Source organism: Lemur catta, chromosome 15, assembly GCF_020740605.2.
Source record: "Lemur catta isolate mLemCat1 chromosome 15, mLemCat1.pri, whole genome shotgun sequence".
Lineage (NCBI taxonomy): Eukaryota > Metazoa > Chordata > Mammalia > Primates > Lemuridae > Lemur > Lemur catta.
In genome coordinates this window covers 37,678,252-37,803,119 of record NC_059142.1, presented here as the reverse complement: position 1 = coordinate 37,803,119, position 124,868 = coordinate 37,678,252, and the positions used below count along the sequence as shown (strand labels likewise).

At 39.9% G+C, this 124,868-nt stretch overlaps 3 protein-coding genes and 1 long non-coding RNA gene across 6 annotated transcripts; 3 read left to right on the top strand and 1 right to left on the bottom strand.

Moving 5' to 3' along the window:
• The first annotated feature begins 2,625 nt into the window (after positions 1 to 2,625).
• Positions 2,626 to 12,563, top strand: GSDMB (gasdermin B). Of its 2 annotated transcripts, XM_045526396.1 has the most exons (10): positions 2,626 to 2,863; positions 6,133 to 6,304; positions 7,906 to 8,077; positions 8,652 to 8,736; positions 9,112 to 9,150; positions 10,012 to 10,038; positions 10,882 to 11,042; positions 11,164 to 11,302; positions 11,686 to 11,753; positions 12,200 to 12,563. In XM_045526396.1, exons 1-10 carry the CDS (start codon positions 2,626 to 2,628, stop codon positions 12,350 to 12,352), a joined length of 1,254 nt encoding a protein of 417 aa, XP_045382352.1. In that variant the 3' UTR covers positions 12,353 to 12,563. The 2 variants fall into 2 exon arrangements, with proteins under 2 accessions (XP_045382352.1, XP_045382353.1); XM_045526397.1 differs by lacking the exons at positions 2,626 to 2,863; positions 6,133 to 6,304 and adding an exon at positions 7,390 to 7,649.
• A 13,001-nt stretch (positions 12,564 to 25,564) lies between these two features.
• On the bottom strand, positions 25,565 to 36,171 carry ZPBP2 (zona pellucida binding protein 2). Of its 2 annotated transcripts, XM_045526394.1 has the most exons (8): positions 35,983 to 36,171; positions 34,745 to 34,870; positions 33,538 to 33,699; positions 31,129 to 31,347; positions 30,486 to 30,568; positions 28,974 to 29,154; positions 28,248 to 28,377; positions 25,565 to 25,801 (listed from the first exon to the last, which is right to left on the bottom strand). In XM_045526394.1, the coding sequence occupies exons 2-7, from the start codon at positions 34,821 to 34,823 to the stop codon at positions 28,283 to 28,285; spliced, it is 819 nt and encodes a 272-aa protein (XP_045382350.1). In that variant the 5' UTR covers positions 34,824 to 34,870; positions 35,983 to 36,171; the 3' UTR covers positions 25,565 to 25,801; positions 28,248 to 28,282. The 2 variants fall into 2 exon arrangements, with proteins under 2 accessions (XP_045382350.1, XP_045382351.1); XM_045526395.1 differs by lacking the exon at positions 35,983 to 36,171 and having other exon boundaries at positions 34,745 to 35,069.
• A 3,833-nt stretch (positions 36,172 to 40,004) lies between these two features.
• On the top strand, positions 40,005 to 65,299 carry LOC123620844. The gene is made up of 3 exons (XR_006728967.1): positions 40,005 to 40,291; positions 62,667 to 62,720; positions 65,097 to 65,299. It is a non-coding gene; the product is annotated as an uncharacterized LOC123620844 (long non-coding RNA).
• Positions 65,300 to 99,065: 33,766 nt separating this feature from the next.
• Positions 99,066 to 123,809, top strand: IKZF3 (IKAROS family zinc finger 3). Its single transcript, XM_045526393.1, has 3 exons — positions 99,066 to 99,268; positions 109,735 to 109,851; positions 120,069 to 123,809. The coding sequence occupies exons 2-3, from the start codon at positions 109,767 to 109,769 to the stop codon at positions 120,770 to 120,772; spliced, it is 789 nt and encodes a 262-aa protein (XP_045382349.1). The 5' UTR covers positions 99,066 to 99,268; positions 109,735 to 109,766; the 3' UTR covers positions 120,773 to 123,809.
• The last annotated feature ends 1,059 nt before the right edge of the window (positions 123,810 to 124,868 follow it).

The window sequence follows — 124,868 nt, the reverse complement described above, 5'->3', positions numbered from 1 at the left end:
CCCTCTGAATCCCCCAGGTCCCTTCCCCAGTTCCTCACTTCTCTCCCCAGGGCCTTCCCTCGGGCACTTCTGCTCCGGAGGGCGGCATCTCCTCCTGGCCTTTCTGTCCAGGGGAATTTCCACGCTTCCTCCTTCCACCGTGAGCATGAGTAGGAGGGGAAGAGGGCACCCCTCAGGACCTACTGAGGCTCTCGTGGGCAGGAGAGAGAGGAGCCCTGTCATGGAGGAATCCCTGAGGGCTGAGGGCACCGGCCTTCCGGCATGTTCTGTGCAGTATCATCCGCTATCTCCAGAATGGGTACAAAGTCCCAGGTGGGAGGGAGATGCTGGCCCCGGCAGCCAGGACTCCTCTCTGACCCTGGCCCTTGGAGTGGGTGTTAGGAAGAGTGTGGGATCCTGGTCCACGTCTGGCCACCGCCCCCCTCCCTGAGTCGGGCCTGAATTGTACTGGGATCAGAAATGCAGCCACTGGGCTCAGTCCTGGGAGTGGGGGCGCCCTGGTTGCTTTCATGGGCCTGCAAGAGGACAGCCACGGTGAGGCGCTGGGGCACATCAGCAACAATCTGGGTTCAAATCCCAGCTCTGCCACTTACTAGCCACATGGGCTTGTCAAGTTACTTCTCTGAGCTTCAGATTCTTCCTCTGTTGTATAAAGATAATCCCACTTGGGGCTGCTGTGAGCATTAGCACGGTGCCTGGCAAGCAGGAAATACTTAATGCTTGGCAGCCATAGTATTGCTGTAATTGCTCCCACCACCACCATCGTCTCCTTAAATGTTCTTCCAGAACTGAAGCAGGCACAGGCCAGAAGACAGGCTGGGCTCACCCGGTGGTTGTCTCCGAGGGAGGACAGAGGGGTGGTGCAGAGCCTCTCTCTGGAGGAGGCAGGTGGAGAGAGTAGGTGGCACCCAGCTGGGGAAGGTCCGCGTCTCCCTGAGGGGCGTGGGAGCATGCAGGGGTGGGCCCAGGTGCTCCTTACAGGCCCAGCCTGTTCCCTGCAGGTGTTAGCTGCTGTTGTCCCGAGTCTTCATTTTTTTTTTTTTTTGAGACAGAGTCTCCTTCTGTTGCCCAGGCTAGAGTGAGTGCCGTGGCATCAGCCTAGCTCACAGCAACCTCAAACCCCTGGGCTTAAGCGATCCTACTGCCTCAGCCTCCCGAGAAGCTGGGACTACAGGCATGCACCACCATGCCCGGCTAATTTTTTCTATATATATTTTAGTTGGCCAGATAATTTCTTTCTATTTTTAGTAGAGACGGGGTCTCATTGTTGCTCAGGGTGGTCTTGAACTCCTGACCTCGAGCGATCCACCCGCCTCGGCCTCCCAGAGTGCTAGGATTACAGGCGTGAGCCACCGCGCCTGGCCCCGAGTCTTCATTGTTGCCAGCGCAGGTGGGTAGCTGGTTCCGGCCAGGTTACTCTCCTCATAGCCCTGGCACAGCCATAGCCATTGTCTGCTGGCACTTGGCTGATACCCACCCATGTTCCAGTTCTCTATTCCAAACTCCCTGGATTGCATGGCCCAGCGTGCCTCGTTCTGTGCCATTCTTTGGCCCAAAGCCACCTCGAATATACATCAGGATCTCCCACCTGGGTCCAAGAGGAAAGAAGGGGTTCTGGCCTTATCTGCCTTAAGCTCAGTCATAAAGTTTGCTTATCTAAAGGCCTGGGAGGTGGGGCACCAAGGCCAGTGCCCAAGTCCAGCCCCACCCAGCCTTCCAAGAAGTGGTCCCCTGGAGAACTTTCAATTCGATTATTATAGCTTCCCAAGACTCGGAGGCCAGGAATGTGCAGAGATCTGACAGAGGGGATTCTTAACAGCCTCCATTTCTGGTGAACAACTGAGGACAGAGAGGAGGTGGGTGGCCCCTGAGATGGGCCTGTGGTTCCTGGGCACTGTCTTTCCAGACACCTAGAAGAATTCCCAGGTTGGGAGTGAGTTGAGAGTTGGCCACTGTGATGGGGGCAGGGACAGAGAAGGAACAGCAGGTAGGTAGGTGGCTGGGCCAGGAAGAAAGGATGTGGGGGAAGGTGGCCAGAGGTAGGATGGGGATGTGGATCCCAGGAAGCTTTTGTTTCTTTGGAGGCCAACTTACCGCCATCTCATTGGGAAATGGTTGGTAGGGAGGCACCCATCCAACTGCCTTGCAGAATACAGCAAGGGAGGGAGCCCGGGAGTCAGAGCCAAGGGAAGAAACAACCAGTTAGGGTTGGTAATGTGAGGTCTGGCAGCCATGCACCTCGTCCTTCCCTCATTCTTCTCTTTGTCAACATGGGAGAGAGTCTGGCTGAGGGACAGTGGGCCTGCCAGACTCCCTCAGGCCCTTGGAACAAAGTGGTAACTCTGCTGTGGGAGATGAATGAGTTTTTCCTTCTTTGTTCCAGACAGGTTCTATGAGGGGCAGAGGAGAATCTGGGATCTATGATGTTTACCCTCCTTAATGTGTCACGGCTGCCTCACCTTCTAGAAACAGGAAAGGCAAACCATCATAGGTCCTGGTCATCCTGGAACCTTTGGCTCTTCCTTGACTCCAGGCTGCCAAAGGTAGAAGATTTAAAAACCTGAACCAGTACCCTCTCCTCCCTCAAACTGAAAGTGCCTCTCTTTCCCAGTTGTTCCAGGGACAATGCCCAGTGTGTTTGAGGAATGCACAAGAGCTGTGGTCCAAAAGATGGATCCTGGAGGGGATATGATTCCTGTCAGAAGCCTCTTCGATGCTGACAGATTCCACTGTTTCTATTTGGTGAGAGAGAAGAGAGGTTTCTTCGGAAGCCGGTACTGCAGGACAGACCTTACCTTGATGGACATACTGGAGAGAAAGGAGGGTGAAGGGCTCTGCGATGAGCTGGATTCTGGGCTCCAAGGTCAGTATGAGGTGGAGGAGAGGTGGCCATTCAGGAGGGCTTGCCCACTTGTACTCCATCCCATTCTCAGTTCCCCATGGCCATTGTCCAAGTCAACCAATCAACAAAGAAACTGTGGAATTTGTACGAGCACATCCTCACACCTTAATCTAAGAAATGCACAAAAGGGCTGCATGGGAAGAGGTGCGTGGAGGAAGTGGGGATTTATTCCTGTTGGAAACTATTCCTAAATAGTTTTCCTTTCCCATTTTTTTCCCTTTATAAATAATTTCCTTTTAAATTAGCTGAGCTCTTCTCATGTGTTTATGTGTTTATTATCTAAATGGAGGCAGTTTGCTTGATGGTTAAGAAAGGATTCAGACTTTAAAGCTAGAGGCACTTGGTTTCTAAGCCTGGCTCTGCCTCTTACCCGCTGGGGGACCTCTGGACAAGTTGCTTCATCTCTCTAAGTTTCAGTGTTTCCTCATCTGTCAACTCTAGAAGACTATGGTAAGAATCCAATGAGAATAAATTACACAAATCATCTGTCATAGTGCCTGGCACAAAAGGAGCACTCACTAAAAGTTAGCTCCAATCATTCTGGTGGTGGCAGTGATTATTATTATTATCCTTTCTTGTTCCCTGGATATCGTGACTGAAAGGGAAGTTGCCGATGAGCAGAAATCCCTGAGGCTTCAAGGGATTTATAGAAGAGTCAATTAATCCCTCCCCCTGCCTCTTATCTCAGCTATTCCTGGGGTTTCTTGGGTTTCAGAAAACTCAGGGTAAGTGTTGTTGAACCCTCACTTGGAGACCTATTTCAGTGAAATAGAGTGAGGAGTTCATTGTATTTCATAATGCAAAAAATTTTCACAATATGAAAAATGGTGAGGAGCTTCATAGCTCAGACCTCTCTTTTTATTGGGGTCTCATATGATGAGATGAAAAAGAGTTCTAACAATACCATCAAACAGTTCTGGAGCACCTAACATGTGCCATGCATTGCTGCAAGTGACCAAGAGCCGTACCCAGATTACTTGGAGGGGGTGGGTCTTTCCATAAGCGGAGTTTAATTAAGCAAGCAAGGGGCATGAGGAGAAATGTCAAGTTAGCATTTTTCAAAGACTCTGAGTCACTTCTCTGACTAGCAAATTGCCAAGAGCCACTTTACTAAAAGCCAGTTCTCAAAAAATAAGTTTGCCAAATGATCAAATTCACTGAAAATAGAAAAATACTTTAACCTGGGACTATGATGTTTTTGCCAGGGACAAGATCAAAAGTATAAGTCTGGAAAAAAATTTGACTAAGTTAACTTCCTTTAAGGAAAAGCCCATCTGTTTGCATACAAAATTCAGAGGCAGAGGTGAAATCAAACTTAAAAAAAAAATTCTTACAATGAGGTGAGTTGGTAATTTGAATTGATTTTCAGCAACTTGGCCTGCTCCCTTTTCAAATGGATTATTTATTTTTAATTATAAAGTGCTGATGGTGTGTTTAGGTTTTTTTTTAAATTAAAGTCCATACTTTATTCATATTATCTTAGTTTTTACTAAGTGTCCTTTTTCTATTCCAGAATCCTATCCAGGACACCACATTGCATTTAGTTGTCATGTGTCCTTAGGTGCCTCTTGGCTGTGACAGTTTCTTAGACGTTCCTTGTTTCTGATGACCTTGGCAGTTTTGAGCAGTACTGGTCAGGCATATTGTAGAATGTCCTTCTATTAGAATTTGTCTGACTTTTTTTCTCCTGGTTAGACTTGGGTTCTGGGTCTTGGGCAGGAAGACCACAGAGGTGAAGTGCCATTCTTATCACATCAAATCGAGGGGACACACTATCAACATGACTCTCCACTGTTGATGTTGACCTTGATCACCTGGCTGAGGTAGTGTTTGGTAGGTTTCTCTCCTGTGAAGTTACTCTTTTTCCCCCTTCTCCATACAGTACTCTTTGCGTACCTAGTTTTTCTTTTTCTTTTCTCTCTGATGAAGTACATGCAAACTTTTATGCTGCTCAAGAAACAAATGGGCCCTAAGACATTAGTGTCACATGTGCAGTGCTGACTTCAGGCACTGTTTCCAATTCTGTCACGTTTCCACCAGTTCCAAAATGGATTTTTTTTTTTGAGACAGAGTGTCGCTTTGTTGCCCGGGCTAGAGTGAGTGCCGTGGCATCAGCCTAGGTCACAGCAACCTCAAACTCCTGGGCTTAAGTGATCCTACTGCCTCAGCCTCCCGGGTAGCTGGGACTACAGGCATGTGCCACCATGCCCGGCTAATTTTTTCTATATATATTTTAGTTGGCCAGATAATTTCTTTCTATTTTTAGAAGAGACGGGGTCTCGCTCTTGCTCAGGCTGGTCTCGAACTCCTGAGCTCAAACGATCCGCCCGCCTTGGCCTCCCAGAGTGCTAGGATTACAGGCGTGAGCCACCGCGCCTGGCCCAAAATGGATTTTTCTTTGGAAATCCAGCCTGCCTCCAGCTCTGCCTTTTCTCTTGGTTCCCACTTGGGAGGTCTGGGAGAAAGGCACGTGTCCCTTCAGCATGCCCACACACCCTCCATTAACCCTGGGTGGCAGCTGACTCAGAGTCAAGGCCCTTATTAGTGCCTGCACAGTTGGGGCAGAGTCCACACATGTGGGCAACTTGCCAGGATTGCCTCATTTTGTAACTGCTCGGTTCATGCAGACAACAGACAGAACTGCTTAATTTCTATTTCCCAATTGGCAGGGGATTCTATTTCTTTAGCTTTACTTTTCCTTGTCTCATTTTGGGCTCTCAATAGTTAAATAGGACTAGCTCACAATTATTGAGCACTTAAGAATGTGTGCCAAGCACTTTGTTAGGTGCTTAACTGAATTATTTTATTTAATTTCCCTAAGCATAGGAAGTAGGTACTATTAATATTCCCCTTCTACAGGTGAAAAAACAAATTCAGAGAGGTTGAGGCCTGGCGTGGTGGCTCATGCCTGTAATGCTAGCACTCTGGGAGGCTGAGGGGGGAGGATTGCTTGAGCTCAGGAGTTTGAGACAAATTCAAAGAGGTTAAGTGATTCACCCAAGGTCATTTGGTAAGAAGGTGGAAGAGTGGGTTCAAACCTGGGATGGTGTGACCCCACAATCCCTCTGCCTCTGGTGAGACTAGCACTTCCTGGGGAGCCACTGCTGGGGGGCTCCCTCAGAAGGGAGGAGGATGGTCGGGGGGAGCTCAGGATGGGGCTGCTCCAGGGAGGGTTTTCCAGAGAGATCTTTGGGTCAGCTCTGGTGTGGACTTTATCCTTCTCTTTCCAGATCAAAAGGCTGAGTTCCAAATTCTAGACACTGTGGACTCAAAGGGAAAGTTAACAGTGAAATTACCCAAAGAAATAACAATCACAGGGGAACTCCAGGGATCTCATGAGCACAAAATGAAGATATTGAAGAACCAGGTATCCCAGCAATATCTGGATACCCTTGTGAACAGGTGAGGCTGGAGTTGGGAAGCAGTGGGCAGGGAGGAGGGAGGAGCCCTGGGCACCAGGGGATCCAAGGGTGGGGGCACCAGCTCTCTAGTGCAGCCTCTCACTGCCTGCTTGGGGCTCTCCCGACCCACGTGTTTACCCAAGCACGCCTCCCTCTCTCTACCTTCAGGAAGGCTTCTCATTCTTCCAGGAGCAGCCTCCAGGAAGCCCTCTGATGCCCCCAATACACTCGCATCCCTGGTGCCCTCCAGGGAGATTAATTACTCTGACTCGGACAAACCTGCTGGCGTTAAGAGGCTACTCTCCTTGCTCTCCTGTACTGAGTTGCCCAAACCAGTATTTTGTGCTTGTTTCATTGTGCCCTGAGGGCAAGCCCGTGGTTTCCATGTTTGTCTTCCCCACTGGACCCGAGCAACTCCTGACAAGGGACTGACTGACTTTACTATTGACGCCCAGCACACAGTGGGTACTCAGTAAAAGAGCTGAAGTGAAGCACAATGAAATCAGAGCACCCCTTGTAGAGCACTTCCTGTACAGAGAGTGCCACCACTCCACCCCAGCAGGGTGGCACTAATCAAATGCCACTGAGGTTCTGACAGCTGGAGAACATGGTGCTTGCAACTTAAGGGGGCATCACTAGCTGTCCCCTGATGCGACAGTTTTGTTGTTGGTGTTTTCTTCCTCAGCTGGGATTGTTGGAGATTGAGGGGTGGCTCGGGGAAAGGCGTGCCACAGTTCTCCTAGGCTCACTTTCCCTGAGTGGTGTGGGTACTTTTTCTTTCTCTTTTTAAAATTAAAAACTGAAAGGCTTACAATACAATTTTAGTGGTCTCTTGAACTACCCCTTCACACCACAATATTGCTTCAGAGTTTTTCTAAGGGAGCTCAGTTTTTTCTAGAACACCTGTTGTTTCTAGGGTGAGGGTGTTGGTGTCTGTGTATGGGTGGGGGGCACTGGGTGGGTGGGGAAGGTCGTCGGAGGCTGGGAGCATGTCTTCCTTCGGGGTCTTTTGGCTGCAAATAGCAGAAACTCCATCAGACTGTTTTAAGACATAAAATGAATTTTGTTATGGAATCAGATGCCTCATGAGCCCAGGGGCAGCTTGCTCCACGGACTGGAGCAACGAGCTGAAGCCTCTTGTCAGAGAAGGGGGTGTCTTGGGCTCGTCAGCTGCCTATCTCAATATCATGGGAAGGGCAAACACTTTGGACTTACATCGACCACGGTTTGAATCCCAGCTCTACACTTACCAGCTGTGTGACCTTGGACCATTCACAACCTGTCATGAAGCCTCAATTTCTTCACGTGAAAAATGGATGCAATTCTGCCTACATCCCAGCATTATGGTGAGGGTTAAATGGAATGACGTGTGAAGTATCTCAGTGCTGGCACATTGCAGTATTTCGTAAATGCTCGTGAGTTCTCTTCTCGCTTGGTACCGCCTCCCCACCGGGGTTAACTGCGATCAGTTGCTGCGTTCCTTGGTTTTCCAGCCTCAGAAGCACATAATCTCAAATAGGAACTCGCTGACGGACAGGGAGAATGTCACTGGGAGGTGGGTCCCAGAGATTCTGAACTCCCATCCCTTTCCACTCCCTCCAGGCAGGTGAAGAAGAAGCTACCACCTTCGTTTCAATCAATTCGCGCAAGGAGAGAAAACCTGTATCTGGTGACAGAAACTCTGAAGACAGCAAAGGAGGAAACCCTGAAAAGTCAACGGTGGTATAGATTTTGGAGCCAAATCTATCCGGGCGATCTCAACTATGAACGAAAGGTTATGATCCTGGGAGGCAGGGATTGTGGGACAGCCAGCGTTGGCCACCCCCGGCGCTGGTCAAGGGAATGTGAGCCCAGACTCTAGACTCTTCAGCTCTTCCTTCGGACCTCTCTGAGCAGCCAGGCTGCTCCTTGGCCTTCTTGCCCCTACAAAGGGTGTACGGCATTACCCAGTCTCTCCCACGTTACTCTCTAGTGATACCCTCTTTTCATTTTTTTCATAGCACTTCCCATGGTTCATAATTACACCGGTGTTTTCTCTTGCTTGTTCATTGTCTGCCTTCCTTTCTAGAACAGGAGGCACAGTGCCTAGAACAAAGCAAGTCCTTAATAAACGTTTGTTGAATGAACAGTGGCAACTTGTGTTTTGGTGTCGGATGTGGGTTCAGATTTTAGCTCTGCCACCATTTTTAACTGTGGGATTGACTCATCTACTTACCTCTCAGAGCCTCAGTTCTCTCATCTGTAAAATGGGGATAAAAATATCTACCTCACAGCATTGCTTGGGAGCTCAGGCAAGATAACTATGTGAAGCATCTAGGGATCCATCAATGTGAGCTTCTTTTTCCTAGCACCCAAGGGAAGAGACCATCCCCCCAAATTGGGTCCTGGGCTATCGAATAAAGCAGCTCATCTTCCCCAACGAGGAGGAAATGAGTAAGCACGGCCTGATGGGAGCAAGGGGGTGCCCTGAACACATGGTGGGGTGGAGGTGGATTCAGCTGGGCTCTTTGTCAGCCTAGGGTGGGTGGCTGGTGAGCTGGGAGGTGGGGGGAGGGCTCCAGGGAAGGGGGAGGGTTCGGGACTGGGAAGAAGGATGAGGCTCCTTTCTCTGACCTGGTGACCCAGACCTGGCTGAACAGGATATGCCTCACCGTGGCACCAGCCGTTCCCTGGAGGTGTTAATTCTCATTTTGGTCTCCCAGTCTTTTTTTTTTTTGGTTGAAGGCAGAAAAAGGGAACTTACAGAGAGTGTACCGATCTCTCACTCTCTCTGTCTCTGTCTCTCTCTCCTTTTTGGTGCTGGTTTAGGTATTTGTTTCCAGGGCAAAACAAAATCCTTTCCAGAAGGTGAGTGAGCGGCTGGTCCTCCTGTTCGTCATTTCAAAATGGGCAGGGATACTATTTTTAAAAACAGGATAACAGACGACCTGGAATTACAGAGTTGTCAGGGCTAAGAATGTAGTAGGATGCACCCAGAGGTGGGAACCATGGTGAGGGCAGGAGAAAAATCTGCCTGTTGGAAAAGCAATCTGAATTGAATGTTGGACTAGGGTTTCCAGGCTGCTCCTAGGACAACTTTGTCTTGCTTTGTGCTGGGCGGTCTGCTGGGTCCTGGCTCAGAGCCCTCACTGAAGGCTTATTGGCCTAGGAAGCACAATTGAATTACCTGGCTAGTTCTTGCATGACAGAGTGTGACAAGAGTATTGGGCTGGAGTTGGACAGTCTCAGGGTCTAGTCCCACTCTGCTATTCTTTAGCTCTATAGCCTCCCAAGTTAGTTTTCCTGACTTTAAAATAGAGGAGTTAGACTAGAAGATCCTTGTGATTCTGAATGTGGCTTCCTCTGGAATTTCTAGGTTTTTCCCTAGATCCCAGCAGGGTTATACTGCCTAAGAGGCATTAGGAAGGGATGGAGAGAGGTCTGACCCAAATTTGCTGGGTGCCTGAATGTATGGTGCACTCTGGGCGTTGGCTGCTGCTTCATTCGTCTAGGCATAATCCTATGGCTGCCTACCATCAAGGATATGGGAAGGGGCCTCTAAATATAGAGCTTTCCAATTTACACACAGTAATGAGGATGCAGGCTCCCCGGCGTGGGCAGTGAGGGCTTGGAGTGCAGCTATGAAAACTTCCATCACTGCAAAGAGAATGTCTGAGGGGGCTGGAGGTGACCTGAAGACACTCTGAAATAATTCTTCCTCTCTTGCAGAGAAGGGTGGTGGTCCGTCCTGTTTAGGTAAGGATGGTTACCGAGTGTGTTCAGGGTGGCTGCACCCATCCAACCTTGAGCTCACCTAGCTCAAGACTGCTGCTCAGGTGGGGTCAGCTGAGTGGGTATGGAGGGGGACAATGCCCAGCAGGTTTCAACTTTAGTCTGGAGGTTGCATCTGTCCCCTCTAAATGCAGTGGTTCTCATTGGTTTTACACTGACATCACCTAGGGGAACTTTATTTATTTTAGAGATAGGGGTCTTGCTATGTTACCCAGGCTGGTCTCGAACTCCTAGTCTCAAGCTATCCTCCTGCCTCAGCCTCCCAAGTAGCTGGGACTACAGGTGCACACAACCATGCCCGGCAAGGGAACTTTAAAACTAGTGACACCTGAGTCCTTTCTCCAGCAATTCTGACTTAACTGGTCTGGGGTGTGGCCTGGGCATCAGGGTTTATAATAATGCTCCAGGTGATTCTCACGCACAGTCAAGGTTGGGAACTACCGCTTTGCCTTTCTCTAAATCCTCATTACTCCTAGCGTGGCCCGAGGACTGCACTTTGAATGGCAAGGACTAAATAACCAAGTTTTGGTTTTTTTTTCCTGGAGGTGGAGAAGAATTTGGGGTTGGGCCTAGATTGAGGGGGGGGGTTGGGGCTAGATTGAGGGTGAGCTGGGGAGATGGAAGTGGGGTCAGTGGGAGGCAATGATGGCAGGTGTCTGGGAAGAAGGGTGCTTCATTTAACAGAAGATTGGAAGAAGGGAAGACACAGGGAGGTGGTCTCCAGAAGACAGGCAGACACATAATGGAGACTTAGGAATAAAGCCTGTTGGGCTGGGTGGGCCAGGTTCTTAATTGCTGTCTCTACAGGAAGGTCCTTGAATTCAGAGGGTTCTAGAAACATGAAGGAGAAGGTGCAGGACATGGTGATAAGCCTCCAGGATCTGACTGAGGAGGAGCGAAGAGATGTGCTAAGCTCCCTCACGAAGTGCCTCAGCAACGATGAGTATTTAGAGGATCTAGAGCAAAGAGTAAGGGACCCTGAGATAGGGCTGGGGCAGAGAAAGAGGAGCCCGGGGAGGGCAGTCTGCATGATGAGGACAATCTGCTACAGCGAGACTAGTGCTCAGCTTCCCCATCTCCTGGTCCCAGGTGTTTGAGGCCCTGATCTCTGGAGAGCTGCAGATGGAGGGCTCATCAGGTCCTCTCCTGAGCAGCCTTTTTAATATTGCGGGGATCCTCATAGAAGCGCGTGCAGAAACCATTCTGGACTTCCTGGATGCCTTGATAGGTAAGGAGGGTCTGGTTGCATGGTGGAGGAAGTGCTGAGCAGAGAGGCCTGTGGGGAACCAAATCCTGGGAGAAGGGGGTGCACGTTGCCCTGCACATTTCGTGAGGGACAGCCCTTCCCATTTCAGAGACTGGTCATATTCCTCAGGCCAGGCATTGAGGGGCTGCCGCCTCTTCCCCCTTGGTATAGTCTATGACCTCCTGAAGGCTAGGAGGGCAGCAGGAGCCAAAGCAGGAGCCCATTTAGAATAACTCTCATCTAGCACTCCCAGGGGCTCTCTGGAACCTTCTGAAGACACATGTTCTTGACCTGATCAGCTACTGAAGTCCTGTCCCACCATGTGCCTCTTCTTTCTGCCAACCATCCTCTTTTTTTGCTCCCAGAGCTGTCTGAGAAGCAGCTTGTGGCTGAGGGCCTGGAGAAAGGGACCCTGCCCCTGTTGAAGGACCAGGTGAGACAGCCTGGGATGAGGGCCAGGGTCACAGTGGAAGTGAGTACCTATGTTCTCAAGGGACCCAGAAGTCCCAGGGTACAGTCCCTTCTTGCTCCATAGTGCTCTGCCAGCTCACATCCCTGCAGCTGGTTTGTGACAATTCCCTGGATGCACAGTTGCCAGGACAACTTGGGGTGGATTCTTTAGGCTCTGTTGCTTGCCTCTGGGCAAGAGTAGGGTGGCAAATGTTAGTCCCAGGGTGGCAGCTGGTATGATCTTGAGTGCCAGTGTCCAGTGTTGATGGGTTAGCAGCGCCTGCCACTATATTGGGAGAGTATAAGGCTCTCCATGCTCTGCCAGAAGGTTGCTCATGCTCTGCTCAGGTTGAAGGAATGTGGCCAAGTATTGCCATTTCTGGTATATCGCTGTCCACAGCTTTTGCAATCTGCTGGATTTCCTTCCAGGTGGAATCCATGCTGGAGCAGGTCTGGGATAAGCAGGCCAGCAATCCTCATGACGTGAGCTGTGACCTTGAGGCACGAACCCTCTGTGCCCTCTATGCTACTGTCTCCATCCTGCTGCAGCTGAGTTCAGAGCCTACCTCTGCCTCTTCCTAACTACAAAAGCCCTAACCCTTCTCCCGACCAGCCTCTGGAGTTTCCCCTCCACAGTCCATCCTCATTGCCACTACCATCTCCACCGTCTTTCACCAGCAGGACCTCTTTAAAACAAGCAGCTGACCATCCTTTGATGCTTCCCATTCCCTACATGCTAATGTCCAAAATCAGCTGGGATTTTATGCATGAAATTCTGATTAAAAGTTGCAGATTGAACCTACTAATTTCTTTTCCCTCTTGAAACCTCACCAAATGACAGTAAAGCAATAGAAAAGCTTGGTAGGCTGGGCACAGTGGCTCACACCTGTAATCCAGCACTTTGGGAGGCTGAGGCAGGAGGACTGCTTGAGACCAAGAGTTGGAGACCAGCCTGGGCAACATAGTGAGGCCCTGTCTCTATGAAAAATTTTAAAAACATTAAAAAAATCTTTATATAAATCTACAAGCATAAAAAGAATGTGGCAGCAGATAAGAGATTATAACACATCTTTGGAAGCTAGAAAGCAATTAAAAGAGTGCAAGCTGGGAGGTGTAGGACTGAGGATAGGGGAAGGAGAATGCTGTTTTCATCATAAGCCTTTTAGTTTTATTTGATATTTAAAAACTATATAACTAAAAGTTAAATATATGCTTTTATAAAGCATTTCAAACATTTCTCAAATATAAAGCAGAAGGTCAAAGTACTTTGTGACCTCCTCTTCTCTTTCTGGAGACCGGGAGAGGTAAGTGAAGCATTAGGACACTAAAGTAACTTTGCCCTAGGTAATGGCAGGATTAATATTTTCAAATCCAGGCAAACTGGGTTTCAGTTTGACCAGCGTCCTGGATTGATGGTTCCAGAAGCCAAGACCACAGAAGGTCGGGAGTCTAATAAAAAGGAGACATTCCCCACTGTATTAGACAGTAATTTCAAAGGGCTACGTTGTAATGATTAGGGTGAATCACCCAGGGGAGTGCAGGGAAGACTCTTGGTACTGAGTGAAGAAGAAGTTAACAGAAGGAAAGGAAAAAAAATTTCTGAGAAATTGTGGCCATAGCCCCCACTCTTCTCACAGAGCTTAGCCTGCATTTGCATCATCTGAGCATTTCAGGGAATTTCAAATTGTGAACTTGGTTTGTGAGGGTCTTGGATTGATTTTACTCCCAGATGCATGTCAGAAGAAAACAAATCATTTCTGGGGGAAGTCATGTTCCACAAATAATTTTTTAAGGACAATGAGTGATTCCCAGTTAAAAAAACCCGAGGCATTCTAGGAAACACCACTATGAGCAAAAATGAGCAAAAACAACAGACAGTAGAAAAAGATATATAAAGACATGAAATGTTGAGATTATTAGACTAGATTATAAAAACATCCTTATTATGTTTAAAGAAATTTAAAAATGAACTTGAAAATACCAATAACATGCAGAATACTATAAAAGGTGACCTATCATATTTGAAAAAGAATGAAGTAATACTTTTAGAAATTACATTGCTTAGAAGACAGTTATTGAAATAGAACAATAATCAGAAAAAAATTCTCAAAATTGTAGTACAGAGAGACAAAAAGACGCTCTGGAATAAGGTCAAGAATCATGGAAGATAGTGTGACAAGATCTAAAATATGTTCAGTCAGAGTTTCAAAAGAAGAAGAGAGTGAGATTAAGGCAGAAACAATATTTGAAGAGATAATGGGCAAGAATTTTGCAGAGCTAATTAAAGACAGCAAGGCACAGATTTAGGAAGCTCCATGAATCCCAAGCAGGATACATAAAAAGAAATCCATAAATAAAGAGACAAATCATAGTAAAATTGCAGAACAGCAACAAAGATAAAAATCTAAAAGCAGCCAGAGAAAAAGACATCTTATCTTCAAAAGAGTTATAGTTAGACTGAAAACTGATTTTAAGGGAAGCCATTTGATGGTAAAATTGTAACTTCTGGCCTGGTGCGGTGGCTCACACCTGTAATTCTAGCACTCTGGGAGGCCGAGGTGAGAGGATTGCTTGATCTGAGGAGTTCAAGACCAGCCTGAGCAAGGGTGGGACCCCGTCTCTACTAAAAATAGAAAAAATTAGCTGGGCATGGTGGCATGCACCTGTAGTTCCAGCTACACACAAGGCTGAGGCAGGAAGATTGTTTGAGCTCAGGAGTTTGAGGTTGCAGTGAGCTATGATGATGACACTGTACTCTAGCCAAGGAACAGAGTGAGACCTTGTCTCAAAAAAAAAAAAAAAAAAAAAAATTGAAGTAATGAAGAACAAGGAGTAAATAGGAGTAAGTATATGGTTAAATATACATGAACAGTAATTGCATATAAAAATAGTATTAACAGTAACATAAGTTTAAATACATGGTAACATTGACATAATAAAATAATACAATGCATGCGAAGTATTGTAAGGATTATATTTTGTCTGGTAAGAGAGAAAAGATATTGCTTAATTGTAGACTTTGATAATTTAGTATGCACGCCATAATTTTTTAGGGTAACCACTAAAAGAATAGGAACTAACTAGTGGAGGGAAAATGGAATGATAAAAAAATTATCAATCAAAAACAGGCAAGAAAGGAGAAAAAGAAACTTAGGACAGGAGAAACATAGAAAGTACAAAGGAAAATGGTGGAATGAATCCATATGTATTAGAAATTGTATTAAATGTACATGGGCTAAATGAACAGGAAAATGCAGATATTGTCAGACTGGATAAATTTATATATTTGCTGTTTATGAAACATATCTAAAACACAAGAATATAATATGTTGAAAATAAAAGAGTGGAAAAATATTGTATATACAAATACTAACCAAAAGGAAACTGGTGTAGCTATATTATCATTAGGCAAAATAAACTTTAAGGAATAAAGCATTATTGGTGATCACTTTACAATAATAAAAGTTTCAATTCACCAGAAGATATAACAATTAAAATTATTATGCACATAGTAATATAACTTCAAAATATATAAAGCAAACATTGACAAAGCCACAAGGAGACGGTCAAATACACAATCATAGTGAAGATTTTAACACAATTCTCTCAGTAACTGATAGAATAAGCAGCTCAAAATGTTAGTAAGACTATAGATGATTTGAACAACATGATTAGCACACTTGACCTAATGGAGATATTTAGAAAGCTGTACCCAACAACTGTAGAATATACACCTGAGACATTTATAAACATCATTCATATGTTGGGCCATAACATAAGTTTCAACATATTCCAAAGGGTTGAAATACATAGCATCTTCTGAGACCACAATAAAAGTAAATTATAAATCAATAAGAAAAACATTACTAGAATATCACCATGTATTAGGAAGGAAGGCACATACTTTTAAGTAACTCATGAGTCAAGGAAAAAGATCCTAATGTAAATTAAAAGTTTTTTTGGTATTTTATGATAAAAATGTACATAGCCAACTTGTGGGATTAAGCTAAAGCCTCTTTTTAAGAGGAAACCATGTACTGCCTTAATTGTTTATGTTAGAAAAGAAGAAAGACTAAAAAAATCAGAGTTAAATATTCATGTGAAGAAGCTACCAAAAAACAAAACAAAACAAGCCCAACAACAAACCCCTCCCCACAAAAAACAAAACAAAACAAAACAAACAAACAAAAAAAACCCAGCAAAATAAGTCCAAAGAGAAGGAAAATGGCACAAATTAATAAAATAGGAAACAAAAATTTAAGAGGAGCAGCCAGGCATGGTTGCTCATTACCCGTAATCCCAGCACTTTCGGAGGCCGAGGCAGGAGGATCCGCTTGAGGCCAGGAGATCAAGACCAGCTTGGGCAACATAGAAAAACTTCATCTCTACAAAAAATTAAAAATAATTAGCCGGGCATGGCGGCACAAGCCTGTAGTCCCAGATCCTCAGGAGGCTGAGGCAGAAGGATGACTTGAGCCCAGGAGGTTGAGGCTGTAGTGAGCTATAATAGTGCCACTGCACTCTAGCCTAGGTGACAGAGTGAGACCCTGTCTCAAAAAAAAAAAAAAAATCAGTAAAGACAGACATTGGATCTTTTAAATGACTGATAAAATTGACAAATCTCCAAGACTGATTAAAAGCAGGGGAGCACATATCACCAATTTCAAGAATAAAGATGGGACAGTCCTATAGGTGCTATGTACATTTAAAAGATAGGAAGATATTAGGAACAACTTTATGCTAATAAATTTCAAATTTTAGGTGAAATGGGCACTATCTAAAAAATATAATTTCCCAAAACTGACCCAGAAAAAAATAGAAAACATGAATAATCCATAACCATAATGAACACCCTGTCAAGAATAAAATATCTTCCCAAAATACCAAGCCCAGATGGTTTTTCCAGTAAATACAAGTAAGCATTCAAGAATAAGTAATTCTGGCCTGGTGCCGTGGCTCACATTTGTAATCCTAGCACTTTGGGAGGTTGAGGGGGGAGGATCACTTGAGCTCAGGCGGTTGAGAGCAGCCTGAGCAAGAGCCAGATCCCCCCCATCTCTACGAAAAAATACAAAAATTAGCTGGGCGTGGTGGCACACACCTGTAGTCCCAGCTACTTAGGAGGCTGAGGCAGGAGGGTTGCTTGGGCCCAGGAGCATGAGGTTGCAGTGAGGTATGATGATGCCACTGCACTCTAGCTCTGGTGACAGAGTGAGACCCTGTCTCAAAAAAAAAAAAAAAAAAATTAATTCTAATCTTACACAAACTTTTCCAGAAAACAGAAAAAGAGGCACTTTCTAATTCATTCATAACGCTAGCAAAACCTAACAAGAACAATAAGAGAAAGGAAAATGCAGGCCTCTCTCACTCATTAACTTCGATGAAAAAATACAGAAAAGAAATCAGCAAACCAAATCAAACAATAAAAAAGGATAATAATAAATGTTGGATTTATCTGGGATGGTAAGGTTGGTTTAACATTGCAAAGTTAATGTAATTCATCACATTAACAATTTAAGGAGAAAAATAACATAATCATTTCAATATCCATTCATGATAAATTCATGATAAATATTCATTCATGATTAAAATTCCTAGAAAACTAGGAACAGAAGGGAACTTCTTTAATCTGATAAGAGTATGTACAAGATATATGTATATGTATAGTAAACATCATATTTAATGGTGAAATGTTATAAGCTTTCTCTCTAAGATCAGAAATATGACAAGGGCCGGGTACCATGGTTCATGCCTGTAATGCTAGCACTTTGGGAGGCTGAGGCAAGAGGATTGCTTGAGGCCAGGAGTTTGAGACCAGCCTGAGCAATATAGAGAGACCCCATCTCCACACTCCCCAAAAAAAATTAAAAGAAAAAAAAAGAAATAAGAGGCCGGGCGCGGTGGCTCACGCCTGTAATCCTAGCACTCTGGGAGGCAGAGGCGGGTGGATCGCTCAAGGTCAGGAGTTCGAGACCAGCCCGAGCGAGACCCCATCTCTACTAAAAATAGAAATAAAAATTATCTGAACAACTAAAAATATATATAGAAAAAATTAGTCGGGCATGGTGGCGCATGCCTGTAGTCCCAGCTACTTGGGAGGCTGAGGCAGTAGGATTGCTTAAGCCCAGGAGTTTGAGGTTGCTGTGAGCTAGGCTGACGCCACGGCACTCTAGCCCAGGCAACAAAGTGAGACTCTGTCTCAAAAAAAAAAAAAAAAAAAAAAAGAAATAAGGACATTCACTAGCACTGTCTCTATTTGACATGGTATAGAAGGCCTAGCAAGTGCAGTAAAGAAACAGAAACAAAATATATAAGAATTGTAAAAAAAAATTGCATTACTTGATGATTAGATGTGTACATTGTAAATTTAGAAGATTTACAGATAAGTTATGAAAATGAATAAGACAATTTAGCAATTTTTTGAAATAAATATATATGGACCAATTATATTCCCATATATACCAACAAACAAAAAATACAATTTGAAGAATACCAAATATAATAGTACCAAAAATATGAAATACCTAGGAAAATGTTGAAAACAAGTCTGAAAAGAGCTTTAACACTTGTTATAAAATCTTATCAAGACACCTTAGAAAAACTTAAACAAGAGATATTGAAAGATTAGAAACACAATATTATAAAAATATCAATTTTTCTCAGATCAATTTATGGATTCAGTATAATCCCAATCAAAATCCCAACAATTAGATGTGTGAGTAATTTAATAAGCTATCTAAAATGCACAGGGGTAAAAAGAGCCTCGATGCTTATGAAGAACAGGTTGGAAAGACTTATTCTACCAGATTCAAGACTGCTTATAAAAGCTATAATATTTTAGCGTGGCATTGGAGCAAGGATAGATAAATAGAAAAACAGAATGAAAGAGATATCTCAGAAATACATCCCCATGCATTGGACATATGAGAAAAGTATCACTGAAGATTATATTGGAGAAAGGCTGGATTTTTCAGTAAATAGGGTTAGGAAAATTTGAAGACCACAGAGATTAAAAAAATGAAATTTTCTTTTGGTGGGGGAGACAGGGTCTGACTCTGTTGCCCTGGCTAGAGTACTGTGGTGTCAGCTTAGCTCACAGTAACCTCAAACTCCTGGGCTCAAGCAATCCTCCTGCTTCAGCCTCCTGAGTAGCTGGGACTACAGGCATGTGCCACCATGCCTAGCTAATTTTTTTTCCATTTTTTTTAAAGAGATAGAGTCTCCCTATGGTGTCCAGGCTAGTCTCCAACTTCTGGGCTCCAGCAATCCTCATACATTGGCTTCCCAAAGTGCTGGGATTACAGTGTGAGCCACCGCACCTGGCTAAGACACGCTTTTAAGAATTTTCTGTCGTAGGATGTTGAAACAGCCAGAAACTGGAAACATCTTGAATGTTCACCAGTAGAATGGATAAACAAACTGTGGTATATTCATACAATGGAATACTATACAGCAATGGATATAAATGAACTAAAGCTACATAAGATTAATCTTTTGAAAGATTCAAGGCACAAAAGAATATATTTAATATGATTCTCTCCATATAATGTTGAAAAACAGAGAAAACTATATTGTTTTGGGATCCACACTTTGGTGATAAGATTCCAAGAAAAGTAAGGAAGTAATCATTATGAAATCATCCTCTGGAGGAAAAATGATATGATCAGGGAGAGGCACATCTGAAAGTGGTGGGTTTCAAGGATGCTAGCAATATTTTATTTCTTCACCTGGGTAGTGGGTAGCTCAGGTGTTTGATAATTATTTGGTTGTTTTGATATTTTTATGTTGAATGTTATTTTCTGTACCCATGATAGAGTTCACAATATTAAAGGATAAAAAAAAGAGAAAAAGAATGTTGATGTTTAGTGTTTTATTTGACCTTTTTGTGTGTGTGTTGTAGCAGTATAAATCTCTTCTCCATCTGCCTTCTGAAATCTTCCCTCAAGTCTACAACCTAGATCTCCAAAGTACAGAGAGTCCTAACCTGCCATCTAGGTTACAATGACAGTAGTGTCAGTAAAATATTGTGCTGTACTGACAAGAGGGATAAGAAAATTGTCTTTGCCAAAGATATACTGTACTAGAAAATGATGGAGGCTGGGCGAGGTGGCTCAGGCCTGTAATCTTGGCACTCTGGGAGGCCGAGGCGGGAGAATCGCTTGAGCTCAGGAGTTTGAGGTTGCTGTGAGCTAGGCTGATGCCACAGCACTGTAGTCCAGGCAACAGAGCAAGACTCTGTCTCAAAAAAAAAAAAAAAAAAAAAAGGGAAAAGAAAAGAAAAAGAAAAAAAAAAATGATGGAGCCAGGACTAGAATCAGAAAGCCAGGGTCCTTCCACTGTATACTGCAGAAGTCTTCCTTGATTGCTTTTTGTCATCAGGGTAGCCATCCCTTGGGAGATGCTTTAAAAACCATTGGATATTAGGATCAAACAAAGCTGGGCTATAATGAAACAAGAGGGAGGCACATGCACATACCTCCAGCCTCAAGTTAGTCTTTCCTCTGCATTTAAAAATTTGGTTGACTTCCCTCTAAGTGAGCTACACTCCAGAAAACTCTAGAAATGAGGTAGGGTCCAGGAGTCTAAATTAGAGCTATCAAAGCTGTGTGACCTACATCTGCAGGAAAAGGACTTCAAGCTCATCTGGACTAAGATGTACTTCTCCTACCCTCTGCACCATATGCAACATTTTCTATTCAACGGTTGGTGTTAAAACTACTTTTTTTCTGTTTTTTGTTCCCTGTTTCCTTATCTTCTTTGTTTTCCAAACAGCTTATTCCTTTTTATTCGCTTCCAGATCCTAGATATCAATGTGTTACTCTGGGATGATCCAAAGTGATAGCATAGTGTCTGTTTATTCAAACTGCACCTCATAGTTGAGCCAATTTCTAGCAGTCTTCATAGAGAATACTAGATCACTCTGGAACTGTACTTTGACACCAACCATGTTTCTACAACTTCAGGGGCCTTCAGACCTATAAAATTCATTATTGTGCCATAGCTGTCTGAAGTTATATTACTTCCTGGCAGGTACAATTCTCTGACTCAGGGAGAAATACAAAAATTTTTTCTTTGGCTACTTAATTTTCAATTCTGAAAAATGGATCACTGGTAAAATAAGCAGCTTGCTACACTGAGATTCACAAAATAATTTCCACTCTAGGTCACTGACATTTGCACAGACCTGGCAGTGATATGTTTTTCTGAATTATTGTAACTTTAAAAATATTTTTTCTTAAGATCAGGTTTTGGTTTTGACTGTCAAGATTTTTTCCACTCATAGAGCTAAAGGTAATGATACTAATCTGTCAGTTTATCTATGCTCTTCCTTCCGAGGGACTGAAGAAGCTTATGAAACATAAGGAGGAAGAAGGCAAACAGAACCCTGAGAAACATTATCAGATGAATAGGCCGAAGGGTAGAGAAAGTGTGCCAAGGGTGATCACAGTTAAAATGCAAATATGGCAGCAAGCTAAAGAATAAAGGGAAACCGGAGGATGAAAAATAAAATATAAAAGGAGAAAATAGCTTCCTGGCTTAGGAAAAAAGAAATTCATAAACTCAACAGCAGTGCCTACATTCTGTGGGATTTTCTAAGGCAGTGGTCCCCAACCTTTTTCGCAGGGACAGGTTTCGTGGAAGACAATTTTTCCATGGGGGTTGGGTGGGGGGTTGGGGGAAAGGTGGAGCTCAGGTGGTGATGCCAGTGATAGGGAGCAGCTGTAAATACAGATGAAGCTTCCCTTGCCTGCTGGTCACCTCCTGCTGTGTGGCATGGCCCCCCTGCCCCTGCCACGTTCCTAAGTTTCATGGAAGAAGACAATTTTTCCACATACGGGGTGGAAGGTGGTGGGGGGAGCGGCAGAGCTCTGTGGCCTGGTCCCTCACAGGAGCTTGGGGACTGCAGTTCTAAGGAGAGGGGAAGAAAAGTCAAAGTAGAATAACATCAGAAAGAAGCAGGTGGCAATCTTGCGGTATGTAATACCATCACTAGTTCACCCTTTGACCTACTCTGTTAGTGTTCCCTCACTGGGAAAATTGGTTAGTTAAAGTTTATATTTTGTTCTATCTTATTTGCCTAACAGGCACTATGCCATTAAACTGCTTTGTTTGAAGAGCTCAAGTAAAATGTTAGGAATAATTGTTACCTGTTAAGATAAAACTTTCTATGAAAGACAGAATAGTTAGTAATTAAGAGCCTAGTTTCTGGAGACATCCAAGGTCAACGCTACCTACTTTATAGTTGTGTGATTTTGGGCAAATTACTTAACAATTATGTGCTCTGTTTTGACATCTATAAAATGTGAATAATAGAGTATCTGCCTTCTGTGATGAATATAAGGACTACTGAATACATCAGAAACATTCGGAACAGCTCCTGACACACAGTGCTATACGTACATGTGTCAGTTATTATTTGGGAGCACATGCGGCTTTTCCTTTTGAACTCCCTAGGCATCTGTCTCTTTAGGATGGTTCTGGTGGTAGTTCTACCTTCATGAAGGAAACATTTAGTTCTTAAGGGGGCAGAAATTTCCCTTTAGAAGCCTAGCATTAAAATATTGATGTTCTCTTTCTCGCTTTTATAAAATTCTTTTTTTTTTTTTTGAGACAGAGTCTCACTCTGTTCCCCAGGCTAGAGTGCCGTGGCATCAGCCTAGCTCACAGCAACCTCAAACTCCTGGACTCAAGTGATCCTTCTGCCTCAGTCCCCCGAGTAGCTGGGACTAACAGGCATGCGCCACCATGCCCGGCTAATTTTTTTTGTATATATTTTAGTTGTTTGGCTAATTTCTTTCTGTTTTTTTTAGTAGAGACGGGGTCTCGCTCTTGCTCAGGCTGGTCTCCAACTCCTGAGCTCAAACAATCCACCCTCCTTGGCCTCCCAGAGTGCTAGGATTACAGGTGTGAGCCACCACGCCTGGCCTATAAAATTCTGCTGTTTCAAAATGAGACATGCTACCATAAATCAAAAAGAATAATGCAATAGCCTATCTCAGGATAACCTTCTATTCATTAACCTGTGTGCCTAATTTTTTTATGCTATTAGCGTAAAACTATCCAAACCACAGATTCATCCTCAGTGGAACAGACACAGTCTGGATGTGGAGTTGCCTTCCCTGTGCATAACGCTTCAGTCAGCACTGCCACCCGTGGATTCAGAGAGTGCCTCATCCACCACCATGGCATTCCACACAGCATTGTGTCTGATCAAGGAACTCACTTCGGTGCAACGGATATGAAGCAATGGGCTCACGACCATGGAATTAGCTGGTTTTACCCCATACCCAATCTCCTAGATGCAACTGGCCTAACTGAAAGGTGAAATGGCTTATTAAAGTTTGTTACAGTGTCTGTTGTGAGACAACACCCTGAAAGGAAGGGGTTCTGTTTTACAGGATGCAGTGTATGTTTTGACTTAGAGACCACAATATAGTGCTATCTCCCTCATAGCCAGAATAGTCCAGGAATCAAAGGGTGGTAGGTGTGGGAGTGGATCCTCTCACTAGTATACCTAATAACCCATTTGCAGAATTTTTGCTTCCTATCCTGGTAACTTGGAGCTTTGCTGGTTTGGAGATCTTTGTCCCCAGTGGGGGGATGCTTCCACAAGGGGACACAACAATGGTTCTTCCCTGATTTGTGCTACCTGGACATTTTGGGCTCCTGAACCAACAACTAGGAAAAAACAGGGGGTTGTTGGGGAGGAGGGTGTTAATCTACTGATCACCAAGGGAAAACTGGGTTGCTATACAAGGGAGGCAAGGAAGACTGTCTGGAACTCAGGAGATTCTCTGGGGAGCTCTTAGTTCTTCATGCCCAATAATAAAAGTTAATAGAAAACTACATAGCAACAACAACAACAAAAAAAGGAGCAGGGCCGAACAATGAGGACCGAGGACTGAGACCCTTTGGGAATGAAGGTTTCAGTCATTCCATCAGATAAAGAACCCAGAGGGATGCTGAGGTAGAAGGAAGGATCACTTCAGCCCAGGATATGATGACACCATTGCACTCTAGCATGGGCAACAGAATGAGACCCCATCTCTTTTTAACAAAAAAAGAAAACCCAGAGCAACTGAATTTCTGGCTGAGGGCAAGAAAAATATGGAATGAGTAGCTGAAGAAGGAAGCCATAGGTATGAACTACATACAACCTCATGACCAATTACAGAAACAAAGTAGTCTTGCTATATTTTCTCTTTGCTTGCTGTATTCATACTTTTAATACACTATCCTTCTTCTCTCTCCTTCCCATTTTTAGGTATATACAAAAGTTGTTAGAAGTTATTTACAATTTAGTTTTAGGTAACAGAATGTTTAGTGGAACTGTGAGCGAATTTGAGAAATAACTGACATAACCAGCAAGAGAAACAATGATTGTTGGGACTATGTATCTCCACATTTTGGGGAAATGCCCCAGTTATCAATTTATTGCCTCTCAGCTCCCAAATTATTCTTTTTGCCAGCTCTGTGAAAATGGATCTGGGCCTTTTAAGTATTTTTCCTTTGCCAGCTGGCACAATGATAAACTTTGTCAGAAGTGGATGCTGGAGAGACATTGCAGGAAAAAAGGAATTCTCTTCCTGGTTCTGGGTTGTTGCCTCGACAGGCTCTGGTAGCATGTTCAACTTCTCCAGTGTCCATAACCTGCAGTGCATAGTGGCCAGCAACTTCACTGGAAACCCCTCCTCCTTCTGTGGTCCTGTGGCAGAGTATCTCTGATGAGAAACTTTCCCATGAACAACTTTCCTTGGTACCCTAGAGGGTGGGTCTCTGGCAAGTTCCAAAGAGTAAGTTTTCAGCATCACAGTGACTTTTCTTCCATCTAGTGACCATGGTTATGTTCTCTTCGACAAGTTGGTGATGGTTTCTTCAACTCAGTCCTAGTGGTTGGTAGTGGCTACTTTTTATGTCTGTGATTCTTATATTATTTAGAGTCCTCTTCATATCTTACTAGCCAATTCCTTGTTATTCCAATCCTTTGTTATAGTTAATAATTCAAATGAAAGCTTCACACGTTAATAGACATTTAGAAAATATTGGGTAGATAAAGAGTCTTGGGGGAGGAAGAAAAATTGTGATAGAGAAGTATAAAAAGGCTTTAAATGAATCTGTAATGTTTCATTTTTAAAGATCTGAAGTAAACAAATAACCTTAAGAGTGTAATGAAAAGGGAATGCAAAAGCCCATAGTCTGCAGCTGAAGCAACTTGGCAGAAAAAAGGCAGCTGAAGTCACATTTGAACATCTTCTCTTCTGGATATTCTGAGCAGGTTTACACACAGGTAATGTAAGTACACACGTCATGGTAAGAATTTAAGGATAGTCTACCTTGTAGCTGATAAGCAAGCCTAAGGTAAGATCAAAATGTCCAGTGCCTACACTCAGACTCTTACAAGAGATTTTATTAATCATTGATTAGAAAGGTACATAAATATTAGTCTTTTATTCCCAAATAATACCTCTGGTAGGCTTGCTAGTTAAGTTCATAGAGGATAAATGTTTAAGAAATTGTGTTCTTGAAAGTTTATGTGATCAGAGATTTTCTTTTACTTCAGTAAACTAATGCTTTCACATATGACCAGAGAATTTTACTAAATCTAAACTAAGTAAATCCATTAATTTTTTAATTGCTTCAGATAGAAGCATCTACAATACCTCAAGATATGGCATCTGCAATTCAAAGCATAATGCTACTAACACCACATACATGCCAAATGATTGCTGAACCAAGCAAACGGAAACCAAATGTTCATTAGTTTATTGCTAATAATCCACCAGTGTTGGAAAATACTCTTGCAGTAGTACAAAGTACAGAATTCCAATCAATAGTGACTCTTTTGGTAGATATGGTCATGTGAAATGTGACTTCTAAGTACTACAAATGTACACTTAAAGAATCAAGATGAAAAAGAGAGGTAGTGTGAGACTCTTTCAGCAGCAAATTGTGGGGATGCTGTCACAACTTCTATTTCCACCGAGTAAGTCAGAAGATATAACTCTTTTGCCATCTCAGGGCTTTATTTCTCTGTTAATGAGATAAAGAGGATGACATTCACTTAATTTTATTATTGATGGGTTTACCATTTGCAAAATATTAATTCAACACATGCTTTTTTATTCTGCAATGTTATAATATTTAAACAGCTTACCTTGGATGAGGGCTAGGGGATAGGAAATCCAATGATATGAATCAAGATATCAGGGGCAAACATTCTTGAAGTTCAAAATATTTTAAACAGCAAACAGAGGCAGACAGAACACTTCCTAACTCACATCCTATGAAGCCAGGATTACTCTAACACTAAAACCAGGTAAAGGCCAGGCGTGGTGGCTCACACCTGTAATCCTAGCACTCTGGGAGGCCGTGGCGGGAGGATCGCTTGAGGGCAGGAGTTCAAGACCAGCCTCAGCAAGAGCGAGACCCTGTTTCTACTAAAAATATAAAGAAATTAGCCAGACAACTAAAAATAGAAAAAATTAGCCGGGCATGGTGGCACATGCCTCTAGTCCTAGCTACTTGGGAGGCTGAGGCAGGAGGATCACTTGAGCCCAGGAGTTTGAGGTTGCAGTGAGTGAGGCTGATACTGTGGCACTCTAGCCCGGGCAACAGAGCAAGACTCTGTCTCAAAAAAACCCCAAAAAACAAAAAACACCAGATAAAGATATTACAAAAAATAAAACTACAGACCAATATGCCTCGTGAACATAAATGCAAAAATACTTAATATTAGCAAATTAAATCCAACAATTTAAAAAAGATTTATACATATGGCCAAGAAGGATTTATTCCAAATATGCAAGGCTGGTCTAACATTTGAAAATAAGTTAATGTAATCCATCATATTGACAGGCTAAAGAAACATCATGTGATTATATAAATAAATGCAGAAAAAGCATTTGACAAAATCTACTACCCATTCATGATAAAAACTCTCTGCAGACTAGGAATAGAGGAGATTCTTCAACTTAAAAAAGAACACTAGAACTCAACAATAAGAGAATAAACAATGCAATTAAAATATGGGCAAAGGATCTGAACAGATACCTCACCAAAGAAGATAATATAGATGACAAATAACCATATGAAAAGATGTTCAACATAAGATGTCATTAGGGAATGGCAAATTAAAACAACAATAAAATACCTTTATTTACCTATTAGAATGGCCAAAATCCAAAAACCAACAATACCAAATGCTGGGGAGGATAAGGAACAAGAGGAACACTTACTCATTGCTGGTGGACATGCAAAATGATAAACCACTTTGGGAGACGGTTTGGCAGCTTCATACAAAACTAAATGGTCTTACCATATAAGCTAGCAATCACATTCCTAGGTTATTTACCCAATGGAGTTGAAAACATGTCCACACAAAAACCTGTACACAAATGTTTATAGCAGCTTTATTCATAATCACCCAAAACTGGAAGCAACCAAGATTTCCTTCAGTGGGTGAATGGATAAACACGCTATGATACATCTAAACAATGGAATATTATTCAGCAATAAAAAATGAGCTATCAAGTCATGAAAAGACATGGAAGAACCTTAAATGCATATCGCTAAGTGGAAGAAGCTAGTCCAAAAAGTCTACATACTGTATAATTCCAACTATATGACATTTTAGAAAAGGCAAAACTACAGAGATAGTAAGAAAATCAGTGGTTGCCAGGGGCTCAGGTGGGAGGGATAAACAGGTGAAGCACAGGAGATTTTTAGGGTGGTGAAACTATTCTGTGTGAAACTGAAATGGTGTACACATGTCATCATGAACCTGTCAAAACCAAAGAACCTCACAACACAAAGAATGAACCTTAATGGAAACTATGGACTATAAAAATAAGAATGTATTGATATTGGTTCATTAATTATAACAAATGTGCTACACTAACACAAGTGTTAATAATAGGGGAAACTGTGAGAAGCGATAAGGGTGTGGGGTGGGGTGCATATATGGAACTTTATGTATTATCTGCTCCATTATTCTGTAAATCTAAACCTATACTAAAAAAACAAAGTCTATTATTTAAAAAAATAAATTAAAAGCAAATACACCAAAATAAATAATTTGTTTGGTTCTAATTACAAACACATGTCTTTATAGCATATGAGTGATTTCAAACAAATTAATTTATGGAAAGTATAAAATGTTTATTGCATTATACTTTGCTATTCTTCTAGACCTTAATGTATAGTCTTAGGTACAGAGCAACAGATTCAGTTTGTAAACAACAAAACATATTTCATTAAAAATCATCCACTAATACTTAAAACTTTCTTTGTACATTGCAGATACTGGGTTAAATTCCTTCTTAGAAATGCTATGTCAACTTTTTAAATTTCTAAAATCTATGTTTTCCAGTGTTTTGGTCTTACAGATCTTACTTAATGGAACTATCTATGATGCTCTGAGATGTGAACAAATCAATTTATGTCCCCCACCTCCACAAGCGAGTAACAATGCTTTCACCTCTAGTCTTTATATTGCTGATTTTTGTTTGAAGTTTATGGGCAAGATTTAGCTCCGTAGACATGGATGGAAATGCAGCTCTGACAAATAACAGCAACATCAGGACTAAAAGTCCCAGGACTACAAACCACTGCAGAGGAAAACACATAGTTGATTATAATTTAGAGGTGTTTTATACTTATATAACTTAGAGGTATTTTATTCCAATAATATAAATTTGCCTTCACTGTCACATCATTTCTGTATTATACTGAGTAACGTTCACCTAATTAAGTTGTGGAAAATTGAGTTTCAAACTTTGTAATTTGATGATCTTAAAGACAGGAAAAAGTTAGAATCCCATTTTTTCCTTTAGTATCAGCATTTTACAGTATCTTCTACAGTGCCCCATTTATGAGTTCCTATTTCTAATTTTCTAGTTCCTATTTCCTAGTTCTCTGTTTTCTAGGTAGGACCATTCTGTTTTCCTTCATAGCACAGTAGCTTAAGTCAGAACACCACAGAATGTTTTGTAATACAAGAGACTACATTAGAAAGAATTAACATATGTTAAGATAATTATATTTAGAAATTTAGGGCTTTGAATTTTTACTTTCCTTTAGCTAAATATAATTTTTTGGTAACAGAATCAGTGTAAAGATTCAATTCAATTATCCTAAGTGAATTACTCATTTATTCTTCTGACTATAAGACCTAAATACTTAGATATTTATATTTTATAATTACCGCAACAGCTAGCACAATTACTGTGTAGACTTTCATTTTTTCCAAAGCCTGGTCGACAGGTATCCAGACGTTCTACTTGAAAACTGTGGTTCACAAAATGCATAGCTGGTAGAGTTTTATTAAAGCTGTGGGAGAAAATATCTGCTTGGCTCCGAAAAAATTCTTCTATTCGATTTCTTGCCTAAGATTTAAAAATATCAGAGAGGAGTACAATTACTAAACCATAAACCAAATTTCTCCTCCAGTATCAGAGGCAATAAGCATGCCATACTTTATATAGCAGGTAAATTCCTGAAAAGTTCTGTTAATACTAAAATTAGTCTAGCCTTGACCTTATCTATCAACTGTTGTTAATTCATATGCACAATGGTTAAGAACAATTAAATTAAGGTAAAAAAAATTGTCTTGAATTACTTGCAACATACTTGTTCTATATATAGATAACTGGGAGTACATTATTTCCAATTCAATGTGATCATCAAGAAAAAAGAGTCAATCAAGATAGAAAATAAGACTCTTCTCTAATCAGCACTACAAACTAATGATGTAAATTTTATTTTTTGAGCATAGAATAATTCATAACTAATATTAATATTAAATAAAAAATCATGCTTCTTATAAATCATGTACATTAATGGTATGGGCTCAGGAACTAGACCAGGGGAGTGAAGGGATTTTTAAGACTATGTCCTTAGTCTCTTAGGATGGCAGAGGAGAGAGCAATTATTATGCCTTGCATAGATATAATTTGGAAAGCACCATTGTTTTAGCCTAGGATGACATGATTGTGAGGTGCTTCTTCAAGCTGCTGTTTAATCATCATTTGGGGAACCAGGGATCCATCCTTCTGTTATAGACAAAATACATAATATTACCTGGAGAGCTATATGATATTCTAGATATACTATTCCAAAATTACACATCTTGAAACAGCCAAGAGTCTTACAATCTCAGTTTAAAAAACTGAAACCAAAAATCAATAATACTTTATATTTAAGTTTTTTAAAAAAGAATAATTTATGCTTAGTCCTTACAAATGTTTTCATTATTTATAAATATTCACAACATGGAGAAATAGATTTTTTTTTTTTGAAACAGAGTCTCACTCTGTTGCCTGGGCTAGAGTGCCATTGCGTCAGCCTAGCTCACAGCAACCTCAAAATCCTGGGCTCAAGCGATCCTCCTCTCTCAGCCTCCCAAGTAGCTGGGACTACAGGCATGCACCACCAGGCCCGACTAATTTTTTATATATATTTTTAGTTCTCCAGCTAATTTCTTTCTATTTTTTTTAGTAGAGATGGGGTCTCGCTCTTGCTCAGGCTGGTCTCGAACTCCTGAGCTCAAACAATCCACCTGCCTCAGCCTCCCAGAGTGCTAGGATTATAGGCGTGAGCCACCGCGCCTGGCCGAGAATAGATTTTTGAAGAAACTTTTTAATAAAATGATTTATAAAAATTTTTAAATAGCTTTATTGACTACCCAAATACTTCCTCCTTACAATGAAATTCTCACCTGGAGGACATTATGATTAGTGATATCTTCACAGTCAACAGTTTGATTGCATGTACCTCTCCACCCTGGTGCAAAAGGATTAACTGGAGTGAAAAAAAATGACAGGTTGACAAAAAGATTCTAAAATGTTCCAAACATTTCAATAAAGCTCCAAATGCTGAGTTCAGTATGCATGCAGGCATGCATTTAATCCAGCTATCTAATCCTCGTAATAAAGTAAGGTACATGATTTGAATAATTTATACATTATGATTTCACTCCATCTGGGGGCTAATGGAAGTAACTACAAGGCTTTAAAATAAATAAATTTGGTTTGGTTACTCTTTTTTATTAATTTCTCAAAAACACAATTTAAAATTCTATAAGAAATTATAAGTGAAATATTAGCTCCATATTTAAAAGCTATGTTAATAAAATGATATTGATTTCAAAATAATATGTAATATTTGAAGGTAAATAATTAGTGTGTTAATTTTCAAAACCATAACTAGGCTATGACCAACTATATACTTTAGTGCTTAACAAACATTTAAGACCTATTATTTATAAGATATCTCATATTAATATGGTAATTAATTTTGTAATTTATCATGGTTCAGGACTAAATTCATAAAATTAAAGAAATGTTAAAAAAAATTTTTACCTTGAAAGGCTATAAATAGCTCATGTACGAGGCCATGTTCTGGAATTTCAACAGAATGGCATTTATATGATGGTTCTATGACATGGCATGACAAATCAGACATTAGATTATCCAAGATTTTCCTCAGCACTCTAAAGAGAAGGTCATTATAGCTTCCTGCACAAGACTTTGTGGTAAAGCGTACAGCCATCTGATAAGAATAATCAGGTTCCCGATAGGCTTAAAAAAAGATGAAGATAAAAACAATTGTGTCTAACAATTATTTCCTCTACCAATTTTCAAATAACATGTAATACTAAATCCCATCAATCTTGCAAATCAGCACAGAAACTTTTACTTATCTAATAAAATGTCTTACCAGTTTGTCCTCACAAAAATATTCAAAACTAATAACTTTAATGAAAAGTGTTATTTTCATCTGATATATTATCTACCTAGTACAAGAGGTGAAATGGCTTCTGTGGGTTGGCTATATAGATAACAGTATCAAGAAAAAAATAGGACTCTTTGGAGAGGGTCTTAATTTGCAGAAAGTGTCATTTCTGTCAGCACAGTTCAGTGAAAGTATCACTAACATGCCTTTATAGAACTCAACATCAGTTTTTTAAATTTCAGAATATTATGGGGGTACAAACATTTTGGTTATATATAATGCCTTTGCCTCCCCCAAGCCAGGGCTACAAGCTTGCCCTTCCCCCATATGGTAAACACCACATCCATTAGTTGTGAGTCTATCCACTCCCACCATCCCCCTCCGATCTGACTGGCACCCAAATATTACTTCCATGTGAACATCTTAGTGTTGATCAGTTAGTACCAATTTGATGATGAGTACATGTGGTGCTTGTTTTTCCATTCTTGTGATACTTCACTTTGAAGGATGGGCTCAAGCTCTATCCAGGATAATACAAGAGATGCTAGTTCACCATTGTTTTTTGTAGTTGAGTAGTGCTCCATGGTATACATATACCACATTTTATTAATCCACTCATTTATTGATGGGCATTTGGGTTGTTGCCACATCTTTGCAATCATGAATTGTGCTGCCATAAACATTTGAGTGCAGATGTCTTTATTATAGGATGTCTTTTTTTCCTTTGGGTAGATGCCTAGTAGTGGGATTGCTGGATCAAATGGTATTTCTATTTTTAGCTCTTTGAGATATCTCCAAATTACTTTCCACAGGGGTTGTACTAATTTGCGGTCCCACCAGCAGTGTAAGAGTGTTCCTATCTCTCCACAACCACGCCAGCATTTGTTGTTGTGGGACCTTTTGATAAAGGTCATTTTCATTGGAGTTAGGTGATATCCCATTGTGGTTTTGATTTGCATTTCCCTAATGATTAGAGATGTTGAGCACTTTTTTATGTGTTTGCTGGCCATTATTCTGTCATCTTTTGAAAAGTTTCGGTTCATGTCCTTTGCCCACTTTTTGATGGGGTTGTTTGATTTTTTCTTGTTAATCCTCATATTGTCATCTAATCTTTTATAAAGCAGACAAAAATAAACATTGGGGAAAAGAATCCCTATTCAATAAACGGTGCTGGGAAAACTGGATAACCACATGCAGAAAATTGAAACTGGATCTCCACCTCTCACCTCTTACAAAAATCAACTCACGATGGATAATAGACTTAAACCTAAGGTGTGAAACCTTAAAAAATCTAGAAGAAAATGTTGGGAAAACTCCTATAGACATTGGCCTAGGCAAACAATTTATGAAGAAGACCCCCAAAGCAATCACAGTAGCAACAAGAATAAATAATTGGAACCTGATCAAATTAAAAAGCTCTGTACAGCCAAGGAAACTATCATCAGAGCAAATAGACAACCTACAGAAATGGGAGAAAATATTTGCATGCTATACATCCGATAAAGGGCTGATAACAAGAATCTATATAGAACTTAAGAAAATAAACATCAGTTTTTAAATTACCTGTCAAATTGTGATAAAGTAGACTGTGCTTATATATCTAGACAGTGGGAAATGGGGAAACAATTGCCTATAACAGATTCGTTTTCACTAAATGAAGAAACCATACACTAAATTCTGATCCAAACTAAACGTCGAAGTTAACATGTGCCTAAATTCTTGGCCAGGTGTAGTGGCTTGTGCCTATAATGCCAGCACTTTGGGAGGCCAAGGCAAGAGGATTATTTGAGGCTAGGAGTTTGAGACCAGCCCGGGCAACATAGTGAGACTCTGTCTCTACCAACAACAAGAAAAAAGTTAAGTGGGCCTATACTGCTAGCTACCCGGGAGGCTGAGGCTGGATAATCCCTTGAGATCAGGAGTTCGAGATTAAGGTGAGCTATGATCGTCCCACTGCACTCCAGCCTGGGTGAACAGAGCAAGACCCTGTCTCTTAAAACAACAATAACAACAAAAAAAAGTGCTTAAATTCTTACCAAAGATCAGAAAGTCGTATCTCTTTTTCACTGTCTTTTCTTCTTGGGTTTCTGCTTTGACAGTTTTATAAGAAAAAGTACATGTGTAAAGTCCAGACAAAGGCTCCACAAAATCTTTCACTATCAGCTCTCCTGTTTGAGTTATATTTAGTCGATGATTTCCTAAACAGAAATAGTAAATTACTTGGCTATTTAACATACAATTCAAACATTATTAATAAATACATACAAAAGTTTAAAAAAATTAATGAACTATCCCAACCTCAAAAATCTTAACTCTGTCATATTATTCTATGGAAAACCACATGAGATAAGCACATTTTTGAAATATATTTTAATTTTCTTTGATTTGTTTTTTGGCATCAAGTTTCAATTGGTTTATGCCAGTGATTCAGTAAGTGAGAGAACATTGCCCTGTAATGATACGATTTCTTCACATGACAGAAATTAACCAATAATGCTTAAAGTCCAACTCACTCTTCTAACATCATGAAAAATTACATATTAGATATTTCATCTCCTATTACTGGTGCTACAGGATAAATTTTAGACTTTTTTTTTTTTTTTTGCAACAGTGTCTCGCTCTGTTGCCTGGGCTAGAGTGTAGTGGCATCACCACAGCTCACTACAACCTCAAACTCCTGTCTCAGCCTCCCAAGTAGCTGGGACTACAAGTATGCACCACCCTGCCTGGGTAATTTTTTATTTTTTGTAGAGACTGGGTCTTGCTATTGCCAGGCTGGTCTTGAACTCCTGGCCTCAAGCGATCCTCCCACCTTGGCCTCCCAAAGTGCTAGGATTACAGGCTAAGCTTGGCCACATTTTAGATTTTATAAAGACTTGTGAATTAATACAGCTCTGGGAAGTAGGGCACAAAAATTACTACTTCAGTTTTTGCATAAGGAGAAAATAAGGCATAGACCAAGATATAACGTGATTTGCCTAAGCATGGAGCAAGTGAAACTGCCATTAAAATTAAATTTCACAGCCTGAGCTACATAGCTAGACCCTGTTTCTACAAAAAGTAGAAAAAGTAGCCAAGAGGCTGAGGGAGGAGGATCGACTGAGCCTAGGCAACAGAGCAAGACCCTGTCTCAAAAAAATAAAAAATAAAAAAAATTTCAATTTGTTCTTTCCAATTGGTGATTGTGCTTTTCTAAAAAAATGTTCACATCATTAAAAAAGGACATATTAAAATCAAATTTACCTGTTAATGTATTTTCATTAGGCCCAATCCACATGTAGGTGGGGTCCACTATTTCTTTCTTAGCATGTTTAACATCCATACAGATAAGGACTGGGGTATCTTGATGTAATTTTACATATATTTTCACTGTGACAAAATAAAATAATGTGTAACTATATTACATAGCAGAATTAAATTAAGAAATACACTCCTACCATTTTGTCCCAAAGATACTAATTAGTTCTTTTTGGATTTCACTATTTTAAAAATCAATATATTATTATAACGTGTTGAATACTAGTGTAAAGTCCTTTTTGCTTCTCATAGTAAGTTTTAAAAACTTGAGACTGTTAGTCACTACATTTTTACTTTTTCTGTGATATTATAGCTTTGTTTATAAAAATGTACACAACACATTTAGAAGTTCATTTTAATGTACAGATTCAGAACTCACTTAGATCATAAAATTTTCGGAAGGGCTAGTGGAATAGGGAAAGTTGATAATGGTCATCCCCAAGGGAAACTTGATATTTAACTGTGAATTTCTTCTGTTAGGAACAATAATTAAGCCTATATGGGCATACTAGGAGGATGTTCTTGCTATTACCTGTTGTTTCAGACTTGGTATGCTTGGAACCACTGCAGTCCCACAAAATATAAACTGTAAAGCCTACTGAATGCCAGGTTCTGAATACATAAAGATACCTTTCTACAATTTGGCTGGGGGATGGAGAGGATCCAAACATCGAGGGATTCCAAACATGACAAATGCTATGAACTGGCTCAAAGTTATCTCAAGTTAGCTACGTGACTATTTTCCTTGGGCAGTATGGGAACATTTCACTTCAGTGATAAACGAACATTTGAGCTGAGCTTTCTAAAGGATGCGAAGGAGTTCCAGTTAATAAGGGGAGGGATAAAGCTGTTCCAAGCATTGGGACGTCCCCCTCTGAAATCGCTCCTCTGAGTGGGCCTCGCCTGTTGTGAAGCAGCAAAGACACCTGGAAGTGAAGTGGCATCAAAGAATGAGGTCTGGAATGAATCCTAGCTCCTTATGAGCTGTGTGGCTTTAGGCAAGGTCTCACAACGAGGGTCGCTGTAATGAAAAGATGCAACGACCTTCGCAAACTGCCAAGCACACGGTAGATGCTCAATAAACGTTTGCACTCTTCCTTTCCCCCCCGTGGGAAGAACCTTAGCAGGCCCACGGCACCTCCGGCTCTTCTGACAGGCCCTGCGTCCGAAGAGGTCCTTATTACCTGGGTGTCCTCGCAGGCCATACACGAAGTCTTTCTTATAGAATAAGGAAGAACGCTGCCATACAACTGTGGAGGAAAGAAATCACTGACTTTTTAGTTAGAAGAGGAGCCAGGGCTCAGAGTGGGCCGGGGCGGAGAGAAGCAGGGCAGGAAACCTTGTACTGGGGAAGAGGCCTGGGGACCGGGCGGGAGGAGCCCCACCTCCTGCGAGGCACCAGAGCACCGCGGAAAATAGGACCCACGCTCGCATCACGGCTATTTGGCGTCGCGGGAGGCGTCGAGGGATGCGCTCCTTCCTGCCTCAACCCGAGCCCAACGCCTCCCCATCTCTCCTCCACAGAGCGGACCAAACCGCCCGGGTCGACTCGCTCACCCGTCGGTCGCTACCGCGGGAGCAGACGCGCCGAAGAGCGCGTGCGCGCGGCGGTCCTCGCGTGCGGGGGCGGGGCGAGGGCGAGGGCGCCGCAGGCGAGAGCCCCGCCCCCTCGCGCCCGCGCGGGCGTCGTCTTGTGGACGCTTCGCGCCTGGAGTGTGGCGTCCTTTTCCCGCGTTCGCGGTGGCTTAGTTGTCTTAGTTCTCCGAAGGGAAGAAGAGAGTAAAGGAAAAGAACCCACAGCTTTGCGCTCTGGGCACTCCCTTAGTCTAGGGGCTGAAGAGCCCTGATGAGAGAACACTATGTGTCACAAGAATCGTGGTGGGGTCAGGCGGCTAGGTGACGCGATCACATTGGGACCTGAGGGAGGGAGAAGCTTGTGAGAATTTCCTCCTTACGTGAAGCGTAGAGCCCCGCGTGGGAAATTCCTATGCCTTTCTTCTCATGAACTGTGAAACCGTGTGCCCAGTCTCTTTCGAACTCCGACACGCAACTGCATTCTACCCACAAAACCAAGACTAGGAAGAGCCACCAGTGCGCCAACAAGAAGCTTCCAGACCTTCCCGCTTTAGACGAACACTGAGTCTTCATTTTCAATTTCAAGTATGAGACGATGTGGAAAGAACCGCAATGCAAATTTATCTAGGCTCGTGAGGTAACCTTACTTTATAAAAATGGGCCCAATCGAAAGGCAAGAACCCAAGACCTGCTGTTCCTGTGGGGATGGGTGATTAGTCAAGATCAGAGAGCTCCAAATGAGATCATTTTTGCAGCTTTCTTGGCTCCTTCTTGGCTACTCGTTTGGTGGCCTGAAAGGCCCTATATGGGTTGTCTATTTCTTAGCAGCGGGACACTACCCTCAGTAGTGGTTTTGAGTAGGCTGGTAAGTAGAGAGCCCAAGGTTCAGACAGGGTGCAGGATGGTTATTTTGGGTGAGATCAAGAGTTTTCAGTTTTATTTCCTTTGAGCCGAGTCAGTACTTGGGCTATCTCAGATGGTCCAGGAGCAACCTTTGTCAGTAATTTCATTTTTAGTCACTGTTAATTTTACCTGTATATCATGTGCCATGAAATGTGATTCAATGAGTCAAACCCACCCATTGTCAGTTACCATGTCTAGATTCATGGTTTAATCTTAACTGTTCCCTTTTTAAGGTGATGATAATGAAGACAAATTTAGGCATTATGTTTGATTCCCTGCCAAGTTTATCATTCCAGTTTTAGTCAAAGTACATTATAAATCCAGTGTGTTTTATTGGCTTCCCTGTTATAAGTAATTGATCCTTGTAAATCCTGTGTGGTAAACTTTGAATCCTGTCAGAGGAGACTTAACCAAATGAGTAGTAGTAGTCTGTTGAAAGTATCCATCTACTCTTTTTAAGTGAACTTTTTATTTTAGAAAAGTTTTAGATTTACAGAAAAACTTCAAAGATAATACAGATTTCTCATGTACTCCCCCTAGCCAGATTTCCCTGTTATTGTCATCTTACATTGGTATGGTTCATTTCTTGCAATTAATGAACCAGTATTGATACATTACTATTAACTAAAGTCCATACTTTGTTAAGATTTCCTTAGTATTTATGTAATGTCCTTTTTCCGCTCCAAGTTCTCATCTGGGATCACATATTTAGTTGTCATGTCTCCTTAGAGTTCTTTTGGCTGTGTCAGTTTCTCAGACTTTTCTTGTTTTTGATGATCTTGACCTGGCCTTAATTGGTTAGGTATTTTGTAAAATGTGTCTCTACTGGGATTTGATGTGTTTCTCATTATTTGACTATGATTATGGGTTTTTGAGAGGAAGACCACAGAGGTAAAGTGGCATTCTCATCACATTATATCAGGGGTACATACTATCCACATGCCTTATCACTGTTGATGTTAACGTTGGTCACCTGGCTAAGGTAGTATGTTTGCCATGCTTCTCCACTGTAAACTTACTCGCCCCCTCCTTCATATTGTACTCTTTGGAAGGAAGTCACTATGTGCAGCCCACACTTAAAGAGTGAAGATTTATGCCCCACCTCCTTGAGGGTGGAGTAGCTACATAAATTATTTTACCCATCTACTTTTTGTCTATCTCCTTAGGTATCACTCCCTGGAGTCTGAAATACTTAGTATTGAACTATGTACAGAGTAGTAACATGTTCCACTGTTAAGCATAAAGAACACTGTAATGGAAGATAATAAATGTTCTTCACAACTTTTTAATAACCAAATAACTATGCATCCTCACACCATCCCTGTGAAATTTTACAGTTCCTCTTCTGCTACTTTTGATGTGCTATTTTTGCTTTTAGAAACTAACAAACAACAAATTTCCCCTTTCATAACTAAAATTAGACCTACTGTTTAGAGTATTTTCTCCAAAATTGATATCCTGCAGAACTCCAACTGATACAGCTATTAAGATGATGCTGTGGTGCTATGATTTTAATGCCAATGCCAGTTATTTACTCATTTAAATGTACATGTACATATTACATAGACTACCTATACAAAGGTAGTCATAAAATTACAGCATGCATACTTTAACTTCTAAGTGTGGGTTTCTTCTGATATGGTCAGCTGATCCACATAACCTTATGTCACAAATATATTTGTATACACTGATAATTTTCTAACAAGGGTGACAATGGCTTTTTTGACAATCATTCTTGTATTTTCCACTTCAGCACACTGGGTATCTTTAAAAGGACTCACCTAAGCCAGGACTGGTGGCACATACCTGTAGTCCCAGCACTTTGGAAGGCCAAGGTGGGAGGATTGCTTGAGCCCAGGAGTTTGAGGCTGCAGTGAGCTATGATCAGGTTTCTGCATTCCTGCTTGGGTGATAGAGTGAGAGAGATCCTGTCCCTAAAAAAAAAAAAAAAAAAAAAAGACTCACCTGAAAAATGTCCCTTAGAACTCAGTGTGAAGAAAAATTCTGCTTTGAAAAACTGTTTTGTGGTCACTTCCACTTTCCTATCCCTACAGTCAAATGTGTGCTTTACCTCTATAAAGTGGAGAAGATGTTGGGAAAAGATGTTGACTGGTACATCTCCGTGTACTAACACTTTTAAGTTAATTTTACGATCTTAACACCCCCACGCTTTAGCTCTACTTTGTTTACTTGCTTTTCTGATATATGATAAATGCATTTTTATAAGGTATCCTATTTGGAAGAAGGCAGTGTAGTAAAAAAACACACGCTGTTAAACACTCTGTATACAGCGAGTAGTATTTTGTGAGTGGTGGCAAATAAACCAAGCAGTTCCCAGAGAGAAAACAAAAGTAAGAGAATTGCTTCTAAAAATTAAAAAGTTGAGTTGATAAGAGTGCCTTTTGAACTTTCTGAAGTTCCAGATTGGACCAAAAACTTTTATCATGCGAAATGAAAAACTGAGGAAGGGAAAAGAAAACAAATAATACTTCGAATAAAGTGAATTCTCATTGATGCTTTTCATGGTTATCATCCCCAAATCTAGACAAAAAGTTCCTCATCTTTGAAGTTGAGCTTGCCAAGACAGCAATGCAGACTCCCTCCCTCCCCCACACCCCCGCCGCCAACACACACACACACACACACACACGTGATACTACTCTCTTATCCATTATCCTGCTGAAATAGACATTTTGGAACAATTTACTGATGCGCCATTTCCATCGGGGTTCCTCACATTCAAAAGGTGGCTGGAGGCGCGCAACCTGCGGCGCTCGGCGGAGAGCGTCCTTTAAAGCCGCCGCCAGCCAGCGCCGCTGTAACCCCGCGCACCGGCAGGTCCCCGGCTCCTGCCCCTTTCTTTCAATCTGCGCCGACGCGGCTGCCGGATCCCGGGGACTCCCCGCGCCAGGAATCTCCCGCCAGCTGCGCGCCGTCCCGGCGACAGCAGGAGCACGTGGAGCGGCCGGGTAGCCACAGTGGCAGCTCCAGCCCAGCCCGGCGGCGACATGGAAGGTGAGCCTCCTGCCCGCTTCTTTTCTAAGGGGTCTTTGAGAAGCTCGATCGATGCACGCAACAGAAAGAGTTTCTTCTGAATCTCGGTTTTGCTTCTATTTATTTCTTTTGTCAAAAGTAAATAGGTATTTCAGAGGGAAAAGGGTGTCATACAGCCCTCATTTGCTCTCCCCCCGCCCTTTGTAAAGTGATAACTTCTCCGCAATTTTATTTCTTGGGGGTTGTCAGACATGAGGGGTCAACCCTAAATCTGCAGAGGAAGAGCACTTAGGGGCATCCCTGAAATGGCAGCATACCTGGGGTGGAATAACTAATCTTTTGGATGTTTTTTTTTTTTTCTTTGGTCCATGCTCTCAAGTGTCCTTTGGAATTAGGCTAATCAAAGTGACTGTTTTGAACGAAAGGTGACTGCTTTTTTCTTGTAAGAGTAAATGCTGTCATATGGGAAAGGTAAACTTTAAAGTGGTTGAGACTTGCAATTCCCTTGGAACTCGATCTTCTAATGAGCCTTCTTTACCAAAGGCAAAAATCAGTGTCACATTAAAAGTTTTATTTCAATTAATTTTGAAAGTCGTAAAACTATCCTTGCTTCTCAAACATTTTCAGTATGTACTTCCTTGGGATAACTAAAATTCCACAATGCGATTGTAAACTCTTCAATAGTCTTCTCAACAAGTGTGTCTAAAACCTTGAAAATGGCAGATGTGTCATAAATGTAGGGGAGGTGGTGGCATTTAGAAAAATGAGAAATTTGTGAGAAAAGCATTTGTTCTATTAAAAAATGAGATACTGACACCTAACTAATTACCATGCTAATTTGATAAATACTGTGAAGATTGTGGATATAATAATCTCTTCATAATAAGTGAAGAGATTAGGATCTCTCATTGACAATGAACCTTCATCTTTGGCAGCTTTTTAGTTCTAGAGTATATGAAATTATTAAATATTATGAAAAACTCTTTACGGTTTAATTTTTTTGAATTATCAGGGTTTTAAAAAACTTAAAAATTTTGCACTTGGAACATTTAAAAAATGGTTTATGAAGTGTAATTTTTAACACGTAAAGGTTTCATTGGCCAGGAACAGGAAAAAGAAGTTAGGCTGCTGTATACTATGGGAAAAATAATTTTTAAAAAAAGTTCTCTTGCCTTAATTTTTACAAATGATTAATTTAATTTTATGAAGTTATAAATCAATTCTCCAACACTATTTTTTCCATATCATTTATCAAGAGTAATGTACAGAATGGTGTAAATCCATAGCAGTGTCTCTCTGTAAATGTTAATACTACCGAATTCACTTTATGTGAAATAAAGAAACTAAATAGCATATTTTAGGGTATTGGTGTCCTAACAAAGACTTTTAAATAAGCCTGGATGAAGACTCCCTGAAGAGGGAAGGAATGAAAACTTGTGTAGAATTTAATTCAGAATTTATAAACTAAAGAACATGAGATTACTGTAGGCAAAAAGAAGAAGAAGAAGAAGAAGAAGAAGAAGAAGAAGAAGAAGAAGAAGAAGAAGAAGAAGAAAAGACAATATAGAGTATGCTTAATACAAAACTTAAATATTTAAATCAAGAAATAAAAAATAAAAGATGTGAGTTTGGGTATTCTAATGTCAAGTCCTTCAGGACAGAGTATTTGATGTAGTAACATATCTGGTTTCCTATAACCACCCAAGATTGACTAATGTAGCTCATGTTTTTGATATTTAAAATAAAGTATTTTTATATCAGCCTGATATTTTGGTCTCAATCTAGAATAGAGATTTGACCTATGGTGTATACCTCTCTTGGCAATGTAAGAAACTAGAAAACTTTATGGAATACCTAAAGTTTTATTTTCTGCCTTATTTGGGAGTCAAATGAATATACTGCCGTTTATTGTGAAATGTAAGAATGTATCATTAGTCATTCCTTCAGCATATAAAATCATTTTTAAAATTCATTTATCATTTAATTCATCAACAGACATTTATTGAGACTTTCTATGTGTGAAGATGTCAGATGTAATCAGCTTTTGAAATGGAAATCTTGTCATGTAAAAATGAAGAGTTAACGCATATAATAAATCAGAAGCTATAACTTCATTCTTTTCTCACAGTCTATGACCTTAAATATTTTTGATCTAAAGGCTCTTTATGAATTGCTAAATATTATTATTTTTTAAAAGGTCCAGACTGAGATAAAATGAATTTTATTATTTGTGCTGTAACTAACATCTCTCCTGTCCGATATGGTTGGGAAATGAGGTGGTTCACAAATATGAATTTCATAGATAATGGCAGGTTTCTCATTGAATATAAAACCTTTTTATTTTAACAATATTGGATAGAGATCTTTGTAAGTGTATTTACTACACAGCCCACTGCTTGATAAACAAGGTACACAAGAGATAACTTTATCTTGGTGACTCTGGGTCACTGTTCTGATCATCAAGCAATGTATTGTTGTGTAGTATATTCTCACAGGGATTCTGAATGCCCCTACACCAAATAATCCCAGAATATTGTATAATTTTTGTCTCCTTGATGTCAGCTTCTGTTTCTCACTATATGGATTTTGTGGTAGCCATATTTTTATTTTCGGGTCCCTTTGCATATTCTGCATGGTGGAGATTAACAGAGAGAGAGAGAGAGCCTCCAGGTGGTGGAGTTTACTTGCCCTCCATTATGAGGATATGGAGGACAAAATGGGAAAGTTTTAAGGAAGAAAAGCCACAGAAAGGCCATGAGGTCTCGGTAGAACATAAGTTTTCAAAATTCCTATTTTTGCTTCCTATAATCCAATATACTATTTCGCACTTTCATGTCTTTGCTAACATTTTCACCCCATTCCCTACCTGATTATCCCTACTCATCTTTCAAGACTTTGTTCAGACATCACCATTATGAGGGCTCTAGGGGTGACCTCTTTCTGATGACCTCCAATAAGTGCCTTCTGGTGATCACCTCTCCCTAGTTCCTAAGCTCCCTCCATGTAGGCTAAGGGCCTTTTCTTTCTGCGTATGCTTCTACCACATTGTATTAAAAATATTTATTGATTTAGGTGTTTATTCCTCTTCTGGTCTTAGTTTCTGGAGGGCAGAGACTATATCTTATTTTTGTATGCTCAGTGCCAGGGACAGTTCCTGGTTCATAGAAGGCCCTTAGAATTTGTTGCATTCTATTAAGAAAACAATGCTGAAAAGTAATTTTTGTTATGTTTACTATAATGCATTTTATTAAATAATTTTTGTAATTAGGAAATTGGTGATAATAATTCTTTGATAAAACTCAGTAATTTTTTAAGTACTTAAATTGTATAACTGAAAAACAAAGCTTAGAAAACAAAAATGTTATTGAATATTCCTTGCTAGACTATCACTTAAAGCCAAATCTTACGTATTAAATTCACATAAGCAGAGGTCCAGATCACATATTAATTAGTCCACTAAAATATGCATCAAATATGAGCAGAAGTTTGTCTTCTCATCAGTAAGGTATAGATGGTGCCATAAAATTAGCATGAACTTTTCCAGTGATACTTTTAAAATACATTGTTATAAACTTTTCATTCATATATAAATGTATATACTTACATTTATTTAGGACTAAAAGATTATTGGTAGGTCTTTTGTCAGACATCCAATGTTAATCGGCTTCCATCTCAAGCTGTAGTTTCTAGACTATGTGTGAAAAGAACTGAATGATTATCATAGAAACCTGCCAGTAGTAGGTGCTCAGTTAATGTTTTTTGTGTCCCAAAGATTCATTAATTATTGTGAAAAGAGACCCTAAACATTACAGGGCCATAGAGTTCACTCGCTGTATACCCTTTATTAAATATAAATCTCTATTAACTGGTACATTTATAATAATTAGGATTTAAAATCAGAGGGATGACCACAAGGCTTTTTGGGTCACTAAAAAAAAGGATGAAATAATGAGATAATAATTGTAATATAGTTCTATGATTTGTGTAGATTATTTGAAAACTGACATATGTATAACTTTATTATTATTACTATATAATCCATCAAAACACTTTAAACCTTAATGATTCTGAGATCATTTTTTCGGCCTAATGGAAATCTGCTTTTTGCATCCAAGATTAAAAGATTTTTTAATTAAAATGTTATTTTTTAAAAAAATTAATAGTCAAAAGTGCTATAGACTAAATCAAAATAATATGGAGTTGATACCATATTATATTGGATATGTGTCCCATCCAGGAACTACTTAAAAACTAAGTGTTTAGTAATGGATATGAAATAATAAAATGCATTTATGGGACAATACTCTTTACTCATTGTCAGTACTTCAAAATAAGCTTACTGCTTGATATTTTATAACAATAGAATTGGCAACATATCACAAATTGTACTTATAATGGGTATTCTCAGGCATATCAGGTTATTTGTGGGTTTATAAAGGAGACTTTTAAGGTAAGAGAAATAGAAAACATTTCAATAGCATCATTGATGAAATAATACAAAACTATATTTTCTACTCTTAATTCTTAATTATCTAAGGATTATTTAGCTAGGTTTCTTGCTTATTTTGGTCATCGATACACCAATAGCCCCTTCTGGACTATTGTTGATTTCTGAAGTGTAGGGATCTCTTTATCACCAGTGATAACTAGTACCCAGCCTAGTCTCCGTCACATAGTAGGACTGCAGACATATTTATTAAATAAATTAGTGAGTGAGTTGCTTGTGTGTTTGGTCATCTGACTGTTGATCTTTTATGGTAAAGAGAAGAAGGAAGACAGTGACATTGAAACTGGTTAATTTTGCTGGTTGATTTGTCAAAGATGCCGTTAAAGGTTGAGTAGAAGAGATTGAGGTGTTCGCTAAATCCAAGGGGATGAATGCTACCATTTTTTTCTAAACCAATATTGGCTCTGCTCTAGAAAAAATGATATTAGTGCCTTCTAACTTTGGGCTTTGTTTAAAAATTTTGATACATTCTGTATTTCAGTGAAGCACTATAATTTCCACAATAAACCATTTCCTCACAACGAATGTTTCAATTCTTAAAGTAGTTGAGAATAATTTATATCACTTAATTTGAGTTCTCTATCACAACAATATCAGTTCGTTTGAGAAGTGATGTTTATTTGAGAGACTATTAACTTAACAATATTTGATACATCAGAACAATTTCCTGTAATACTTGTCATATAGACTCTGTGGGTATGAGAAAATGATCACTCTCACCAATCTATAAATTTTTTTATAGATTTGGATTTATAACATAGCTGATGGACAATAGCTCCTGTCTAAAAACTGGAAGCTACTAATTTTATAATATTTTAACAACTTATCATTTTTGTCATCATTTGTCTCTATCTCTGTAGTTAAAAAAATCACTTGACCTCAACTTCTAGCGCTCATTAATAATTGTTTTCTATGCTTGCATACAGTGTAAAGTGTAGATCTACAAATGTGCCTCAGGGACCAACTTGATTTAAGTTCCATTTGAATTTCACACAGAATTCCAAATTTTAATGCACTGAAGACTATCAATGTGTAAATTTATTGTCTGACCTCAAAATAAGACTTTTTTGCCAACTCTGAAAATATTAAAACTTTATATTAATATACGTGGCTTGAGTAAAATTGTGGTTCTGCACTGGTCTTTTCTCTCCTGTGCATGTTTGCTCATGTAAAATTATTTAAGTAAGAATATTACTAACTGTCCTATTCCCTGTACTTAATTAACTGCCTGGAAAGGCTCAGGCTCAGGGGCTTGGGATGTGCTTTTGTCACATGGTATAGCAATAACCTGCTCACTAACAACGACATGTAACTTGTTACATTGTGATTATATATTAATTATAAAAATGTTAAATGCTTACTATAAGATTAGGGTACTTGTCTGATTTTTATGTTCAGAACTAAAGAATATGAATGTTGAATATTTTTAGTGATTCAACTTTGAAACAAAGATTACTTACCATCCTTTTTCAAGTTTCTGGGAATAGTTTAATGAAAAACTATTCTGAAATAATAAGGTGAAGCACTTGAAAGTGGTAATAGTTTTTTATATGTATGCATCTTGAAGTTTTTCCATATTGGCAAATAAGACAAAATACAGAAATAATTTGCATGTTGAAGTTAATTGGTAAAGCTATAATTTTCAATTCATAGCTTTATGTTTCTACTTTTTATTTGTTAAAACAACCTTCTTGTTCTCATTTTTTACTTTTTAGTAATTATTATGTATTTGAAATTATTATACTTGTACATTACCAAGATACCCTTTTACTGGTTTTATATATGGTAATCCATATAAGATTTCATTTGAAAAAATGAAATAACTCTTTTTAAAAGTTTTAAAAACTACTGATATAGAAGCAGATGCCTTCCTACTAAATAGTTTCTGGAACTAGTATTGTCTAAAATTTAGCAAGTTCTGTAGAAATTATTACTGTCTGAAATTAAACCTATGGTCCATAAGGCTAAATGACTTCCTCATAACCTAGAGCTTCCTAATTCCATTCTGGCTACCATGGATGTTATGATATACCTTTCAAACGGAGAAACAGATGGCCCATTAGCCTACAAGAAACATTTGTCGGCCGGGCGTGGTGGCTTACGCCTGTAATCCTAGCACTCTGGGAGGCTGAGGCGGGCGGATCGCTCAAGCTCAGGAGTTTGAGACCAGCCTGAGCAAGAGCGAGACCCAGTCTCTGCTAAAAATAGAAACAAATTATCTGGCCAACTAAAAATATATATAGAAAAAATTAGCCGGGCATGGTGGCGCATGCCTGTAGTCCCAGCTACTCAGAAGGCTGAGGCAGTAGGATTGCTTAAGTCCAGGAGTCTGACGTTGCTGTGAGCTAGGCTGATGCCACAGCACCCTAGCCCGGGCAACAGAGCAAGACTCTGTCTCAAAAAACAAAAACAAAAATTCCTAGCTCAAATCTGAAATAGTAGGGCTAGAAGACCAGCGTGCACAAACAAGCACATAGCTTCTAAGTGTGCCAAGCCAACAGCATAGTGTGCACGTATCAATAAAAGGAATGTGGAGGTTCTCAAAGGACTGCGTAGTTATCTATTGCAAACATCAATAATCTAATGTGGATCTACTTGCTCCAGACCTAAACAACTAGAAAATTTTTATGGATAATCTAATTTGGGGAGGGAGGTACAATCTATATAATAGGACAAATAACAATTGAATAAGTTGATACTGGGAATTCATATAATGCTTATAGATCTTACAGCTACTACTCTATACAGTGATGCTGGTGATTGCATGATGACCTTGGGATATTTCACTTTAGCCACGCAGGTCAGAAAGAATTTAGGATTGGACACAAAAACAAGACAAAAACTTATTTTTAGCATTAGGAACACCCTTTTATACTAAAATCTCATGTGTGATCAGATGCAGATATGGTGTTCCAAATGACAGAGGAGGAAGGGAGCAAGAGACTACTGCTAGGCCTGTCTTCTTCCAGCCATAGATCAGCACCTGCAGCAGCTCTCCGGAACCTCCCCCTGGATTTCCATAGAACACATTTTCAAAACTGCTGATTCAGGGTGTTACATATTTTTTTCTACTGGTAACCTTTCATCTGCTTCTTTTAATCTATTTTGGGGATTGCTGCCAGAATGATCTTCCTGAAACATCAAGTTACTCCCCTACTCAAAAACCATTTAAATTATTTCTTAGTTGGGCATTTAAGATACTCCATAATGTAGCTTCAATATACCTTTCCAGTGGTATTCTCTGTCCTCTAATGTTGTTACTCTGGACTGCTTTAGTGTTCCCTGAACACACATCACTTTTCCTGACTTCTCATTTTTTCTAATGCTATTCTTCCAACTCAGCAACCCCAAAAATGAACTAATTCTCTCTCCAACCCAAACCAACTTTCCCTGACTTCCTGGCACTGTTAATAGCATCACAGTCACGCCAATTGAAACCCTCACTCATCCATAGTGGTCCATTCCAAATGCCATCACCTTTAGGAAACCATCCCTTATTCTAGATGGAATCTCTCCCTTTTCTTTCTTCTTTTTTTTTTTTTTTTTTGAGACAGAGTCTCACTCTGTTGCCCAGGCTACAGTGTCGTGGGGTCAGCCTAGCTCACAGCAACCTCAAACTCCTGAGCTCAAGCAATCCTATTGCCTCAGCCTCCCAATGCCACCATGCCTGGTTAATTTCTTCTATATATTTTTCAGTTGTCTAGCTAGTTTCTTTGTATTTTTTTAGTAGAGATGGGGTCTGGCTCTTGCTCAGGCTGGTCTCGAACTCCTAAGCTCAAATGATCTGCCCGTCTCAGCCTCCCAGAGTGCTAGGATTACAGGTGTGAGCCACCACGCCCAGCCCTCTCCCTTTCCTGAAACTTAGTGATATTTAGTGTCTGTCTCATGACTTCTAAGGTTCAAACTTCATTTTATGTTTAAATATGAAGTATTTTTGGATGGTTTTAGTACACTCTAAATTGTCTAGGATTGTAACTACCATATGCATTGAAGGAGGATGATTTTTTGTTTAGTTCATTGGCAAGACTCTTACCATTATTGAGGCAACCTGTATCCTTTTGCATTTAGCTGTTGCATGTATGGTGATTCCACAAATACATCTGCCTACTTTATTATTCTGTCTTCTAGAATAATTGTGCTGGTGCATTTACATGGTGAAATATGGGTTATTTTATTATCATTACTTTTCATTGATTTAACTTTTTCATTACAGTTGGGAATTTATTTTTTAAAAAAACTATGGGGATATGTTATATGTAATTTTACAGTGGTAAAAGAGGCATTATGAAATATTTTTTCTGAAAGAGGACACTAGGTCTTGATAAGGTTCAAACCACTATTCTAGATAAACAGGAATTTACTATACTAAAAGAGACCAGCCATAGCTTAAATAAGATAATGTGTATGATACCACCCTGCATAATACTAGACACAAAGTTAGGATCCAGCAAACATTCAGCTTAGTTTACAAATCATTTACAAGGGTTCTTCAGATTCTTGCCAATTTAAGTATGGACTGTGGACCAGCAATATCAGCATCGTATGGGAGTTGTTACAAATGCAGAATCTCTGGCTAGACTTGGTGAATCAGAATCCTCATTTTAACAAGATCCCCAGGGAATACTTGTGCCCATTAAAGTTTGACGAGCATTGCCCACACTTTGAACAATATCAACGAAACCTGTCACCACTCTGATAGCACATGTTGCATCAGTGGTGGATCATCTTCATATATGTATTTAGCATATATTTTTTGTTGGTTAAGTGCTGATTTTAAAAGATAGTTGAACAATGAACGTTTTACAGCATTTAATTTTGACTAATCTTGTCATACAATATTTATTTCACAATATAATTCAAAAGTCAGAAATTTTCATCCTTCATTCAAAAAATATTTATCGAATGCCTGTTATGTGCCATGTTTGCAAAATATTGACAATACAGTGGTGAACAAGACAGACAAACTTTGGCCCTCATGGAATTTAGTCAAGTAAGGAAGACAGACCAAAAAACAAGTAATAACAACTGAAATAATTAAAATTATGCCAAGTTATTATGAAGGAAATACAAAGAGTGCTAATATGGAGAATTATGGAAGGGTCAAGGTCAGGGATCTCTCCTTTAAAGAAGAGGTCTGGCTAGAGATAGGAATTTGGCCATTTTCAGAACATAGGTGATATTTAAAGCCAACGGAATGAATGAGATCACCGAAACAGAATGTATTGAGAGAGGAAAGCTCAGGACAGAGCCCTGAAAAATACCTCATTTGGCCAGGTAAGGGAAGAGAAGCCAGCAAAGGAGAAAGACAGCCAGACAGGAGGAAAACCAGCAGAATGTGGTGTAACGGAATCCAAGAAAGGAGGATATTTCATTGAAGGAGTGAGCAGTCGTCTATGTTGAATGTGGCTGAGAAATCAAGCAAGATAAGGACAAAAAGTGTGAATTGGTTTTGGCGACATAAAACTTACTAGTGTCCTTGACAAAAGTGGTTTCTGTGGAGTGGTGGGGATGGAAACCAAAGTGGTTAAAGCAGGAATGGGAACAACGGAAGTAAAAACGTTGATAACAGACCGTTTTTTTCCAGAAGTTTAGCTATGAGGTGAAGAAGAGAAATCAGTGAGGCTGCTGCTGGAGAAAAATGTAGATTAAGAGAGATTTTTTTGTTTGTTTTCCAAAGATGAGTGACATTTACACTATCTGTAGCTAAAGTTTACTGGGAAAAAAAAGAAGACCAAAATTGAAACTAATTTTGAAATCCCAGTTCCCAGGGAAGTTTGAGGAATTAGCTATCACTGAAAATAGCTTCATATTTAGTTGGCACATGGCATGTAAATCAATTTACTCACCGTGAGAATTTTTGAGCTATATGGAGCCCATTCAGTCAATGGTTGGTATAGATATGTATATATTTTTTTAGATAGGGTCTCGCTCTGTCACCCAGGCTGGAATGCAGTGGCCTAAACATATCTCACTATAACCTTGAACTCTTGGGCTCAAGCGATCCTTCCACCTTGGTCCCTTGGTCTCCCAAAGTGCTGGGATTATAAGCATGAGCCACCATGTCTGGCTGGTATAAATATAATTTATAAAGGTTCTATAACAGAATCCTGAGAAACCCTTGAAGTTCAAAGTTTTTTCAAAAGTGGGAAGATGCTGCTATAATTGCATTTCTGAATTTTAGTCTTAGATATTTGGGGATGTTTGAGTGTTCAATGGATTTTTTTAAATTAAGGAATAACATACACAATAAAGTGCACATCTTTATATATAGCTTTATTATCATTTTTTTAACCTATGATACAAACTTCCAGATCAAGATGCGGAACATTTGCATCACCTCAGAAAGTTTCCTTGTGTTATTATCTCCCTTTGACCCAAGTTGAAAACTATTCAGACTTCTATCGTCATGGATTACTTTTCCCTTTCTTGAATTCCATATAAATTAATTATACAGTATTATGCTTTTATTGTGTCTGGCTTCTTTTCCTTTACCCATTTTTGGGATCCATCCATGTTGTTATTATTAATAGTTCATTTCCTTTTATTATTGAATAGTATGAATATACCACAATTTATTCATTATGCCATTGATGGACATTTGATTGTTTCTAATGTTTGGCTATATTATGAACATTCTTAAGCATGTCTCTTTGCTGGACATATACATATTTATATCTCTTAAATATATATGTAGGACTAGCATTTCTGGGTCATCAGATAGGTGTATGTTTAGCTTTGACACATACTGTGAAAGTTTCCAAAGTGGTTGGGCCAGTTTACCCTCCCACTAGTGATGTCTAAGAGTTCCACTTGCTCTATATCTTGTCAACATTTGCTATTATCAATCTTTTTAATTTTAGCTATTCTTGTGGGTGTGTAGTGGTATTTTATTGTGGCTGTAATTTGCAATTTTCTGTTGAGTAATAATGTTGAGTACTTTTTGTTATGTTTATTGGCCATTTGGATATCCTCTTCCCTGAAGTACCTAAAGTCTTCTGATCATTTGGATTTTTTGAATTGGGTTATGTTTTTTCTTATTGAATTTTTAGGCATCTTTTATATTTTGGATATGTGTACTTTGTCAGATGTGTATTCCAAATATTTTCTCCCAGTCTATAACTTATTTTTCTTAATCTATTTGATCAAATAGAATTTTAATTTTAATGAAGACTAATTTATCAATATTTTTCCTTTTGTGATTAAGTGCTCCTTATGCCCTGTTTAAGAAATCTTTAGCTACTCTAAGGCCATGAAAATATTCTACTGTGTTTTCCTCTAGAAACTATGTTTTCCTCTAGAAACTATGTTTTCCTCTAGAAGTTTGATTGTTTTAACTTTGATATATAGGTCTATTATGACTTGAAATTAATGATGCTATTTTTGGCCCCAGTTATTTTATAGAAAAAGCTAGGCATTTTATAGTTATGAAATAAAAGTCTTAATTTGAATATGTTAGAGTCAATCATTTTAGCACAAGCATTTTTTTAAAAGTAACAATGACATGAAATACTCCTTCTTTCTTTTCTCTCTACATTTTCATTTGGTAGCATGTGATATACAAGGTAAAATAGAAACATATATTTTTTTCTCTACAACTTGGTCAGGATAGGTCAGGATAACTGACCTTTCAAGGAGAGTTAATACTAGACCTTGAATTTGTTGTTTTTTGTTTTTGTTTTTGTTTTGAGACAGAGACTCGCTCTGCTCCCCTGGCTAGAGTGCCGTGGCATCAGCCTAGCTCACAGCAACCTCAAACTCCTGGGCTCAAGCGATCCTCCTGCCTCAGCCTACCAAGTAGCTGGGACTACAGGCACGTGCCACCATGCCCGGCTAATTTCTCTCTATATATATTTTTAGCTGTCCATATAATTTATTTCTGTTTTTAGTAGAGACGGGGGGGGGGTGGGGGGGGGGGTCTCACTCTTGCTCAGGCTGGTCTCAAAATCCTGAGCTCAAAGGATCCACCTGCCTCGGCCACCCAGAGTGCTAGGATTACAGGCGTGAGCCACCGCACCCAGCCTGAATTTGTTGTTTTAGCTACAATTGTCAGCAATTCACCTGTGCCTCATGGTCTATAATTTCCTTGTTAAACACTTAATCTAGAGGAGAAAATGGAATACTTTATTTAAAAAATAGGATAGGGTAGGGTAGGAAGAACTAGAATAGTAAGGTGGGCTGTGTTTGATCTGGTGTACTTAGACAAGTAGTCTTGATACTTCTTAACCTTTACCTTAGTCCAAGGAAGTTGGGAAAGAGGTATTTCATGATTGGAGGGATTACTCTCACTGTAAGGCATGTCTTTGCTTTTTAAATCTTTCTTTCCCCTCAATCAACAATAATACACAGTTGAGGTGTTTGAAATTAATTGGATCTAAAATCTCTTCTAGTTCTGGCCTTCTAAGATCTATAATCTATACAGGAAGGCATTTAAAAACATGATTTAAATTCTCTGAAACAGCAATGAAACTCAAGAGATGAATCTTGCTTCTTTTACTGTGTCACTGACATTGTGCCCTTGGGCAATTACTTGACTTTTACATTTTTTGTCATTTTTTGTGTCTTCGATCTTGTCTATACAATGGGGAAAATAAATGCCATTGTACCTAATTATCTTCCAGAAATGTGATGAGGTAGAAAGGAATCTCTTTGCACTATTAGGCTGAATGTTTGTTGCCACATTTTTTGAGGACCACAGGCAAACAAAAACAGATTTAGAAGAAAGCTCTCACCATGGTCAGGGAACTCAGCGGTAACATCTGAGCAATAACTTATCCTTTATGTTCCCGGAAAGCTGAACTAGGGGCTGAAATGGGCATTTCAGGAAATTTGAGTTCCACTACATTTAAGGAGGAATGCTTTGTAACCACTAGAGTTTTTCTGAAATGAGAGGGAATAACTTCTGTGTTATTGGAAGTATCGAAGCAGCAGCTATACCACCACCCAATGAAGGCATATTAGAGGACAGTCAAGCATCAGGTGGCAGGAGAAGGAGGGGTAAGCTTGTTAGGATAACCATTTCAATCCTAACATTCTAATTTCACTGGTTACAGGAATCGTTTTCATTCTACAGAACTGTTTTTGTAATGGTAGAATTCCAGGAATGATTGTATGTGGTGGTGATAAAGAGAAATGGTAAGGGATTTTTCAGAAGTGATAGCTAACACATCTCTGCCACATTTATTGTCCCAAGTGTTAATGTTGCAATTATGAAAACATTCTTGTAGTCACTGCCTCAATTTCCAAAGCAGTTAAAAAGTAAAAATGGGCATTTCAGATAAGAGAAACTAATTTTTTTAAAGGCAGGAGGATAAGGGAGTCAGTTTACTATTATGAAGATAGAAAGGAATATCAACATTTAGAGACATTTCTGGCAGCTGTCAGGCACCAGAACTGCTGGCAGCTGGCAAACTCAGAACAGGATTCTTTCTGAGACTTGACATTTTGTTTTCCTTTAGTGCCTGCATTTCCTACTGGGAAAATAGACCATGGAGTGGAAATCCGATCTCTAAAACTAAGAGGAAAATTTTGCTAGCTAGTATTCTTAATTGAACGATAATTATTTAATAGTACAATATTAGAAATGAAGGCAAATTTATAACCCATTTGAATTAAAAACATGTTGACATATTTTTTTGCTAATGTAAATATTTGGTTTTGTTCATAAATAATTTATATTAGAGCTAAGAGGTAAACCATTCACATATGGATTTTGATGAAATATTAATTAACCAGACTCCGGCCATTTCACAGTTTATATTTTATTTGTAGTCTGCACCTTTTCATTTGGCAGCATATGAACTGCTAGACTATCTGAGAAACACCTTGGTATCTTAACAAAAATTCTAACTGGTGAAATTTTTTTTTGCACGGCATCTCTGCCAATGAAAAGAGAATCTGAAGGGATAAAAACAATTTGAAATTGTCATCTCTCCGTAAGCGTGTGATGAAGGCTCGTTTTCCATACTGGTAGAAAACAATTTGAGATTGCTAGTATAGCTATGAATAACCATCAATGGTAGAGTGGTGTGGAAAGCTACAAAAGAAATAACCTTTAACTTTTACAGTCCGATGTATTTGTCAGCTATCTCAGTAATAGAATAGTTATGTCCTTTAGAAGATTTGTTATTTAAGGGATACGATGTTAATGGAATACACTTACGATTTGATTAAACCTTAAAACATATCAGGAGATGGATTATTTAGTTGTGGGAAGGGCAGAAGTGCAAAGATATGAAAGAGTGTTTGTTAACTAAGGTTTTCTGCTAGAGTACAGCTGTGGCTTTTAAATGAGATAAGAAAATGGTTTTATCTAATGATACTAAAAAATCCTGATGAAAACATGATGCTAAATATATATTTGTACACATACCTGTAAGTACAGTTTAAAATATTTTATCTGGATGTTTGGCATCATGTGGTGGGGTATTTTTGCCCTCTGAAAAGTCACATTAATTTTTTCAATCAGTGAAATTTGTAAAGTGTTTTGTATGAAAGGTGCTGTCTAAATGCTTAATTTCACTGATTACTGCATTAATTAAAACCACAGCTTTTTCCTGAAATTCCAGTTGCAGGGTTTTGGAAGTAATGACTGAAAATGATCATTGTTACACTGCTTCTGGTATAATTTTTTTAAAATTTTTAGTTGATATTTAAGTTTTATACATGGTTTGATTTTCTTCTTTTCTCCTGATCCAGACAGAGGGTTTTTGTTTTGTTTTGTTTTGTTTTGTTTTTACTTTCTAGTTTCTAATTTATTTTACTTCATTTTGAAATTCATATTATTTTTGACAGATCATAATTGCATATGTTTATGGGATACAATATGATGTTTTGATATATGTATATTAGCTAATTCACATATCCATCACCTCACTTACTTATCTTTTTTTGTGGTGAGACATTTGAAATTTGCTGTCTTAGCACTTTTAAAATATATAATACATTATTATTAACTATAGTCACCTTGCTGTGCAGTAGATTTCAAAAACTTATTCCTCATGTCTAACTGAAACTTTGTACCTTTTGACCAACATCTCCCCATGTCCCCCACCCCCAACCCCTGACAACTGTCATTCTACTCTTTCCTTCCATGAGTTTGACTTTTTTAGATTCCACACATATAAGTGAGACTATACAGTATTTGTCTTTCTGTGCCTGGCTTATTTCACCTAACATATCTTCCAGGTTCATCCATGTTGTCAAAAATGACAGAATTTCCTTCTTTTTAAAGGCTGAATAGTATTCCGTTGTGTATAGATACTACGTTTTCCTTATCCATTCATCCACTGATGGACACTTAAGTTGATTCCATGTCTTGGCTATTATGAATAGTGCTGCACTGATCCAAAGTTTTTAATGTTTAAATAGCTTCCCAGTGGTATCCTAAGCAGCACTGAGAGGGTATAGACTCTAAAGTAGTGCTGTGCAATAGAACTTTGTGTGACAATGAAAATATTCTTAAAATGCACTGTACAATATGGTAGCCACTAGCCACTAGCCACATGTTCTGTTGAGTGCTTGGAATGTGGCTAGTGTAACTGAGAAAGCAATTTTTATATTTTAATTAATTTAAATTTAAACAAATAGCCACATGTGGCTAGTGCCTACTGTATTGGATAGTACTATGTTAGCACTGGTAATAGACCCAGAACAGGGCTCCCCAAACCTTTTCTGTAAAGGACCAGATAGTGAATGTTTTAGGCTTTGCGTGGCATGTAGTCTCTGTTGCAACCCCTCAACTCTGCTGTTGTACAAAATTAGCCAAAAACAGTACTTAATTGAGTGTTCCAATAAAAGTTTATTGATGGACACTGAAATTTTAATTTCGTAAAGTTTTCAAGTATTATCAAATAATATGCCTCTGATTTTTTCCTCAATCATTTAAAAATGTAAAAAAACAAGTTGCTGCGAATGACGTTATTTCATTCCTTTTTATTGCGGGCACACTGAGAGCCCTGACTTCAGCGTTATAGTGTATCCATGTAACAGAAACTCTTGCACCCCTTTAATATTTTGAAATTTAAAAAAAGAAAAAAAAATGTAAAAACCATTCTTAGTTCACAGGCCATACAAAAACAGGCAGTGAGCTGTAGTTTGCTGAACCTTGATCAAGAGTATTCATAGGGATCAACGATAGGGATGTAAGAATCCACACGTTTATTCAACAAATACTTATTGAGTGTCCATCTTGAGTGGGCACTGATTTGGGGCTGAAGACACAGCATACAAAACAGACAACATCCCTGTTCTCACAGAGCTTACATTCTGGTGGGGAGAGACAGATAAAAATAAAATGAAAGATGGTGATAATGAAGAAATTTTAGGAAGAAAAACAAAGCAAGGTAAGAGCAAAGAGTGATAATGGAAGATGACATTTTATATAGGATAATTAGGTAAAGCTTACTTGATAAGGTAACATTTAAGAAGTCACCTGAATGAAGAGAAGTAAGCCAAGTGGCTTCTGCGGGAGGAGCATGCTTTACCCGTTCAAGTAACGGGAGAGATGGAGAAAATTGATGAGGTAAATATTTCAACAAAATTAACCCACTCCAAGATTCTTCCATCATTTTCATCTCATATGTATGAACATCAGCACAGGAAACTGTGTATCTTCCTCCCTTCCTTCCTCCCTTCCCTCCTTCCTGCTTTCCCTTTTTTTTTTTTGACAAGGTCTCACTCTGTCTCCTGGGCTAGAGTGCAGTAGCATCATCATAGCTCACTGCAACCTCAAAATCTTGGGCTCAAGTGATCTTCCTGCCTCAGCCTCCTGAGTGGTTGGGACTACAGGCATATGCCACCACACCTGGCTGATTTTTTTCCCTATTTTTGTAGAGATGGGGTCTTGCTATGTTGCTCAGGCTGGTCTGGAATTCCCGGCCTCAAGCAATCCTCCTGCCTCAGCCTCTCAAAGTGCTGGGAATACAGACGTGAACTACTGTGCCGAGCCTGGGAAACTATATTTCTATCAAAGGCAATATAGGCACCCTTCCTACTTAGCTTTCTAGAGAACATTCTTTTGGAAAATATTTTAAAGCTATGTTGACTGCCTACACATTAAAAACACCCTATCAAATGAAAACTTTTTATGGGTTTTTGCTTGGGGGGGGGAAGTGTAAAGAAATTACAAAATGATTAATTAAAAACTAAAAAGTTTTTTCTGCATTTAGAAATACTGAGCAAGCTGGAAATTCCTTCACCATCAATCCACTATTACCTTTGAATGGGCTTCATGTTCTTATAAAGATCTTTAAATTTATGGGGAAAATGTATTTTAATCTGTGTTATCCTTGTGTTTTAAGTATCAGTCATGTGGCCTGACTATAGATGGTTTTAATGTCTCTTTTAGGTTATGAATGAATGCTAAGGTAGTCAGAATCGCTGTCTTCCTTTAGGAGCTATACAAAGTTACTTCTGGTGTTATTTAAGGTAAACAGAGGGTACTCGAAAAAATATTGGGAGCTATTTAAATGTCACTGTCAGAGGGTTTTGAAGGTTCAGGGGACCAGGACTTTTTGCCTTTAGTTCACCAAATCAAAAGCCACCTTGATGTGTAGTCACTAAAAGATGTTCCCACATAAAGGTTACTCATGTGAAACCTTTGAGCTAGTTTTCTTTCTTTGTTTTTTTTCCTGTTAAGAATCCTTTCAGTGTGCAGTTAAAAGTTTCAGTTAGCAGTTTTCTTCAACTTAAAAAAAAAACACTATTAAACTTACAGAAAAGTTGCAATACAATCAAAAAATTATTTTTTTCCACAGATTTTCAGAGTAAGGTGCTGACATAATGCCCTATAACTCTCAAATACTTTAGTGTGTATGTTCTACTTTCTCCTATATAACCACAGTATAACCATCAAAACCATGAAATTGACATTGATATATTACTGCCCTTTAATCCTCAGACCCCATCCAGGTTTCTCCGTCCTGTTCTTTACTTCGGGAGATTTCAGTTCAGAATCACACATTGCATTTAGTTGTCACGTCTCTTCATTTGCCTTCAGTCTGGAACAGTTCCTCAGTCTTTCAAATCATGGACATTTTTGAGGATTGCAAACCAGTTGCTTTGTGAACTATCCCTCAGTTAGAGTCTGTTTCCTCATTGACTCAGGTTGTGCATATTTGGCAGGAATATCACAGAAGTGGTGCTGTGTTCTTGTCACTATCAGGCAGCACATAATTTTAATTTGTCTCGTTACTGATGTGATCACACGTAACTTTGCTCAGTGACAGTGGTGTCAAACAGGCTGCTCCACTGTACAGGAACTCTTTCACCTTTATAATTAATAAGTATTTTTGGAGATAAGCGCTTTGCAACTATATGCATATCGTATTTGTCATCTGGCTTTCAATTTATTCACTTACTGATTAATAAGAATGGACTCATAATATCTGGTTTTTTTCCAATGGGTTATAATCTAATACTAACATTATTTATTTATTTATTTATTTTGAGACTGAGTCTTGCTTTTGTTGCCTGGGCTAGAGTGAGTGCTGTGGCGTCAGCCTAGCTCACAGCAACCTCAAACTCCTGGGCTTAAGCAATCCTACTGCCTCAGCCTCCCGAGAAGCTGGGACTATAGACATGCACCACCATGCCCAGCTAATTTTTTCTATATATATTTTAGTTGGCCAGATAATTTCTTTCTATTTTTAGTAGAGACGGTGTCTCACTCTTGCTCAGGCTGGTCTCGAACTCCTGACCTCGAGTGATCCACCCGCCTCGGCCTCCCAGAGTGCTAGGATTACAGGCGTGAGCCACCGCGCCCGGCGTATCATTATTATTTTGATGCTCTCTCATCCCAGATTTGGCCAGAGGAAACCCTTTCAAGATGACTTCTATATCCTGTTTGGAGACAGGGTCTTATTCTGTTGCCCAGGCTGGAGGATAGTGGCAGAATCATAGCTTTCTGCACCAGCCTGAGCAAGAGCAAGACACTGGCTCTACAAAAAAAGTACAAAAATCAGCCAGGCATGGTGGCATGTGCCTGTAGTTCCAGCTACTTGGGAGGCTGAGGCAGGAGGATCATTTGAGCCCAGGAGTTTGAGGTTGCAGTGAGCTATGCTGACACCCACTGCACTCTAGCCAGGGCAACAGAGTGAGTCCCTGTCTCAAAACAAACAAACAAACAAAAAACCTTTAACAAATTAGGAATAGAAAGACACTTCTTGGGCTTTATGGAAAACCTACAGTTAAAATCATAATTTATGACAAAATATTGAACATTTTCCTTCTAAGATTGGGAACAAGGCAAGGATGTCCACTCTCATCCCTTCTATTCCATTGTACTAGCAATTCCAGCTGTACAGTAAAGCAAGAGAAGAAACTGAAGTCATAAAAATTGGAAAGGAAGACATGAAATCATCTTATTTTGCAGATGAAATGATTACTTACATTGAAAATCTTAAGGAATATACCAAACAACTACTAAAATTAATAAGTAAGATCTCAGTATACAAGGTCAATATGCAAAAATCAATTACATCTTTATATACTAGCTATAAACAATTAATAATTTAACTTTCACTTATAATGTCATCATAAAACATATAATATTTAGAAATAAATTTAACAAAAAACATGTAAGACCTGTATATCAAAACTGCAAAACATTGCTGAGGGAACCTGAAGAAGACCTAAATAAGTGGAGAGAAGTATCATGTTCATGGATTGAAAAACTCATTGGTAAGACTCAAACTGATCAATGCAATTCCAGTCATAATCCCCTGCGGGTTTTAAAAAATAAATAAACAGTCTTATTCTAAAATTTATATGAAAATTCAAAGGATCTAAAGTAGCCAAAAAGACATTGAAAAGAAGAACAAAGTTGAGGGTGTATACCACCTGAGTTCACAGCTGTCCTATAAAGCATCAAGACATTATGGTACTGATGTAATGATACACAGTATATCACTGGAGCAGAATAAAGAACTAAAAAATAAACCTGTACTCTTTAAGTCATTTGATTTTTGACAAAGGCACCAAAGCAATCCAAAGGAAAAAGAAAAGTCTTTTCAACACATGGTGCTGGAACAACTGCATATCCATATGGAAAATAATGAAGCTCAAATTCCACCTCACACTTAGAAGAAGAAAATTTACTCAATATGGATCACAGAGTGAAACATAAAAGCCAAAACTATGAAACTTACAGAAGAAAATGAGAGAATATCATCACAAATTGGGAATGATGAAGTTTTCTTGAGTAAGAAACAAAGCAGTATCCATTTAAAAATTGATACAGTAAATTTCAAAATTTAAAACTTCTGGATATCAAGACACTATTAAATAAAGAAAACGAATAAGCAAGTCACAGAGTAGAAGAAGATATTACCAAAATATATATCTGACAAAGGATTGATATTGGCAATCTATAAAGAACTCTTAAAACGATAAAAATACACGCAAACTAATAAAAATGAGCAAAAAGCCTTCAACAAGGATGATAATACCCCCATTTAATCATGAAAAAAACAAATCTCAGTTGAGGGACAAAATACCTGACCAGTACTCCTCAAAATTGTCAAGGTCATCAAAACAAGGAAAGTCTCCCAACCAAGAGGAGCCTAATGAGATGTGGTGGCTGAATGTGATGGGAGATCCTGGATGGCATCCTGCAACCAAAAAAGGACATCAGATGAAAACTAAGGAAATCTGAATACTTAGTAATAATGTATCAATATTTTTTCATTAATTATAACAAATGTGCAATACCTATATGTTAATAATAGGGTAAATTGGGTGTGGGGTGTATAGGAACTCTCTGTACTATCTTTGTAATTTTTAAAATTTGTAAATTTAAAACTATTCTAAAATTTAAAAGTTTATTATTAAAAAAGAAATATCATAGTAGTTTTATTCCTAATAGCCAAAACTGGGAACAGTCTGGGTGTCCATCGACAGAAGAATGGATAAACTGGGATAGCCATAGCCATACGCTGGAATACTACCAAGCAATAAAAAAGAATGGACAACTGATAAACACCACAGAATGGATGTATTTCAAAATATTATGTTGAGTGAAAGAAGCCTCAGGCAAAAGAGTTTATACCATATGTCCGTGTGATTCCATTTTTATAAAGTTCTAAAATAGGCTAAACTCATCTATGGTGGAAAGAAACCAAAATAGTAGTTGTCTCTGGAGTATGTGGGTGGGGCTTGACTAGGAAGAGACGTGAGGGAACTTTTCTGGGATCGTGGTGATGTTCTGTATCTTGACAGGGGTTTGCATTACACAAGAATATGCATTTTTTTAAACTCACTGAATGGTACACTTAAGATCTGTGCTTTCACAGTATGTAAATGTTACCTTAAAAAATCTTATAAACACATATTGAATTCTAGTTAATAATATGCATGTGGAAGTGTTAGGAGTGAAGTATACCATTTTCTGCAACTTATTTTGAAATGCATCAAAAAATTAAGATGGATTGATGGATGGATTGAGTGATTAATAGAGTGATTAATAGGTAGGAAAAGTATGTGATAAAGCAAAAATGCAAAATGTTAATTGTAGACTCTGGTGGGTATTGGGTGTTCACTGTGCAGTTCTTTTAACTTTTTATATGTTTGAGAATGTTCACAATAAAATATTGAGGGGGGAAGAATAAATGGTATCTGAAATTCTGTCTAATAGGACCCAGTTTTTGCTTATTATTCGTGGTATAGGTATTCATAGATCTCTGACAGAATGTTCTTAGAGTAGCATTGCTGCATCAATAATTTCTTTCATCCTCCTTGAGACGCTTTCAGAAGGAGTATAGAGGAAGATTAGTCCTGCTCTGAAAGAGGAATTTTGCTAAGTTTTCCAAAATGATATCCTTATTAAATTTGGAATGCTCAAATCTGTAGAAATGTACCCTAAGTAGCTAATATTCATAACCTCTTTCTTTTCAGATATACAACCAAATGTAGACCTGAAAAGCACTCAGGAGCAGTCTGTGCCCACAGGTAACATGAGCTCTTTCCTCTCTATAAATATACCTTTACTAAAAATACCAAAAAAAGAAACATGCTTATTCTGATTGTATTAAAAATGCTATGGAAATGTGTTTATTTAAAATGTGGTTGTCTCTTGCTGATTAAAAAAAAAGCTTACCCAATTTAGATCATGTAAGTTCTTTAGCATCATAGGGCCAAACCATGTTCTACCTAATGTTGATCACTGGGTTTTTTTCTTTTTTTAATTTTTCAACTGATTGGTTTGGATAAAGACAGTTTTTGTCAAATAATAGAGTAGCTTGTATCTGAATGACTTGTGCTATTTGCTCTAGAAAAGTGATCAGCAAACTGTTCTGTAAAGAGCCAGCTAGTAAATATTTTAGACTTTGCAGGCCACGTATGGTCTCTGTTGCATGTTCTTCTTTGTATTTTTTATAACCCTTTAAAAATTTTAAAACTATTTCTACCTCCTGGGCCCCTACAGAAACAGGCTATGGTCAGACTTGGCCCTCAGGCCATAGTTTGCTGACTCGTTCTCTAGAATATATAGTACACATTTAAAATAATTTTATTTCCTAAAAATAACTCCTATATTTTCTTCATTAACTCACTTTGTTTGAATCAAAACTTATGTTATATTACAAAATTTATCGCTTGAGTGCCTTTTTATGTTACTGTGAATTGTAACCTCATATTTTAATTGAATTTGAACCTCATATTAATTGTTCAGGTGTGCACTATATTTTAGTCATTTCAGGCTTGAGAAAAGTGGACCATTGTTTAGATCGGTATCTTAGAGTTCGTAGTATATGCATTATAATATGCAGAAATTAGAAACTTTAGATATTCATAAATCAAAAAATGGGTCCATGGTGAGCACATTTACAAGACCTCTTACTGATGGATTTTATGAAACGTGTTTCCTTTTCAGTCCTGCATTCCAGCAAATGTCCTGTTCCATGTGTTCCGTCATGGCTGCTGCTGAAAGGAATGTCCCTGCAGGGTTCCTAGTCACCTCCCCTACTTCAGTCCCGCTTAAATGCTCCAGTATTCAGTGTCTTTGACTATTTCTTGCATTAATAGGTACTCAGTAAATATTTTATTGAGTACTGGGAAGGAGTTAGATAGAAAATCGGTGAATTTTCAGTTCATTTCTTCTGCTATCATTTTTTGTTAAGCTACTAAGCTTATATGTGAGAATAATTCCAGCTACATTGTTCCTTTTTTTCTTACTTCCAGTATTATCGGTACTTATTATACAAAATTATATTTTCCTTAAACTTGATTTTTAACAAGTTTGCTGTTTATTTAAGCATGCTTTTATTATATGTGCTCTCTTTCACTTATAAACTCCCTTAACACTTTGTATTTCTCTTAAGCCCTTGTCTGAGTCTACCTTGCATTATAATTGTGGGCTTCTCTTAAGTATATCTGCAAAGTCTGGGCTCCTTGAGGACAGGCATAATGACTTATTCATGTCTGTAGCCTTGTCAGCATTTAGTAAACATTCAAAGAAATAAAGTAACTTGGGGTCCAATATGTTTTCCACAGAATCACAGTTATAATGTGAACAGAAGGGGAGAATAGAATTTGGCATACAGAAGCTTACGGCCTTCCTCTTAGGAGAGCATCTTTCCCAAATTTGGTCATGCCAGTGTTTTGGGGCCCAATATTTCTTATTATCACATATTAATACTTCTTGGTCATAAATAGCAGTGGTATCCTGCTGAATATCATGAGCTATAACCAATGGAGAGGGAATTTTTGTCCAGAAGGAACATGAGTGCATTTTATTACTACAATTCAGATGAGAGTTGTATGTAAGAAAGTTGTATACAATGGAAGGGTGTATGAACCCTGGGCATATTTCTGAACTTCAAGAGTTTTCATATATATCCCTTTTGGGTATATGTGAAGGGGGATACTGTCTGTCACTAAGCGGTTATGTGAGGCTGAAAACTAAATGGGGGTCTACTTAATACATATTTATAAAAATCCTTTAAAGTTGATTGCAGGCCATATGTGGTGGCTCATGCCCATAATCCTAGCACTCTGGGAGGCCGAGGCAGGAGGATTGCTTGAGGGCAGGAGTTCAAGACCAGCCTGAGCAAGAGTGAGACCCTGTCTCTACTAAAAATAGAAAAAAAAAATTAGCCAGGCAACCAAAATTGGAAAACTTAACCCAGCACAGTGGTGCATGCCTGTAGTCCCAGCTACTGGGGAGGCTGAAGCAGAAGAGTGCTTGAGCCCAGGAGTTTGAGGTTGCTGTGAGCTAGGCTGACACCATGGCACTCTAGCCTGGGCAACAGAGCAAGACTCTGTCTCAAAACAAACAAACAAACAAACAAACTTGACTGCATACTTAAAACTCTTTTTGTCTTTTAGAAAGTCCAACAGTTTTGAATGACTACAATTTAACCAAACCTCATGAAATAGAAAATGTGGACAGTGCAGAAGGCCCAACCAATGAAGATGAAGACATGGGAGGTGAGCCATAGTGTACGGACCAGGCACTGATGGTCACAGATATGGTTAAGGCTAAAAATGAAGCAGAAATCTGCTATCCAAAGAAAACTTGCATTTGTGGATCTGGGTTTAGTTAGGAGTGATTAAGTTTCGTTCATTTCACAAATATTTTCATTTCATAGTTACAGGATATCAGCACATTTTGACAATTTAAGCTGATCATTTAGTGTTCAAGTTATATTAATTTCATTTAAAAAATAATGTTTATTTTACTCTTTTGTATTATAAAAGTAATGCATGTTTATCATAGAAGTTTGGGGTCTTTTCTAACACCACAAACCAATTCTCCAATTGTCCAGACAATAACTAGGTGTCCAACAATTCAATTCAATTACTCTGATACTAACTCCCAATGTTAGGGCAGACCCCACAGGTTAGGGGCTCAGTTACACAATACTGCCCCCAGTTCAGACACCGGTCTCAAGTATACCAGGTCCCCAGGTTACCTGCACTTCTATTTGACTTGGCTACAAAGTTAGGGGTTCCCACAACCATCCCTCAGGTCAATAATTTGCTAGGGTGACTCACAGAACTTGTTATATAACCCATTTATTTATTCCTTTACACTCAGCTACTATTCCTCCTTCTCTCTATTTATACCAAACTTTGTAAGGAACATTAGGTTTGGCCACTGTGCTGGTCAAGATTGCAAACAGCAACTCTAGCAAGTACCTCTCCCTCAGTCCACTCCCATAATACATGTAAGATAGGGTTACATAGGTACCAAACTAATGGCTGTTTCTACCGCTAGGCAATATAGCTGCATTTACTGTTAACCCCAATTTTGCCAGATGGGGTAAAGGCACAACCTGCCTAATCAGGCCTGTAGGAATTCTGACATAAAGGTTTAAAGCTATAGTTATAGTTTCTTGCTCAGGAATCATCTCTATTTCTAGCACATACAGTTGCAGCCCTGGTCCTGCAACCACTGCATCTGGCAAGAAAGAGAAGGTTAAAGTGATGTGTAGAAGGAAAAGAAGGGTGGTCATCATAGTAGTGTCCTCTTCCTTGGGAAGAATTGTACAGTCATACCAGCATCCTCCCCCACCCTCTCCTCCCTAGATTTGCCAGAAGCACAGAGGAATCTACCTAGCGGGGACATTCCCTTAGGTCACGTGGAGTGTGAGCACACACTGGTCAAAATGTGTAAACCAGCCCGACGTGCCTGTGCTTCACCCTGTTTTAGACAACTAATGTTTCAATAGTCTGCTGCAATTCTCTATCAAACTATGACTCTGAGGAGGATATCTGTTTGCCCATTGTTTGACGTTATGGGCTGCAAATAGTGTTCCTTGGTCTGAAGAAATGTGACTTGGCATCCACATTGGTGCAGTATCTTCTGTCCTGGTTCTTTCATGCTACTCTGACCATTTGCATCTCCCACCAGGTAGGCAAAGCCCGGTGCACAGTCAGTGTTTCTTCTTGTCAAAACCCATTTGTAGCCCCCAGGGCATTGCTTTGGTTTCTTAGTGCAATCCACTTGCCAGCGATGTACAGGGCCTCTCCCGTCTGCCCCACCTCGCACCCGGGAATCTTCCCCATAGCCATCTGCAGTCTCTGTCTCTCTTGTTGGCAGACAGATGTTTTGTTGACATTTTGTGCCTCAGAGGGTGTGAGAGGATTATATCCAAATTCAGCCCTTCTTCTGCATGACTGCAGCACCCCCGCCTTGTCTACTCATTTCACAGACCCAGGCGGCCACCTCAAGCAAGCATGCCGTGAGAGCCACCCATTGGTTCCAAACACCTCCTGAACCTGGAAGGGAGTTCTTTTGCAGGGCATCTGCATGTCCTACTTTAATGCATACCTCAGATTCCTATTGTGATTTCCATGGCTGTGTCCCATATAGGAATCCCTTTATTAGGTCAAGTTTCCATTTTCATTCCTGCCATTGGCCATCACCCATGATTTAGTAGAAATGGAAACATAAGGGCTTGATCATTGTTCAATTCTTCTATCACTGCTGGAAGAACAGCAGATAATTCAGCCCTCTGAGCTGATTTGTTTTTACATTCTTCAACAACAATGGTAGTTTTCCAAACAGGATGTTGTCCATTTACCCTAGCATTGCCATCCACAAACTGCGCAGCTCTTTGTTGATCAGTCAAAGGCTACTTCATAGGGCACTGTCCATGTGATGATATAATAGAATCCAGCAGCTCCTCCCACAGTTCCAAAGTCGGTCCTAGCGGATAAGAGGCTCCCTACTCTGAGTATCTCACCCATGCATTCCCCAGGTAGGAAGATCCAGCATAAACCATTTCTGTTTTATTGTGGAACTCTTCTGGGCATTGTCCTCCCCGTTGGAGCATTTCTCTGACCCACCCAAGACATCACTGATATTTTAGGTCTTAAGATTATTTTTCGTCCTTCAATCATAGGGGCGGTTTCAACTAATGTTCAACAGCAGGCTGGTAATCGCCCCTTACTTGGAATTGTCTAGTCCAAGGTCCCCAGTTTTAGCGAGAAGCACTCACAGGCCTTTGCCTTAAGCCCTAGTCCTCACTCTGTGTAGAGTTATCACAGAGAATTTGCCCAAACGACACTCCAGCTTCTCTTCTTCACTGTGTGGGCTCAAACAATCTTACTCGTTCCTGTTTAGCATGTCTAATTAATATTGCTCGAAGGGTGGATTTTCATGCCTTGTGTTTTATAGAAACAATTCCCCAGCCAGACACGATGTCCATCTTCAGAATACATTCAGGTAAAAGAGACACAACCGCTTCAGACGTGCCAATTTTCCTCCACACTTACACGTCAATCCCATCAGCCCTTACAGTTCTAACTGTAGTCTCCCCTAGGGCTTCATCAACAGGCTCTGGTTTTGCAAAATACTGGGTGGGGGAGGTGTTTCCCACTCAGATATAACCTCCGTTCCCATAAAACATTCAAGGAGATACAACCTCTTCACAGGCAGCCTGTTTAAACATTTCAATTTTCATCTAACTCTCCATCTTAATCCCATTAACTCTTACATTTCTATTCATATATTCTCCCTGTCTAACTGAAGCCCCTGTTAGGGCTTTGCCAACAAGTTTTGAACCCATAGTATATAAGGCTTCCTTGTCAGGGAGTCCTAGAAACTATTTTTCTCAACCCCCTGACCATTTTACCCCCTCATGTGCAGAAGGCTTTTGGGTCTCTAGTGAGGGGTCAAGCAAGCGACCCTGGCCCTTTTGTCAATTTTTACCATGATTAGTCTGCCTGACTATTGTCCCAGGCAATTTCAGATTTGATTTCTCATTGTAAACTTTACCTTCTGGCTTTAATTTTTTTTCCAAACTGGGGTAAATAGAATGAACTTGTTTGGTGCTCTTTAATGTGGGGGGACCAGGAAGGGATCCCTTTGGATTGCCCAACCTTCAGAAGTGCTGCGATAAGAACTTTGTTTCAATCCCATCAATGTCTGTTTGGTTTATCCTGTTTCTGCTGGGAATTTTACCCTGCTGGGAATGCGTCCCCTGACTGCCTCCAGCCCCCTTTTTTTCCCTCTTTGTTTCGTTCTCATCAAGGTTTCCTTTATTCACCTTATTTCTTAATAACCATTTTAAAATGTCCCCTTCATGGGATGAATCCTTTGACTCTCCTCTCTGCCTCTCCCCATTGTTCATTAATCTAACTGCCTCTTGTTCATTAATTTAACATTTTTGTTGGCATCTGTAAGACCCACGAAGGAGAGCTGGGAAAGCAAATTCAGTAAGGCTTCTTGGACTGTTGCTCAGTTTTGCAGCAGTGAAGTTTCAAGAGGTGCCCATGCAAAAGGGTCCCCTGTATCAACTGTATTTTCTCAGACTCTGTATTTTTCTATTTGGCATCCACTCGTCATGGGCCCAATAATATTAATGATATGTCCTTATGTTTTGTATTCTCCATTCTCTGGCATCTGGGGGCCTTGCAGACCTAGGGAGAGACTGCGTCTCCCAGGGCTCATCAATTCTCGGGGATAGTAAAGGGCTTGGCCAGGAGCAAGCTTTTCATATACAAACCAACCAATCCTGAATACATACCCCAATTATATCTCACTTCTTATCTAACTCTCATATGCCAAGCTGAGACTTTCCCTATCCAGATCATCCCAGGACTGGGTACCAGACAACTAGAGACCACCCCTGTGCCCCAAAGCTCACCAGAATTATTCAGACTAGCCAATCCTAAACTGTTTACTCTGCCCTGCCTTGCCTTTCCCACAGAAACCCCAACACAGGCTATGGCCTAACCTCTTCCCTCACTCTTGTTTTCTGCCTCCTGACCCACACTGGTACTTTCCCCTGGGACCCCGCATGGTGTATAGTGACCCCCTCTCTGGGACCTGTGAGTGTAATAAACTTCTTCCTTTCAAGCCTTGTTCTCATTTTTTTTTGTAGCTGCACTGCCTTCACCATACCGTATCCAACACGTACCTTCTTAGACACACCCTTAACCGTGGCCTGGGGAGTGGGCATATTCGGTGGGTGAATATCTTGATTATCATAAAGCCCGTCTCACTTGACTTGTATGTGAGGCATATCAGCTGCTTCATCTGGGGCGCTCTGCTGGCATTTATAGGGGGAGTCAGAGGGTCCTCCTCCTCAGGGTAAATAGACCTTATAGTGGCTTTTATCCAGTCCCCCAGGCTAATGTCCCCTCATGAACAACCTGCTGTGTGTCTGGATCATATATAGCCATCTGTGATTGTTCCATAGTGAGCTATGGGTCCTTTATCAACCCAAACATCATCTTCCACTCTGTAGCATTTAAAAACCAAGATACTACCCCCAAATTAGTTATTCTCACAGCCCAGTTTAGTAAAGGTTCTTTAGGAAGCTAATGCTACTAACCTACAAAGTAAAGTAACTCTTTCACACTATACCCCCTGCTTTCAGTAGTTTCTTAGGTTTGCTGTCCACTACCTGGAATACCTTTTTGGTGACCAGAGGTCTTAGAGGTATTCTCTGATGTTCCCACATAATTTTTCCCATTAGGGGAAACTTTGAATCTAGCATCCAAAGCTCAGGATGACTGGAATCTGAGCTTTGGTCCAGCATCAAAGTCCGACCTAGCACTCTCTTTTACTTTCATTTTAGCTATTACTGATAACAGTAACCATGAGATTGCATATCTCACTTTTTTCTTATTAGTTTGCATTTCCTTATGCCTCCAGTGAACCAACTCCCCAGGAGTTGGGTTTGTCTCTAAATTCCATTGATAACTTTTACCTTTAGTAACTGACCATGGCACAAATCCTGCTCCATACCATGGGTGACCATATGACAACTCAGGAATCAAAGGTTCCTCACCCCATACCCATTCATCCTTTTTCTTCCAAACCACATATTTCTGTGAGCCAGGGCTGGTCTAGCAAATCCTACTCCCAACACCAATCCTGGAGTATTTTCCAACACCAACAACCAATTCTCCAGACAGTTCAATTGTTGGGTGTCCAATAATTCACTTCAGTTCTGATACTAACTGCAGGTTAATGCAGACCCCACAGGTTAAGGCTCTGTCTTACAAGACTATCCTCACTTCAGATGTCAGTCACAAGTACCAGGTCCGCAGGTTACCCACACTTCTGTCCAACTCGGAAAAAATTGAGGTTTCCCACAAGCCTCTCTCAGGTTTGATAATTTGCTAGAATGACTCACAAAACTCAAGAAATTGCTTTACTTACTTACCAGTTTATTATGAAGGATACAACTCAGGAATAGCTAAATGGAAGAGATGCATAGAGCAAGGTATGGGAGGGAGGAGGACGGACATGTCATGCTTTCTCTGGACATGCCACCCTTCCAGCACCTCCTGGTGTTCAGCAACCTGGCAGCTGTCTGAATCTCATTGTTCAAGAGTTTTTATATAGCTCAATCTCCAGCACCGCCTCCCCTTCTCTGAGGTCAGTAGGTGGGGCTGAAAGTTCCAAGCCTCTAACTAGGTGGTCTTTCTTGGTGACCAGCCCCATCCTAAGGCTACTATGTGCCTCAACTTAATTCACCTCATTAGGATAAACTCAGGTGCTTGAAAGGGGCTTGTTATGAATAACAAAAGATACTCCCATCATTCAGGTAATTGCAAGGATTTTAGGAGCTCTGTGCATGGAACTGGGAACAGGAACAAACACCAAATATATTTTTGTATAATACCACAATCTGGAAAGAAGAAAAACCCACCTCTATCCTATCAGCATTACAGAATACTTACTTCGAGGCTTTTTGGTGAATTTGGAGCACCATGCTTGTATTATCATTGCTCACATTATATGCTAATATTTATGTTGATAAATCTAATCACCATTGCTTTATGAATGTCACTCAGATCTCATCTTAAATGTTATTTCTTCAGAGAGGCTTTCCCTGACAACCTAGTTACTATTTTAACACAGTACTCTATTTTAATACTCTGCATGATACTCATCACAGATAGTTTTGGAGTTTTGTTTGTTTGTTTATTTGTTTCTCTCCTTCCTCCTCCATCAACCAGGATCTTGGTCTTTTTCACTGCCAGGTATTTGCAGCACCTAGAACAGTACCTGGCTCATAGCAGGTGTGCAATAAATATTTGTTCAGTAAGTGACTAAATGAAAATTCTAGGTTGATTATGTGTGTGTGTGTGTGTGTGTGTGTGTGTGTTGCTTAAAGGGAGAAAGAAAAATAGTTTTTCAGGGTCTTTTCCCTCCGTCTTAGATTTCTTAAGGGACCAAGAAATGGAGTTCTTTGTCTAAAACTTCTGAGATTCAAATCACAGCTTCAACTAACATTCCAGCTCTGCCGAGCTATACATTAATTTGTACCAGTTTTTAACCACAGAGACAGAAAAATGCTGCCTGGCACAGGATGTGGTCATTTGTGCTGAGGAAAGGCATATGGTGTTGTATCAGCTTCATGCAACTTCTTGAAGGTGACATTCATGGAGTCACACTCACAATGAGGCAAATGATAGCTGTTACCTTTGGCTTGTATTTTTCTGAGTTAGGGTTTCTGAGTTCCGGTAGGTGATACCATTAAGTTTGTATTTGAAATAGTGAGCCCTATACAACTTTGGTTTGGGAATTTGAAATTTATATTATAAATTTGCTTTGGATTCAGAGATAGCCCATGAGTTTTATGTTTTCAGGTAGTTGCGGGGGTAGGAGGACAGATTAAATACTCAAACATCAACAAGAAACCAATAATTTCCATTCAACAGTAGGAATTTAAAACAAATATTATAAAAACCCAGGTGGCATAGCACCTCTTTAGGAATCCATGCAATAGATTGTAGGCCTCTATGCATTTTGACCCTGCTCTGGAAGTGCTACCAAGGAGAAAGGAAAGAGGGAAATTTCAGTCTTTGTGATCTGTTCAGTTGGGTCCACTTTGACTATTATAGCTACCTATGGCATTTCTGTCACCTCACCTCTAACTACATGTCAATGGATTAATGGGATATTTGTGTATAGAAATTGTTTTTCCCAGTTGCTAGGGGTCTAGGAGTGTTAAGAAGTTCTTGGTAGAGACTAGAAGATATGATCAATCATTCTAAATAATTTGGGAAAGAGAGAAGAAACAATTCTTTCCTCTAAGCCTCACTTAGAAAGAAAAGAAGAGGCAACTTTAGTGTTAAAAGATTATTCTGCTATTTCATGATTAACCTCTAAACTGACTGCAGTAGTCCTCCTTTATCTACAATTTTGCTTTCCGAGGTTTCAGTTACCCGTGGTCAACCGCAGTCCAAAAATAGGTAAGTACGGTACAATAAGATATTTTGAGAGAGAGAGATAGAGACAACATTCACATAACTTTTCTGACAGTATATTGTTATAACTGTTCTATTTTATTATTAGTTATTGTTGCTAATCTCTCACTGTGCTTAATTTATAAATTAAACTTTATCATAGCTATTGTATATGTAGGAAAAACATAGTATACTGTCACGTGCCACATAACAACGTTTCAGTCAATGATGCATGTATGACGGTGGTCCCATAGGATTAAAATACCATGTTTTTGCTGTACCTTTTCTGTGTTTAGGTATGTTTAGATACACAAATACTTACCACTGTGTTAGAATTGCCTACAGTATTCAGTATAGTAGCATACTGTACAGGTAACATTAAGACAAGAGTTAGAAGGAAAACTTAAGCCCAGGAATTTGAGACCAGGCTGGGCAATATAGCAGGACTCCATCTCCAAAATAACAGCAACAACAAAATAAGTCCTGGTATGGTGGCTCATACCTATAATCCCAGCACTTTGGAAGGCTGCAGTAGGAGGATTGCCTCAGGCCAGGAGTTCGAGACTAGCCTGGGCACCATAGTGAGACCCTGTCTCTACAGAAATTTTTTAAAAACTAGCCAGGTGCGATGGCATGCACCTGTAGAGGCTGAGGTGGGAGGATTCCTTGAGCTCAGGAGTTTGAGGTTACAGTGAGCTATGATCAGGCCCCTGCACTCTAGCCTGGAAGACAGAGTGAGACCCCATCTCTACAAATGAAACAAAACAAAGAAAGGTAATTAGGGAAATTTAGCTTTAATATAATAACAATTATAAAAAGCATGCTTTAGGCCGGGCACGGTGGCTCACACCTGTAATCCTACCACTCTGGGAGGCCGAGGCAGGCAGACTGTGTGAGCTCAGGAGTTCGAGACCAGCCTGAGCAAGAGCGAGACCCCTGTCTCTACTAAAAATAGAAAGAAATTATATGGACAGCTAAAAATATATATAGAAAAAATTAGCCGGGCATGGTGGCGCATGCCTGTAGTCCCAGCTACTCGGGAGGCTGAGACAGGAGGATTGCTTGAGCCCAGGAGTTTGAGGTTGCTGTGAGCTAGGATGATGCCACGGCACTCACTCTAGCCTGGGCAACAGAGTGAGACTCTGTCTCAAAAAAAAGCATGCTTTAGAGCTAGGCAAGGGGGTGCATGCCTATAATCCCAGCTCAAAAGTCTGAGGAGGAAGGATTGCTTGAGCCCAGGAGTTCGAGACCAGCCTAGACAACATAGTGAGAACACCCATCTCAAAAACAGAACAAAACAAAACAAACATGCTTTAGAGAATTCTATTTAAGTTTAATGGAAGCATTTTTTTAAAATTGTCCTTTGAAAGATTTTAGAAACTAAGACCGTCTGGAGTGTTTTAAATTCAGAATAATTGTAATCATGTTTAATTTATATGCTAAAAAATAAAATGTCATGTGCATCTTTATGTTTCCAGCTTTTAGAAAATATCAGGCCCTGAGAGAAACATTCACTTTATTTTTCTCTTGTGGAAAGATAGACTAATTTTTAGGGAGGAAAAAGTCTTTACCCAACCAGAGTTGTTTGAAAAACAAAATAAAAATATTTAGAAAAAACTTTTAAAAAGTATTAACATTTAATATAAATCCACTTGTTTCCCACCTCACAGACATTGTGGTACTTTTTTACAATATATTCCCAGAAATCTAGTGTAGGTGTTGGCAAACTTTTCCTGTAAAGGCTAGACATTAAATAATTTAGGCTTTGTGGACCATATAATCTCTGTTGCAATTTCTTAACTCTGCCATTGCTGTGTAAAGCAACCATAGAAGATATGTAAATCAATGGGTGTGACTTTGTGCCAATAAAACTTTATTTACAAAAATAGTTGTTGGGGCCGGGCGCGGTGGCTCACGCCTGTAATCCTAGCACTCTGGGAGGCCAAGGTGGGCGGATCGCTCGAGCTCAGGAGTTCGAGACCAGCCTGAGCAAGAGCAAGACCCTGTCTCTACTAAAAATAGAAAGAAATTATCTGGCCAACTAAAAAAAATATGTATAGAATAAATTAGCCAGGCATGGTGGCGCATCCCTGTAGTCCCAGCTACTCGGGAGGCTGAGGCAGTAGGGTCGCTTAAGCCTGAGAGTTTGAGGTTGCTGTGAGCTAGGCTGACGCCACGGCACTCACTCTAGCCCGGGCAACAGAGCGAGACTCTGTCTCAAAAAAAAAAAAAAATAGTTGAAAAAATAGTTGTTGGATTGGATTTGACCTGCAGGCCATAATTTGCTTACTTCTGGCATATATTTATATATAAATGTAAAGTAAATATACTTATATATTTAATGTATGATGAGTTAAGAAAGCTTTTGATTCTTGAAAGGAGCAGTGTTCATATATACATTTCAGAAGGGCATCAGTGGGGACTTTAACACTATTATTTTAAAAATTAGAAAAATATATATCACTAACAACTCTGTTTATCACGGCCATATATAATTGATATAGCTCTGTACCACTACCATTTATGTAAATTAATTCAGCAAGAATAAAATCAGATGTGGGCTGGGGGCTGTGGCTCATATCTGTAATCCTAGCGCTTTGGGAGGCCGAGGTGGGAGGATTGCTTGAGATCAGGAGTTGGAGACCAACCTGAGCAAGAGCAAGACCCAGTCTCTACAAAAAAGGTATGTGACTGAAGTCCCAGCTACCCGGGAGGCTGAGGCAGGAGGATAGCTTGAGCCCAGGAGTTTGAGGTTTTGTGAGCTATGATGATGCCACTGCACTCTAGTCTGGGAGGCAGAACTAGACCCTGTCTCAAACAAAAACAAAAACCAAAAAAACCCATATGTGGATTAAATGTCATGTTACCACTTAGTTGGTACCTCCTGTATTCCTGAAATTTTAAACCTGACAGGCCAATGCACTGGCAGTGTTTACGCCAACTCACAGCTCAAGTTTATTTCCTGCATGAGGATAGTTTTGACAGTATCCCAGCTTCCCTAATGTGGTCATAGAACTGAGTTTGTGGTCATAGAACTGAGTTTTTGCATTCCAGTGTGTTCAGTTAGTACTTACTTAAGCACCTAATTTTATATATATATATATATATATTTTTTTTTTTTTTTTTTTGAGACAGAGTCTTGCTGTGTTGCCCTGAGTAGAGTACCATGGCATCAGCCTAGCTCACAGCAACCTCCAACTCCTGGGCTCAAGTGATCTTACTGCCTCAGCCTCCTGAGAAGCTGGGACTACAGGTGCGTGCCACCATGCCCAGCTGATTTTTTTTCTATTTTTAGTAGAGACAGTGTCTCACTCTTGCTCAGGCTGGTCTCGAGCAATCTTCCTGCCTTGGCCTCCCAGAGTGCTAGGATTACAGGTGTGAGCCACTGCACCCAGCCTACACCTAATTATATTCTATCTAAAATTGTGATTGTGCATGACAAGCTTTTGCCCCCTTACATTATAAACTTTTTGATTAAAAAAAAAAAGAGGCCTAGTAGCCCACACTTACACCTTTCTAACAGTACTTACCTATGAAGTGGTATAATCCAACTGTATTGAAAAACACAGAAATGAAGAGGTTCAAAGTTCTTTTTCCAGCCTGGTCATCACCTCCTTTGAACAATTGTTATTTTTCCTCCTCTTAATGACCGAATGTAACTGTCTTCAGACTGATCTTGAGCGATAGGAAATAGCCCAGGGCCCTCAAGTCTTTATTTTTGTTTAGCTCTAGTGAGTGCTAGGAGTATCATAGGCACTTTACTGAATATAGAAGATACGGAGACCTTCCTCTTGGATCTAAAATGTCAGCGAGATACTGTGATGTGAAGAGCAGAATTTAAAGCATTATTAGAACATCTCATGAGAAAGAATATCCCTGTTGCTTTATCTGGCCACTGATCACAGAGGAACACAGTAAGATAAAAGCCTCTGAATGTGAAGGCTAGAGATAAGGTGTGTTTCACATTAGTGTACCCAGGGATATTAACCAGGTAGAGAAGAGACAGGAGATGGTGAAATGTCATCCCAGCAAGGCCCTGTAGAAAAGACATGGAGTGAAGAGTAGGGTGACTAAGGTAGAACCCTCACAGCTTTTTGTCTCAGTCTTTCTTCTTCTTTTGAAATCGGATTCCCTTCTTTGCCATTTTCCACTTAGAAAATGGAAGGAGAGATTCTCCATGCTCCATGAGCATGTGCATTATGTGGGTGCAATTCTACATGCATTTGTCAATAGCATTATTTTTCCTCTTTGAATAATTGGGGAATATAAGTTTGGCTACAGATCCCCTGCATTTAATACTCTATTGGCACCCGTTTTTCAGCAGCCCCTATCAGCCACCATCTCTTTCTTACACCAGCTGTTTGTTCTAGAGCTGCTCTAGGGGCAAAAAGTACACAGTGTACCTCGATACCCATCAACAACCCCTGTTCAGCCTTTGCATTGGTTTTCCAGAACTTTCATAACAAATTACCACAAACTGGGTGACTTAAAATTTATTCTTTTATAGTTCTGAAGGCTAGAAATCTGAAATCAAGGTGTCAGCAGGACCATGCTCCCTCTAAGGCTCCAGGGAAGAGTCCTTCCTTGCCTTTCTAGCTTCTGGGGGCTCCCAGCAATCCTTGGTGTTCCTTGGCTTGTGGCAGCATCACTCCATTCTCTGGCTCTGTCGTCACATGGCCTCTTCCCTGTGTATATCTTTATATTTCCTCTCCTCTTATAGGGACACTAGTCATTGGATTTAGGGCCCACTCTAATCCAGTGTGACCTCATCCTAACTAATTACATCTACAAAGACCCTATTTCCAAATAAAGTCACATTCTGAGGCTCCAGGCATACATGAATTTTGGAGGGACACTATTCAGCATACTCTACCCATCATCTCTTGACTCTGTGCAACTGAATATCAAATACACCTGACACCCATCGTGAAATAGATTTCTTTTTAATTAATTGTACAGGGGTGATCAGTCAGTGTATGTATTTAATTGCTTCTGTCCTCTAAGACTGTGGTCCCCAACCAGTCCAAGGCCTGTTAGGAATCGGGCTGCAGAGCTCCACTGCCTCCCAACCCACCCCAATCCGTGGAAAAATTGTCTTCCATGAAACTTAGGAAGAGTGGGGGGTGTGCACAGCAAGAGGTGAGCAGCGGGTGAGCAAGCTTCATCTGCATTTACAGCTGCTCCTGTCCCCATCGCTCACATCACTGCCTGAGCTCTGACTCCCTCCCCACCCCCAACCCCCGTTTGGGAAAAATTGTCTTCCATGAACCTGGTCCCTGGTGCCAAAAAGGTTGGGGACCACTGCTGTAAGAGTTACAGGTGTTGCCTGATTCCATGAGAAAAGTTGAATTGAATCGTTTCTTGAATGGCTTCAACTTTTCTCCGTTGTGACACTTTGTACAATGTAGATGCTTAGATCAAAGATAAGAACTTGAATTAGAAAGTTTGCTGAAAAACTAATTCTGCCCCTCTTAGGCTATGTAGTTCCCATCTTCAGTAGTTTTCCATGGTATAATCTGAATCTCTTTTGACGTGTACAACTTTTTTTGTGCTTATAAGAAATAAACTACTTTGATGCTTCTGAAAGAAGATAAAAAAAAAGCCGCGTGTGCGGTTTATGGATGCTAATTACTGCCACATTTAGACGTGTGAAGGAGGGTGGCTGGAGCGAGCTGGGAGAGACCAAGTCAGCCTCGCCTGGGTGCTCGCTGAGGCTCCGGTGGTACTGCTCAGCACACGCAAATATATGCTTCAAAAGGAAGTGCCGTTTGTTATCAAAATATTACATCTCTCAAGCCCGGATCAAGACCTGTCACTCATGGGATGCAGGGGTTATCTTACAAAATCTGCAGTGCTTTGCTGCAGAAGTTCACTCACAGGGGATTTCTGTTAAGTGCTCACCATGAGCAGAGCTTTACAGCTTGTACTGTGTCAAATGGGCAAATTCTGTTGGTGATAAAACCAAGACATCACTCCTTGAATCTTTTGAACAAAAAACATTTCTGGATTTTTTTTTCTTAACCAAGCAGCGTAGCACAGAGAATTAAAAGGAATGTGTGTTTGGCTTCTGCAGAAGAGGAATGGACGATCGTAGTGGTTAACAGAAAAAAGATCTGCCCACTGTCAGTGGATCTGGATCCCCTGGAGAGTTTTTTCCCTTTTTTTTGCTTTTCTTTATCTGTGGAGCGGTAGTGCCGGTGCCTCCTTCCAACTGTGTTAACAGAATACGTTGAAACACCCTTATGTGCCTGCGAACTTTCACGACGGCTTCTCTTGCCAAATGAGTTCTGTTGCTCAGACGAAGTTTGGCACCAGGCATGGTGACCTGAGCCATTGTGTCCCCTGGTGCAATGTGATAACTACATGTAGGCACCCTGCCGAGGGAAAAATGACAAGTCCCAGTGGTGTGCCAGAGCCAGCTCATAGTCGCATGTTAAATTTTTAGGAATTTTGTGAGTGGGCTGACTTCACATTGGTAGCTTGAAAGTGGCCATGGTGGAGAACTTTTACCACTGTAATCAACAAATGCTACAAATAAGCCGCCCAACCCCACCCCAAGCTGGTTGTTAAGCATTTACCAGCACACGACTCCACTGAGAGCTGAACACACTCCTGTCCTGGCTCAGCAGGGAGTTAGTGTCTGTAAGTTGTCAGCCCAGAGGGGTTTTGGGGTTTTTTTTTTTTTTTTTGGTAATTTGCATGAAGTTCAGTGTTGGAGATGATAAGAGTACATGAGATCTCTCTGCAACATAGTGGATAGGATCCAGAAATTTTATTTTGTAAAATATGGGAATCACATTACTGTAAAGTTAATGAAGTATAGTAGTTTTTGGTACATAGTGTTACAAAAAGCACAAAGCAGCAATGGTGAAGCTTAGACTGGACACAACTGACCATGTATTAAACTTAAAAAGTCCCAAATGATCATGAGGCAGATACTTCCTACTCACTCCCATAACATCATAACTTCAGCTTGCTTTGGTCTGGGAGCTGGGGAGGAGTGGACAACTGGAGGCAACCACCAATCCTGATATAGCCAAATTTGTACGTATTGTGTTGTGGCAGGATGTTATTGTACTTGATTGTGTCCCAAAGTCATGGCAAGGACAATCACTTATAGTTGTATTCTTCTTTTATGCCAGAGTTCTGGGAATATAGTAAATGCTCAGTATGTATCCGTTTTTCTTTCTGCCTTTCCACCCAAGTTTCCATTCACCCATTTATTCCCTGCATTATTCACAAGGGCTCACTAAATAATTGTTGGGTAATTAAGTAAAGTGGAGAAGAGTATGTGAGTACATTTTGGCAACAGGATCTCTTTTTAGCAATGTTCTTCAAACACTAGGAAGACTTTCCAAGGATTGCATGAGGATGGATAATTTTAAGAGAATCAATTTTCAAGTCCTCAACTTCAGCGTGTTCTCTTCCTGAAAATGACCTGTCTAGAAGACTGCCGCCATTGAGTTTCTTCTTTCCCACCTCCCCTTTCACAGTGATCCTTTTCCACTTTATAAAAGAAAAGAGAACATCTCTCACCCATCCCAGGAAGCCAAAGGGTCACTTAGATAATTTCTTTAATCAAACTTTCATAAATTATTTCCCTTCCATCCTTTTCATTGAGATACATTTCCAATAAATTTTACTATTTATTTTTTAAATTTTTTAAATTTATTTTTATTTTTTGAGACCGAGTCTCACTGTCTCACCCAGGCTAGACTGCAGTGGCTTGATCACAGCTCACTGCAGCCTCAAACTCCTGGGGTCAAGCCATCCTCCCACTTCGGCCTCCCAAAGTGCTAGGATTACAGGCATGAGCCACTGTGCAGAGCCATAAATTTTACTTTTTATATTTGATAATTATTGATCAAGAATTATAATATACCTATATTGTTTTAATCAGTTGTATGCTAATAATTGTAATGATAGTTCAATCCAGAAGAAATTTTTGACACATAGTACTTTATGGTAATAAAAATAACTTTATTTGGTTATGTGGGTTTTTGCTGCAGATACATACAATGGACTGAGCAATAGAAGACAAGCATTTAAGAGTAGTACATTAGGATAAAATTCTATGGGGAAAATCAAATGGAAATAGAAGTTCAAGGAGAAATTTTCTAATTTTTTTGAATAGACTATGCATTTCTAAATTTATGATGGAGTAAATCAAATCACTAATATTTATATTCTAATAGATACATTTGAAAGGATATGTTAACAGTTTAAATAATCATTATTTATAATAAATTAATAGTATGTTTTTGTTTAAGAATATTTAAGCTTATGAAAGATTGTAGATGTCAACTTGGTATCTATTTAATGTCCACTATGTATAAGGGAGAAGCATAATTTTTCAAAATTCTTTTCCAGGTACTTAAGCAAAAAGTTTGAATGCCAACACTGTTGTATAAAGTGTACAAAGTATAGCACAGAGGAGCCTTCAATTTAAGCCTGAGCCTATTTAAGGGCCTAAGGCAGAGATTCTCAAACTGAGATTTCAGGGTTTGAGAAATCTCTCAGTAGTATATGAAATTTTGTGTTTAAGGGCATGTGTAAATTTTTCTGGGTAAAGAGTACATATAGTTCTCAAAGAGGTCCACAACCCAAAAAAGATTTAAAAAATCTGACCAAAGCATACAAGGTCTTAAGGCTCTTGACTTTGCTGTTTTCACAATAGTTTCATGAGTACTGTTCTGCAGAATTGCTTCCAACATAAACAATTTTGGTTTAGTTGTTTGTATATAAAAGAATATATACTAACTATGAAAAATCATGACATAGACACAATCCCTCTTTCTTTGTTACTGTCCTGAAACCTATCCTAGGGCAATCTTTTAATTTTATTCCTTGTTTATTCAAAGGCCTTTCCTTTTTCTTAATTTTGATGGGGAAAATTTCAAGTGCTTCATGCATAGAAAAATGCTGGATAGAAATTTGGAAAACAGTTTTTAAAAGAATAGACATCATCTACCCCTAATGATTCTGTTACGTGGTTTCTAATCAGCAGTCTGGCAATAGATTGACATAGTATTCAAGCTTAGAATTAGGAAAATTACATTGGAAGTGACTGACAACACAGTGGTTTTAAAGCTTTGGATTCTAAAGTGTCACACACCACACAGCAGATGAATGAAGATGTCAGAGCCAGGCCTAAAAGAGGACCCTGGTAATCCAGCCCTTGGTGTATAACCTTCAAACACCAATAAACAAGATTATCTGGGTTTAACATGTAACCTTTCTCTCATTTTGACTGGTACATCCAGATGTTTTCTCATTTAGCTGCATTCTTGAAATCTGCTTTAACCGACTGCAGTTGGATCTAGATTTGAGGTTGCAGGAATGACAGTCTTGAAAACTATATTCAGCAGTGGGTGATGCTGTCTAAACAGTAACATATGGAGACCCATGGTTTAATTATTAAAAATAATTTGTGACCTTACCCTTAATAGATTTGTTAATTATGTCAACTGAATAAGTAAAAATGGGATCATGATAAATATTTCACTATATTCATCAGTCTGGTGGCATTAAAGACATTGATAAGATTTGTTAGAACCAGGCTTTTCTGCACCTGCGTCTACAGGAGCAGAAATCCCAGCCATGCTTTTGTTGTCCTTTGTTACCTTCCAAGGAAATTCATAGCCACCCTAGAGAAAATAGGAAAGGCTCTTTATTAACTTCTCTGAAGTCAGTCTAGGCTTGTGCTCATACTTCCCATCCACCAAAACTTGGACACAGTTTACGGTCCATTATTATCTCTTTTCATTGCTTGGAGCCCAGAACTATCTCTGGCATTTTTATATGACCTCTTCCTTACTCACCATCAGCTTGATATTCCAATTCCAGTCCTTCAAGTTGTACTAGTTCTCTCTCTGAGACCGAATAGAAAAGATAATTCCTTATTTTCTTCTTTTATCTAGTGAGAGAACTCTCACATCCCTGAGTAAACCCTCAGAGGACGTCCCCATGTGCATTTATACTGCTGCCTTGTAGGTCAGAGATAGTGCTCATTAGCTAATTAATAATCAGAGCCTAGCAAAGCACACTAAATTATTAACAGAATAAGAAGTGAGATAGTATGGTCCATAAAAGCACAAACTATGACAAAGAAGTAATACAGTTAGAAAATCTGGATCCTTATGGATTTTAGCACAATTTAGACAGACAGCAAACCTCAGTAGTTAAGTATTTGTCTGAAATTGATAATTAAATACCTCAGTATGGGAGATGTCCCATCAGGCCAACTCCTTTACACTTGATTGTTTTATCCTCCTTTTCTACTGCCAAGTAGCAGATGCACCTTGTATTTTTTAACCAATTATTCTTGTGAACTTTGTTGAAAGGGCATGAAATCAGTTGCACAGGAACAAAAGGAGTTAAAGATAGTCTTATGAGCATATGTCACATGGGAGTAATAGCTCAAAAACTGCCCTTGTCAAGATGCTTCTTATAGTAGTTGGCGAATGGGTAGCCAAACTCTCCCCTTTTGAGACAGTGTCAATATCAGGATAGCTAGCTATCAGTTTTGGGGTTTTTCTTTCCTGCATAGATTTCTTCTTTTTTAAATAGCTTTAATGTGGTTATAATTTACATACCTTTAAGTGTTCAATTCAATGATTTTTTTAGTAAATTTACCAAGTTGTGCAACTACCACATTTTAGAACATTTCCATCACCCTAAAAAGACCCCTTGTACCTGTTGGCAATTAATCCCCATTCTTACCTCCAGCCTCAGGCAAACCACTGATCTTATTTTTGTCTCTATAGGTTTACTGTTTCTGGACATTTCACATAAATAGAATAATACAATATGTAGTTTTTTGTTTCTGGTTTCTTTTACTTAGCGTAGTGTTTTTGAAGTTCATCTGTGTTGCTACATGTATTGGTAGTTTGTTTCTTTTTGTTTCTGAATAGTGCTCCATTGCATTGATACGGTACATTTTGTTTATTAATTTGATGGTTGATGGATATTCAGGTTGTTTGTGTTTTTTGACTATTATGAATGGTGCTGCTGTGAACATTTACATACAAGTCTTTATGTAGACATACGTTTTCATTGCTTTTAAGTAGTACCTAGGAGTGGAATTGTTGGGTTGTGTGGTAAATCTATGTTTAATTTTGTAAGAAACTGCCTATATTAGTTCTTGATTGCCGTGTAACAAATTACCCCAAACTTTAGCAGCTTAAAATGATACAAACACGTCCTCTCAAGAATACGGGCCCAGCATATCTGGGTCATCTGCTTCAGAGTTTCTTCCAAGGCTGCAGTCAATCAAGATAGCGACCTGGGGGATTGTGGTCTCATCTAAAGGATTGACTAGGGAAGGGATCAGCTTCCAGACCCACTCATGCGGTGGTTGTTAGGATTCATTTCCTGAGGGTTGTTAGACTGAGGGCCTCATTTCCTCACTGGAGGTTGGCCAGACACTGCCTTTATTTAGTTTCTGGCCTTGTGGGCTCTCCAGCTTACTTCATCAGAGAAGCACCAGAGACAGAGAGAGACTACAAACAAGATGGAAGTCACAGTCTTGTAATCTAAGCACAGAAGTGACACCTTCCATCATTTTTGCCATGTTCTATTCATCAGAAGCAATTCACCTAGGTCTAGCCCATACTCAAGGGGAGAAGATTACACAAGGGTGTGAATACTAGGAGGCAGAGATCACTGGGAGCCATTTTAGAAAGCTGCCTACCATACAGCCAAACTGTTTTCCAAATGGCTGAACCACCAGCAATGGATAAGAGTTCCATTTTTTTTCACAGCCTTGCCCACACTCATGACTGTGTGTCTTTTTGATAATAGCCATTCTAGAAGGTGTGAAGTGGTATCTCATTGTGGCTTTAATTTGCATTTCTTTGGCCTGGCCAGTGGCTCATGCCTATAATCCTAGCACTCTGGGAGGCCGAGGTGAGGTGGGAAGATCCTTTGAGCTCAGGAGTTCGAGGCCAGCCTGAGCAAGAGCGAGACCCCATCTCTACCAAAAATAGAAAAAATTAGCTGGGCTCTGTGGCATGCCTGTAGTCCCAGCTACTCGGGAAGCTGAGGCAGGAGGATTGCTTGAGCCCAGGAGTTTGAGGTTGCGGTGAGCTACGATGACACCACTGCACTCTACCCAGTGTGACAGAGTGAGACTCTGCCTCAAAAAAAAAAAAAAAAAAGAAATGTTGATTCAAATCTTTTGTGCATTTGTAAGTTGGATTATTTGTCATATTATTAAGTTGTAAGATATCTTCATTTATGAATCATGTTTTTGGTGTCATATCTAAGAAATTTTGCCTAGCTTAAGGTCATGAACATATTATGTGTCAGCTACTAATATGCTATTCCTTTACATACATTATTATGCTTAATTTCATTACTGTAACAACCCTGTTAGGTGTAGATATTATCATTTTTGCACAAATGAGAAAATTCACAAAAGTCAAATGACTTGCTGAGGTCACACAGCTAGTTAGTGCAGCCTTCAACCAAAGTTCTATCTTACTCCAAAGCCTGTGCTCTTTTGCCAGGAACTTAAAAAAAAAAAAAAAAGGCATTCAAGTCTATTTTCAGTAGAAAAAATAAGAGTTAAATATTATATTGTCCGTTCCCTGTAATTATCAGTACCCATTCTAATATTTGAATACTCTTAGTAGAAAGCTCTCTATTTGTGATCATTAGAAATTGCCATTTGAAATAGAAGGGACATGTACTCCAGTTTGCTGGCTGGATTCTATTCTAGTTTTATTCTACCAGACAATATTCTCTCCACGGTTTCTGGTAGAGCTGGGATGCATCTTTGGTTACAGCCTTAAAGTATGTTACTGGGCATCTGTTATGCAGTTGTTATACTTCACCCTCAGGGATGAATATGTTCCAATGACAAGAGAGCTTATTCCCTTGTGGGCTTTTAATGTTGTAAATTCACCTAGGAGAAGTCAGTGCTGAGTTTTCTTCCACTATTTCTCAGTACTCTAATTCCATTATTTGAAAACCAGAGAGGGAAGAAGGGAGGAAGCAGAGAAGGATAAAAGTCTAAATAATATGTTACAGATGGTAAATTTTATATTATTTTTATACATTTTGTTTTGATTAATTTAATGTTAAAAAGAGCAAGAATCTTCTAATTCTTAATCCTTATACTCATTTCCCTCTCCTCCAAAAATCCTTCATACCCTTTGGGTCTGATTGATATTCCTTAAGTTAGAAATACAATTTATTGTTTCCTTCTACTCTAGGCTAATGAGCTAGCTTTAGGCAAAATTGCAATGTGTGTAATTTTTTAAACACCATCAACCCTAATTTTGTACTCAAAGCAAAGAACAGAATAATTGTTCACTCCTTCCTTTCTTTCTTCTTACCTTCTTTTCTTCCTTCCTTCCTTCTGTTTATTTGGTGAGCAGTCACTGAGCTCTGTACCAAGCACAGTGCTAAGTGTTGAGGGTACAAGCAGAATAATACACCGACATTGACATCAAGCCGCCACTATGTAGAAGGAAAAATGGGGAATATTATAGGAGGAGTAGATTTGGAAAGGAAGAAGAAAGGAAAGAGATAATGAACTAGTTTGCAACTTGGTGAATGTGAAATAAGTGTAGGAAATCCAAGAAGTGATTGGAAGTATATGTCTGGGGCTCAGCAGAGAGGTCTATTAGAAATACAGATTTGAGAGTCAAAAACAATAAAAAGATGGATCAGAAAAGTAGTAAAGTGAAAAGGCAAAAGTTCCAAGAAACAGGCTCCTGGAGATCACTTACATCTAGGAGACAGAGCAAGAGGAGTACACAGAGGAAATAAATAAATACATGAGGCAGGAATCGAACCAGCAAAGAGTAGAGGTAAGGGAAGAAATCAAAATGCAGGGACTGGCCAGAGGCATCCGATTGCAAAGTGGTGGAGCAGGAGGGTGAGAAGCCAGATTACGGGGAGGTGAATAAGTCAAGTGGAGAACTGGTTATCACCGTGGGGCATGGGCCTTATTCTGATGTATGATGAGGAGAAACTTTACATACTACATGTCAGCATCAGAATGTTGTAGACAAGCTAGGGGTGTGTTTTCCTAATTGATTTACTCCTTCTTTTTCTCTGCGGGGCCTGGTTACTGTCACTAAATTGGTTCAGGCTGCCCAAGGAGTTCATTCACTCATTCATTCATTCATTCATTCAATTCCTAAAGTAACTGGGCCCTCTGACAGGTTCTGGGGACACAAATATTGTTAAAACCTGGTCCCTGCCGTGAAGATGCTCCTTATCTATATGGGAAATAAAAATGTTAACTGTCATATAACACAACACATACTAAAAACACCAAGAACTACTTATGCTCTGAATATAAAAGACATTTTCATTCCTTCCCTTACCTGTGATCCTGAGTTTGGTACTGTGACAGTCAGAATGTTTTTAGCCAATTGAATTGTACTTGGATGGCAATTTTTGAATTTTTCTAAAAATTATATTTTAACATGCTTTAAATTTTTTATTGAATGCTGTTTTTTAAAAAAGATAGCATGAATATTCTATGCAAGAGAATTTTAAATGAAAAGGAAGTTTTTTTCTTCTGGATGTATAAATGAAATTTCTACCAGGTGCATACTTTAGTAATATTTAGGCAACATCTAAAATTTCAAAACTTCAGCCTCTTTAAATCTATTATTTTTTGATGGATAGCCATTATTTCTCCGAAATATATAAAAGTATTTAATATTAATACATAGATTAAAACAATCAATAGAAAAAACTAATCGTTATAATGGGCAGAAATGAAACAATCTATTTGTAGACTGGTGTACGGTTTAGAAAGAACTTTCACACATCATGTCCTTCAGTCCTCACAATTCTAGATAAAGAATTGCACCTGGCCTCATGGCATTTGAACCTTAACGTGGCTGAACCGTTGGAACCTTACTACTGCTGATGTGTAGTGTACTCCTGTTGCTAAAAGTAGTAAATATCCTCTTGTTTTACTGAGGAAGCAAAGAATTACACTGAAATTATTAAACAAAATTATTTTTATTATTATACCAATAAATGAGCTATTTGATAGTCAAATAATAAGACAAAAATTAATGTTGTTAGTAAAATTGAGAGTGGTTCCTTTGCAACTAAAACTTTTTCATATTGTCATGCTAATGCTCTTGCATTTGAAGTGGCCTGATTTACTAATTACCAGTTTTCGTTCTTTAAGGGGAAATTTTAAAGTCTGATGAGAGTATGTTTTAATGAGAACTTAAATCAATAGAATATTATCCAAATTTGTTATCTCTTATTTCACTGCTATTGAGATAGAAATATCTTATATTTATTAGTTTGACTCACCTATTCCAGTTTTTTCCTAATTTTAAAATAGTCATTTTTTAAATTAATAAATGTCTATCCTTTTAAATTTTAAAAGAAGACAAAAAAAGAAAACATAATGGATTCTGTAAGTCATGACCAAAAGTTTAGTTTGCATTGAAGCTTTATAATTTTACTAGTTAGCAAATACTAAAACTTCTCCTTATTCTTTGGTTCTCAAAATATCCTAGATTTTCCTTTTTCATAGTTTTATACACAAAAGTGTAAATTAGAAAATGACCCATCATTTTAGTGTTCTAGTTCCTAATGCAAAGAGGTCATTGTGGGAAAGAAGTACAGACATTAATTTTATAAAGGAAAATTGTTCTGGTTCATCTGTGCTAGATTGGATGATAGCAACAAACTCTGTAGACTAAATACCTACAATACATATATCTCCCATTTTGCTCTTTTAGTGCTTGAAGCTTCTAAATCCTATTAACAGCTGTCAAAACCTGGTAAACTATTTAGATGCTTTCACAATTTGTTTAATTGGATAGTTAGAAAATGGCATGCTAGAAAAGCCCACCCCCCCTTTCTTTTAGCCTGACTGAACATCTGTAGCATTAGGGCCTCATTATCTCTGAATTGGCATAGCAAATCAGTAGCATCATTAAAATGCCACATTAAGATGATTAAGCTTCTTTGTTATCCAGTTGACTTTTGCCTGTGCTGAGGATTTCATGGTTATGACCCCCGATCCTTGTAAAACACTTAAACAACATCACCCTTTTGTGTCTTCCCTAACAGCCTCTATCTTTTGTCCCTTTTCACAATCTCTCTGGCAGACCCGAGGCTATGACTTCAAACTTTATCCTTCTCTGAGTTGGATTCTGAGATCTCATAGTTCAGAGTGGAAATTCAGAGCCCTCTTTTTATTCCTAGTAACAACATGCCATCCAAGACACCCAAGTTGCCTGTTCTGTTTGCCATCTTTGATAGGTTCTTCTCTCCAGCCGAGCATTTTATGTGCCTGTAAAAACAAACTGAGGCACAGTTGGCTGAGACTGCTATTGCCCCTGAAGGATTTAGATGTTGGATCCTTTCCAGGACCCATTGTTTTTGCAGTGTCTCAGGTGAAACCAAAAATGTCTACTCTGGAGTGCAAGGCTTTCATGTGATAACCATCACCCCAGGAAATGAAACCATGTGCATCAGCCCCAGTGAGCCAAACCTTTGTTCTCTTCAGCCTACAAAATTCTCTCTGGGGGGTGTGTGTGTTAGTGTGTGTCATCTTCCTAAGAGGCCTCCAGAACATAGACAAAGATGGGAACAATTGTACCCCAGAGCAGCTCCTTTAGAAAGAAGTTTAGTTTAATCTAATTTCCTATGGATTAGATTCAGTTTAGACATCTTTTCCCCTCTCTGGGAATATAGAGCAATTACCTTTATCAGCAATTTGTGATTTGGTTTGGTCTTTTCTCTACAAGTTCAATCATAAAAACTTTACTCAGGAAGCCTTTAACATTTTTTACTATGAAATAGATCATATGTACAACAAGGCAAATATAATTACATGTATAGTTCAAATAACAAAACAAGCATCCATACACCCACCACCTGACTTAAGAAATAAAAATTTTGCTAGTGCCTATGAATATTCTTGATAGTTTTTAAAGTATCATTTTAAGGTGTGTGTCTAAGAAACCTGATACATACTGTAAGAAAACTAGAATTTACAAAACCAAAATGGAGAACCATTCACATTTCAAAAGGTTTATTCACTTTACAAAAGACTTCAGGATGTTTTGAGGCAATTCTTCAAGTACATTCAAGTATTTGTTGCCAGATCTTTAAGATTTTTTGCCTTTATTAAATAGGTCAGGTGTTTCTAGTCACTGACAACTGAAAATCAGAGAAAAATAAACATCTTTGAATGTGTTATATAATGTAAGTCAGTGGGACAGTGTTATTAGCTTTACATGAAACATTTTATGAACACATCAACTATATATAAAGACAAATCTGTAGAGTTTAATTACATCATGCTAAATGTAAAGCAGGATGAAATAGGTGTATGAGAACAAAGAAACAGAAGATTTTTTTTTCGAGTTAGGGTATCAAGGAAGACTCCACGGATGAAGTGGCATTTAAACTGCATCTGGAAGTTTGAATAGAATATTGATCTGGTGGAGGGTAGAAGGTACGGGAAGGGATGGATAAGAGGCTTGGGGAACTGTGATAAGTCGGATTGCTGCTGTGATTCTCAAAGTTTAATGTGCATAAGAATCCTTGCAAATCTTGTTAAAATGCAAATTCTGATTCAGTAGGGTTGAGGCCTGAGCATCTGCATTTCTAAAAAGCTTCTAGGGGATGGCAGAAGTGTTGGTCCAAGGACCTGACTTTGAGTAAGCAAAGTTCTAGTGTAGAGATGAAGGTGATTGAAGAAGATTGAGAAATGAGATGATCAGGTAGGCTTGGGGCAGGTTCTGGACAAGCACTTGAATGCCTCACTAAGGTGTTTGGACTTTTATTCTATAAGCAAATGAAATCATTGAAATTTTCTAAATAAGGGTTTCATTGCTACAGAATAGTTGATCTCGCAATAGGATGTAGTATAACAGAGGTCGCATACACTGTGGGCCAGTTAGGAGGCTAATGCAATGATATATTCATGTATCAAGAATTTATTGGATGTCTGCTTTATGTAGGGCACTGTGTCAAACTCTGGAGCTGTGGTTCTCAAATGCCATTATGCAAAAGATTTACTTAGAGAACATATTTTTAAATGTGTATTCCCAGTCCCCACACCCAGGTTAGTAGATCTATGGTGGGAGCCCCAAAATTTCTATTTTAAAACCATACAACCTCTGGTCTTACAGATACAGTTTCAGCAGTGTCATAGGGAATACTGAGTTAAAATACACACACACACACTCACACACACACACACACACACACACACACACACACAGCCTATGTAGCTTCTGCTCTTTGGGTAGCTTACATGTCCACAGGGGAGATAAGGTGAGTTTATAAGTAACGCAGAGGAGGCAGGAACAGGTTATTTTCCAGCTAGGGAGATCAGAGAAGGTATAGTATGGGAGAGGGAGCATATTAGTTTGGCCTTAAAAAAAAGATGTGTAGTATTTGGACCTGTAGCTATGTTGGGGAAAGACCTTTTAGGCCATGGAAATAATATGGACAAAACCAAGAATATTTAAAAGTTCTTTTGTTTGTTTAAAGATATCTGATTAGTCGAAATCAACATTCCAAAGATAGGTTGGGGCCAGATCTCAAAAGGTCTTTTAAGTTCTTTGTTTCTGAGTTTGGACTTTATTTTGTTGGCAGTGGAAAATATTGAAGAATTTTGTCTGGTCATGACATAACCAGAGCTATAGTTTAGGAAGAGCAATCTCATGGTGGTGTACAAGATGAGCTAGAAAGGAAAAAGAAAGGATGCAGGGAGGACAATGTGGAGGCTACAGCAGTCGACTGTGGGAAAGGTAACAGGGTCTGAGGATTAGATAATGGGCACGCAAAATGGTGGAGTGGAGAAACAGACTGGAGATTGGGTACAAAGATAGAACCAATGAATGAATGTGGGGGCACAAACAAGAGAAAGGAAAGATAACTGTAAGAATTCTGCTTTGATTAACTAGGAAGATACCTAGGAAATGGAAGACTGAAGAAGGGGAGAGAGATTATACCTGGAGATAAATATTTGGAGATTAATCATATAAATGGCTAGTTGAAGCCTTAAGAATGGATGAAATTGTCGTAGGAGAGGTGTGTAGAGGGAAGAAAAAAGAAGGTCAAGGACAGTATCTAGGACACAGAGGGAGGAAAGGAGCTAGAAAGAACAGAAAGGTAAGGAGAGAAGGTACAGTTTCACTGAAGAAATAGGAGTATGGAAGAACCAGGGATAGTGGTTAGTAGCGTCAAGGAGTACAGAGAACAATGGCACAGGAAAGGGTATTGGATTTAGAATCAGGAGATTATTAGTGATCTTCAAGGAAACAGTGTCAGTGAATTATGGAGGCAGAAGCCAGATTAGAGGGAATTTTGAGTCAGATTTGAGGATATAAGCATAGATTACTTTTGTCGTAAATCTGTCTAGAAAGGAACGTTGAGAGAGGGTGAGTTCAAGTATGATGTGATGACAGATTAAACTAAATTGCAAATGGAAAGGAAAAGAGTTGGCATCTAGAGAGCCTGAAGACATAGAGTTGGTAGATCTCGGAGACTGACTCAATGTGGAGATTGTAAGGGAAAGGCTTCCACAGTTTTAAGACTTGGAGACTGGAAGAAGAGAGGTGCCATTTGTCAATAAAAATAAGTCGTGATTTAGAAGCAAGTTTGGGTTCAAAGATGACAAGTTTGATTTTAGACATGCTCATGAATATTTTCTAGAAGTACTCAGTAGAATGCCCACCTTTCCTCTGCTCCAGTGTCTTCCAAGGCCTGGAATGAAAATCTCTTCATTAGAGCAGACTGGTGTCTTTCCTGGCTGTTCTGGTAGGCTGTATTTACAGGCTGGGTGCTAATCTCTCAGAAATCCCATTCATACCTGAGATTCTAATTTATTCTAATATCTAACTCTGTTTACCTTCACGTGGTAAACCACAATAAATTGCTGATGCCCGGTAACCATGCAGAGAGGTCATCCAGGTTGTTTATCTCAACCTAGTAAGACTCCGAAGGCAAGCCAGCAACTATACCAAGAACGTTTTTGTTGCAGTGCGTCCAAAAGACTTCCCTAACGCCCTGTCCATGTGACTCTTATTGCTTTCCCTGTGGCCCTGGATCTCAAATACTGTCTTCCTTGCTCTACGGCTAAGTCCTAAAGGAATAAAGCCAAGATCTGATTTTGAGCCAGGTTGGTGTAGTACTGAGTTCCAGGTCTGGCCTGCTAAAGCCAAAATTCTGAGGAAAGGAGCAGCTCTCTAATGTCCTCTGTTTTCAGAAAGATCCAACACATTTATCTTACACAGTATTTTTTTAATGTTCAGTGACCATGGAGTGGCCTGAGTCTAGTAACACTCACATTTTCTAACCAAAATGAAAAGGATCCTTTTCTGCTGGCCCTTTCTGTCTGCTGTTTTTGGTTTTCAGTAGCTGAAATTTTCCGTTGAGGTTCTTTTAAACGCCTACATGCAAACTGCAGAGCACTCAAGCTTTGGTGGGATGTTACCCACAGCTGGAGTGATGGAGGAAGGGAGGCGGGTATAAGCCTCAGGTGCATCCTTCTCTTAAAAAAAAAAAAATTGAAAAAACAAAAAACACTTAAGCAAACAAATTCCATCTGAAGGCAAGCAAGACCTGTCCAGAGAAAGAAGGAAATGAACCTCTTTCCAAGTAGGAAATAGATATCCATTCCTATATAACCCAGGTGCCTAGGATGGGCAAATTTGAAAGTGCAGGATATGTTGGATGTATCCTACAGCCCTGTGTCTCTGCTAGTCAAAGAGTGAAAGCTTGTGAACCATGAACCGTGGCGAGAAGCAGTGGAACAGTGTTGCAGCCATGGCTCTTCTGATGGTGGTTAAGCCCTGTCTTGCTCTATTAAGCAAACACAGTTATTGTAGATGAAAGGTAACCTTGATAGAAGTGAAAATTGAAACTTGGGTTGAAGGTAGCAAGCCAGGCACAGCTGCAGTTCTACTTCCTCCTCCTGTGTGGCAACAGGAGCAACACTTACTGATGGTTTTTTTGGAAGGGATGTAGTTTTTTAAAATATCTTTTTTTTTTCAGAGTGTTTTGGGTTTTAACATCTATACCACTGATGGAAGGATGTGGAGTAGAGTTGGTAAGAAGCCACGGAGACTTTATGCGTCTAGTGTGTGAGGTTGAATCCAAGTGACTGATAGTTCAGAGTTAAGGTTAGCGTTCTTGTCACACCTCTGCAAGTAACTGGCTGCATAACCTTGGACAAAGCACTGAAAAAGTTTCTGCTCCCAGATTTCCTCATCTGGGAAAGAAGAGGGCTGGATTAGATGATCTCTAAATTCTCCTGCAGCCCTAAATTCCATTGATTTGTGATTCCTCATGGGGAAGTACAACTTCATATTTCTAAGGATGAATGCTTGAAAAAGTAAGCAGTTAGACAGCATATTTGGTATATGAAAAATCTCTTACAAATGTTTATTGTTATTATATCAGGTACATTTTTAGGTTTTGTTAGTGTCAGTACATAAATTTGCCTTCTTCATTTCTTATGTTCTTCAGCTTAAGAGGATTACAGCTCTTCTAAAAAAGTTTTTTTTTATTTATTTATGTTACAGCTCTTTTTAAGACAGTACTTGGGCAGCCACTCACTTAGCCCAGTCTCTCCTACCCAGTCCCACAATTCTAGGGTCTTGAGTTTAGTCCTCCCTAACTTGGGTACAGGTATCCTTCCCCCCACTTAGGTTGAGCCCCATTTACCTATGTCAATGGAAGTGGCTCCTTAGATTACATTAAATAATTACTTTTCCTAGTCAGGTGCAGTGGTGCGAGCCTGTAGTCCCAGCTACTGGGGAGGCTGAGGTAGGAGGATCCCTTGAGCCCAGGAGTTCGGGGCTGCAGGGAGCTATGATCGCACCTATGAATAGCCACTGCACTCCTGCCTGGGTGACAGAGCAAGACCCTGTCTCTGGAAAAAAAAAAAGAATTACTTTCCTTTTATCTTTCTCAACACATTTCACTAGTACTGGCGGCTTCCTATACATTCATTGTTGTGCTTTTTCAGTTCCAAGAGAGACAAAGAGATAAGATGTGTTTTGGCAGTTCTTATACATGGAAGGTGAAGAGGCAAAGCATGGCTTAAAATCAGAAAAATCATGTTCACTATTCAACTTTCAATCTTAGTGACTTAAATTGGATGCATTTGAAGGATTAAAAGTGTTTTCTTCTTGAAACCTAAGAGTACATCATCTTGCTTTTTTAACTATAGTTACCAAAAAAAAAGAACTAAATATGAGAACCTATCATCTCCCTCAGTCCTGGAGAAGAGTTGCTCAAAATGTTTGTTTCATGATCACTTTGAACAGTCTTAGCTAAAATCTATTATCTCTAATTTTTTGGATAACCTGATCTGTCACCTATTTTTATGTGTACGAGTACGTGTTTTCCTGTGTGGTTCTGAATTCAAATAATGTGTGATCATCCTAATGATGTTTTCTTGCTTTGTAGATGTACAATGTCATGCTAGCTTCATTTGGTATTTAATTATCAGCTGTGGATCTCTGCTTTTTGAGCTGCTTTGATAGCTCCAAGTACAGTCATTGTCCATTTCTTGCATTTTCTTCCCTGCAGATGATTCGATGAAAGTGAAAGATGAATACAGTGAAAGAGATGAGAATGTTTTAAAGTCAGAGCCCATGGGAAATGCAGAAGAGCCCGAAATTCCTTACAGCTATTCAAGAGAATATAATGAATATGAAAACATTAAGTTGGAGAGACATGTTGTCTCCTATGATAGTGGCAGGCCAACCAGTGGAAAGATGAATTGTGATGTGTGTGGATTATCCTGCATTAGCTTCAATGTCTTAATGGTTCATAAGCGGAGCCATACTGGTAAATAGTCTCCTTTTTTTCATTCTTCTGAAAACTCTCCTAATGCAGCCACCTGAGAAATGAAGTGGTGGAATTTGGGACCTTTGATTACTGCCATTGATTTTTGCTATAATTCTGATGCATCTCTTTCTTTCTGCATTTTCATTTACTCAGTGATTTTTTTCTCTGCTTTGCCCATGCGTTTGGCAAACATATTGCAAATGCTATGAATAAAAAAAGACTGCAGAGAGCACAGTGTTCTAGGTCAGCCAAATACTTTTTCTTCTGTTCATAAGTAGGAGTTGAATTGCGTGATTCATTTCTTAGCCATCTTTCATATATTTTTGCATAACACTTTTAATAAAAGCAGATCTCCTTACTGCATTGGGTTCAAATTTGGTAGATGAAAGGGTATAGTTTTTATTACCAATTTTATTTTATTTTATTTTTATTTTATTTATTTATTTATTTTTTTTTTTGAGACAGAGTGTCACTTTGTTGCCCAGGCTAGAGTGAGTGCCGTGGCATCAGCCTCGCTCACAGCAACCTCAAACTCCTGGGCTTAAGCGATCCTACTGCCTCAGCCTCCCGAGTAGCTGGGACTACAGGCATGTGCCACCATGCCCGGCTAATTTTTTCTATATATATTTTTAGTTGTCCAGATAGTTTTATTTCTATTTTTAGTAGAGACGGGGTCTCGCTCAGGCTGGTCTCGAACTCCTGACCTCGAGCGATCCACCTGCCTCGGCCTCCCAGAGGGCTAGGATTACAGGTGTGAGCCACCGCGCCCGGCCCCCAATTTTAAAGAATTTATCTTCAGACAATAAACAGGTAGTCTTTAGAAATGCATACAGACACAGCAGTCCCACTGAGCCAATAGATTCCATCTGACATCTGATAAGAAGACTTTAAAAAGAAAGATATCTGAAGTTACCTTGTTAGGACTTTAGTCTGTGACTCTTTTTTCAGAGGAGATTATACTCAGAAAGAATACTTAGTAATAGAAAAACTTATATCTAGAAAGCACTTCTAGAGCTACTCTTGTTTCCTTGCTCTGATTCAAGACAAGATGAGACTTAAAATAGCCTTGCTAGGTGAGTGCTTTTTCTCTCCTACAGGAAGATTCCATAAGTAAGTCTTAATGCTTGCTTTGCAACTCAGCTCCCACCTGATCCCATTAGGAGCAAAATCTCTACAAGATGAGCTTTGGCCCTAGGCATCTAATCTGTGCATATGCTTCTCCACTTGCCTAGTGATCAGAAATCTCCTTTTTTGTCCTTTTTAAAGGTGAACGCCCATTCCAGTGTAATCAGTGTGGGGCATCTTTTACTCAGAAAGGTAACCTCCTCCGCCACATTAAACTGCACACAGGGGAAAAACCTTTTAAGTGTCACCTCTGCAACTATGCATGCCAGAGAAGAGATGCGCTCACGGGGCATCTTAGAACCCATTCTGGTAAGTGCGGGAAATGAGCATTCCATGCTAGTAACTGTGTTCCTCACAGCCCAGTGTGGAAACCAGAAAGAGTTAAGGATGGAGGTTTTAATCTGTCATTCTTGTTCTGAAGGGTTACAACAGCAGAGACCTCTAGGGCTAATTACACTTCCATTAAGGCATTAATTGCTCTCCGTCTGCCTCAGTGGAAATGATCCTCCTCTCACCATCCTTACTCCCCTGGAGAACGACAGTCAGACAGGAAGAGCCTGCCCTATGAAAATACCTTTTTAATTTTGGCGAGAAAATTACAGCCATCAGTATTGTTTTATGGTAAACTTTATTAAAAAGATTATTTTCCTAACACACACACACACACTCACTCTCCCTCTCTCTCTCTCTCCATTCAGAAGACTGGACAAGCAAATTCTATACAGTTTGTAAATTACAAAAAACTAATCCAGGTATAATTCATTGTTTGGGGGTTACTTTTTGGCCATTTTGCGCTAAATTTCTTAAACCCAACTTTCTCCTTGATCAGCCTACTTATTTTCAAATCTCTAAAAGATGAGCAGCAATAAGAATTCGTAAAAAGCCATGTGACCTTTCGATGTTTTTACTCCTTGTTTTAACCAAGCAAGATAATACATTTTTTTTTCAACATTTAGAATTTCCCTCCTAGAAAAATAAGACTGAGTTTTTTTTTTCTTCTTCAAATTTGGGACCTCATGTTCTTGATGTTATCTGACAAAATTTTAATTGAAGAAAAAAAAGTTTGTTTTTATGTTAATCCACATCTACTGCTTTGACTAAAACCCAGTCCTAAACTCGAAACTGGTTACAATTCAAAGACTAGGATTAAACAAGTCAGCCCCAACAAACCCCCATGAGAAATCATAAGTGGCAAAGGAAGGGTTTCTTTCTTTTACAGCTCATTTTTTCAAAGTAATGAATTAAGGATGAGTTTGGTTCCAAAAAAGTAGAATAGTTCCGTTGCCTTTTTCAAGTAAGAAACAACAACAGTAGGCATTTTTAGACAGATTCTAAATGACCTCAATTTATGCAGAAACTTAACATTTTTAGCCCTAGCAAACCTGCATTTATTTTAATTTGAGATTTCATAAAGACCTTTTAGTTCGTTAAATCCCAAAGCCTCTATTTTAAACAGTGTGAGAGTTAGAAAATAAAAATTGCAATCCCTAAAACTCTGACAAATTCACTGGGCGTATTTTATCAACAAATCAGAAAGGCCAGCCTTGCTCAGAGTTGAAGTGATCACTTACATATTTCAAGCAAATAAAGCATTTGGAGAGTTGGGATGATAAAGGTGTCCTGAATTGTACAGGTGAACTTGTGAGGAAACGTTTGCTCCATTTTAGACATTTGGATGAAGTCATTTTTGCAGTTCATTCTTATTTCTATTATTCAAAACTATTCTTACTTAGCTCAGTTTTTATTGTTTTAGCCTAGACGCCTATTTCCTATTGCCACTTGGCAAGGATGAGCTAAATTTATTCAAATATGTCAATATTCCAAAAAGGCCATGGGTTTCTAGAAGAATAGCCAACTCCCTCAAACCACAGCATTCTCTACTTACAGCCAGAGGGATGTCCCAAAACGAGGAATCCCTTCCTGTTTCATCCTTATACCATATACCCTCCTTGAAGAATAAAAGGGCCCTACTTTCTTCTTCCTGAAGAAACAAGATTAGATCTGGACCCAAAACAGTATGCTAAATGATCATCTTTAATTCCAAATCCTTTCACCTGTGACAGGCGATGATCCTTTTGAAGAATACTCTGACATGATAATTAATCATAAAACATAACCTTATTTCAGCTAAATAAATTTGAAAGCAATAGAGCATTGAAAAGTATCCAAGTCCTCTGGCTTCACTCAGCAATCCTGTCTCTAGTGAACTGTTGTCACAGAGCCCAACACACCCTCTGTATGGACCCCCTGTAACCCTCGAGGGTTACTGAATGTCGCTTGTGCTCTCCCTCTAGTCGAGAAACCCTACAAATGTGAGTTTTGCGGAAGGAGTTACAAACAGAGAAGTTCCCTTGAGGAGCACAAGGAGCGCTGCCGCACATTTCTTCCAAGCACTGACCTGGGGGACACCGGTGAGTTCACGTGACACTCGTTCCACACACATTTAGTGAGCACTTACTGTCCTAGGAGGCAGGATGCCACAGTAAGTGAAAAGACAAAACATCCTGCCCTCGTGGAGTTTATATTCTGATAGAGGCAGACAGATCATAAACAAAGTAAATAAGCAAACTATGTATTAGAAGGTTAGATGGTTGTAAGTGCTATTGAGAAAAATGAAGCAGGTACTGAGGGGTGAGGGTGAGTCAGGGAAGGCTTCAGCAAGGTAACATTTCGACAGACTTAACAGGATAAGGAGCGAGCCTTGTAGATAACTAGACAACAGCAAATGCAAGGGCCCTGGGGTATAAGTTTGAAGACGTGTAAATAGTCCTGTGCAAATGAAACAGAGTGAGTAATGGGATATGAAGCCAGAGAGGAAATGGGAAATCAGATCTCTCAGGTCTCGTAGGCCTTCCTAAAGACTTTGGCTTTGACTCTGAGTGAAACTGAAAATCTTTTAGAGGGTTTTACAAAGAGAGGTGACATCACTGGAATGCTCATTTGAAAAGAATCACTCTACTTACTTTTGAGAATAGATAGTATTTGGGGCAAGGTTGAAAATTGAGGAGTCCAGTTAGGAGGCCATTGGAATAATTCAAGCAAGAGGAAATTGTGTCTTGGTAATGGTAGAGGTGGTGAGAGGTGGTCTAATTCTATATGTATTTTAAAGGTAGAGCCAACTGGATTTCCTAACAGGTTGATGTGGGATGTGATGAAGAACGGAGTTGCCATTTATTGAAATGGCAAAGATTGAGGGTAGAGCAGGTTGGGAGCGCATGGGGAAGAGTCGATTAATACTGCAAGGATTCATGGTGGCACATACTTACAGTCTCAGCTACTTGGGAGGCTGAGATGAGAGGATCCCTTGACCCCAGGAGTTCGAGGTTCCACTGTACTCCAGCGTAACCAGTAAAATAAGACTCTGTCTCTTAAAAAAACAAACTGCCAGGATTTTCTTTGCATAGGGCCTGCCCAAAAATCATACCCTTGTCTACTCATATGATTTATTGTGATGCTTCTTTGGTTTGGGGGATTTCTTATTTTATTCAGTAATTTGAATTAAATACCTACTGGCAATTAGTTGAAACACTAGATGTCTTTCCATATCTCAATTGTGGTTTTATTTCCTTTTCATTCTTTAGTTGAAACCACCTGAAACTTTTTTGTGTAGCATCTCTGCAACTGTCCTTTGTCATACCCAGTTGACCAGCAGCCTGGGTCTGCAGCTTGGGTTGTCTGACATTTTTATTTGCCTACTTGAACCAATTACTTATTTAGAATAGTAGGTACAAATCCTCGTGGGATTTAGTATTTGAGAGCAGTAGCTGGAATTGAATAGTTTGAACAGCCTAAAGCAGAAAGATTGCAAAAATATCAGAGAAATAATGTGAAACTCAGGGAAAAAATGGGGTAGAAGTGATAAGTATTGAAACTGTCCCCATTTTGAGTGAGAGGAAGCATTTGTTTTAGATAAAGTCTATATTACGGTGTTAGGAGCTGACCAACTGAATTCTGTTGGTTTGCACTGCTTCTGCTTTTTATCCTGATGGTATCTTTGGTTTTATCAAGGAGTTGGATTTTCTCCTTATTTCTAAAGAGAATAAGTTACTCCCTTTAAAAAACAAACAGGCTGGACTTGGTGGTGAGCATCTGTAGTCCCAGCCACTCAGGAGCCTGAGGCAGGAGGATCCCTTGAGCCCACCAGTTTGAGTCCAGCCTGGGCAACATTTATTTTTCAAAAATAAAAATAAAACAAACCTAAAACTTGGGTTTTGACATCTTAAAGTGGCATGCTTCATGTGAGGCAGTGCTTGCCTGATGACAGAACATCGGCATCTTTACCTGCAGTTCCGTATTTCAGGCGACAGGCAAAGCTCTTACTGTGAGAAATTCCCAAGTTATGAAAATTCATTATATTCCAAATAGAATCACAACTATTTAAAGCTAAAAAGATGACAGACAGCATCTAATGCTACCTCTTCATTTTCAGAGGTGAGGAAAGAGAGACTCATCAAAATTCATTGACTTACTAGTGTCCCATGGTGTGTATGAAAAAAAAATTCAACGACTTACTAAAAAATCACTGGAGCTTAAGCTGTTTTTGTGATTGGACATATTTTTTATTTTCAAAACGTTTAGATGTAATTCACATGCCATAAAATTCACCCTTTTTCAAAGTGTACAGTTCAGTAGTTTTTAGGATATTCACAAAGTTGGACAACTATCAGCACTATCTAATTCCAGAATATTTTCATCACCCCAAAACGCAATGCTGTACCTATTAGCAGTCACTCCCTATTCCCCTTCCTGCCAGCCCCTGGTAACCACTAATCTACTTTCTGTCTTAATGGATTTGTCTATTCTGGACATTTCGCATAAATGGAATCATAATATGTGGCCTTCTCTGCCTGGCACCTTTCATTAGCATGATGTTTCTGAGGCTCATTCCTGTTGGAGCAGGTATCAGTACTTCCTTCTTTTTTGTGGCTGCATAACATTCCATTGTATGGATTTACCACATTCTCTTTATCCACTCTTCAGTTAGTGGATATTTGGGGTTTTTTCTACTTTTTGGCTTAGTTCGCTATATTTCTTGAAGGTTATATATTATCTGGTCAGCAAAAGAAATATAGCAGCACACATACGAATAGACCCACATCCACCAGAAGTGGAGGGGGGAATCAGTTAACTGATTTTGGGAGCTGGATGTATGGCACATGCCTGTAATTCCAAGGTGGGAGGATTGCTTGAGGCCAGGAGTTTGAGACCAGCCTGGGCAACATAGTGAGAGCTCATCTCTATAAAAATTTAAAAATTAGCCAGGGGTAGTAGTGAGCATCTGTAGTCCTAGCTACTTGGGAGGCTGAGGTGGGAGGATTTCCTGAGCCAGGAGTTCAAGGTTACAGTGAGTTATGATCCTGCCGCTGCACTCCAGCCCAGGTAACAGAGCAAGACCTTGTCTCAAAAAAATAAAATAAAATAAAATTGATTTTTGAAATAAGGTCACCACCTTCCTTCCCATCCCTACAACCTTTTTTAGGAATGTCAAATTAGGAAAAGTATCAGAAGTAATATTTTAGTTATCTTCAGTGGTATTAGGTGATTCAGGAAATGCTGAAATACAGAGATTGAGTTAATTTGCATTTCATAGGTGGTTTGATAGGACACATGCAACATACTTTACATCTCAGCAAAAAAATAAAGGGTCAACTAAGTCAGCAAGTTTTGGTTTTTTTAAAAAAAACAAATGTTGTAATGGTGGTTTCAGGTTACAAAATATGTAAAGTCACAGCTTAATCAAGTATAAGTACTGCATGTCGGTCAATATATTACTTCATCCTTTATATTTCAAATAGTTCCCATAATTTTTCCTGAGATCCAAAATGTGAAGAATATTTAATCCGACACAAGCCAATCTTTTAATTATTGCCACTGCTGCCTATATGGTTTCCATTTCTGTTTCCTTTTCACAATGTCTGGTGTGCAGTAGTGTGGAATAGTGTTCCATTGCGAGCCTGACCAGTACAACACATCTTATGCCTTCATCCCTCACTTTTAAAGAGATGATGTTGCATTGCTACTGTGGATGCAGCACTCGTTCATCAAGTGCTAGTGTGAGAGCCAAGCCTGGGGACAAACCTGCCCCCACTGGGAACAGCCTGCAAAAGAACGCAGGTGTTGGGCAACAGGACTTCCGGTCTTGCCAATCATTTTCTTTTATTCAGATAGCATCTGTTGAGCTCTCTATGTGCCAGGCAGTATGTCAGAGCTGTTTGTAAAGATGAGTAAAAGTTAAGCCCCTGCCCTTTTTCTTTTTCTTTTTTTTTTAAGACAGGGTCTGTCGCTTGTGGGCTGAAGTGCAGTGGTGTAATCATAGCTCACTGTAACCTTAAGCTCCTTGGCTCAAGCGATTCTCCTCCCAAGTAGCTAGGACTACAGGTGCATACCACCCACCCAGCTGATTTTTTTTTTAATTTATTGTACAGACAGGGCCTCTCTATGTTGCCCAGGCTGGTCTCGAACTCCTGATCTCAAGCGATCTTCCTGCCTTGGCCTCGCAAATTGCTAAGATAACAGGAGTACACCAACGCAGCCAACCAAGCCCCTACCCTTTAAGAACTCACAATCTAACAAGACACTTGATCTATTAGTATAAAGCAGAGGTCTAGTAGAGACACATGATATTGCTACTTCAGTCCAGGTTTCTACCCCGGACATCACGAGTGACATCATCAAAATATTCCAATTCTGCTCTGCTGTCTTAATGGAGTATATATGAAAAGAAGGAAAAATATAGAAGACCATGGACTTCATTTTTTTTGTTAGCTTGATCCTTATTCCAGAAAGGGACTAACAGCTGGTAGAGAGATTCATTTAGCCTCATCTCATACAAATTATGAATACTTGGAGCAGGACATATTTTTGTCTAACAATGAATTCTAGCCATGATAATATTTTTAAAGTAATTGAATAATTATATTTATTTATGAATTTAGGAGTCAAAACCATTCATCTTCATTCTCATTGTTTCAGTGAAGCTAATACAATCATGAAGGTTTCAAGATAAATTTACATTTTTACCAATGTGGCAGACCAAAGAAAATGTTAATTTTTAAGTCTATTTTCCCAACCTGTTCTTTTTGAAAATCAGTACTATCTCACAAGGAAGTATTCGTTTTACTTGTTCAAAAAGGCAACCGTTTTATTTGACTTTTGTTAGAACCTGCCTCTGTCTGTGATAGCAATCTCTTGTTAGACAATTCTTATTGCACAATAACACCACTTTGTTCCACTCTCCATTAGCTGGGGACTGACCACACCACAGAAAAGAAAGGAAGCAATGCCTGTTATTTAAGCTCCATTGAACACTTCAAGATCTAATGAAAGACTTTGAACAAAAACAAAGCACAACATAATTACATAGTTAAATCTGCAACGACTTTGCGATAGAAATTGCATCATGGAAACAGTTAACTAAAAACCAGACAAACTGTGAAAGTTTGTGCAGGGAATAAAGATAGTAACCTATTCTGTCATTGTGACTTTGTATTACATTTTATTATTTATTTTTTCAACACGTCTTTAAAATCTCTCTGCTAATGAAAATTGGTAAATCCACTATGTAGTAGGCAAGTGACATGAAGGGAAGTTGATCCACAATTACAGCCCTACCCCTTCTATGCTCACTCGTGAACCCAATGTGCAAATTGCTCCTTGCCACCAACCCCTATTCCCCACACCCACCCCTTGCAACATTAAACTGCCAAACACCACCCAGGAACGGATTTCCTATTTCGTCATTTAAACCCATTATCTTGTTCCCTTACTATCTTGCCAAACTGGTTTCCCTCTACTTATATTTCTGAGACATGATATGGCAAGATAGCAAGTCTAGACTGTATAAATAGACAGTTGGGTCCTAAAGTTGGAGCAGAGGACCAAAAGCCAATAGCCCTCTTTTTTTTTTTCTTCTTTTCAGTGCACTGCCTAAACTCCTCTGTGATCCCAAAGAGATTGTCCAACTCCAGAGCATTTCTTTGTGTTCTAAAGGGTACTTACTTAGTGGCATTGTGCATCAGCTGTGCAACAATTGCAAGGCAAAAGACTAGCAGTTTAGGAAAGAAAATGAGAATGCACCATATTCAATTGAAAATTTGCCTTTTACTAACTTATGAATTAGAAAACACAGTTTGTGCAGAAGACAGTCTTTGTGAAAAAATAAAATAAAATGAAATAAAATAAAAAGAAGAAAACACAGTTTGACTCAGTAAAGGTGAGCTGAATTTGTAAAGTGTCTTCAGTTGGGATCTTGGAGTTGATATTTTGAGTAAATGATCCAGTGAGAGGGGATGGGTGAACAGGAGTCCACTAGATTAGCCTCAGAGGATTTCTTTTAACCTAACCAGAGTTGTGGAGATGGGAGAGTCTCCACCCAAGCCTCAAAATATGTTCATCCATGAACACTGTGGAATTTTATTCTTTTAAATGTCAGGCACTGTCACTGATTTACACAGTAAGATTTACCTGGAAATGACTGTCAAGACCAGCTTGGTGGGTAACCAGGAATGAAAGGTGATGTTATCTCAGAGGTTGCCATTTAGTGACATGGCCTAATTACGGTTATTTAGGTCAATGTGTCCACACTTCAGCATCCTCCCAAATGTAGAGGATGTTGATTACGTGTCCTCAGAAAGCTGCTTGTTGTGATTGATAGTGAGTTTGGTAAAATGTAGGCAGTGACTGCTGTCAAACAAGTGGGAAAACTAGACTGGCAGCTTCATGCTTGGGGTAAGTCCTGGGTAGCGATTCGGCCATGAGAGGAGGGACCACAAGAGACTAATTAGAATAGTGGTAAAATGGGGATAAAAGTTAAAAATACCCAGAGTACTGTTTTTCATTCCCTTTTCACTATAAATTTTTTTTCTTTTCTTTTTTTTTTTCCTTCTTTTTCAGAGATAGGGTCTTCCTCTGTCACCCAGGCTGGAGTGCAGTGGCCCAATCATAGCTCACTGCAACCTTCTATGCCTGGGCTCAGGTGATTCTCCCGCCTCAGCCTTCCGAGTAGCTGGGACTACAGGTTCACATCACCAGGCCTGGCTAATTATTTTACATTTTGTAGAGACAGGGTCTCAGTATGTTGCCAGGGTGGTCTTGAACCCCTGGCCTTAAGCAATTCTTTCACCTCAGCCTCTCAGAGCGCTCGGATTACAGGTGTGAGCCACCGGGCCCAGCCTCATTATAAATATTTTTGATAAAAAATACAGGGTGTAGGGGAGCCTTACTTGGGTTAAATCCTCTCAGTTGTTTGAATCAGAATGAATGTTCCTGGTTAAAGCACAAACGTAGCTGCCTCTTCCCCACTTTTTATTTCAAATTCCAGGCTTTGTCTTTCATTTCTCTGCTGTTGGGCTTTGGGTAGTGCCACATCTGGTGGTGGTTTGTGTGAAAGGAAATCATATATACAATAGTTTCCTGTTTGGTCATTTTAACCTATCCCTATACTGGACAGAATTTGACCCACTTCTCTCCATAGCAGTGTCTCGTCACTGAAGTCCTGGTTATTTCCAACTGTTGGCCAGCGTGGCAGTACTATACCACTAGCCCAAAAACCACCCAGGCCTCTTATTTTTGTCATTCACACAAATAGTTGTTAATAGCTTACAGTGGAGGCTATGATTTATTTCTGTAGCACCTAGAATTATTTTTAACAAGAAATTCACAGTCTAGTAAATATTGTCATTATCATCACCCTCTTCTCTTATTCATTTTTTGGAGGCAGATTTCATTTTATTCCCGAATTTTTTTTTAAAAATCTGAATTTGTTAATGTATTGTGTAATGGCTGGCATAGTTTTTTTTTTTTAATGCCAATAATAAAATGAAAGATATTTTATACTTTGAATTCTCTTTTCTTGATTTGATTTTTGTTCTCACCCTGGCCATACTTGACAGTCTTGCCTGGGAGGGCTTTCTCTGTCATTCATTTACTGCAAAGGTGGCCAGTTTTCTTCTCTCTGGGCAAAGCCGTTTGTGGTACTGAATGTACAAGGGACCATGGAATTCATGACATTATTTCTCTATATCAGAATCTCTTCACAGAGCAAACACATCGTACTCTTCAACTATAGAATGAATACTGACAAATCCCAAATCTGTGTATATATTGGGGGGGGATTCCATTCTGCAATCATTATTTGCTTTTTACTCTAATCCTTTAAACTAATTCCAATTTATTCTTTAGAGACATTAGAAATGTATGTATGGATACTTCGTTTTACTTTGGGCCTCTTGAAATGTTTATGATAAAACAGAGAAAATGTTTATAGCATCACAGTATGTTTGCTTAGGGCCGGGGTGGGCAAACTGCAGCCCTTGGGCCAAATGCAGCCATCATCCTGTTTATGTACAGGGGTTTTTACATTTTTTTAAGGGTGGTGGGACAGAAAAAAGAAAAAAAGAATGTAGGACAGAGACTATCTATGTCCCACAAATTTTTAAACATTTACCGTCTGGCCCTTTACAGAAAGTGTGCTGATCCCTCAGGCTTGCCACTGAAATAATGGCCTCGATGCAGGCGGTGGCTGAGCCCACGCAGGTGGCCAGCATGACAAACAGAAGTCAGGCCACTGGCAGAGCTGCTAAGGAGGCCACTGGAGGTGATCTGTTCCTCAGGGCCTTGATACCCCAGCTAGATTTGGACCCCCTTAAAAACTAAAGACTGGGGCTCTGACATTTGGGACGGCACAGCTAAATGGAGACAGAATTCTCGTAGACTCGTCTCCTACCCAAGCTTTGGTTCAGCTTCTTATGTGGCACCTACATGAATACACACACTGGGAGCGTGATGCCTTGATGGATTTGGTGGGACCTTATTTGAGAGAACTCCGTCTACAACTAACTGTTTATGTGCTTGTGGCTGTCCAAGGACAGAAAGGTAACCCGCAACACAAGGACCCCAACATGTGGGGGTCCACCCTTTCGATGACTGGCAGTTTCACTCAGATGCCTAGGCTTGTATTGGTAGATACCTTTTCAGACTGAGTAGAGGCTAGCACCGTGTGTTAAAATGTAAAGCCTTGGGCCAAGCATGCCTGTAATCCCAGCACTTTGGGAGACTGAGGCCGGAGGATTGCTTGAGCCCAGGAGTTCAAGGTTACGGTGAAATATGGTTGTACCACTGAGCAAGACCCTGTCTCTTTAAAAAAAAAAAAAATTAAATTAAATTCAAAGCCTTATATTTAGAGCAGCTGGTATCTCTTTGAGCTTTAGGTGTGAAGTGTTATTGGATACTACTAGCTATACCAAGGAAAATTATAGTATATTTATTCTAATTTACTATTTTAATTGATTAGATACTGGCACTACTTATGTACTCTTCTAGTGGTTCTCAATTCTGGTTGCTTTTTTTTTTTTTTTTTTTTTTTGAGACAGTGTCTCACTCGTTGCCCAGGCTAGAGTGTCATGGTATCAGCTTAGCTCACAGCAACCTCAGACTCTGGGCTCAAGTGATCCTCCTGCCTCGGCCTCCTGAGTAGCTGAGACTACCACCACGCCTGGCTGATTTTTTCTATTTTTAGTGGAGACAGAGCCTCACTCTTGCTCAGGCTGGTCTTGAACTCCCGAGCTCAAGTGATCCTGCCACCTTGGCCCTCCCAGAGTGCTAGGATTACAGGCGTGAGCCCCAGCGCCAGGCCTCTGGCTGCATTTTAAAGTCATCTGGGGAGCCTGGAAATTACTGTTGCCTACACCCCTAAACCAGAGATCCTGATTTAATTGATTTGAAGTGTGACCTGGGCAGAGGTATTTCTTTTTTTTTTTTTGAGACAGAGTCTCACTCTGTTGTCCGGGCTAGAGTGCCGCCGTGTCAACCTCGCTCACAGCAACCTCAAACTCCTGGGCTCAAGCAATCCACAACGCCCAGCTAATTTTTTGTTTCTATTTTCAGTTGCCCAGCTAATTTTTTCAGTTTTTAGTAGAGACAGGGTCTACTTGCTCAGGCTGGTCTTGAACTCCTGAACTCCTGAGCTCAAGTGATCCTCCCGCCTCAGCCTCCCAGAGCGCTAGGATTCCAAGCCACCGTGCCCTGCCCAGTATTTCTTATATGTTCTTCAGGTGGTTCTAATGTGTCACCAGGTCTGAGGCCTACACCACTCAAAGGTCTATTCATGGATTGACAATTAGGCAGTTTTTATTCACACTTTTCATTAGAAATTTAATGGAGATGCATTATACAAATTGTTCTTAAATTTCAAAACAGAAGTGTTGCTCAGGGAAATTTTAGCTGAGAGAATTTTGAAATGTGAAGAGCATATGAAACAGATAATACAGAGCCCAGAGAAATAGAATTGGAAAGACAGAAACTGAGAGGAGCATGCTGAGAAAAAAAAAAAAAGAAAGAAAGAAAGAAACCACTCAGAATTTCAATACACAAATCACTGAGTAGATTTCTTGCTATCTGGGTGAGTGTATCTATTTTCAAAAGTGCTGTTAACATAAACAGAGCAGTAAATCTGGGGCACCATACTTTTTTTTCAAAGTTGTTAAGAAGAATTATGTCAGTCTGCAGGTGTCACACGCAGTTACTCAGAATCAGAAAGAAGGCTGATCAGGGGTTAGAAGATCTCCATCTATCTATCTTTTTGCAACCAACCACGTCCAGGCTGTTTATTTAATACTTCCTCTTGCTAATGAAGGTACTGGTTGGGGATGGGTCGGGCTTTCCCATCTCAGCATAAGACTGCAAGATTTGAATGTGCCCTGGCGACGGCTTCGCCGCTGACCACCGCAGGTACCCCAGGCAAGAATCTGAGCAGTAATAACAGGTAACACTAACAGAGTGTGCATCAGACTGCGGACACTTCTTTTTCCAGTTTACTTCCTTTTCTCCCCATTTACCAATGTATTCTTTTCCCTCTTCTTTTTATATTTTTCCAAACCAGCAAGCGCAGAGGCAAGACACATCAAAGCAGACATGGGAAGTGAAAGAGCTCTCGTTCTGGACAGATTAGCAAGCAATGTGGCAAAACGAAAAAGCTCAATGCCTCAGAAATTCATTGGTAAGAATACAAACCTTTTTCCTGCTGTTGTTAGCAGATAGTTTGAACGAGATAACGTAGGAGGCTTACTACAGGGGCCCTTCCCAGCTTAACCTCTGTTAAAGTAATTGGTTTTCCATTGTCCATTTTTATTCTTTGTGGTTCATTTTGATAACTCTAGCAAATACAATGTAAGATATTAACTAAAGGATCATAACAACAGAAGATGGGAGTATTTGGTGTCCAATTTCCAAAATGGATATGATGTTAAAAATGCTGTTCCTTCCTCTTTACTCTGAATGACATATGTCGGGTGAGAGTTTATGCAATTTACACCAGTAAGATGTTCTAGGTAGCATGTTTGTAATCTTTTGTAATTGTATTTTACAAGTTGGTTTGTTAGCATGCTCAAACTTCTTCCATGCTCTAAAGCATATTGCCATATTTTCTTGAGTTTGATTGAGAATTGGCTTTAAGGGAAAGTGATTGGGCAAATATAGATTTAAATAACAAGGTTCGATTTAATCATTTGTCTTGATGGAGTTAATTTTTATGCCACTGGTTTTCACATTGTCAAAAAATACAGCTGAATGAGATGGCTAAGAAATAATTATGTTCATTAAAGTGTTAGGACTTCCAAATGGCAGAGATATTTTGCTGAACTCTCCCAGATGTGTACATAAATGTGACCATGATATTTAAAATAGATTTGTATTTGTGAAAGGCAGCTGAAACTGAATGTACAGTTTTGCTATAAATTGAAAGTTGGTGATACTGAACAGAAATAGTTATCACACAAAAATAGAGTCCTTCAACACCAATAATATTTTAGAAACCTGTCAATCTCTTTTTCCAAAGCTGCTGGCTGCTGTTGATTTCTTACTTCAGTCTTTTTGTGTTCTTCTCAATGGATTTTACAGATATTAAATACCTGCTCAGTTTTTAAATCTGCCTAGATTTTACTCTTGTCTAGATAATGTTTTTACAAGCTGACATTCTATCGTGAATTATAGAAATATATTGAAAGAACTCACATTTAAAAATTACCTAACTTGGTATTTCTGATTGTTTATTTTACTTTGATTAGCTTAAAGGTTTTTGTAAACTTTTAATCACTTTAAGAATAAATTGTGTCAGGCCAGACACGGTGGCTCATGCCTGTAATCCCAGCACTTTTGGAGGCTGAGGCAGGAGGATCACTTGAGCCCAGGAGTTTGGGACCAGCCTGAGCAAAAGCAAGACCTCGTCTCTATGAAAAATAGAAAACTTACCTGGGTGTGGTGGTTGAGTGCTTGTAGTCCCAGCTACTTGGGAGGCTGAGGCAGGAAGATGGCTTGAGCCCAGGAGTTTCAGGTTGCAGTGAGCTATGATGACGCCACTGCACTTTAGCAGGGTGACAGAGCAAGACCCTGTCTCAAAAAAAAAATAAAAATAAAAAAAGATAAATTGTGTCAGATTAAAGTTGCTGTATTTCAGTTTAGGGAGATCCCCTCCTCCTTGCTGCCCCCTTGGTGAGAAATGTCGGGGGGCATGTGGTGATTTCTACATAGAGTTTAGGAACAGTGGACCAATTGTGATTCCAAGACATTGTCTTCAAACAATGCCCATATATTTTTTGAGCTTTACTTACATGAAGAGGTTCTGACTGGAGTATAAAACAAAGCTGGGATCATTATTCTATGCCATGAGTGTATTTTAATTTGGGGAAAGTTTTGACTGTAGTAGTGGGTGAAGCTGAAATGGGGAGGATGGTGATGGACATGGGGAGAGACGGACAAGAAAAACAATGTAAAGCAACTTAATTTCAATCCAGTTGTGGTCAATGCATTTTGGTCTAGGAGAACTACAGTTTGACAGAAGGTACCTAGTACTTAACAGCTGCCCTAAACCTATAACTGAGCTAAAGCCCTACTTAATATAAAAAAAGTTGCTTTGGTATTTTCATGGGCTAAAAACGCAACATATTTCAGACGGCCAAATTCATGCCATTTTGCCTGTTGCCTCGGGGATCCATTTGGTTTGTTAGTTACCACTGAGACTGGAGGATTTTCACTGCATCACTTCCAGGCTCATGAGAGATGCTGATCTTGCAGGTTCTGATTTCTCTCATCTTCTGAACCATCACGTTCTCTCGGTGCTGGAATCAGAAACCTAGTATAGCGTTAGCTCTTGATTGAGCTGAGGTAGCAACTTCAAGGCTTCAGGGCCCAGAATAACTGGGGGAATTTTTTTTTTTTTTTTTTTGGTAAATTGTAGTATGGTGCAATAAGAAAAACACAGGATTAGAAGCCAAAAGACCCAGGTTCGAATCCTAGCTCTGTCATTTCTAAATTGTGTGTATTTAGACAAATCGGGTAACCTTTTTGGGCTTCTATTTACTCATCTGTGAAATAAGGAGACTGATAGGTGATAAAGTGACCAGGAAGTTCCCTCCTATCTGCAAGTCTGTGAGATGAATTATAACAGAAAGGAAATCTAAGACAGCAATTATGAACACCACTTTGTGTTTACAAAACCCCTGTGTATAACTTCAGATAACTTTGTTCTCAAGACTATACACATATGGTGTTTATGTCATAAACCATATCCTATGTTTTCAGTTTTTTTAAGCTTTGCGCAGTGGCAGTATCATAGCCAATGAGGTTTATCTGAGGCGCCATGATTGCTATTTAAGTTTCTTTGAGGAAGATGTTGTTAAATCTGAGACTAAAAAACAGTTACATTAGCTCAGCATTCATATATTTTACTTAGGGCAGTGCTACTTGTTCATTTGTTCTTTTGTCCATTCACTCGTCACACAAATGGTTAAGAGCTCCTGTCATGTACAGGGTATTCTTGTTCCTGGGCACTGTTCTAATCTTCTCGCATTAACTTATATCCTAAATTGTTGTTTGAGAGATTTTTTTTTTAAGTAAAAGAAACTCCTTAAATCATTTAACTGAATCAACGTTTGTGATAGAAAATTGTAATGTCAAGGGAGGGGATAAAAGGAACATTATCTGTGACACTGTGCAGTGTGTGGGATGAAGTGATATAAAACATGTAGGGCTGATGTTTTCCCTCCCCTCTCCTGTCCTCTTCTCTCCTGTCCTCTCCCTCCCCTCCTCTCCTCACTTCTTCTCTCCTCTCCTTCCTCCTGTATTTCCTCTCCAACGCACTGTTTTCTGAAAAGATTCAGCTGCCAGGGTAATGGCAATGGGTAAGGTGTGAAGGAAGAATGAGTCACTCCCTTTAATCCTTGCTGACAGTTGCACAACACTCAGACCAGCCTTGGCTTTCCTGACCTCTTGAACTGTGAGGGTAGAGGTGAAATTATACCATCAGGTCAGCCCATTACTTTCCCGGCAGGCTAGAGATAATTACCAGTAGTAGCATTTTTCATCCATTAGAAATAAACTGGGGCCAGGCACAGTGGCTCACACCTGTAATCCTAGCACCCTGGGAGGCAGAGGCAGGAGGATCACTTGAGGTCAGGAGTTAGAGACCAGCCTGAGCAAGACAGAGTGAGATCCTGTCTCTACTAAAAATAGAAAATTTAGCCCAGCACAGTGGTGCATGGCTGTAGTCCCAGCTACTGGGGAGGCTGAGGCAGAAGGATCACTTAAGCCCAAGAGTTTGAGGTTGCAGTGAGCTATGATGATGCCACTACACTCTAACCTGGGCGACTGAGTGAGACTCTGTCTCAAAAAAAAAAAAAAAAAACTGGGGAAAAGGGACAGATTGAATTAAGTCTAAATGCATTTTGAAACAAAAACATGCGTCTATTGAAGAGTAAAAGTACAATTAAATTGCTCACATAAAAATATAAACATTTTTTTCTAATTCTCCAAGAAATTTTGTATCACTTTGTGTCAAATGGGAAATGAGTTGACACACATCCATTAGAAATCATGATCTTTACATTGTGAAAATAATTGTTTAGTTGTTCTTTTCAAAGGAAAAGAAGACCTTACTTTGAGCATCCTAACCTTTGAGGTTTTCCTTTGTCTGAATCCTATTCTCCTGTTATAAACTTGTTTGACTACAGTTCAAACTAAGCCATCCTCAAATACTTGGCTCAAAGTGGAGGCTGGATTTCTCTCTTGGATGAGGAGAAAAATGACTACATTTATGCATATTTTTTCTTAATTTTCATTCTTTCCTGAAAAACAGATGTGGTGACCAGAGTGGTTACCATAACATCTCCTTATTTTTTTTTAATTTTATGTATTACTTTATTAAAGGAAGTTTTCACATTGAAAAGAGCATGAAAAAAGATCTCACTTCCCCATGGTAAACATGTTAGTGAGGTTTTGACACTTCAACAAACCATTGGTTCTCCCTGTGAAGTAACTAATGAGAAATTTTCTGCTTTGGTTAACAGAGTGACAGGAAGCAGTTTTAATACCTGTTTCTAAGAGCAAAAAGTATCTTCTCCCACCCCTTCCCAAAGGGCTGATGTCCATAATCCTATAAGCATTACAATGTCATAGCATTTTAGGGATATTAGGAACCACTTGTGAAGCAATTTTACCAGGTGGGGAGAGGACCAGAGAGATGGAACGATGGCCGCTGGTGACAGAACAGGGCCACACCTTGTTCTATAAGGCACTGCTGTCCAGGCACTTTCTTCCCTGGGAGGTCACCAAGAGCAGTGCCTATAACGTGTGCCACGTGGGGGCTTTGGACAGCAAGGGGTCTGGTCATTGATAGCCGGAGGGAGAAAAGTCCCTTAAAGAAGGCGATTGTTCTCCCTTAAGGAGAGAAAAAGAATAGTCTTCCCCTGGTGACTCCATCAGGACAGATGAGATCCAAATAGCCCTTCCCGGTGTCTCAGAGAGCACAGAGACATCGCAGCAACAAAATGTGCTCTCCAGCTCGGTTTTCCTCACCTCCGCCCCCACCCCCAGCTCTCTCTGTTCTCTGTCCTTCCTGCCCCCTCTCTTTCCACATCCTGGACAAAGTGATAGGAATTTTAGTCTCACTGGAGATCGGAGCCATACTGATCACTGGATATTTTATTTCCCCTATTTACCTGCCTTTTTTGTTTGCTTTTGGATATATGCTTGTAGTAAAAGTGAGAATACTTGTGAGAAATTCTCTGAAGTAGCAGCAAACACATTTATGTGACTTGAAGAAACTTAAAGGCTTCAAAGCTGAATATGTCATGTTACGCCATCACGGTGACTGTGACTTTGGATTTGTGTTATTTTTCTAAAGGCCCAGTCATATGTTCCCGCTCTTCAAAAAAACCTTTCGATGGCTCCCAATGGAATAAAATCCAAACCATTCAGTCAGGCATTCTGAGCCTTCCACAATTTGTGTCCAACTTACCTTTTCTAATTTTATCATCTCAGCCCGCTAGTCCTTCGCTTCAGCCACAACGAACTACTCCTCCCACTTCTATGTATATTTGCCCACTTCAATGAAATCACTCTGTCCAGGCTCTCTGGATGCCCCCCACATCTGCCCTTGAAGGTACACACTGTCCACATGCCCATACCCCGGGTTCTGTCTCTGCTCTGTTCGCCGTCTGCACTCAGGGCATGTTTAATAGTCTGCCTCTTGTCATAGGTATGACCATCTCTACCACCGTTATTACCACCACCTCTGGTTACAAGGAAACTTTAAAGAAAAACATAGATTAATATTTGCCCCGTGTTATGTGTGGCATACATGAGAGGAGGTCCATGATTTTCCCTCCTACTGTCTTGGCTACTTTATACTTTGTTCTGCCACATAGCATTAAGATGCTGATTTATAATGAAATGGTGTAAATGTTGCATGTCTGTTGGATTACAGTTGTGTTTGTATTCCTCAAAGCACCTAACATGGTGCTAAGCAAATAATAATAATAATATCAATAATAGATCTACCACTTGTTGAATACTTACATATGCCCGGCACGCTGTTAAGCACCTTATAGACATCACGACAACTCTGTGTATCCTATACTTCTTGAATGCATGTGCTGGTCTGGTTGCTGCCACCAAGCCCCCTTTTGCACTGTTTATGGGAACCACCCCAGCACAGAATCTGAAGTCACTGCTGGTGGCAGGGTGTGTAGCCACAGGCAAGGGAGCAGCCAGGAAACAGCAGTTAACGCTCGAACATGTACTGAGATAATGTGGGCTCCTGGGTTGCATTCTGGTTCTCCATTCACCACCTGGGCAACCTTGGAAAGTGAAATCAGCCTGTTTGTGCTTTAAACTTGACTAAAGAGAGGTTAATTCATACCTCAAAAAGTATCAGCCTGTAAGGGGCTAATAAAATGAGACAAGATGCAAAGTATTAGGATGGCATTGTTATTAGTATTATAAGGTATAAGGCACGGTGCTAGGTACTATGAAGTCTGAAGACTAGAAGAAAATAGATTAGGGTGGTGGGTCTTGATCCTCGATCCTGAAGACAGGTCTGCATCCCCATGCTTGATGAAGGGCCCTTTTAGCTCTAGTCTGTGATTCTGTGATTCTTTGCTTCCATGCTGGCAGTTAGAAGCCAACAACCATAAGCCCTAACCACATCGCATCAATCCAGGGCAGGCAGGTGCTCAGTTTAGAGTTACCAAAGCCTAGATATTAGAGATTGACACCTTTAGAAAGAATCCCAGGTAAGGAATGACCCATCCAGGCAGCCTTGGTTTCTAAACTTAGGACTTGTTGTCATTCATATTTTCATTGGAAGAAAACCTCTAATTCAGCCTGAAGCTGGTACCATGAATCATTCAAAGGTGTGGTGTGATTTTGACTAGAAGCTGGACCAGATGCTCTGTGCAGGTTTGGAAGCAGTTACATTCTTGTGGTTTGACTAACCTTTTTTATGAGTGTGTTACTAAAGAAACGTGAGCTGTTGGCTTTTCAATTACTGTAGCTTACCCCTTCTGAGTTTCATACACATTGAGTCATCATGTCTACAGGTGACTGATAATCATCTGCACTGCTCAAGTTACCGTAACTCGGAGATGAGGGGATCTGATGATTGCAAGTTGCAAGCACGTGAAGATCATCCTCTTAACAATGAACAATGGTCTGTGTTAACCACAGAACTCAGTCACCTATTTCCACTCATCCAGGGCTTTATTTTCCTCTTAATGTTTTGTCGCTTACAACTTTAGCACTCAGCTGTTTTCTGACATAGGCTGCAGGTGGTATAGAGTATGCATTTGTAGTCCTAGCCAAGTGAAGCAAACTCTTGGGAGAAGGGATAAAAGCCAAGTTTGCAATGTGTCTATCCCACCCAGAAACTTTCTGGAGCCTCTGTGTTAGGTGAAAGGTAAAAAGGTTCTTAAGAACCCTGGGTATATAGGGAGTTGAGTAGAGCTGACCACACTGGAAAATCATCACTAAACTTGAAAAGGCCAGGAAACCAAAGTTCATCATTTCTGTGTCACTTTCTGGGGGAATGAATGTCTGTGACCTTAGTTGGCTTTCATGTTCTCAACCTCATTCTTCCCGATGGCCTTGACAAAAGATATATCCAATCTGGGAGTTGAAAATAAAAGCCATTGATTACTTTGGCAAAGGCCTACTTTCCTATTGGTTCTTATTGAGCGGCCAAGACAGGGTGTTTTTCTTTGCATATTTTTTTCTCTCAGGTATTTGTCTAGAAACTGTCAAGTTGACCTTAAGGTAGTGGGGATGCAGGACAAATCCATCTGATTGGAACAGATCTTTTTGCCGGATTTTCTGGCTCCAGTTTATCACTGTTGTGGTCCATCGTACACATCACTGTTACACTGGATGCAAGCCACTCTTTCTCAAGGGCTGTTTGCTCTTTGTTCGGCTGCCAACCCTATACTTGGTCTTTCTGAGTGCCCATGATTTGGTCCTACCGTGTGTTATCTTTTTTCACAGTGTTTCCCAAAATGTGGGATACAGACCACCAGGAGGCACACAAGGAATTTAAAAACCTTGATCCTAGCCAGGCATTGGTGGTACCCACCTGTAGTCCCAGATGCTTGGGAGGCTGAGGCGACAGGATAGCTTGAGCATAGGAGTTCAAGCCTAGCCTAGGCCACATGGCGAGAGCCCCCCACCTCTAAAAACAGCTTGTAAAAAAATCCCCAAACGCCTCAATCCACATGGCAAGAAAATTATTTTCTTTTCAGTTCTCTTTCAGTTCCCCTGATGACACCAAGGAGAAAGATTTAGACTTAATTTGATGCTAGTTGTCTTCAACACCAATCTCACACTTGGGAATCATTCTTTTTAACAAAGAGAGAGGGGATCTTAGTCTCCAGGTACTCACAGTCGTAGCTGATCGCAATTGAATAAATCACTCTGTTTCATTGTCTTTATTTTTCATAGTTACCTTCTATTTGCGGTAAGTGATTCTGGTTTTCCGTTTATGTTCGTGATATAAAGTTTCCTTAAAAAACAAATTTATTTTAGAAAAAGAGAAAGAAAGAAAATGTGAGCTGAATCAAACAAAGAAAAAAACCCCTAGCAGTTACCAAGTGTTTTCCATGCGGCAGGGCCTGTTCTAGGCGCGTGCGTCGACCTGTGCAGTAGGGAGGATTGTTATCTCCGTCGTACAGGACGCGGAGCACAGACAGGTTAAGTAACTTGCTCAGGGTCACATAACTGGTGACCTATGGAGCCAGCATCAAACCCGTCCATCTGGCTCCAGGGCTCGTTCTCTCACCCACACTGCCCTGGTGTGTGGATATTGCAGAATGTGAAGGAAAAATGATGTTTGAGAAATACTTTATTCCACACTTCTTGATACAGCTTTAATGAGATTCTCTTACTTGTCCCTGTGCGTGTCCTGTGTATTCCCACTTTTCTGCCTCGTTCATGCTCAATTTACACCAAATTGTCTTGCCCTTGCCTGTATATTGCCTTATTATTCTTTTAACAGAAGACATGTTACTCCCCTGCCTAAATATCTCAAATGTAGCATTTAGAATAAAAGCAAAGGCCTCCATTGACCAAAGCAGCCATTTAACAATTTTTTCTCCAATTATATATATATATATGTGTGTGTGTGTATATTTATATATGTATATATATGGCTTATTTCTTGCCTGCTAGATTGGAGACACCTCAAAATAGAAACTGGCTCTTCCAATCTTTTGTTTTCTTGTGAGGTTTTTTCTTCTTTCTTTTTTTATTGCTGAACCCTTTACTGTATGGCAGACAAATTTTGGAACCACAACATGCCTAGGAAATGTTACAGAAAAGAAAGATATGGGGTTCAGCAGATTTCTCCAGAATCCACAGTCAGCCAATGGAAAAGCAATAACTTCAGCCTCACTTCCAGACTGGACTCCTCTTCCACGCCTTCTCCTCCCTGTCCCTGCTGCTCGCCACGGGGCACATCTGCCAGCACCGCAGCCCCTGTCCCTGCATTCCTTGTGGCCAGAGAGCCTCCGTTTTCTAACACACAACACCCACAAACCCTGAAGGTGGCTAAACTCTGTTTTCAAAATTTCTCAGCAGTTTGACATGAAAAGTAGAAGAGGGTGACCACAGATGAATTTTTTCAGTTGAGGGTGAAATAGGTCCTAATGATTACAGAGGTATTCAGAATACATGTGTCAAGCAAAGGAAGAGCAACACTTTGGGAAAGGGACAAAGATTGTGATCTCTCCTCAGCAAAGCTTTTCTAATACTGTCTACATTCGAAGCTCTTTTACTTAAGTCTCAGACAGCCAGGTGACTGGTGAGTTTGGGGAGTGACAAGCTGGTGTTTTGGGGGCTATTTTCTCTACTTCTGTAGCTATTTAAAAAGCTGCCAAGACCAATGGCTGAACATCCCCACCCTTTCCAGCACTTCCATCCCCCTGGCTACCTGATATTATAAGCAGAAAACAATAAGCATAGTAAGATGTTGGGAGTTGACTGTGCCTTAAGAGTTCACAGACAACAGAAGTGCAAGACCCTATGCTCCTGCATGGTGGCAGCTGCCTTGTCCCTCTATGTCCTATCCTGGTGTCTCTTGCTTCTTGTCCTCCTCCTCTCTCTCGGGCTCCCCTCTGACATCTGTAATGGGTGTACCTCACAATGTGGCCTCAACTAACCACATCTCTGCCTCTCCCTCCTGCCTGCAGGCTTTGTTTGGACTGTCCAAACATGCTGTCCCTGACCAGTGTCTCCTGAGACCGCAGCACCCTGTATGCCCCTTCTGCCTGTGCTGGGTGTTCTTGAGCCGCAAGCAACTTAACCTTCGTCCCTTTTTTGAGATCTCTGGAAAATGATTTTACAAACTCTCTGCCTTTGTGTTGTTTCCTTTATAACCCTTTCTTTCACCTGTTCCAGGTGAGAAGCGCCACTGCTTTGATGTCAACTATAATTCCAGCTACATGTACGAGAAAGAGAGTGAGATGATACAGACCCGAATGATGGACCAAGCCATCAATAACGCCATCAGCTATCTGGGCGCCGAAGCCCTGCGCCCCTTGGTCCAGACACCGCCTGCTCCCACCTCCGAGATGGTTCCAGTGATCAGCAGCATGTATCCCATAGCCCTCACCCGGGCTGAGATGCCCAATGGTGCCCCTCAGGAGATGGAAAAGAAGAGCATCCACCTTGCAGAGAAGAGCGTGCCTTCCGAAAGAGGCCTCTCCCCCAACAACAGTGGCCACGACTCCACGGACACTGACAGCAATCACGAAGAACGCCAGAATCACATCTATCCGCACAACCACCTGGCCCTTCCTCGGGTCCGCAACGGGATGCCACTTCTGAAGGAGGTCCCTCGCTCTTACGAACTCCTCAAGCCCCCACCCATCTGCCCAAGAGACTCCATCAAAGTGATCAACAAAGAGGGCGAGGTGATGGATGTGTATCGGTGTGACCACTGTCGTGTCCTCTTCCTGGATTATGTGATGTTCACCATTCACATGGGCTGCCACGGCTTCCGTGATCCCTTTGAATGTAACATGTGTGGATACCGGAGCCACGATCGGTATGAGTTTTCATCTCACATAGCCAGAGGAGAACACAGAGCCATGCTGAAGTGAATATCTCGTCCCAAAGATTGTCCCAGAGTGTTCAACATCGTTTTTTAGAACCAGTAACCCCACCTAACAGATTGCTCTCAAAACACACTCAGTTCCAAGCTCCTTTTCAGACCATTTTAGGTATCCAAAGAGTGGTGTTTACATGGGTAGCCAAAGAAACACTGTCTTCATTCCGAAATTATTTGCAGGTCTATCATGTTATTACTTTTGCAAAATCTTTGGGTGCCCATCAGGGACTTGAATTTTTATGGAACTTAAGAGTCAAAGAAGTATTGGTCATTATCTTTTGCAGCAATAGAATGGGCATCCGTTGAAGTTCGTTGCCAGTCGGAACAGTCCCCCCGCTGTGCTGCATGAGACATTCTTTCTGAGCTGCATCAGCCGTATGTGGAGAAGCTTTTCGATCATATGCCCAAATCCACAAAGAGGAAGAGCTGACCAGCTGACCTTGCTGGGAAGCCTTGCCCATCTGCACTTCACACAAGGCGGAAGGGTTAGGATATAATCTCTCCAACCCAAATGGTGGTCTAAGAGCAAGAAAAAAAACAGCCATAAAATAAGTATCTGTTACCAGTAACTGAAGACCCCATTCTCCAAGCATCAGCCCCATTACCTATCAAATAATATTACAGTAATAGTAATAAGCATCTGATGACACTTCTGGTCCTACCCTGCACCCGCCCATCTCCAGTGAAAAGCTGAGCTACTTTGGCCTGAACCAGTTGTCTATAGGCGAAATTCTATACTGATGGTTTTAAACAGACCATCACTGAAACCCCAGGAAGTTGTCCACTGTGGCATCCCTTTCCTTTGACCCAGATTGGCTGAGTGGGGGTCCGAGGAGGGAAATGATTTGGCAGCACCAACAGGAAAAAAAAAACAGAAACAAACAAACAAAAAAAAAACTACAACCACCTAACGTTCTTGGTCTCCTCCTTCATGAAGCATTGGTGGTACCAACCCAAAGCAAACATGCCAGTGGTTTTTCCCACAAAACATACGGAAGCATCCAAAAAGTATGGCTTAGCCCCCCCTTCCCCACAGGAGAGGAATCAAGGAGAGATGCTGTGTGTGTTGTTTAGATCAGAGCTGAGCTTGGGGATGGAGTGAGGAAGAGGACACCTCTACTAACAGGTTCTCCTGGATCAGGCAGGTTTGGGGCTCTTCCCCCTGCCCCATGTAAATGGAGCTACTTTTTTCCTCAAAAATTCCTGAAAGTCTGATCTGGGTTCTACAGATGTATCAGTCATCTTTGTCACTAATAATGAGGACACACTATCAAGGAGAAATGCTATGATCATTGTAAAATTAGCACTAGAATAGGGGTTACAAAATGTTTGCTAATTCCATATTCGCCACTCATTAGCTGTGTGACTTTGAGCAAATCATTTAACTCTTAAAACTCAGTTTCCTCATCCATAAAATGGGAACTGAACTGAGACATTCTCTAAGGTCTTTTCCAGCTTTACATTTTTACGTGATTATGTAGTAACCACAGTTATTTTTTAAACCTCTTAATGTCTGGCTATTAAGCAGAGGAGCATATATGTGAAGACATGTTTCACATTTCTTTGGTGTGAAAATGGTAGGGCGTTCAGTCTTTCCTTTAACCACTGAGTTGTGAACGTGAAGAAGATAGTGGAGAGAAACAAAAAACAGGAAGGTATTTTGATCTTGCCCCAAAGTGTACATACAAATTGGCACCTGCAGCCAAAGGCTTTTTTTTTTCTTGTTAAGAACTTGTGTTAGGGAAAATAAATTCTGCTTCCACAGACAACTTCATGAGCCTATTTACAAATTAAGAGCCAGCTTTGGGAACATCTCTATCAGAGCCAAGAATCCCAAATTCCTAGTAGATCAGTGTTTTCTTTCTAAAGGGCTTATGCCTTCAGCTCCAACTCAACTCGTTCGTGTGCTGCCAGTAATTAAAATGTCCCACCTCAGACTGCACAAATGGCTTCTCCTACTTTGTAGCATGGCGTCTATCTCAGGGAAAAAAGGTTTTATGCAATTCCATGGCAACAGTCCCAACATGTTTGAGATTTCAGCTGAAGGACTAGATGTATTTTGGTGCGCAGTCTTCAGTATGTCACCATGTTTCCATAATACTAGACTCTAAGCTATGCCAGGTTGCTTATGCCCATTGTGAAAGAGGAGTTGCTCATTATACTCTTGAAATATCGCACATCCTGTCGACTCTTTGGGGGACAAGAGAAAGAGAACTTGGAAGCAAGGATGAGTAGGAGAGAAAGCTAGGGAAAGAGCATTTCCTCCAGGTTAGTGTTAAAGTCTTTGCTGAAGAGACCCACTTTTGCATCTCAAAATGGTGAAACGAAGGCCCGTTCCACCAACCTGGGGACTGTCCTCATAGATAGGACTCTCCTTTTTCCTGTGACTAATGGATTTGCTGAATGAGCTCCATTCTTCCGAGGTTATTTTTCTCAGTGGGGTGTCCACTCACAAAGGCTGTACTTTCTTCATAGCATTCTAAGCCTACCTTGGGGCCCATCAATTCCAGAGAAAATTTACATGAATTATAAGAATTTATACATTCTTAAGTCTTGAAGTTGAGCCAGGTATGCAGTGGTTCCCACCACACATGGTTAACCACACACACTCCCTATGCTGTACTAATTAACTTGCCCCCCTTGCTAGGGCTGGGGGTGAAGGTGAGGAGAATGTCACCAAGATGCCTAATGAGAACGGCTGAGTCAGGATTTGCCTCTGCCACGCTGAGCAGTGAAGTCCTGTGGCAGCTTCAGGCAGTACGTTGACTTTCTCCTGCGCACTCCCTCTGAACGTGAGCTCTGCAGGGCTCTCGCCTTCATTTCCCACCGACTCTGTCATGAGACAGGCCTTCCAGGAGGCTATGATCTGAGGAACGACCAAACCCATGAAAAGTTCACTCACAGCCAAGGTGGCAGAATTGGGGTGAGGGTGAAAAAGAATAGAACCGGCTCTCCAACTGTTTGTTTTGTTTTGGTTTTTTTTAATTTTTTTTTAGAGATAAGATCTCACTGTGCTGCCCAGGCTGGCCTCGAACTCCTGGGCTCAAGCCATCCTCCTGCCTCAGCCTCCCAAGTAGCTGGGTTTACAGGTGCACGCCACTGCACCTGCTCTCCAAGTATTTTCTATCACGATTTGAAGTGTTGCAAATCTTAGTTCCTACTGAGAGAGAACTAAGTAGAAATGTCTCTCCCATTGCCCACCTCCACTGCCACCAGAAAAAAAAAAGATATTGATAAACCAACCAATCTTTAGATTCCTAAAGTCATCCTCCCAAGAAGACTTGGCACAGGTAAACCAGCTAAGCTAATGTTATGCTTTGTTACCCATTCTGGGATATTCCTGACACAGCTTCTGATTTTGTTAGTGACAAAATTTATCACCTTTTGGGGTTTTTGTTTTTGTTTTTGGTTTTGGTTTTTTTCAGACAAAGTCTTACTCTGTCGCCTGGGCTACAGTGCAGTGGCACCATCATAGCTCACTGTAACCTCAATCTCCTGGGCTCAGACTCCCAAAGTGCTAGGATTACAGGCATGAGCCACTGCGCAGCCAAAATTGATCACCTTTTAAATGCATCACTTAACATTTTGCCAGGCCCATACTCTCAGTGACCCAGATATAAAATGACCTCAGATTTCTTTTGCAAAGAAATACTTAAAAACACAAAATTTTACTCAGTTTAGTTTCAATTTACTCAATTGAAACACTGTGTTATAAAAGCTCACATAAAGTTTTTCCAAGTAGTATCTGTACCCCTCTTATTCTCTTCTGCTTCCTGCCCCCACCCTCACTGCTGAATGTGAGGTTTAGAAAGTTTTAAGGGAAAAAGCAGTATTTCTGTTCCATATCCCAGGGCAGGTAGTAAGACCACCATGGAAATGTTTCTTTAAAGTCCTAAGTTGTACACCACTTAGGACATTCCGAGAGGAGGTATGTCGGTCTCTAGTGAAGATTTGGAGACTCTGGGACACTCAAGATTTGTGAAAGAAGAGCTTGGACATCTCTGAGGACTCAAAGACTCAGAATTAGGACTTCTGAGCTCAAGAACAGAAAAGAAACGGGAGTGGGGAAAATTTTGTTCTAAAAAATA

What these genes read in the sequence shown, in the direction of transcription:
- ZPBP2 (XM_045526394.1), bottom strand. Translation starts at nt 34,823, where the DNA reads ATGGATGTTAAACATGCTAAGAAAGAAATAGTGGACCCCACCTACATG. An exon ending in GCTATTTATAGCCTTTCAAG is followed by an intron (nt 30,569 to 31,128) that starts GTAAAAATTTTT and finishes TTTTCACTCCAG; the next exon opens with TTAATCCTTTTGCACCAGGG. An exon ending in TAATTGTGCTAGCTGTTGCG is followed by an intron (nt 28,378 to 28,973) that starts GTAATTATAAAA and finishes TTTCCTCTGCAG; the next exon opens with TGGTTTGTAGTCCTGGGACT.
- GSDMB (XM_045526396.1), top strand. Translation starts at nt 2,626, where the DNA reads ATGCCCAGTGTGTTTGAGGAATGCACAAGAGCTGTGGTCCAAAAGATG. An exon ending in GCTGGATTCTGGGCTCCAAG is followed by an intron (nt 2,864 to 6,132) that starts GTCAGTATGAGG and finishes TTCTCTTTCCAG; the next exon opens with ATCAAAAGGCTGAGTTCCAA. An exon ending in TGGTGGTCCGTCCTGTTTAG is followed by an intron (nt 10,039 to 10,881) that starts GTAAGGATGGTT and finishes CTGTCTCTACAG; the next exon opens with GAAGGTCCTTGAATTCAGAG.
- IKZF3 (XM_045526393.1), top strand. Translation starts at nt 109,767, where the DNA reads ATGGGAAGTGAAAGAGCTCTCGTTCTGGACAGATTAGCAAGCAATGTG. An exon ending in AATGCCTCAGAAATTCATTG is followed by an intron (nt 109,852 to 120,068) that starts GTAAGAATACAA and finishes CACCTGTTCCAG; the next exon opens with GTGAGAAGCGCCACTGCTTT.